The 144179-nt window shown below is 41.1% G+C and overlaps 2 protein-coding genes across 6 annotated transcripts; both read left to right on the forward strand.

Moving 5' to 3' along the window:
• Positions 1-203: 203 nt before the first annotated feature.
• On the forward strand, positions 204-17352 carry HAVCR2 (hepatitis A virus cellular receptor 2). 2 transcript variants are annotated; one of them, XM_008514883.2, is made up of 7 exons: positions 204-459; positions 1457-1795; positions 2664-2747; positions 7005-7045; positions 8511-8637; positions 12333-12369; positions 14227-17352. In XM_008514883.2, exons 1-7 carry the CDS (start codon positions 405-407, stop codon positions 14384-14386), a joined length of 843 nt encoding a protein of 280 aa, XP_008513105.1. In that variant the 5' UTR covers positions 204-404; the 3' UTR covers positions 14387-17352. The 2 variants fall into 2 exon arrangements, with proteins under 2 accessions (XP_008513105.1, XP_008513109.1); XM_008514887.2 differs by lacking the exon at positions 2664-2747 and having other exon boundaries at positions 233-459.
• Positions 17353-20267: 2915 nt separating this feature from the next.
• Positions 20268-112952, forward strand: TIMD4 (T cell immunoglobulin and mucin domain containing 4). 4 transcript variants are annotated; one of them, XM_008514850.2, is made up of 13 exons: positions 20268-20470; positions 27633-27690; positions 29333-29674; positions 36085-36180; positions 39722-39777; positions 42742-42853; positions 80948-81286; positions 83812-84069; positions 85112-85195; positions 103551-103597; positions 105299-105392; positions 106631-106670; positions 107769-112952. In XM_008514850.2, the coding sequence occupies exons 1-13, from the start codon at positions 20369-20371 to the stop codon at positions 107851-107853; spliced, it is 1713 nt and encodes a 570-aa protein (XP_008513072.1). In that variant the 5' UTR covers positions 20268-20368; the 3' UTR covers positions 107854-112952. The 4 variants fall into 4 exon arrangements, with proteins under 4 accessions (XP_008513072.1, XP_008513066.1, XP_008513078.1 ...); XM_008514844.2 differs by having other exon boundaries at positions 20270-20470; positions 36082-36180; XM_008514856.2 differs by lacking the exon at positions 20268-20470 and adding an exon at positions 27188-27240 and having other exon boundaries at positions 36082-36180.
• The last annotated feature ends 31227 nt before the right edge of the window (positions 112953-144179 follow it).

Consider the following 144179-nt stretch of genomic DNA (forward strand, 5'->3'; position numbering starts at 1 on the left):
AAACATTTAGAAAAAGTACATACTGGGATAACCGGTCCTAGTTTTGTCACCTGCATGCTCTTGGGCATAGAGAGATACTTTTCTTGACTAATACTTTTCTTCCTCTGAGTATTGCTTCCTCTTTGTTGATACTAGGAGGATAAATGTCAGAGCTCTTGCAGGATGTGTGTGGTGTGACATGACAGAGAACTGGGGTTTCCTTTGATGTGACTGTGGCCTTGGTAGTGTGAATAGAGGAATAACTGACAGTCAGACGCCCTGGTGTGCTGGACTGGCACCCAGGGGAGTGGCCACCACTCCTGTGATTGTGGAACAGAGACGGTTGCAGGAAGTATCCAGTTCAACTGGAGAATTGAAACGGCACCTACACAGAGCCATTCTTTGACTTTTCTTCTTCGGAACACATGTTTTCACATCTTTCCTTTGACTGTGTCCTGCTGTTGCTGCTACTACTTACAAGTAAGTCTGGGCATAGACATTTGCAGTTGGATAGTGCAAGATAAAGATACAAGGATGGACATTGTTTGTAACAGCAAAAGCTTGGAAGTAAACTAAATGTCCACCAGCAGAGTAGTGGGTAAATAAATTGCAATATATCCATGATGCAAACAGTGAAGCTGCTAGACATAATGATATGAAATGTCTCTAAGTCATAATGTCAATTGGAAAAAGCAAGGAGCAGAATAATGCATATGTTAGACTTCTATTTGTGTGTGTGTTGCAGGGGAGTGGGAATACATGAATGCTTCTTAATGCTCAGGCTCTGGGAAGGGCAGCTGGGAAGTGGGAAAGAGCAGGGAGAGAGGAAGTAGACTTTCATACACCTTTTATACTGTTTGAATGTTTTACTATGTATGTATTTTTTTTTTAAAAGGCAATTAATTTTAAACCTCAAAACAGCCATATACTAGCTTCTTATTCAGCCAACGTTTTTATTCATCATGTACCCGGTGCTTTAAAAAAAAGGAGAGAGACATTTATATTAGGATAACGACCCTTTGTTGCTGAACAGACAACTAGCCCAGATGGATGAGCTGTTTTCCTGGCTGACAATGGCCGGTTTTCTCATTGTCTGTTTCCATCAGCCTTGCCCTCCGGTGTTCACTGGCCTGGGCCACAGGTCTCTCCTAGGGCTTCGGTTCTCAAAGTGAGGTTCCTAGACCAGCCATGTAAACAACTCCCAAGAGCTTGTTAGAAATACAAATTCGTAGGCCGCACCCCAGACCTATTGAATCAGGAACTCCAGCAGGTGAGGCCGGCCATCTGCATTTTAACAGGGCTTCCGGGTAATTCGGATGCCCCTCATGTCTGAGAATCATTGTCATTGTGAATTATCCTCCAACAGGATAGCAGCAGTGGTTTCGTTTTTATTCTACGAGGCATTATTGGCAGTTTTCCTGAAATGGACCAATCTCACTCATTGCCTGCGTCTTGCTCTCCTTCCTTCTTTCTTCAGGGTCTTTGGAAGGGGAATACACAGCCAAGGTGGGTCAGAATGCACATCTGCCCTGCCACTACTCTCCAGCCCCCTCTGAGGATCTCGTGCCTGTGTGCTGGGGCCGGGGACCCTGTCCTGTGTTTGAATGTCATGGTCTAGTGGTCAGCACTGATGGAAAGAACTTGAAATACCAGATATCCAGCAGATATCGGCTGACGGGGCATTTATACAAAGGAGACGTGTCCTTGACCATAGAGAATGTGACTTTAGCTGACAGTGGGACCTATTGCTGCCGGATCCAATTCCCAGGCCTAATGAACGATAAAAAAACAAACCTGGAGTTGGTCATCAAACCAGGTGAGTGAACCTTTGTATGCCTTCTTTATGAACAAGATCCACCTGCAAATCATGTTAAATACACTGATTGCCCTCACCTCTGACCTCCCCGATTACAGCGTGGGTCCCTAAGACCTAAAGTTTAACAGGCCCTGTCAGTGATGCCCAGCCACGTTTAATTCCCTCCGTCTGTTTTGAAACTCATAGATAGGATCTAGAGAATGGGAGCAAAGGCCTGGATCAGTTGTTCGAGATGCTGGCCACTCATTAGAATCACCTGGGTTGCTTTTTAACACCTATAGATGCTTGGGCCCCACCCACGAATCAGAGAGATCAGCGTCTCTGGAGGCAGAGCCTGAGCACCAGGATTTTACAAAGTTTCCTCCAGGTGATTCTTGCCCACGTGCAGCCAAAATTGAGAATCACTGGACTGTGTGTGTGTGAGGGGAGCATGTGCTTGTGTGTTTGAAGATTTATAGAGCGTGTACTTTGTGGTGAATGGAGCTGAGTTCAAACCCAAATCTGCCTCTTACTATCTGCGTAATCTTGGGTAAGTTATATTTAAATGCTGTGACCTCTTCCTCTATAAAATATGATAACACCCATCATATAGGTCATTGGAAGGATTTTAGCAGAAGTTTTATGAAAAGCATTTAGTGCGGCCTTTTGTGGCCGCTAGTTCTATTATTAACAACGAGACCGTGACAATGATGACTGTAACGTCCTTCTCAAAATGTATAAGAAACATTTTAAGTGTGTGATACACTCTCAGCCAGCCCCAGCGAGGTTGGAAAGTTAAGCATGTGTTTCTCTTTCTGTGCCATGCTCCCCCTCTGATTCCCCGAAACAAACGCTCTGCTCTCGTCCTCACGTTGGTTTCTGACATTAGCCAAGGTCACCACTGCTCCCAGTCCATGGAGACATTTCACTACAGCCTTTCCAAGGATGCTCACCACCAAGGGATGTGGCTCAGGTAATTACACATGGGGTGTAGGAGGAAGCCTTTGGCCAGTTTCTGAGTTCAGAGGGTTTTGAGTATGCGAAAAATATGAGAAAGTTTAGGAGTGGAGGCATGAATGTTTCTGTGCAGCTGAAATAGTGTTTGAGGGGAGGGAGGAGTTGGAGACAAACCTATGCAGGGGAAAAAGGAGCCCCAGGCTAGGATTCTGGATTAGTCACGACTAACCCTGTGGCCTGGGCCAAAGCCTTTCACTTCTCTGGATCTCACCTTCCTCTTCTGTCCAAGGAGTAGGTTCAGAGACTTTTGGATTTCATGACCCAGTAAAATTCCCAACCCCCCAAAAAGAATATTGGTGATCCACATATTTTGCCAAATAAGAGAAGACAAATTTCTATCTACTCTTACCAACACTGCACCAAAAAAGGGACAGTCTTTTAAATTAAGTAGGTTTAATTTAATGGAAAACTCATTACAGAATCATTATTTTCTGATTTACTCCCAGACTGGTGGTGTTTTGTCGTGAATTGGCTCCAGTCCATGTTTGGGGTTGGTTTAGGTGATTTGTAGGATCCCTTCTAACTGGAATAAAGCCCATCAGCTTCCTCAGATTCCGACCTCAGAAGGAGCAGCTAAATTCTTTAATTAATTCAGCAAGGACTTTTCCACGCTGCTCTGGAAGAGAAGATAGCGCCAGAAGGGCAGACATCAGATCACACTGATCAGGGAGGTTAATCTTAACTATTTCCTCTAAGAGTCCTAACCTCTCTGGAGCTCAAGCTTTTGTTCCATAAAATGAGGTTAATAATAGTTAAGTCCCATTTCCTAATCTCATAAACCTCTTATTTATGTAAATAAGAAAATGCGTCTAAAGTGCTAAGCCTAGTGTCTAATCATAGTACATATTCAACGCATGTTAGTTATTGTTATTAATATTATCAGTAAGATCCGGAAGCAGAATGAGATTGTGGTTAGGTTCTTCAGTAAGAGGTAGAATGGGTGTTAATGTCAGCTCTTCATACTGGCTTTATGAACTCTGTAAAGTTGCTCAAACTCTATGAGGCTCAGTTTCCTCACCTCTACAACGAGGGTAATTCCAGTGCCTACTTCATAAGATTGTTGTAAAGGTTGAATGTGATGATGTATGTAAAGTGCTCAGCATAGCACCTGGCCCACAGGAAGTGCCCACACATTAGTTATTATTATAGTTATTAACTTCAGCTCTCTAAAGGTTCAATCTTTGGTTGTTCTTTAGCGATTGGTAGCCAACAGCTCTTACGCAATTAGTGAGGAAATTAAATATGAGGGGGACAGATGATCATCCTCATTGTGGGCTAATCGAGTCATACCAGATGTTTATTGTATGCCATTGTTATGTTTTAAAGAATCCTACAAACGTAGACCCAGAAGGGACCTCAGGGATCATTTAGTCCCACTTTCCGATCCTGTGCCCCAAGGCTCTTTACAACATCACCAAGTGGTCATTCACTGCCCACACACCTTCCTGGATGGGGAGTTCACTTCCTCCCAAGGCAGTGCGTTTCCTTAGAATTGCCTACACTACGAGCAGAAGTCTCCTTCCCTTTAGCTTTTACTTGTTAGGCCATTCCCTCTAGGACAACAAAAATGTAGCCATTTCTTGCATCAGGGGGTATAGACACAGTACCTATAGTCTCTGAGCTTTTCAGAGGCCCGAGAAAATATTTAAACAAACAAAAAATAGCTCCAAATAGGAAAATAAAATGAAAAATTGAAATTGATGAATATTTAATGGCATTTCTTTTTTTTTTTAAAGATTTTATTTTTCCTTGTTCTCCCCAAAGCCCCCGATACATAGTTGTATATTTTTAGTTGTGGGTCCTCCTAGTTGTGGCATGTGGGATGCCATCTCAGCATGGCTTGATGAGCGGTGCCATGTCCGCACCCAGGAGCAGAATGAGCAAAACCCTGGGCTGCCGAAGTGGAGAGTGCGAACTTAACCACTTGGCCACAGGCTGGCCCTAATGGCATTTCTGTAGTATGTAACATTATGTCAATTAGTTACCTGCCAGTCAACTCATCTGTAGTTATACCTATCTTTTCTTGAATGTGGAATGTGGGTACATTTGGTATGTTTGCTATAAAGTGGAGTGGAGCCTTAACAAGTAAGAGTCCCAAGGATTCCGGAAGTTCCTAAATCCAACTTGAACACAGAACAAATGCGATCTCTCTTCCACCTGAAGGAGGTAGGACCGGGTCATGGGTGAGTCCTCAGCTCTGAAGGTAAACTTGGTTTGAATTTCAGCTTTGCCAATTAATAACTGTGTGATCTTGGGCAAAGTACCTCTCTGAGACTCAGTTTCCTCATCTGAAAAACGCGAAAATAATAGTACCTACCTACCATGGTGGAGATTAAAAGAGATTGTACATGTAAAGTGCTAAACACCATCTCTGGTACATAGTACTTGCTGGATGGTAACGATTGAATTTTTATACTTATAAGACCATCACTTCCACCCCCACTGTTGCCTCTACCCCAGCCAAGTCTTGAGTTCTTTAGGGAAAATATTGCAAATTCCTCCAGCTGTCCCATTCATCTTTGTTGATGGCTATCTATGTGAAAATAAGCCACAATAACCCAGCAGTGGTCTATTTTATTGATTATTTTCACTGTAAAATGAAGCAAAAAAAAAAAGCCATCAGACAAGAAAAAGTCATCATCATTTAGACCAAGAAAAATAATTACAGGGAAGCAGAAACTGGGTTTGAATTAGAAAATCTCATGTGTCGTTAAGATTCATGTTTACTTAGCCATTCCACCAATGTGGTTTTTATACTTTAAATTCCTCTTTAAAAAAAAAAAAAAATTTAGGCAGAGACTAACCTTTACTATGTTTAATTAAGTATGCTTTTAATACTATAAAAGCATAGTCTATGAAAACAGCAGTTATTCAAACCCTTTACACACAAGGGTTTTACATTCAAAGGTTTAGACTTTTAGGTTTCCAGAAAGTGATCATGACATTTAAGAAGTTTCAGGGACCGGCCCTGTGGCTGAGTGGTTAAGTTTCAGTGCGCCCAGGGTTTTGCCTGTTAGGATCCTCGGCGCCGACATGGCACCACTCATCAAGCCATGCTGAGGCGGCATCCCATATGCCACAACTAGAAGGACCCACAACTAAAAATATACAACTGTGTGCCAGGGGGCTTTGGGGAGAAAAAGGAAAAATAAAATCTTAAAAAAAAAAAAATAATTTTCAGAGTCTCTGACTCAGCCAGAAAAATGAGTATGCATGCTTAGTTTTTCCAAAGCCGACGACCTCATATTGATTTTCTAGAATGCAGTGTCCATGAGGTCAGGGCCTGTACCACCTGATCACTGCTCTGTCCCCCGTGCCTGGCATAGAGTAGGGGTATAGCACAAGTTCATAGAATAATGGATAGGCAGATAAATTAATAAACAAATGAAAAGGAAAGGAGGTGGGCTGGCAGCTGGACGATGTGATGTGCTGAGCAGTAGTGACAATGTTCAGGTGAAGGTTGTTGAAGGCAGCATAGTTGAGTATATGCTTAAAGCCATGTGGACCTAAATTGGAAGGCCATTTTTGTCATTCACTAAGCTGTGGGATCTTGGGTAGATCACTTAACTTACTAATTCTCAGCTCCTTCATCTGTGTGATGGTGCCAGTAGTCCCTATTTTAGGATAGTTGTGTTGAATGCTAAATATTTCATTTAAAGAGTTCAGCACAATGCCCGTTCATGGTAAATTGTAACTATAGTTGTTATTATATTCATTTTTAGGCAACCAAATACTCTATCAAAATAAATTATTTTTAAGTTTAATAATAATTTTTTATAAAAATAAATAATTTTTAATATTTGCATAAATGTTAAACTTTTTCAAGAAAATTAACCTTTGTTATCTTTTGAAGTCTAATTAGAATATAATGCCTGCCTGAGTGTTATCACTGTTGTTGGAATTTTGTAGACCCCATTAGGGCCCTGTGGACATAACAAACCACATATTCAACACAGGGCTTCCTGGCAGAAGTCTCCATTTCACAGAGATTAAGTAGCTGGGTTCATTATCTAGATGAGAAAAACGTGGGCATCCTAAAGTTGATTTGTAAGTGTTCAGTAAATTTTCTTGGGCTCCCAATTAATTATTGTAAAGGTTATGGGAGCAGAATTAATTTCAGATAGGATTATAGGCATCTTTAACATTTTTTTTAACTCAGATAAAATAAAATGTTCCTAACTCTTCTATTGGCTGTTTTTCCTCTTTGTCGCAGAGACACAGACATTGGAGACCCTCCATGACAAAAATCTAACAGTAAGTAACTGTGTGTGTGTGTATGAACTAACATTGTGTTCAACTTAGAGAAAAGAAAGCGTGGCTTTAGCCTTCCTTCTTGCCCACTCCTTCCTTGGTCTCCCTTAGCTTCAGATTCCTTGGCTGTAACATGCTGCTGATGACAATTCTAACCGCAAAGGCCTGTTGTATGGAAGGAATGAGGTGATGCATGTAAGATGCCTGGCACATAGTAAGTGCTGGAAAACCAAAAAGAAGTAGCATTAGCATTTTGTCCCTCTTATCAAATTTCACGACTCTATACCACTGGGGAGGATTTGAAGACCCTCCATCTCCCCAGAATGTTTCTTCTTGCTTCCATTGCAACCCTAATGAGCGAGATTATTTGTTTGTTTAAATTTATTTATGTATGCCAGGAGACTGGTCAGGAATATTCTAATCCAAGAATTTATATGTGTAACTATCAGCAAAGCAGTATTACAATTAACAACAATTTTAGTGTCCCCTACCTTCTCAGAGTAAAAGAGAAAATCACTAGAAAGCAACCTTACAGCAGTGACTTAAAAATTCTTTGAGGACGTATCCAGGAGTCCACAGTCACTTGACTCAATCTCTTTTGTGTGTTCACAACTGAGGCTCAGCATTTTGTGTTTGTCCCTCCCATCTTTGCGATCAAGGACGGCCTTTAAGTACCTCTGTGTGCCCACAGTGCTTAATGCACAATGCCTCACACACAGCACTCCTGCAGTAAATGTTTATTGAAGGAATGGAAGATTAATTTCCTTGACTTCCTTGTTTTAAAAGTGTTTACTCTTATTGTTTAAAGGGGGAACATGGACTGAAATTTTAGAAGCAGAAGGACTTTCTGTGTGACTCTCAGTTTTTAAAACATCAACTTAATTAGAGCAATAGCAATAATAGCTACCACTGATGGAACATCTATCATGTACCAGGCCCTGTGCCAAGCATTTTATATTTTTTCTCACGTAATTTTCTCAGTAACTCTACAAGATGACTCAGCTCTTGGCGACAGCGCTGGGATTTGAACTCACAACTGTCTGGTTACAAAGTCCTGGCTTTTAAATCACTGTCTTTCTGTGGAAATAGGAGTTTCATTGCAAGACACCAAATTTAGACCCCTCTGAAACTCCTTGGGAAGAACAAGGGATCGTGAATGAACAGGACTCAACTCTCAAGCCCATTTTTGTTTGAGGAGTAGGGGAGCCCATTTCTAAGAGCTCCTTCTCCACCCACAGCAGAGGACGGACGGCACATGTTATTTCCTTGCTAACTCCAAAGATTAAGCTAATCCCTTTCTTTGGGTGATTTGAGGCTTGTCTAGAAGGGGACAGATCAAGGGTGGTTTCAAGGTCCCTGCAATGCTGTGATCCTATGAAAGGGATAGTCTGAGGCACAAGTCATGAGATTCGCTGAGTGCACAACCGATTTCTGGCTGTTGGCTGCAATTCTGTTTGTGTTTCCATAGCAAATATCCACATTGGATAATGAGTTACAAGACTCTGGCGCGACCACCAGAATAGGCGTCTACATCGGAGCAGGGGTCTCTGCTGGGCTGGCTCTGGCTCTTATCTTTGGTGCTTTAATTCTCATATGTAAGTCATCTAATGTTGCTTCTCTCTCCCTCTGACAACAAACTGCTAATATAGGAACCAACATAATCCTAGATAGAAATATAAATTTACATTTGTGCCTAAAGGTCATTAGAATAAATAGCCTTTAGATCTTTCAAACCCTAACAACAATAATAGCTAATTTTTATTCAGTGCTTACCATGGAACAGGCAGGCATTGTGCTAAATGTTTTATTTACATTTTCTCATCCTCACCATCTTATAAGGTAGGTAGTATTGTTATCCCCATTTTACAGCAGAGGAGAGTAAAGTTTAGAGAGAGTAAACCACCTCCCAAGGTTTCAGATTCAGTAAGTGGCAAAGCTAGAATTCAAATCCAGGCGGGCTGATTCCCATACCTGTTCTTTTATCTTTTGTTAAGTAAACAAAACTGTTTAATTCATGAACACCTCCAGGTTTATTAGGAAGCACGACGAAGAAAATCACGTCTGTGCATTTGTCCGTCTTGTTTCTCAGTTGTAGGTCTTTCGAGAAGGGCTGCAAGTCCTTTTAACACTGGTTCATGGCCAGGATTGCAGCATTTGTATTTCCCTCCATCGTGAAACTCAATACATTCTTTTTTTTTTTTCCGCAGTTACTTATCTTTATTTTTAAAAAAGTTATTAATGTATGATTTATATACAATAAACTGCATATTTAAAGTGTGTTCAACTTGATGAATTTCAATAGATGATTACACCTGGGAAACCATCACCACAGTCAAGACCCAAACACTTCCATCGCCCCAAAGGCCTCACACACTTTTCTAATTGTGATATATTCTCTTCTCTTTGAGGGCAGAGGCCAAGGTCTTACACCCCAGGGCTTCGTGCATTCTGGCAGCTTTTCTCACTAATACACAAGCATGGAGTTCCTGGAGGGTGGCCAACTGTCCTAGATTTGCCCAGGACTGAAGGGGGTTCCTAGGATGTGGGACTTCCAATATTAAAATGGGACAGTCCAGGGAAAACTGGGATGAGTTGGTCACCCTAACTGTGTAGCTTGAAGCTACTGAGGGCTTTACAGGCACTAAATCCTCGTAACTACCCTATGAGAGAGGTATTAATACTATTCTAGTTTACCAAATGGAGAACCAGCGTGCTGGAAGGTTAAGTAACTTACCCAAAGTCACACAGTTAATTGATTTGTATAGGGTTTGAAACCAGGGTTGTCCTATTCCTCACCATTAAGTTGTTCTGCCATTATCAGTAGATGAATTGTTCGGAGAAAGAAACTACCCCACCCACACTTACTTGATTTACACAGAGGTAGCAGTGGAGTTTGTGAATTGATCACCCGAATGTTAAGTCTACGGGTTGATAAGGAGCAATGATAACACTCACTATCTTTTTGAGTTCTGCCAAGGCCTGGATACTAGGGATCATTCTAGTTTGTTTAAAGGGGTTTGAAAGGAGGGTAATGAGGAATTAGAAAAGTCTGATGCTTTGCACACACATATTACTCCAAAAAATATGGCTACTTAGAAGAACAGATGGGAAAGTCCTGTTTGATTTATAATCTTTTTCTTAGAAGCTGCTGGAGAAAATCTTATAACCAAGGTGACAGGTTTTTAAGTCATGACATCAAAGCCATAAAGTGGCACTCAATAATGGCCAGCAATCCTATATCTTTCTAGGGCACTCTCTGAGATGAGCTTCCATACCTCACTGCTACTCACACCTCCCTCCTGTCTCATTCAGCTGATGAAGTATCAAAAGCCTGTTCCATCTCCTTTGCCTTAGCCTAGACTTCAGTCCTCCTTTTATCCCTTTCTCCAGAATCATCTCTCCCTTTCTATTTATGCTTTTTTTTTTGAGGAAGATTAGCCCTGAACTAACATCTGCTGCCAATCCTCCTCTTTTTGCTGAGGAAGACTGGCCCTGAGCTAACATCCGTGCCCATCTTCCTCCACTTTATATGTGGGACGCCTACCACAGCATGGCTTGCCAAGCAGTGCTATGTCCGCACCCAGGATCTGAACTGGTGAACCCTGGGCCACTGAAGCGGAACGTGTGCACTTAACCGCTGCGCCACCGTGCCGGCCCCCTATTTATGCTATTTTTAATAGCATAAAAATATGTTCTAGTTCACACATTCCTTTCCAGCTACTCTCATATCTCTGCTCTCCTTCACAGCCATATTTCTCAAATGAATTGTCCCTACTTCTCACCCCCCTGAATTCTTCAACCCACCATGTAACTTCTACCCCTGAAGCACCATGGAAATAGTTTTAATCAAGCTCACCAATGACCTCCATTTTGCTAAATCCAATAGACATCTCTGTCTTCATTGTAGTCAATCTTTCAGCAGTATTTAAGCAAGTTACTCTCACTCATTCTGGAAAGTATTCCTTCTCTTCACCTCTGAAACATCACTCTCCTACTTCATTGGCCATTCCTTTTCAGTCACTTTGTTATTTCCACTTCTTTGGTTTGACTTTTAGATGTTGGGATTCCTTAGGGCTGGCCCTTTTCCTCTCTATACACCCTCTAGGTGATGACCTATATTCCCATAGACTTAAATGTCATCCTTAATTTCTCTCTCCAACTCTCAGAGTATTGGTACTGATTTCCAACTGTCCAAATGCTATCTCCACTTATATATCTCCCACATTTAACATGTCCAGAATGGAGCTCTAGATGCTATGTTCCACCTTCCCAGAACCCAACCTCTCCCTCTCTGATCTTCCCCATCATAGAATTTCACCACCATCCATCTGGTTGCTTAGGCCAGAAAGCCAGAAGACATTCCTGAATCTTCTTTTTCCTCACTCCCAACTCACAATCTAGCTTCAATTCTTACAGAGTCTTTCTCAAAAATATATCTAAAATCCATTCATTATTCTGCATCTCTCTCAGTCACCACCTTACTCTGAGGCATCATCATCTCTACTTATCTCCTTATTTTTTATAACCTCTTTTAATCCATTCTCTGCATAGCAGCCAGAGGGATCTTAAAAACCCAATCATATCATATTTCTACCTTTCAATTATTTCTTACGGGTCTTAGAATAAAATCCAAACTCTTGAATGTTACTTAAAAGGTCCTATAGGATCTTGCCCCAGCCTGCCTCTCAGATCTTATCTCGGCCACTCTCTTATTCCAGCCATGATTTCAGTTTCAGGCACTCATCACCATCTTTACCAGGGGTTCTCTCTACCTGGAATGTTCCCCTTGTCTCTTTACTTGCCTGAGTCATTCTCTTCTTTCAGAACTGAGCTTAAAAGTCATCTCTTCTGAGAATTCTTTCCTGACCACGCTCTCTATTATCTGTTCCAGTGCACTCTTGGTTTTCTTTATAGCGCATCATAATTTGAAATTATTTTATTTTCCTGTTTACTGTTCTTTCTTTCTTTTTTTCTTAAATGCCTCCCTCACTAGAACATAAGCTTCATGAAGTCAGGGCTCATAATTCACATTTGTTTCCCCAGTGCTTAGCATACTGCCACATAGTAGGTGCTCTATATATTTTTTGAATGTGAAAAATGCATCTTTGTTACTTTCTAGCATGGTTCATGTAATAAACCAAGACACACACTGGTAGTTTGACTCAATTCAGTATAAGAGGAGACCAGATTTCCCTAAACAATCCTTGCCTCCAGCGAGCCCATTTTATTTCTTATCTCATTTATTTTATGAAAGCATTTTTAACTGATTTCTCTTCCCCCTTTTACCTAGGGTATTCTCATAGCAAAGAGAAGTTACAGAATTCAAGGTAAGAATGATGGGTGGGGTAGGGGAAGGCGGGACTCTTGGAGACTCCTACTCTACTATGGCTTTGATCTTTGCTCTAGAAGTCGTGCCCTGGGACTTTGGGATATAAACTTACACTTCCTTTTTGCTGTAGGCCTAGATTTATGGAATGCAAATTCAACACATTGCTCTGTTTACCGCCTGATCCTTCTAGTTTCCTTAGTCCTAAAATTATAGATATAGAATTTATCTCCCCATTGATAGGAAATGTTTATTTATTTCTGAATTAAGGATTTTTTCGATGAACTAACCCTTCAGTTGATTGAGCACCTACTACATCCAGGCTCTGGGCTGGCCATTGGGTTACAGAAGTGAACAAGAAACCCAGAGTCTACTGTCAGGGCTTTTACAGCTCAATCCATGTGTTCTTAACTCTGATTGCCTATTAGAATGACCTAGAGCATTTAAACATACTGTTGGCAACCCCAAAGCAACTATATCAGAATCTTTGGGGATGAGACCTAAGCATAGGTATTTTTCTAAAAGCTTTCCAGGTGATCCTTGCAAACAGGGATGAAAACTACTGATCTATTATATCTCGGTCTTAGTCTCCATTCCTAACTATATATATATATATACACACACATGCACCCATTCCAAATACACATAGCTTACATAATCTTTACTAGATTTTAGTGACATTTGGTACATAAGTACAATACAAAGTATTTTAAGAAAAAAATGACTCTGTCCATTGGGTACTATCTAAATCAGTAATAATTTTAGACTAAGTGTAGACAGTGTAATTATGAAGAAGAAATAGCCTGCAGTAAAAAAGTCAAATAAGGACAAATAAAATATTTAATTATCAATGGTTTCAGATCATCTGTGCCAGTATTCTTTATTAGAGCTGAAATCTGAAATGTGATAATATCCATAGGTAACATTTACATGCATGAATTCTTTAATTTCACAAATTATTTGTGAAATTATTTGATTGCTATTCGTCTCTGCCTATAATTAGCCTCCATAGAAAACTAGGAACTTGTCTGCACATCAATAACTGTATCCCTTAGCATAGCACTTGATACTTAGTAGGCGCTTAATAAATATTTTATGATTGAATGAATAAATACTCCTTTACAGTGGCCCTGTGAGATAGAGCACTTTTCATTCCCATTTTGTAGACGAGGACCCTGAGACACAAAGTTTACTGATATGCAACCTCTATGGGATTTCTGTGTTTTGTTCACTTCTGTACTCTTGCTACATAGAACAGTGTGTAACACGCTAAGAATGTCTTGAATGAATGAATGAAAAAACCAACCCAACTTACCCAAGGTCAGATGGCTGGTAAGCGACAGAGACAGAATTCAAACTCAAGTCTGATCGGATCTATCACATATTCTTTGTTTTTTCTTTTCAAAATTGTTCAAGCCCACAAAAGAATTGAAATAACAGCACAAGGAACAATAGAACCCTTCACCTAAACACGTGATTTAATGTTTTGACATGTTTGCTTTATCTGCTTCTTTATTTATGTAATACATGATTTTTTTCTGAACCATTTGTAAGGATGATTCAGACATCTTGACACTTCACTTAAACACTTCTCTCTGTACTTCCTTAGAATAGGGATGTTCTCTTAGATAACACATGCCATTTTTATACCTAAGAAAATTAGGGTTAATTCAGATTTCCTCAATTGTTCCCCAGTTATTCTATTGCTGTTTTATGGGGTTTCTTCCTCCAGCCAGGACCCGATCAAAGATCATGTACTGCATTTGGTTGCCATCTTTTCAGTAAAGCTTATTCTCTTAACTCTATTCTATGTTGCCTGGGAAGTGCTAAACTCAACTGCAACATTTTATTTCCACAGCCTTGTCACTTTGGCCAACCTCCCTCCCTTGGGATTAGAAAATGCAGGAGCAGAAGGGATGCGCTCAGAGGAAAACATCTATACCATTGAGGAGAACATATATGAAATGGAGGATCCATATGAGTATTACTGCTCTGTTAACAGTGAGCAACAATCCTGACAACGTCTGGGTTGTCACCTTTCAATGCCGTCAGATCCAACTACTTCATTTTTGAGCTTGGTATTCTTTGAAAACTGTGAAATGTGTCAGCTGACCGGTTTTAGAGGCTCTGTCCATGGCCACCAAGCAGAGTTTTTCCATTTTCTGAAGATAATTAGCTCACTTGGGGATTGAACTGTGACCTGCACTCTACTTATGCCCATCACTTCTGTATTCCAGCCAATGGCGCTACCCAACTCAGAGAGTGCTAATCAAGGCATTAGAGATCTAATGGGCTTTTATACAAAGGAGGAATTTTTAATATGGGAGCTCTGAAATTCCGGGAAATTCCATCTTATCATGTGTCCATGAAGTTCCCAAAAATATAGGTCAAATTATGTGCTGAGATATATGTGCATGTCTTTTTTGGCACAGAAAGTCTAAAGGAGTCACTTATTTTCAAAGAAATCTGTGACCCATAAAAGGTTAAGAAACTACTGGAGTAGGAAGATGATCTTGGAAGTTCCCTCTGAGTCTCAAGGTTTATGCTTCTTTGAATGTTGATTCTCCAACAGTAAGTGCCACGGCACAGCTCTGCTTTGCCATTTGAGAAGACTGCCCAGCAAGAACTGTGTTGTGGCAGGCGTTCCCGAGAAAAAGGAAGTGCACTTGGTGTGTTTTGCCAAGTTTTGCTTGTGGTGCACTCAGAGTGAAATATCTCTGACCAACTTCTCCATTCATGGAAAGGACTGGATCTGTGTTTTTCACAGAAGAAGAAGCAGTGACTGGGACGTAAATTCCGTTTCCTGGTGGGAAGAAGACAAAGGACTCCAGCAATCTGTGTTTGTCGGGGTCGGGTCCCTTACGGAAAGACAGTGTTCCTAAGGTTCAATTCCAAGATGGTGGCGACTAGGTCTGCTTTGCTTATTTTTTGCCTTCCCAGTGCCTGGCACAGCTCTGACACATAATAGAAATTTACTAAATATCTTTGGAGTGAAAAAAATTAAATAAGCAGAAAGGTAGCTTTCTAGAAAGACTTTTCCACTGGAAGCTTAGACAGATCTCTGTAACTTCTCTTCTTGGAGAAATCACAAATACCCTTACGCTCCCATATGTGCTCTTATCTAGGCCGAAGTGGCCTTTGTTTCTCAGCCTCATCTCCCAGCTCAGACCCTTGGAAGTCTGTTACTCTCTTGCCTGTTTCTCCCTTTCTGCCCAACCCTCAGCAGCACATGAAGAATCAATCAACAATACAACCTGTTGCTGCCTGAAAACTGCTTCTCCCCAGGAGGTGACTAAAGTGCTACTGTGCCACATGCAGAAGATCGTGGTCACCAAAGATGCAGGCAGCCTGTTTGTTTGTTTCTAGATGTCTTCCTGGCAGTCTTGTTGTGTGCATTATAGTGTTTGGGCTGCATCTACACAGTTTTGGGAAGCACTGGCTTTCTAGAAGTTGATATGTAAGGGAGATCATTTTGCAAAGTTATAGGCGGTTGCTCTTATACATGCTGAAAAATTAATCGTGTAAGTGTTTTAAAGTAACGAAATTCTAGGGGAGGGACTTAGAACATATTTGGACCAAATCAGGGGTTCCCCCTGAAAGAGATTCTTATTACAAAAATCTTTATACAAGGGTTAATATACAAGAATGATCATTGCAACGGTGTTTGTAAGAGACTCCTTCCATCAATGGGGGAATAATTGATTATTATGGTGTGTCAAGACACTGGTGCAGTTAAAAAGAATACGTGGTTTCATCATTGAGCTATTTTGCTAATTCAAGAAATATTTATTAAGTGCTTACTATCTGCCGGGTACTCTGGTGCTGAGATCATAGAGACCAAATAGACACATCCCTGACCCCGTACAACTTCTAGTTGATCTGACAGGAAGGAGGACTCATTCCCTTCATTCATTCAGTGAACATTTACGGGCACCTACTTCGTGCCAGACGCTATTCTAGTCCCTGGAAATATAACAGTGAAAGAAGCAGACACAATCCCTACTTTCACAGAGCTTAGGTTACCTGTCAGAGGGAAATACTATATTGCTAAGTCAAAAGAAAAAAACAGTTCTAAAATAGTGTATATAGTCGGTGCTAATTTTTTTTTCTTTAAAAAATCTGGAAGAATATACCCAAATTAATATGGTTAGCCCGTAAGGGCAAATGGTCAATAGACAGATTTTTCCTTTTTCCTTTTATGTGCTTCTGTAATGGTTTGAATTATTTTCTCCATTTTCTTTTGTAATAAAAAAGTTAGAGTTAAGCATGATGACAATGTTTTCCTGTCAGCCCTCCCTTCTCATCACAGAAAGAAATGAAGAAATGAATATGTTAAGTTCAAGGTCATGGCCAACAGTAGGGTGTGGCAGCAAGCCAGGACTAGAACCCTGGTTTCAATTATTTGGAGTGGGGACTCAGTTGGGAAGTGGCAAAGAAAAGGGGGATAGCTGGAACATTTGGTTGGAGGGTTCTCAAGCTTGACAAGGGCTCAGATTTTGGCCAGTTTTCAGAGGAAACTTGTACAAAGGAGCAGTATGAGTCAAAAATGTTAGTTTCAAGCTTCTAGATCCTCTTTTTCTCAGTCATATTGACTGCAATGATTAAGGTCATTCCAAGTCACTCATTGACTGGTAGCAGTGATTTCTTTTGTGAATTCTTATTCAAATTCCTTCTGCTTATGGTTGTGTCTCACTTTTTCCAGAGAAGGCAGTGATATCTATTTTTTAAATGGTTATTTATGCTACTCACGTGTGGTGGTGGTGGTGGTGGTGGTGGGACATCTGTTTAAATATGCATATTATTTTAATATAATTGTTTTGTGGGTGGGTCACCTTTGGAAAATATTTCACTATAGCTTTATAGTCTACATGAAAACCTGCTTCATGATAAGTTGATTTACTGTTCTTTATAATTTCTACATTTTGTATTTGTACTTACTCATTTTAAACCTAGTTCATGTAAAACAAATATTTTATATTCCAAAGCAGTGTTTATCTTCTCTTTGTCAGCTCTGAAATGTCCATATATCTATATCTAATCTGTTTTCAATATTTTTATCCACAATGTTACTTGCCACTACTACTCAATTGCACACTGAATTTAGTTCTTGTTCAGAAGCACTTAAGTAAAAAGTGACAACTATGTAATGGTAGGTGAAGGTTGTTTCACACGGTTTTGCTATACCAGTGATATAGATTTTTGATTCATTTGTTTATCCCAAAGTTCACCACTAAAGCTTAAAAAAATCTCTTGACCTTAGCATTGGCTAAATCTGAGGGTTGAAGTAAGGATCCAAGGGCGAGGGAGCTTTAAAGTCTGCCAGCTGCCCAGGCCTCAGCGAAGTCCTCCGAGCAACGTGCCTTTCCTTAACTCTCCCAGCAACCCCTCTACTCCAGCAAAAACTCCTCTTACATAAGCAGCAGCCAAACAGCTTCTAATCACCATGAGAGAAATAAGTTATCTGAAATGATGAAATTTCAGGTAAAAATTAAGAAATACTGCATTTAGTTATCTGGATGCCTTATTTCAAGAAAATGTGTGGTCTTCCTTCTGCTTCTAGAACAAACCAAGTTCTTTCTGGCTCCAGCGCCTTTTCAATGGACTCGTTTCCCTCCGTTTGGAATACTTCCCTCAGACTGTTTGCAGAGCTGTCTCTTTCTCATCTTTGTGTTTCTTGCTTAAATATTATCAGAACTTTCTCTGACTACCCTATCCAAAGTACCAACCTCCCCATCTCTAGTCCACTTTATTTCCTACGTGGTTTACTCAAATCTGAAATTCTCTTATTTGTTTACATTTTTGGTGGTTTGTCTCCCCTGATCATCAACTAGAAAGTAAACTCTATCGTTCATCTTAAGCCCCAGGGAGCCAGTATAATGCTTGATTTGTAATGGATACTGAATAAGAACTTGTAGAATGAATATATGCCTGCTATATTGCAAACTCAAGCCATGGCACAGGTGCCACAGATAGAAACATTCGTGTTTGCCTTCAAGGAAGTCCAGCAGGGCAGCCTGATAGCCAAGCAAATGATGACAATCAAAGGCAGTAGGCATTGACAGATCTGCATACTAGATTCTGAATGATACAGAAAAGAATTTTTTGATGATTTCTTTATTTTTTTCTTTCTTCTGGAAATACTAATTCTTGTCTTTACCACTTGTTTAATTTCACTCTATAAAATTCCAAGTGACTCTCAGAGAATAAGGATTGCCTGGCACACAGCAGGTGCTCAATAAATATTAACCAGGTGAAGGCATGAAGTGATACAGGTGACATAGATTCTAAGAGCAGACCCCCAAATAAATATAGAGTGACCTGCTGTGTTTTCTGCTTTGTAGAAAAACATGTGCATTGCCACGTTAGCGCTTGTATGGTTATTGAAGCATTATTTCATAACCTTCCATGTTTCTAGGTGCTTGACGATGTCTGAATGTAGCTTTAGGCAACTTACGTTGCTTTCTTTTCTCTCTGTCTATCTTGGATAAAGAAAAGAATGGTTGTGATTAGACTGTGAAAAATACATGAATGTAAAAGACTTCCACTTTTGTAGGAACGGACAGTTTGGGGACTTGCTTGTTTTGGGGGCATTTTTCTTAAAACATTTTAGGGCTGGCCCTGTGGCCAAGTGATTAAGTTCACGTGCTCCACTTCAGCAGCCCGGGGTTTTGCTGGTTCAGATCCTAGGTGTGGACCTAGCACAGCTCGTCAAGCCATGCTGAGGCGGCATCCCACATAGGACAACTAGGAGAATCGACAACTAGAATATACAGCTATGTGCTGGGTGGCTTTGGGGAGAAGAAGAAAAAAAAGATTGGCAATAGATGTTAGCTCAGGGCCAATGGTTAAAAAAGAAATTTTACATACTCTATATAAGCAGTACATTGATATATTGTTTGGAGTCCCATTGCCCACCACCACTGATACAGTGCCTTGACAAGGGTTTCGACAAAGCTCAGTGTACATTTGGAATAATTGCTACTAGCTCAGGAGGTTCAACTTGGTTTGCCGTCCTGCAGTGGTCTTGGTTTGGGAGAGTACAGAGTCCCTTAGAAAACCACCCTACCTCTTCTTGGTAAAATCCCATGCTATCACCACCGGTCTTCCCTAAAATGGATGTGGAGGAAATGTCTCACAATCATGTGATAATGCAGCAAGGCTCACTGGTTGAAAGTGAAAGTTTTAGTTCAAAACCAAATCCGTGATGTTATCAATATTTTAAAGTAGACAACAGCCATCGTTTGGGGTGGGAAGTGAAAAAAGGCTCCCCCTCATATCAGAATTTCTTGGGGAAACATTCTGCTTCACACAAGTAGCGCCCTCTAGCTGAAGGATTTCAGCTCTAGTCCAGTTTTCTGACATCCTTGTCAAACACTTCCAACGCTTCAAAACTGGAGTCTCAGTTGACATCTTATTAACATGTGAAAGACGTGTACAAATTATACTGGCGCACAATGTGGCTCTACCTCATTCTTATTAAAGGTGGAAGCTTGTTTTCCTAAACTTCTCAGGGCAGAGAGTATAGGTTTGTTTTGTTTGTTTCGAGTGTTCCATGGCTTAGCATGGGTGTTCAATAAGCGTTTGGTGAAATCATATTTGTTGAGTGACAAGACCAGTGGAGTAGAAGTAGGCAAATCTGGCTTTCACTTCTGCATCGGCCCCAAGTGACTTCTGTGAGTCCCATACTCTATTCCTCTTTTGGGTCCTCAGTTTATTTATCTAGAAATGAGAGAATTTGCCCCAAGTAATTTAAGGTCCCTTCATGTATAAACAATCTCGAAGTCTGTATGACTTTTCAGGCCTAGAGTCCGACCTAAAATCAAGATCTGTGCTAGATCTTTTAAAAATGGCCTAGCAGAGAGCAAATACTGTTCTAGCCCACTAGTGTCTCCCTATAATCTATTTAAGTTATTAAGTGGATCAAACCCAGCAAAAAGATTGGCAGACTTTGAAGATACTTCCCAACATTCTTATGTGAAGGTGTGGCAAAGAGATAAAGAATGGAATTCTGGGAGAAAGTTGTCTGTATCCATAAAAACCTTTGGAGAAAGGATCAGTCACAGACCACCAGTGGAGCTGGAAAACTACCTCCTAACTCATCTGTAAGTACAGCCTCCTGGAAACCTATGCCAAAGAGAAAACCAGAATTTTTCTGGTTGAACTTTCTCAGTATTATATGGGATATTAGGACAATGATGATTGAGCTAATAGAAACTAGGGGAAATTCACATAAAACAGAGTTCTTTGGATTTCTTGGGAAATCGATTCTCATTTAAACTGCAATAATCGATTTACGCATTTGAGTTGTTTAACCTTCTCCTAGGCAACACCAGCAAGAGGAATAGAGAGGAAAAATTAAACCACAGTGGGAACACTGTGGTGCCTTTGGAGGAGGCCATACTTATTTAGGTTTACTTGAAAGCTGTTTGACTTTAGAGTCAACACATACCTTTGCTGGGCCTCTCCTCATCTGTGAAATGGGTATTACATAATATTATGGAAATGGGAATACATGTGTCTAGAGCATAGCTGTATTAGCAGTTTGGTTCATTGACTTCTGTGATTTGTAAAGTAAAAATATTTGTAAATTGTGAAAAATAACCAGTTGTGTAAAGTGTAATCTTCATTAAAGGAGGAGCCTAGTACTGGCTTCTGACTTTTCGAGGTTTGATAGTATGTAGTTTCTTCTGTGTTAGAACCTATGGAGTTTGCAAAGACTAGAATGTACAAATGGTTTGGTTTGCTTGGAGTTTTGTGAGGCTTGAGGTAGAAGGGCGTGGCCAGCTTGCAAAGGCAGGCAGCTTTCAGAATTTGGACTTCGGCACTGGGAAGACATTGAACGCTTTTAAGGTGGGGGAGATACCCGATTGGATTATTTAGACAGATACCAGAGAAGGTTAAAAAAATGAGCTCTCCTGGGAAGTGGCTTCTGCTAGTCCTCCCCGACAGCCTGCAGCTGCAGGGAGCTGGAGAACAACATCAACCTCGTGGGCTGCTCTCGCTTTCACGACCCCTACCTCCAGTAGCACCGGAGTGCTGCCAGATGGTTGTGCTTTGGTCCCTAGTCCCTTCGCTCTCGCTGACATGCTACCCCAGGCCATGTCTAAGCGGAATCCTTTAGTTGGGCGCTGGCTTCCATCCCTCCTTTGCTGTACAGATTTTCCTTTTCCCAAATCAATTTTATTTGCTTCACTGGATCATCTCCAGATCATACAAACATGCTGTTATTTTTATCATCCTAAAAAAACTTTCTCTTGACCCTACTCCCCAACTCCCCCGTCCTTTTTTTTTTTTTTTGTGGCAAAACTCCTTGGAAGAGTTCTCTGTCTCTAATTCTCTCCTCATTTTCCCTTTCCTTGTGAGCTTTTTGAGGAGTAACATACATAGGGAAAGAGAACAATTGCTTAACTGCTCTTTCCCCAAACTGCTTTTGTCAAGGTCGTTAATGATCCCCAGCTTGCTCAGTCCTATAGACAAACCTCCTCCCTTGCTGCCGGGAGCCCTGTTACCGACGCCTATACAGCCGTCTGACAGGGTCTGGGCTGAGAAGGGCCGAGGGGCGCAGGGACGCCCCTGGTGAAGAATGGCCGGCCGACACCCCTGATATTTTCTGAAATGTATGCATGCTTTCTATCAAGGTTATGACTATATTTGTTTCTGCTTTTTATTCTTGAAGATATATAATTTAACTTAGCTTTTCAGCCTGATGCCTTACTAGCAAAATGATATTTTCTCCGGGCAGTGTGCTCAAGGGACAAATAGTCCTACCCCCTGAAAGACAAAGAAATGCTTTCACCCCCTAAGGGGCATGGGAATGTAAAGATGTTTAACTACCTGCTGAGAACGCACGTAGTCCTGGGGATAAGATACCTGGGAGTTGCTTTTTGTTCCCATTAACCATCTGAACAATGACTAGATGATCAGTGGGGGCAAGGGTAGCTCCCCCAATTCGTGAACAGATGGAATGCTGTCCTGTCCCAATGTCTGGACCTTCTCTCTGCCTTTGATCTAACTTTACCATAAATTACTTTTGTTTCTGAACCCATAAATCTATACATGAAGAACAGAAGATTCAAATAGACCCCATCCCTGACGTCAATGTATATTCGTCCCAAAATAGTAGAGGAAGTCATTTCTATACCCTTTAAAGTTTAGAAGTTAAATTTAAACATATTCTACGACAACACATGTTAAGCTACCTATCTCCTTTAGTTTAGAGACAATAAATAATAGTTAATTGCGGAAAAGATGATCATTAACCTTGTGCTCTATAGAATGGAATGCTAGTAAAAATTCTTGTGCTCGCTTTGTGCTTCCTGATCTCTCTGAGAACATTTGTAGAGCTATTTCTGTACTAATCCTGAAAAATATAAAAATGACACTTGTGCACAGTAAAGACAGACTTGATTGCACCGACTCAAGTCTCACGTCTCCTTCTTCACTGCGCCGACTCCATCCCTCCCTCAGGAGCCTGGACTCAGCTGGAGCAGAACTCCGGCACCTTGCCTTTGCAACATTTGATTCATGATCACTACTGCTTCACTGATGCATGTGCTTCACCTGGCTTCCAGCATGCCATTTGCTTTCTGCTTTTCCTACTGCTTCCTTGGTTTGCTGCTGCTTTTTTTTTTTTTAAGATTGGCACCTGAGCTAACATCTGTTGCCAATCTTTTCTTTTTTCCTTCTTCTTCTCCCCAAAGCTACCCAGTACTTAGTTGCATATTCTAGTTGTGAGTGCCTCTGGTTGTGCTATGTGGGACGCCACCTCAGCGTGGCCTGATGAGCAGTGCCATGTCTGTGCCTAGGATCAGAACTGGTGAAACCCTGGGCCACTGAAGCGGAGCATGCGTACTTAACCACTTGGCCATGGGCCCGCTCCTTTGGTTTGCTTCCATTTGTGCGTTGGTGCCTCTTCCGCCTCAGCCTTTTGTGGAACATGCCAGGGCCTAGTCCTTTGCCATAGGCATTCCTTTGAGCATCTCCTTCAGGTTCATGACTTTAAAATACCATTTCTATGCCAATGACTCCCAAATATGTATCTTTTGCCCAGACCTCTCTCCTGAACTTGAAGAGTCTTCACTTGAGTGTCTAAGACATCTCAAATTCAACATGTCCAAAATCCAGAATATTTCCTCTCAAACTGGTGTAACATGCAGCTTTCCCTGTCTCAGTTGATGGCACCTCCAGTCCTTCATGTTGCTCAGGCCAAAATGCCTTGGAGTCATCTTTAGACTCCTGCTTTTCACATCCTGCAGGAAATCCTGTTTGCTCTGCTTTCTAAACATCGAGAGCTCTGGATGTTCATTGATCATCTCTGCTGCTATCCTTTCCTCTCTCCTGAAATACTGCCGTAGTCTCCTGACAGGTGTTTTTGCTTCTCAATCTAGCAGCCACAGCATTCCTTCTCAAAGGTAAGCCTGGGGGCTGGCCAGGTGGTGCAGTGGTTAAGTTTGCATGTTCTGCTTCAGTGGCTCGAGATTCGCTGGCTTGGATCCTGGGTGCAGACCTACACATCACTTGTCAAGCCGTGCGGTGGCAGGCGTCCCACATATAAAGTAGAGGTAGATGGGCACGGATGTCAGGGCCAGTCCTCCTTAGCAACAACAGGAGGATTGGCAGCAGATGTTAGCTCAGGGCTAATCTTCCTCAAATAATAATAAAAAAAAGGTAAGCCTCATCCTGTCACCCCTGTGCACCTGCAGGGCACTCCTTCTCATGTGGAATTAGCAGCTGGGAGTTCGTGCTGGGTGTCTGAGCCTTATCCCTTAACTGGGCTGTATCCTTCAAGGGGTCACAAAGTTGACTCTAAGGGTAGTGATTTATGGAGGTTGTATAGCTCAAGTACAAAAAATCCATCGTGCTGTTCAGGAGCCTCTAGGGCACAGTGGAGGCTCTCATGGGAGATGGGCTTGTCAGAAAATTCAATGCTACAGAACAGTACAGTTTTAACATCTCAGAGCCTTGGTTGTATGTTCCTGTCTTGGCTCTTGCTCATCATTTCCTCTGCTTAAAATGCTCTCCGCCCCTTCCCCCATTCTCCAACTGTGAACCTCACACATCACTCTTGTTAGAGATTTCCTCCCACTCCCCCGCTCACTCCCCCAGCTGATGAACGGTCTCTCCCTGTGCCTTTGTCCTTCCATTAGTGTATTCAGTCAATATTTATTGGGTCCCTTACAACGTTTCAGGGATAGAGCAGAGGATGGAAGGGAAGAGCTCTGCCTTGAAGGCGTTTATGGTCCAGCGTTGAGTGCTGTCCAACACAGTAGCCATGAGCGGCTGTAAATTACTTAGAAAAAAATGTAAAAAATTTAAAAAACCCCAAAATCAAATTAAATGAAGAAAAAATTAAATTCCTCAGTCATACTAGACACATTTCAAGTGCTCACATAACGCCCACAGAGACCATCTCCATCATCACAGGAAAGTTCTACTGGATAGCAGTGTACAAGAGGGAAGAGAGATGGACAACACACACACACACAAATATTTCACAGGAAACAAGGTAGTAAATGCTATGTGGAGAACTGAAATAGAGTGATACAGACAGAGTGACTGGCTACTTTAGATGGAGGGACCAGAGGAATGTCTGAGAAGGTGACACGTAAGCAGTATCAGAATGAACAGTAGAACTCCAAAATTGAGGGAGTGAAGGAATGGGGATCTAGGCAGAGTGCGCCACAAGGGAAATGTCCTAGAGTGGGGATACGTTTGAGAGAACCCTGAGCGGCTAAGCCCTTTGGGCAGGGGAAAGAGTGGTAGAAAAATCTGAGAAGAAGAAGGCAGGGCCAGATCCCTGGGACTTTGTAAATCTGGATGAAGAGTTAGATTTAATTTTTCTCAGAAAGACCCATGGGAGGGTTGTAAATGGGGGAATGCCATGCTCAGATTATCTAGTTACTGTTCATATCATTCTGCCTGATTTTATTAGTTACTTGCTTTCTTACCTGTGTCTCCACCTGATTGCACAATCCTGGAATTTTTCATCCTTAGTATGTTGAGTCATACCCCGTTAGCCTCAGTATATTGGTAATAACTATGGAAGAACTGAATTAAATTAGAAAAATTCTTATCACTGACCTATTGACCTTTGGCTGAGTATCAGAGTATAACAAAACTAGCCATAAAATATTTTGCCTCCCAAATAAATAAGGCATGACCTACTTCTGTGTGAGGCATTTCAGAATTTGTTTCCCCGCCTTTGATGGTGGTTGCGGTGGAGTCAATAGTGTCCCCTTGAAGTGTGTAAATGCAGAGAATAAGAGGATGACAGGTATCCAAAATGTGCTTATTCCATGGTAGAACTCATCTTGTGACTCAGGTGAATTCAAGCGCAAGGCATCGTAAAGCCAGAAGGGCTATTACAGATCGTATGGTCCAAGCCCTTTATTTCATGGAAGAGGTGAATTTTGCCAAATAGGCTTGGGGACAGTCTTTGTGAAGCCCCAGTGACAGGAGAGATCTTGTGTTCAAGGAGATGGAGGAAGGTGTAAGGCAGGGGCCTCCTCCAACCCGGGCCAACTTCAGACACCGAAGCTCCCCAGGGAGGCGGGGGCAGGGCAGGCTGGAGAGGGTAGACTTGAAGAGGGTAAGGTATGGGGGCCCCATGTTGCCATCTAATTTTATTTCACAAAAAGCCAAAAAGCTGAGTTTTAATGTGGGCTCTCCAGATTTTAAAATTCTAGCCTTCGAGAAATGAATTTTTCAACCCTGTCTTGTAAAGCCTTCTACAGGCCAAATATGGTCTTTGAGCCACCAGTTTGTAGCATCAGGCTTTAGATCTCTTCCAAGTGCAGACGCTGCCTGGAGTCAGGGGTTTGTATTCCGGGGCAGGACTTACAGTATACCGAGGCCATTATCCACTTCTCCATGAAGCCTGTCACGGGCTTCAAGAAGGCTAGAAATGGAGCACCAGCTTCCCTGGGAGGATGTCACTGAATCTTTAGACCAGAGAGGAGTTAATGAAGTACTAGGCAGTGTGACACATGTTTATATGGTTTAATGATTAAAAGCAAAAGTCATGGGGCCAGGCCGGTCGTGTGCACGTTCCGCTTCGGCAGCCCGGGGTTCACCAGTTCGGATACTGGGTGCGGACAAGCCATCGCTTGGCACACCATGCTGTGTTAGGCATCCCACATATAAAGTAGAGGAAGATGGGCATGGATGTTAGCTCAGGGCCAGTCTTCCTCAGTGAAAAGAAGGGGATTGGCAGCAGATAGCTCAGGGCTAATCTTCCTCAAAAAAATAAAAAAAAAAAAGAGCAAAAATCAGAAGACCTCGTCTGGAATCTAGGTTCACTTGACCTCTCCAAGCCTCAGCTTTCTCTTCCATGAATGGGGTTAAAAGCAACACCTGCCTAAAGGACCCTGTAAGGATTAAACGCATGTCAATGCTTGGCGCAGAGCCCACTACTCAGTAGTCTCTGAAAACCTTGGCTAGTATTAATGCGTATTTAGATTTAGTTTTCAAAGTTGTCCCACAGCACTTTTGCTCATTATAACAATCCTTTGAGGGAGATACAGCAACTATTTTTAGTGCTACTTTACAAATAAGAAAGTCAAATCTTGGAGTTACTCAGTAACTTGGAGGGATACTCTGCTTCCTAAGTGGCAGAGCTGGGATCTGAACCCAAGTCTGGTCCAGACTCTGCTTCCTGAAACATTCTCTTGACATCACTCAGTAAGATGTGGTCTGAGTCATTGCTTCCTGTAGCATTAATGGTTGGACACAGTGATTCACATTCTTGCATAATTCTTGCTAATGGCAAACTTGGCCGTGTGACTGAGGCTGGGGACTACTCATTGTGGCCAAAAAGGAGGAAATACTTTGCACTCGCCAAAAGGCCAGTTGACTCTCATCTCAGGGGCCCAAGGTAAATGAACCTTGGCCACAGGAAGACTAGTCTTTGCTCTGGTGTTCCCCCAACTGAGTCAGCCTCTGGTTTCCTTCCTGTTTGCTCCCTTATCTCCTGTGTCAGCACCAGGAGTCAGTTTGGATTCTGTGTGCAGAAGGAGCTGGGAAGTAAGGGGCTGCTTCCGAGAACAGCTTTGCCAGTCTATTGGAAGGTACAGATCACTCAGCCACCCTGGAGCTAACAGACATCTAAAGTGTGCATGTGTGTGTGGTTTCTCATTGCTAGTAGGGCTGGCTCATGTGATACGCACAGTCAGGGTGAAAGGAGAAGTTGCACTCTGAAGATTAAGACTTGTTCCTATACTGTCGGATAAGGGGCACACCAACCAGCCTGTTTTCTCTTTCCTTCAGGCCAGTGCCATCATGTGTCCTCTGGTAGCCATCTCAAGCCTCATACTACTTCTGACAGGTAAGTGAATAGGTGGGCTGGGGTTTGGATGCCCTGAGGAGAGGGGACTGCAGAGGGTGTGTGGGTGTGGTGCAGGAAGATGGATGTCCTTGGGCTTGCTCTTGGAAGGTAATGGGTCACGTAGTGAGCAAAGAATCAGGCTGAAATCTTACTCCCAAGAGATTACTTAAATGCTACGAATTACAAAATCCATGAATAAATGTGCAAGGCACAATGCAGAACAGTGTGTCATGTGCTGCCATGTGTGTATAAACATAAAGAGTGAGTAGGTAGTTGTGTATGCACGGATTACTCAAGTGTATGTAAGAAATAGTAACAGTGTTAGGGTGCAAAAGAGACGAGTCCATTTTGTGCTGTTTGACACCTTTTTTTAACCAAGTACAACTAATTCTTTTAAAAATAAAATATTTTAATTCAAAGCATTTTATGAGATAGGGGAAAAATTTAGAAATAGACCCATCCTAAATTTTAAAAACAGTAATCTCTAGACGTGGTATTATGGGGGAAAGTTCATTTTTTATTATACTTCTACAACTTAGTTTTTATAATTAGAATGTCTTATCTTTGTAATCCAAAAATGGTACTGGGCAAATTAAATATTGTAAGAATTCCAGTGAAAAAATCGACTCTTATTTTATGTAACAATGACCATTTTATTCCCAGAGCATTTCCCAAATTCATAGCCCAGTCTTAAATATGATTGATTAGTTGCTGAGTCTTAGACCTCTTTTAAGGGCCACCTTGACTGCATTTGGCAATATAAGATTTTTATATTGCTGCCACAGGATAGAGTTTTCGTGTTGGTTTTTAAGTGACATGATTGAGTATTTGATTGAATACTTTCCAATTCTCTGGTTTCACCGGGGTAAGTGGACCTTGCTCAGTTGTAGGGCTGTCAACAACTTGTGAGAAGGGATTCCTGCTTGAACATTTTGGATGGATCCTAAAGCCCATGATAAGCCTCAGTTCCTCCTGGAAGGATTAGGAACCAATTTTCTAAAAACTGGTTTCTGAAGAGTTGACTAGACTTCCGCCTTTAAGCCACCAACACTTTAAACAAACCATTAGCTGTGCTTTTTTTTTATGAGATGAGTTGTAAGGTGACTTCATTTGCAATAGCAGTTTCAAAAACATTAAAGATTAAAACTTTAAATGCAATGGAATTTTTAAACATATTTCAACTGAGACAGTGATTGAATCTAGAGGAAAGGAAAAGCCACGTGTATGTATTACCTGCTTAATAAGTAGATAGCTGGACACATGATCAAATACATGGCTCATGTATTACTGGAGTGTCATTTGGTTCAAACCAAATGGTTTTGGAAAGAAATTTGGCTATATTCATCAAGAGACTAACACATTTCTGCCCTTTATACTGGTACTTGCTCTCTTAGAAATTTATCCTATTAGAAAACAATCTTGAATACAGAAAAAAGTTTGTCATATTTTGTCTACAAATATAGCTAATAAACAGCAATGCTGATAAAGAATATGCTAACATAGAAAAATACTTATAATAAATTAAAAAATTTGAGATATAGTCATATGATTACAAACCAAATGAACTTTACAAAGAAAACAGTCAAAATATGTTTAAAATTAAATATTGAGGCCGTGTGCTCTGTTTTCTCTTTATTTGTAGATGCTGTAGTTTCTTATACACAAGTGAGTGGAGTGGTGGGTCAACCTGTTACGCTTCTCTGCACCTACTCAACGGCGAATGGAGCCATCACGACCATGTGCTGGGGCCGAGGGGCATGTCCTATGTCTCAATGCTCAGATGAAATTATCCGGACTGATGGAACCCATGTCACTTTTCAGAAGAACATACGTTATAAGCTAAAGGGAAACCTTTTGGAAGGGAATGTGTCTTTGACCATAGAGGATGCAGTCCAGGCTGACAGTGACCTGTATTGTTGCCGTGTTGAGCACAGGGGGTGGTTTAATGATATGAAACACACCATATCGTTGGAGATAAAACCAGGTGAGCTTGTCTTCCTTCTTCCTGTGATCACTTCATGGGGGTTAACTGAGCTAGAATTTTCTGTTTGGTAGTAATTTTCTCTTCCTTTCATGGGGAAAGAGGATGTTCCTACTATCTTGTTTTCCAGTGACTCTTAGAAAATAGAAGAACTTTTACTTGTGTAGAATGAAGTATTAAGACCAACCTTGATTCAAAACCATAGACTAGAGGGTCTTCCCAGTCAGCAAACCATCTCTTAAAACAGTGCTTCAAAAATGCTAGTAGAGGGACCAGCCCCGTGGCTGATTGATTAAGTTTGTGCTCCATGCTTTGGCTGCCCAGAGTTTGCAGGTTCCGATCCTGGGTGCGGACCTACACTCTGCTCATCAAGGCATGCTGTGGCTTCATCCCACATTAAGGAACTAGAATGACCTACAACTAGGACATACAACTGTGTACTGGGGCTTTGGGGAGAAAAAAAAAAGAGGAAGATTGGCAACAGATGTCAGCTCAGGGCCAGTCTTACTCAAAAAAATGAAAAAAGTGTTTTCTTAAAAAAAAATGCTAGTGGGTTCCTGAAAAAGCATTCAGTATTCCATAATGAAATATAGTGAACATTTTTATCAAACTGAATTTATTCAACTTAAAGAACTGCCCTTTTCTCTGAGATTATGTCTTAGAAGAATTTTAAAATATCCTTTCTTAACATTTTAAAATGATTACAGAGAATTTCAAATATCTAAAGTAGGTAATATAATATAAGGTACTGTTAAGAAGATATATCACCCAGCTTTAACAATTGTCAACTCAATCTTGTTGCGTATACGTTTATAAGCATACATAGTTCCACCCCCTCCCTCTGCCCTTCTTTAGATTTTTTTTTTTTAAGATTTTATTTTTCTTTTTTCTTCCCAAAGCCCCCCGGTACATAGTTGTGTATTTTTAGTTATGAGTCCTTCTAGTTGTGGGATGCCGCCTTGGCGTGACCTGATGAGCAGTGCCATGTCTACGCCCAGGATTCGAACTGGGGAAACCCTGGGCCTCCGAAGCGGAGTGCGTGAACTTAACCACTTGGCCATGGGCCAGCCTCCTTCTTCAGATTTTTTGAAGCATATCTCACATATCACAAAATCATTTGTTTAAAAATTAAAATGATTTTATTGCCATATGAAAATATATGTATCCCAATATCTGTTCACTAGTTGCTTTTAAGAATTTCATGAAATCTAAATATCTGGGAAGTTCACATTTTCCTGTCTTGATGTAGACATCTTAATTTTCTTTACCATTCGATGAAAGGAGTAGGTTCTTCAGGATTTCCTGGTTTCTGGTGTTCTTTCCTAATGAATCTCCATCCACTAAGGTCTTCTGTTGGTAACAGGACCCAATACGCTTAGCCCTAAGAAGCTATGTCTCTTTCTTTCTAATTGAGAGGAACTTGACTTTGCAATCTCCCAACTTTTGGACTCGGCTTGTTTCTTTTATGAGGGCAAGTAAGATAAGGTCATTCTGAGGGAGAAAATAGCTGACTTTGGGGAAACGTAATCTAGAAGGCAATTTAGGGAAGCCAAAAGAGGCTGGGGATATAGTGTACTAAGGATGGACATGAGGAGGCAGCATGTGGAGAAGAGATTGTGGGTACGACTTTTTTGGAGTTGTGAAATTGTATTATTGTTCTGGCTGACTTAAAAAAATGACAGAAAGAAATTAGTAGGAGAACTTTATAGTGCTTAGAAATTCCTTAATAGGCAAGTATTTACAAAGCCACTACTCTGTCCAGTGGGAAGGAGATCCTCCAATAAACCAATTCTTTGCTTGAATTTTCTTGCACTTTTCACAGGCTGCACATACTCTTCAACTTTCTGTTAGAGCTTTTCCACACCCTTTCCACACTCAAGCATCTACCCTTTAGTTTCCTAGCTTCTTCCTGGAGAAAATATTTACCGCTGAGGAAGACAAATTCGCTAGTCATGCCAATTAGGTTTCCTCCTCTTTATTGTTTCTGTTATGATTCTTTGGTCAGATTTTTTGCTTGCTTGCTTTTTTCTCTAGATTAGATTTTAAACTGGAGGGAGGGGATTGGATTGTCCTCTTCTTAAAAGCCTCTGACTACACATTAGATCAGGGTCAGTAAACTATAGCCTCTGGGTCAAATCAGATTACAAAACAGGCCGACCAACTCTTTTATAAATGAAGTTTTATTGGAACACAGCCACACCCGTTGTTATACTATTCATGGCTACTTTCACGCTGACAGTTGAGCAACTGCCACTGAGACCATAGTGCCCTCAACGTCTAAAACATTTACTAGCTGGCCCTTTACAAAAAGTTTGCTGACCTCTTTAGACTAATGCCTTGCACATAATAGGCACTAACAAGTATTTGTTGAAAAACTTTTTTTTCTCTTCAAGGGGAAAATTGGCTAGATGCCAAATTAAATTGGGTCTCTTAGAAGACTTTTCAAATCAATTGCCCCCTATCCAAGGAACCCGAGGTTTTCTTTTATTGTTACTAGAGTTGAAATTTAAAAGAAACTTCTCACAGGAAAAAAAATGTGCCTAATGAGAAAAAAAGTACACAATCTTGATTTAGCCCTTCACTGACTTGCTTTTGTGCCAGGTACTGTGTTTGGGCTTAATTCTGGGTTCAGTTTACCCTCTGGGTAGCTCTGAGACCTTCAGTAAGTGGTTTGGAATCCTATGCCACTTCCGGTTCTGGAGAGAGTCGAAGTTGTCACCTCTCCTTGTTATCTCTTAGGTGAGAAGGAACCTTAAAAGGTCTGGTCCACCTTCTAACCAAATGTATAGATCATCTGTGTGGTCTGGTATATGCTAGTGGGTGTGAGTTAAGCCTCATTTAAGATGCAGGGTCCTTGGGAACTGCATTGGGTCCATCAGAACTGACTGAGCTGAATGCTATTTATTTGGTAACTATTCTGGGCCTGGAAACTACTACTTAAGTCTTAGTCATTCACCACTGAGAGGACAAAGATAGCTCCAACTCTAGACATTTCCCCTTACCTCACAGATGTTTAAGATGATACAAAAATCTAATATGCATGAGTGGTCTTTTCAAAGTGCTTCAATGCAGATCCCAGATGTCATTTTTCACCTCCGAGCCTTCCTGAATATATACCTTTCAATGCAACTGTTTCCTTTTAGCAAACACGTCTTCAAGCCCTCCTTAGTCACAGATTCCAGTTGACCAAGGACAAGAACTCTGAGTTCATGGGAAATTAGTGTCCGGTTCTGCCTGGGGACAGTCTCTCATAGGTTGTGTTGGTGTATGTACAGGCCCAGCGCAAGGCTCTTGTTTCCTGCAGCCTGATTGATCCTTGCTTTCATGTTGATTTCTAACTCTAGCTGAGGTCACCAGTGTTCCAACATCACCTAGGGTCCCTACCTCTGCTCCTCCAATGCCAGCACCTATGCTGAACCTCAAGCCAGGTAAACAGATGTGTTTCTGAGCCCAGAGGCCTTCTAACGAGAGGCTGTCAACCATCCAGGGCATTGTGTTAAGGCGGAAGTACAATTTATGGTCAGGGTTCTTACCTGGGTTCCAAATGAGGGCTTTACAGGGTCTGTGAATCCCTTGGCCTAAATTATGTGCACCTTTTGAACATATAAGCATTTTCAGAGTGAGGGGACCCATAGCTTATTGTCACATTCTCAAAGGGATTCATTATTAGCCAACCCCCACCCCCTGCCACTCACAAAACAAAAGCCAGACCACTGATCTTGGACATCTAATGAGAACGGTGTGGATTTGGCCCAGTTGAGCACAGATTTATGAGGAAAGTATAGGGAATGCTGGAGTACAAGGGTCAGGTTAATGAGCTTCTCTCCTCACAAGAAGTCATTTCTCTTCTGAAGTCAGACGTTCCACTTGAGGATAAGATTTCAGTGAGGTTAACTAACAGAGTGAGGTTACTCTGTTTCCTGTGTACCAGGAACCATGCAAAGTGCTGTATGAGTATTATATTACTTAATTCTTAACCCTCTGCATTGTAGATGTGATTCAATCCTATTTTATAGCTGTGGGAAACGAGGCACAGAGTCTAAGTTCATTGTGGAAAGTCATATGGATAGAAAGTGATTGAGTCAGGATGCTGTCTCCCTTAATTTGAATTTGGGGCTTATGCTTTTCACTCCTGGATCATGCCTTCTATCACAAGCATTGAGCTCATGTTTGGATGAATTTGTCCTGATCTGACATTCTCGCTGAAAAAGCCTTTATACAATTACCTTGTCTTTTCAGGGCAGTCAGTGACTTACACAGTTTTGCTTCTAGCATCCTTTAATTTATTTATGTAGCGTGGAAATTGCAAAAGATGCTATTTATACTGATGAAAAAATGAACTTCAGATTTAAGGACTTCAGGGTTTTAAAACTTACACGTTTGTTTCTTCAATTCAGGCCATATGGTTTGTGCTTCACATTTCTGATAGATATGACTTTAGATTTAATACAAATGGAGAATAATTTGACATATAGGTGGAGAAATAGCTTGCTATTCTGAGGACAAGTTTAGGTTCAAATCTTCTATTTCTAGGATTAAAAAGATAACTTTTAGTGGAGATTCTCAAAGCCTCCAAAACTCTTTGACCCCTTTTGAGCCCTTGAGGTGGCTCAGGATTCTGAGGAGTAACAGAGATGTTGCAAACTTTTAGCCAGAAAAATCTGACGGAACACATTGATTTCCCTTGACTCTCATTGAACTGTGTGTGTATTTCACCAGGAGGATTGGGCTATGAGCTGAGTTTGGAAGAAAGGGCTTTAGGTTAAAACCGAGATTTTAGAGCCATAAAACTTTGCAAGAAAAACAGCTTTGTTCCAGGCAACTGAACACGCTAGAGAATCTGTTGACTTTCTCAACATTGATTTAGTTTCTCAATACTTAGTTTAAACCTGCGAAGGTGGATGGATTAGTGGACCTGATTTGGTGAATATGCATTAGTTATTGACTTCATTTAAAGCAGAGATTTAAATAAAAGTGTTGGTTTATATGTCCATGGAGGATGGACCTCCTGGGGGATGACATTAAGTGAATTGAGTCTTATCCTTATCCTGATAGCTTCCTAAAGTGTTTGAGCTTAGAGGTGAACTTTATAACACAGGAAGGAAGTGAATACTGGAGCTAATCCATTACAGGGATGTTTATCTTGCATCCACTCCCTGGCTGTGCTCACTGCCTCTAGTACATGCTACTTGCCTAAAATCTTCATGGAATGTTTGGATGTAAGGTTGTAGGAGAAGAGGAGTAAAGAAAGATGCCCACAAAGACCCAACCTTGGGAAAAAAGGTAAGCTCAAGAGGTCTTTTGCACAGATCTAAGTTGGATAAAGAATCTGATCATCTGCCTTTCTTGTATTGTTCTGTTTTTAGTTCCTAAAGAGAGCTACATTCTGCTAGAAGTTTGAGTATTAGAGGAAAAAAGGAAAACATTTCAGAACATGAAAAAGGGTGATGTTGAAATGTGAAGACCATCGTGAGGGAGAGGAAACAGAAAGACCAATGAGAGGCAATAAGGAAAGCCCAGGTTTGAGAATTCTTGTCCAGCCAGCACCAGTAATTTGCTCTGAAATTCTGTGGTGCTATAAGGGGAAGGAACATAAATACCTTATAAAGAGGCAAGTGACCAAGTCTGCAGGTAGGGGGAGACAGCTGATAGAAAATAAAGGAGTAATTTCAAAAAAGGAAAGGGAAACACAGCCTGGTATTGGAGAATGCTTAGTGAAGCTTTCGAGTGAGAAATGGAAGATGGATCAGACAACACAGGAAATCAGTTTTAACAAAAAGAGTGACCAGAATGCCACTGCAGGAGGAGCCAGGGTCAAAGTCTACCGAGAACATTGCTTTGAGGGTTGTCAATCGTTACCAAGGCTCAGATGTTGGACAATATAGCTAGCTTGAAGAGATCTCAGGGAATTAATTGGTGTGAGGATGTATTCTGTGCTGGTGAGTGTGTGCATCTCCCTGGAAACATGTGTGGATGGATAATTGGGAACTTGACTAAGGCGAGGAAATCCAGATTAGGGTTGTTATGAAGGAGCAAGGGCAGATTCGTGCAAACTCCCAGGCCCTGTTCTGTGAAAGTGAAATGTCATTTGTATGAATAAAATCTTAATTGGGTGTCCTGCATAACATGCACTGTCGTAGGAATTATACATTTAGGCGGATCCTAGGAGTATAAAAAGTGTTAAATAATTCTATCTATAGGTAAGCTATCCAGATCATTATCTAGCTCAGATTTATTCATGATAATGGAATACCTAGATGCCAGTGCAATGCCTCAAGGCCATCTTTGAATAAATTTCTAAAAGGGAGTTGAAAAGTAATTCCTAATTTTAGTTTTCTTTTCTGTTTTTGTTGGGGATGGGAATTTTCCTCCACAAATAGAACATAGTTATCTCCTTCTTTTCATTCCAGTAGCTACTTCATCTTCTCCAACGCAGACAGCAGAAACCCAGCCTACCACCCTTCAGGAAACAAGTACAACTGGGGTAGCAGTGCTCTTTTGCCCAACAGGTAACTTCATTTACTTTCCTGAACACCTAGGAGCACTCAAATTGTGATAATCATTGACAGATTGTTAACAGCACATATTCTGGAATAAGACGGATGTGTCTTGTGTGCCGACACTGGCCACTCTAATCAGCTATGTGACTTGAACAAATGTCTTACCCTCTCTGAATCTGTTTTCACCATTTATAAAATGGATGGAATATCTACTGATCTGGTAGAATCCTTGTGAAGATTACATAAGATGAAGCGCTTGGGACATAGTCAAAGGGAGAAAGTGATAGATACAATAGCAACTATGACTATTACTTAGAATGTCCAGAATACAGATACCTGACTGGCATGGGTAGCTTGTACGATTTGGGAACACCCACATGCTTATCACTATTTTTCTAAATCAAATGAACCAGTCTTCACTCCAAACTTATTACTGGGGAGCCTTAAAACAATTAAATCCAGACCAAACTGGTCACCCAGTTATGCTTTGCCTAAGCCCCAGAGCCTAAATACAGTGAGGAGGCTCCCCTGCTGCCTTATCAAGCTTGTATCTGGTCATTTTGAGATGGGTTGAGGACACCAACACAGGCATCAAAGAGGCATGCCCTACCAAAAAGTCTTCCCCACTCTCCCCATTCTGGGCAGGTCCCATATAATCTCTGCTCTTTTGAAATATAAGATTGACCTGTCTTTACTGTGGTAGAGAAAGATGATACTGAACCTCGTCATCTTTCCCAGCTAGCTTTGTTACCCATAGGGGTAAGTTTGGGGAGTGCCACACACAGAACCCCTTTTAATGCAGAGCTGGCTTACATGTCCTTGTGCCTGTGCTCCATCCAGAAAAGGTCAAGTCTTGCAAGACTCCTCATGTGTGTGACTCATTTGTACCCAGGACTTGCCAATCTGTAGGGGACCCCCATTTGACCTGCCTTTTGCCAATCATTCCTGGAAGCTGGTTAATTTAAAATGGACCTGCCGGGAGATTCACAGTGGGCCCATTCAGATGGGATTAGATAATGGTGATATTTAGTTTTGAAAGTGGAATCCTTAGTGTGAACTGTTTCCATGCTCAAAAACAAAGTGAAAACAGCTAAGAACAGAGGATAACAGTGACAGGAGCAGCTGCACCCCACACTTTTGGGGTATGAGGAGAAAGAAAGTGGGAAAGGGGAATCATTCTCTAAAATATCATGTCACTAAAACCTGGTCAAGGTAGAGCTTTCCAGTGCAGAGCAGACATTGGAGCAGCTGTGTCCCCATGACTGTGTGCCTGCTGCCATCTTGGCGACGTACGTGAGGCTCTGGAGCCAAGTCCTCGCTGTGCCTGAGTCAACCTTCAGTAGGCTGAAGCCTCACAGAAGCAAAGAATATTCGTCTGGAAGGGATTTTCGTCGTCATATGGTCCACCACCCACCTTTGACAGATGTATGTGCCAGGAAACTGTCATACATTATCTCATTTAATTCTTTCAAGGCAGGCCTTATTTATTGCCATTGCCAGTTTGAGGAGGCCCTATAGTTCTGCTTTGGAGTCAGACAGCTCCCAATTCAACTGCCAGTTACTAGCTGTGTGCCCGTGGGCAAGTTGTTGCAAACTGGATGTTTATGATGCTTGAAGGCACCATATTTGGAAAGTGCATTTCACACTGTCCTCCGGAAACTGCTCCTTCCATTATTACGTCATTAGTAGTAGCTGATATTTATCTACTATAGTGTTAAATGCTTTACATGCAATATCTAATTTAACAACTTTATGAGATGGGTACTGTTAATAGCTTGTAGTTCAAGGTTACACTAGATTCTATCTATGTCTATATATATACACACAGACATACGTACATATGTACACATATATGCATACATACATATATGTGTATTCAAAGGACCTTGATTAAGGTCACATTGTTAAGGGACATTTTCAGCATTAAACTCAAATTTTATCTGACTCCCATCCGTGCTATTTTTACTGCATGATGCAGTTCTACACCTGAAGGGCTACCTAAGGAAATAACACAAGTCACAGACAGAGCCTAGACTGTAGATATTTCTTAAACCTAGATATTCCCTTTGGCTAAGAAGTGGTCTCCGAATGAGTAAAATGTAAGCACAATAGTAATGTAAAGATTTTGGGGGATACGGTTAGTCCAATTTTATTACCCCTGAGATTCTATGGCTTTGTCAGTAGTTAGGGATTCCGACGACCCGTAGTATTTTCATTTGATGGGAGTGCAAAGTGTGTGCTGGTTATGAGCAGAGGCTCTTGTCCTCTGCTAGAGTTGGAAACTCGTTTGACCACTCCAGGTCTGTTTCCTCATGTATAACATGGGATAAGGAAATTGTTATAAGCATGGAAAGTGCTTAATAGATGGTAGATTTTTTTTGTTGTTAGTACTGTTGAGTTGATTCTGACTCTTATTTCAACAGAGCAGAACTCTGCCCGGTCTTTTTGCGCCATCCTCTAACCTTCTAGCGCCATATCAGACAACGCTCCACTGCTATTCACAGGGTTTTCATGGCCAATGTTTTGGAAGTGGGTGCCATGTCCTTCTTCCTAGACTGTTTTATTCTGGAAGCTCCACTGAAACCTGTGCACCATGGGCAACCCTGCTGGGATTTGAAATACTGGTGGCAGAGCTGTCAGCATCACAGCAACACACAGCTGCCAGGATGGCAACAGACAGATGAGTGGTGTGGTTTCTTGACAGGGAAATGAACCCAGGCTGCAGCAGTGAGAGCGCCTAATCTAAACCACTAGACCATCAGGGCTGGCTATACCAGTAAACACTCAGTAGATACTCAGTAAAAAGAGAATTCTGTTTTTGACCTTAGTTGCCCAGGAAGGCCAACAACAGATGTTCGGTATTACAAAATAGATATTTCAAAACTGTTAAAATTTGAATTTTCAAAACTTTAAGGCATAATATCCTTTTCTATTTTAGCTTTAGGTAGTATAGGGTACATTGGCCTTGTGGGTGATGTAACAGGTATTTTCTAAAGTTCTCCTGGATTACCATCTAGGCACACTGGCATATAGTGCAGGAATTGTATGCCACCTGTTTTAGATACCTTAGTACATTTTGCTCACATTTTGAATGTAAAGACAATGTAATGTCCATTCTAAATAGAGTGTTGCTGATCTCTGAATGTGCATATGGCCTCTGGGCATTTATTGACAGGTTCTCAGTTGGCATGAAAATATTGATTACCTACCTTTAAGTGGCATTTTTAACCTGGTTCCAAGAATGAGAATCTGTGACTCCCCCAAAATTCTAGGTAAAACTTTGTGTGTACTTGCACTTTTTTCCATAAAGAAGAAAGCAGGGGTCCATTTTCAAAAGGTCCGTGACAAAATGGTTAAGAAACACAAACTTAGAGGATAAGCTCATAAATGTTAGTAACTTGGTATAACTTTCGCAATGTCTGCAGCATTTGATCATATTATTAGTCAGCTTTTCAGCCATCACCAGAAGGCAATGTGAATATATTTAGTGTCTGCGGTGAAAATTCAATATTTTTTGTAATTCTAATTAATTTTCCTTCTTGTCGAACAGATGCGAATGACACTGTGACAGAGTTTTCAGATGACCCTTGGCATAGCAATCAAACTGTAAGCATATTTCTTCCTACTTTATGAGCCAGATTCACATGTATATTTCTCTGGAAGCCAGTTACATTTAGAGATTACTTCTGTAAGACTAGCCCACAGACTGATTCTTTCCAGTTAAAAAAAAAAGGAAGAAAAGAATTCGCCTCTTAAGTACGGATGTTTCAATTAATTTGCAAAGTTCATAGAGATGGACCAGTTTGTTAGAAATACCTGATAAGTGATATTTTACTCTGTACACACACACACTCTTGGCCAAAAATTGGAAAAACAGAATGAACTAATTCAAAGAGAGTGAGTTAACCCAACGTACCAAGGAAGACTTCTTACCGTTAGGGAAGTAACATGCTTTGCATCCATGTTGTAGGGCGGAGGACACCCCAAATAAAATATTACATAAGTGAAAGTGTGCTTGCTTAAACCCAGGCCCCATAATGTTCTTTTCCAACCCAATTGCTCTCCTATATGGAAATTTGGAGACCACTGCTGAGTTTTTCTATCCATAAACCTCTTCATATGGTTACTTATTAAGGTTTTAGAGTCTTAAACGCCTTTGTGATTCTGTAAGTTGTTCTCATGCTTTTTCCACAGTGAGCTTGGAAAAATCTAAGGGGCTCTAGTCTCATGATGCACATCCAAGTCCCATCTTTGCAAATAAGTCAGATAAATTTATCAATAGAACATTTTCTTTTAGCTTCTCTGAGAGATACAATGTTTCCTTTTACTATGTGCAAATAACTATTAGAAACAATAAACAAAAAGAGTTTGAGGTATGAGAATAATCCTTCTGGTTGCATGTGGTGAAAATGACAACGCAGCCATAGTAAGGCGAGTTCAAGCTCAGGCAAGGTGGAGTGATTTAGTGTTGGGTCAAATGGCTTTATCTTGTATACCTTTGTGACGATGAGAACACTACATAGGAATGACATTAAAAATTTTAGCAACTTGTATGACATGGGCACTGATTGATCTGATGGATGTCGGCTGAATTCATATATACCTGCTAAATGTCAGAACTGCCACCACGTAAATGATTGTTATATTGCTATATGGCCAGATTTATGCTGGATTTTCAAAATACTTCTGAATGGTGAAATATTTCTTGACCTCAGTTATCTATGGAAAAGTTATGCTTAGCAGCAAGTAGGAGCAATTTAGAAGCAAGTTCACAATAGGCGGTAGCAAATTCATGGGCCTTTTGTACCTTGACTCTGAGGATGTCAGAGTATCTCCAGGTATCTTGAAAACATGCAGCATATATTTTGACCCAGTAGGTCAACTTCCTGGACTCTATCTTGAGGAGAGAATTGAAAAGATTCATGAAAATGTATGAGAAAAAAAATGTTCATGACTGCTACTTGTAATCATGAAAATGTTGTAAACCACCTAATGTTCAGGGGTAAGGGATTAATGATGTGGTCAGCATGGTGACAGATAAAAATTAGACTACTGGGGGTGAGCATGATCAAGTATATTCAGGAATTGATAAACAATAATGCACACCTGAAATTACACAATGTTATAAACCATTATAATCCCAATAAAATTACTTGAAAAAAAAATTAAGCATGCCCACATATCGCCATTAGGAATATAGTCACTATAGTGCATTTTCAGACATGGGAAGACAGTTACTATTGATTGTTAAGTGAAAAAAGCAACTTTTAAAATAGTATATATCCTGTAGTACGTACTGAATATGGTAATCGTTTCTGATAAAAAAAATACCAGAAGGATAAAATTCTGGAAGAGTATATAATGAAAAATTATAATAGTGGTTGATTTTGGAGGTTAGGATTACGGTTGATTTTAGTTTCTTTAAGCTTAGCTGCACATTCTAAATTGAATATGCAGCTTTTATGGAGTATAATATTTTACAAAATGAAAGCAAAGCCTGCCTCCTGCAACCCCAAGTTCCATCTAACCACTGTACCGCCCAGTGGTAAGGTAATAACAACATGACTTTTTCCTGCCAGACACAGACCATTCCTGCTTTAAGCAAGGATGGCTCAAACACTGTTACCCGCGCCTATGTTCCTCATTGTGTTTATCAGGAAATACCTGAAAGTTCCTTTCCCAAGAACTGTATTTAATCTGTAGTTGATGGACATAGAAACAGAGGTTCAGAGACGCTAAATAACTTGTCCAGGGTTGCACAATGACTAAGTAAAACAGCTGGGATTCTGACTCTAGAGATTAAACTCTTACACAGAAAGAAACTGGATCCTTCTCTCTGATCTTCCATTTCCTTTCTGTTAAAATACCTGCGCTGTGGGATCTCTTCAGGATTAGAGCTAAGCTATGAAGAGAGGCCAAACATAACGCCTGGCATATTTCAGGCTTATTCCGGGAGGTGGTGATCCCCTATGGACTGCACTAGGAGATTTCAACAAAATTCCGCATTTCTACCCTATTGCACAGCATTTTAAGTTAATTGTTAATTGGGGCCATGTCTGTGAGCAGATACTTTCAAGTCCATTTATGTAGACATAGATAGAATCTTAAATGATAGTTAAAAAAAAAAGAACTGTAATCATGGACCAAATTCACTAATTGGGCACATTCAGATAACATCACCAAGTCAATTTATATATGAACAAAAATTGTTTTTTTTTATTTTTTAATAAGAGGATGCGTTTACGGAAGTAGCTTACTGATCTTTTAAAATACGTATAATAAAATGCACCCATTGGAAGTGTACAGTCAGAGCTTTGACAAATGTATACAGCTATGTAAATACCTCCCCAAGCAAGATAGGAAACATTGCCAACATCTGCAAGTACATTCTGAATTTCAATAGAACTTCACCATATGCTGACAACCTCAGATCCTTTGGTCTTACCCTTCCTGGTCTAGAAGTAGCCAAGGGCTAATAAAGATAAATGGGTCTGGGTATGTCATTTTAGGAACTGTTTTCTACCCATAACTCTAACAAGATGCTTTTTCAATCTCCTGATATTTCCTCAGCGTGTGCTGGTGGCACAGAAAGCACGGACGACCAGCAGTGGGGGGCTGTACATTGGGATCAGCATTACTGTCGTGATATTGCTCACTCTTTTGGTGGTCATGATTATCAAAAGTAAGTCATTTCAGAATTATGTGTAAGGGAACAATGCAAGGGTTCTAGAGCCAGACTGCCTGGGTCAAGCAGTGCCACATGGCATGTGATTTTGGTCTCACATAACTTCCCTGTTTCTTCACCTTGCCCTTTTTTTTTTCTTGAAATGATTGACCTGTAAAGAGAAAAGTGAAATTTATATTCTCTGTAGGAGAAATTAAATACTAAGGAATAAGAGTTTGCTGGGTAGAGTTGGGCTTTGGAAGGCAGCACTCCATTGTAATATATAAGATTTGTAGGGGGCTGGCCCAGTGGCTCAGCAGTTAAGTGCGCACGTTTCGCTTCCACGGCCCGGGTTCGCCGGTTCGGATCCCAGTTGCGGACATGGCACTGCCTGGCAAGCCATGCTGTGGTAGGCGTCCCACATAGAAAGTAGAGGAAGATGGGCACGGATGTTAACTCAGGGCCAGTCTTCCTCAGCAAAAAGAGGAGGACTGGCAGCAGTTAGCTCAGGGCTAATCTTCCTCAAAAAAAAAAAAAGATGTGTTCACTCCTCCTCCTGTCCCGTCCCCTCTTGTCCCCATGAGGAACGATAGCCTAGAGAGTTTTACAACTCATTTAACTCAAGAGGCAATAAGACTTTGGGAAGGAAACTGATTTCAGGGATAGGGTTAGAACAAAGTTTCAAAAGCAGCTATCCACCAGCGGTGTGTGTGTGTGTGTGTGTGTGTGTGTGTGTGTGTGTGTGTGTGTATAACCTGTTGCCCATGAAAGGACCACAGTCATCCATTTTTTAAAGTGAAATATAATTATTAGTAATTGCATTAAAGTAAGTTTGGGCACGTGGGTGAATACACTAAACCCTTAATGAGCATGAGAGCCTTTATGCTAAGAGGCTTGTTTGGGTCCTACAAATTCAGGAGTTACCTGAAGTTACAAGGGACGAGGCCAGTCTGGGGTTTTTTCCCTTTATTTTTTAAAAAATTCTTCTAAATTTAATTTTTTCAGGCTCTGAGCTCTGTACAGATTTTGTTCATATTAAAGTCATAGCAGAAATACTATACTTGTTTAGAAAAATATCTTGTGAACTCTTTGGCTGACGTGTTTAATTTTCTCTTCAACTACTTCCCGATTTAGAATATTTGAGCGCTAGAAATAATCAGGAGCAACTCGGGTAAGTTTGAAAGGGTTTGTGTCAACACCATTTGATGTTCCTATTCTAGTAAAAATAAAGAAAACTTTCTCTCTGTGCCTCTCCTCTTTTTCTCCTGAACTCTCCATTTTATACCCTAGATCTTGAAAAATCTAGTTTAGTGAGGACCTCTGTTGCTGTCCACACCTTTCTGTGATATTTTTAGCTTTCTATATTTCCCTGGAATTGTGTCAAAACTGCTACAGAAAGAGCATCTCGATCCTAACCTATTAGAGCAAGAGAACTAAATTGTGAATTGTGTTCGATGGAACATTTGAATGAGTTTGGTTTGTTCTTTGATTTCATTCAGTGCTTTGTTTACTGAATGCCTAGTATGTTCCAAAGAGATGAACAAAACAGACAGAAAACATATAAACAAATAAACAGAGTCCTCTTAGTGCTTCCAGACAAATACCAATGGGGAATACAAAGAAGGATAATGGGCTATTGGAGGGAGCCCTGAGAAGCAGAAGGCAGCTCTGCACAGATCTAGAGGAAGACACTCCAGGCTGAAGAAGTGCAAAGACTCTGTGGTGGGGCAAGTACCTCCCGTTCTCCAAGGTCTCCATCGTCCCCTATTGTTCGGTACCCGGAGGGCTCTGCTCATTTCCATTAGTTTTCTGACCTCATAGGCATTTGAACTTATAGGCATAGACAATTTTTGTAAATCCACTCTACTGCCCATTTAAAACTTAAATCCCCTTTACTTGTATCCATGCCCTGTGGTCATCTGCCGGAACACCTGTAATGGTAGGAAACCACCACTTCCTCATCCAAGAGCCTGCTTCATTGGTCCAGCTTGGGCTTTAAGCAAGGTCTTTCTTTTCATAATTCATCCCTCTTAGGCTTCCATCTATTATTCCTAGTTCTCTTTGGTGGGATGTTTTGCACACAGTCGTTCCTACGTCAGAGTTAACGACATGAGCCAATCCACAGGATGTGCCTTGAACAATACCCAACACACTGTAAGTGCTCTGTAAATGTTGGCTTCTATTATTGCAGTCATGCCCTTCACAGCAATCCACCTGTGAGACAGGCACTATTATTATCAGTTTACAGATTGGAAAACAGGTTTAGAAATGTTAAGTGACGTCCAAGGTCACACTACACAGCAGGTAAAAGACTCAATCTTAGGACTTTTAGAGTCCAAAACCCATACTTATAGAAGTTTTTGACTGTGTACTTCCAAGATTGAAAGAAAAAAATACTCCTTACTGGCAGAAAAGCATGGAACATAGCATCCTTTTAGTTGATTTCTGTCCTTTGCTAACTTTTTTTAAAGGTCCACTTTTTATTACCTAATTATAAAAGAGAATATTTATTTTAGAAAATGTCATAAAATATAAAAAGCAAAAAAAACAAAAATGGGCATTTCCTTGTGACATTCTTTTGGCAGCTATGTCACATGGACTCATTTTTAGCTACCGATACCTAAACTGTTTTCGCACCTGTATGACTGGTCCATCTGAAAATGAGCTGAATGAAGACTCAATATCATTTCTAGGCAGGCTTAGGTGACAAAAACAGTCACTATATACAAATTATGAAACAGCAGCCGTATCAAAACTTCACACATGACCTTTTTGTACACGACGTGTGAATGTATGTGTTATAAAAATCATCTAACCCATGGCTTTCAAATTCTGACCATTAAGACACAGGAAGGTTTTTGACAGTGTGATCCAACACACACTTATGTGAAACAATACTATTTTCTTACATCCAATATGCTCTGATATTTTGTATTCTATATTTATTTTAAATACTGGACGTAGACTACTAAATGATTTAATGACCCTCTCTCAAGGATCATAATCCACATTGGAAAAATACCACCCAAACCATTTCTTAGCCACCTTTGAGAATATGCACCTTGATCTAGTACTTTAATTTGATGTCTGGTATCTATCTTCTTAGATTTTCAATTTTTGTATTCTGTTACTTGAATCTCTTGAAGGAGACTGCTGAGTTTTTTGACTACTTCTACCTGCATATTAAACAGAGTTTCCTCATCTTGATAGTCACAACCCTGGAAGCTTCTATGCATTTCATAGGCTGTGTCAACAGGGCTCTGGGAGTTGTAAATACTCAGTATTGCCTGAGCATAAACAAACGTGCTGCTCATACTTTAGAATTGGTCTGCTTTTCCCTCACTCCTGTTATTCTTTTTGTAGCTTGATTTCATTTAATGACCCTCAGACTGGAGCTTTGCAAAGTGCAGCTGAAGTGCATGTCCGAGCAGAAGACAATATCTACATTATTGAGGACAATCTTTACGTCATGAATTAAGACCCAGTGGCCGCTAAGGCTTTACGCCCTTGATTACAGAAGACAGTGACCAAATATCACCAGGTTAGAGTGCTTTTAAGCTCCAGGATGATTTTTCTGTTGGTTTCACATGGCATTCCACATGGCAGTGATGTTGGAGAGTGTGACTCTGGCTTGTCTGTGTACAGTCAACCTCATCAGTTAATATAGTTCTAATGTTTTATACTAAAACTGGCTCCATCTTTCTGATCATTGCAGAACTCTCTCCCAAACAAGAAATGAACACTTTAAAAGTGTATGTTCTCTTTAGACCTTATGAGTCCTGTATCCATCAAGAATTTTCATTGGGAAGACAGGAAAAGAACCTCTATCTTGGTCACCAACGTTCTCAAGAAAAGTGGAATAGGACTTAAAATCAGCAAATCCAATTTGAAACTTAAAGGACTTCATTTGGAAGCATTTTATGACTATCTCTTGTTTTTTATCTTGTAATTCCAAATATTAAGTTTCTCAGGTCCCCCAAGGGTTTAAAATCACAGGAGTGCACAGGTCTTTATGTCCCCCATGTGTGATTTCGCCGTTATAGGTAGAACTGGTTTCTCATGGCTCTGGAAATATAAGGTATTAAGTGCTTTCTCTGGGACCAGGATGAGTATTTTAGCAGTTAGAAGCAGCTAAGGGGGTGAGTGGACCAAGCAGATACCAGGGGAAGAAGATCAATTGCCACGTGATTTAACACATATATGTTATTTCTGCTATATCTGGGTCACAGTTCTAGGAAATTATGTGGACAAGTGTCAGCCTCTCTGCACTAGTCTTTTAGAATGAGACAGGGCAGAAATAAATAAAAGGAAAAAGGAAAGGGAAGGAGTAGGGAAAAAGGCTTTCTGCCTTAGAAAAGTTGTGCAAATATAGTAGTGTTGTTTGAGAGTGTTACTAGTTTCAACCAAAATTCTAAATTGTCCCCAAACCACTTTGATTTTTAAAATTGTTTTGGAAGGATGAAAGGGTTTTTTCGTATGAAATCAATTCCAATGCTATTTTTTTTCACAATTCAATTAAATTTTTGGTTTTGCCAAGAGAGTTAAACAAAGGCTAAAGGTAAGGATATTTTTAGTCACCAGAAGCATTTCTACATGAACAAGGCTGGGTATTAATTTCAATATGAGTAAATGCTAAAATAAATCATGCTTGGGGTTCAGAGCTACTCACACCCTATTGGTTTAGGAGGTCAGGATGCTTGTTTTCCAAGGCAACATTTTTGACACTGTTCTGCAGAGTTCTAGGAAATTAATAGGACCTATGAATAAAGGTTATGGGGGCAAATAGAATTGTTAAACATTCTACGTTGGATTTGTCAGATGCTGCTGGCCTGATCTGGTCTAAACAATTTTGTTCAAACTACAATGTTTTTCTTTTAAATTCAAGACAATGTGCATAAACACAGGGATTTCAGATTAAAGCCCAGATTTGTAGCGTCTCTGGAAAGACCTGGCAGCATTTAACTGCATTACTGTGTAGTCAGGGCCCCGTTCGATAGCATTACATCCCCTCAGCCCCCCAGTTCTTGCTTTTCCTGCACACTCACGTTTGTTACCTGCTTTGTGACTGTGGGGCTTTGAATTTATGACACTTGCTCTCTTCTCCATACCCTTCCTGGAGACTTATGATGGCACATTAAAGGCTCTGGGAATCTGGTTAACTTTGTTTGCTCCATTGTTTCCATAACTTGTTTGAAACCCATGAGCACAATGACTCCTTGCATACCCATATGTGGGAGTGTGGAGGAAGCAGGTGGCACACAGAATTAGGAATAGGACCTGAGTTCTAACCCTAACTCTTACCAGCAACACTGGATGACATAGGGCAAATCATTCCTTTTTTTTTTTTAATTTATTTATTTTTGTTGTTTGTGAGGAAGATTGGCCCTGAGCTACCATCTGTTGCCAATCTTCCTCTTTTTGCTTGAGGAAGATTGTCGCTGAGCTAACATCTGTGCTATCTTCCTTTATTTTATGTGGGATGCTGCCACAGCGTGGCTTGACAAGCGGTGCTAGGTCGGTGCCTGGGATCTGAACATGTGGACTCCAGGCTGCTGAAGCGGAGCACGGACATTTAACCACTAGGCCACCAGGCCAGCCCCAAGGCAAATCATTCTTTATGCCTAAATTTTTTTTAGATGTATTAGAGATAATCATTTCCGTACCTGCACTGTATATAGTGATAATTCCAATGACATGCTACTTGTGAGAAGTCTTTGAAAAGTGAAAAACACTACAGAAATGCAAAGGTGGTTTTTTTGGTCGAATTCGCAGTAATAGCAGATCTAGCATGAGTGCTCAGTAAAGAGTTTCAGTGGTGTAGCATTTTAAGTCTTGCCATACGGTACCTCTTTTTTTTTTTTGAATAATGCTTCTTTTTTGGAAAAATTGATTGTGTGGGTAATTTGGCTATAATTTTATGCTGCCAAAAAAGCTTGTCAGTAACTGAGAGGGTGAATGGGTTAGAGGGAAGGAAGGGGCGGTATTTAGTTAACATTAAATTGTTTTCTGTAAGTATATCAATCTTGTAGAATGTATTGATTTTTGTTTTCGACCCTTTGAGACAATTGGGATTCCATTTTCTACAATCTGTCTTGGGACATTAGGACACGGGTGTAATTAAGACTGTATATTTAAACTTAGGAAATTTTGCACATCTTTAAGAAGTAGCAGAACCAATCTTTCACTGACGGCTGTGAAGATAATTCTGTGAGTACAGGAAGGTGTGAGGGACTCCTCGTCACTATTTTCGTTTGTGTGTATACTCACCCACTAATAAAAGGAATTTTCACTTTCATTTTGAAGACTGACTTGCTTTCTCAGCCTCAAAAGTTAGTCAGGGCCAGGCATCTTCAACTTGCTGTGGACTCACAGTCAAGGGCATGCGGAGCAAGATTTGAGAGACAGGTGAGCCCAGCATCCCTCTCGGTGCTGGGGATGGAGCAGAGAACAACCCTGAACTCCGGTTCCCAAGGAGTTCCAATTTAGTAGAGAGAAACTCCAAAACCATCAATTCTAATGCTGATTAACGCTAAGGAAAAAAGAGAATATAGTGATAGAGCCAGGTTCTCAACTGTGGCATTTGGGGCGAGATAACTCTTTGTTCTGGGGGGCTGTCCTGGGCATTGCAGGATGTTTAGCAGCATCCCCAGTCTCTACCCACTAGAGGACACTTGTGCCTTCTGGTTGTGACACTACAAATGTCCCCACACATTACCAAAGGTCTCCTGAGAGGTGATACCCGCCCTCGTTGAAAACCACAGTGAAAAAGGATGCCTGGGGGGTGTCGGGATGTGGGGGTGTGGGGAGCGGGGTAGCTTTAGCTGGGCCAATCAGGAGCTGCCTCTGGGAAAGAGGTGATATTTGAGTTGAGATCAAAGTAAGGTGTAGGCGGCAGCCGTTTGAAGGGGTCCGCCAAATGCAAGGGCCTTGGGGCAGGAAGAAGATGTGTGTCAAGAGGGAGAAAGTAAGCTGTGTTTTAAGGACTGAAAAAGCCAGTGTGGCGCCCCAAAGTGAGTGAAGAGGAGTGGAGAGAAATGAAGCTGGAGAGGAGGGCATCAGATCTCACAAGGTGCTGGATGAACAGTGCTCTGGGAACATGTCTGTTGAGGAAAAGCCCCCCTCTTGGACAACAAAGCACTTTAGCACCTTAAAGGGTAAACCTGCTATCCATCACCAAATTATATTTGAACCTTTATTAACGTGCTTCAGTGACACTGTTCAAAGTTCAAATATAAAAAGCCAGTTTGGTTGGGGTGACAGAAGAGCACATCCGTGGGGGAAGGAGGGGAGGAGAGGGGTACATCCTGAGGGTGAGGGGCTTTCCACAGGACTGAGTGTGGGCACCCAGGCCTAGGAAGAGGGGCCCTGGAAGCTGAGGGTTGGGGTGTTAAAGTTTGGCTCTGATCACACTGGGCCCAGCAGCAGCTGAACCCACTCTTCCCAAACTTGCAGCTTTGAGTAGTGGGGTGGTGCAGGGGATGCTTCAGTTGGTCCAAAATGGATTTTTTTTTTTTTTGGAGGAAGATTAGCTCTGAGCTAACATCTGCCACCAATCCTCCTCTTTTTGCTGAGGAAGACTGGCCCCTGAGCTAACATCAGTGCCCAAAGACTTGGAGTCTTTGGTGGCCACCAGTGCTTTTCCCGAGCGTCCCCTGAGTCCTTCCTCCACACAGCCACAGGTGTGATCTAAAACCCAAGACCCGACTGTGTTACATGCTAGCTGAAAAGCCTCCCGCTGCTCCCCAGTGGATAGAAGTCTCTGCTCCGTGTAAGCCCTTCACAGCTTCTCCCTTGCCTGCTTCGTGCAGCCCCTCTCTGCTGCGTCCAGCAGATGGAAATGCCTCAGATACCCACTCGCCACTCTGTAGGTCAACCCACCTTCTGGGAAGGCTTGTCTCTGTCTCTCCACGGGGCATGTCATTCCTCAAGGCTCAGCTCAAATGTCACGTTGTCAGCCTTTTTGGACCTCACCCCCTTGACAGAATTAATCCCCCCTTATGAACACTTCTGTGCAGCCGTTTTTAGTTACTTGACGAATATTACAGTGCATCCCATATGCCAGCCATGGCACTGGTGCCTAGCTCAGGCCCTTGTGCGCAAGGTCAAGCCCCACCTAGTGTGCGTGGCACTCTTGGGTAAATTGCAAAGAGGCCCCCTCCTCCTTCTGGCTGACACAGCTCCGAGCCAGGGCAGGGGCTGGTCAAACGGAGTCCGGCCTGGGATCTTTGTGCTGTACAAACTACAGCCACCAATAGTGACCCTATATAACTTAGCCCTCTGTATTAGAGAAGTCTAGGTTGATGATGCTTTGTATACCGAGCTCATTGAGGGAAGCGTCTGTAGTTTCTCCGCACCTAGCTTACACATAGTAGGGGTGGGGTAGTGAAGAGTGTCTTTAAAACTCTTTTATGAGATAGAAACAACTCTCTTCATATGACTGGCTGGAGCATAAGAGTGTGTGTGAACCTCAAGGACTTTCTGAGACTAGTAATTTGCAACCTTGGCTGTACATGAGAATCACCTGGGAAGTTTGGCCCACTACCCACTCCCAAAGGAACTGAATTAGAATCTCAGGAGGTGGGGCCCAGATAGTGTTAGTTTTTCAGTCTCCCCAGGTGATTTCAATGTGTAGCCGAGGTTGAGAACCAGTGACCTAGAGGGACTCGGGGAAAGAAGATGACAGCATGTTTTCTTGTTCTGTGTCAAGTGCTCTGGAAAAGCATAAAGGATACAAATCAAAACAGGAAAATATCAACAATGGACTGGGACAGGTGAACAACCAAGTAGAGATACGGTTTGACGCTAGGTGACAGTAGATCTGTTCTATGCCTGGCTTCCATGGCAACAGTGTTATTTTGGTGGCAGCCGTGGGAACAAGAAGTCTAAACGCTGCCACGCTTCTGTAACACTTCTCAGAAAGCCGGCCCCCAGCTGTCCAGCTGACTGTCCCTGGGCTTCCTAAGAACTCAATGTTTTTTTTCTCAAGTTGTAACAATAAGCAAAGAAGAAAGTCCCCTTTGGCCTGTGAGGGCATGCTCTAAGGTAACCTTCTCTGTTCTGTACTGTGGACTGCTGCGAGGGGGTTTGCTCTGTCTGGCAGACCCTGCACCTGCTTGAGCCTGAAAAATGCTTGGATGATGACTGGCTGACACTTTTCTCGATGGACTTTCCTTCTTAGAGCAGTTTTAGGCTCACAGCAAAATTGAGCAGAAAGTACAGAGTTCTTCCTCTGCCCAAAACATAGAGCATGTGCCACCATCAACATCTTTCCCAAGTGAGGTACATTTGGTACAATTGATGAACTGACACTGACACATTATCAATAGAAGTACATTAGGGTTTATACTTTGTTTTGTATGTTCTATGGGTTTTGACAAATGCATGACATGTACGCACCATTAAAGTATCGTACAGAACAGTTTTACTGCCCTAAAAGTCTCCTATGCTCCACCTATCCATCCCTTCCTCCCCTTAAACATGAGACAACCACCAACGTTTTTATTGTCTCCATAATTTACCCTTCCAGTATGTCACGTAGTTGGAATTCTACAGTATGTAGTCTTCTCACATTGGCTTCTTTCCCTTAGCAATAAGAATTTATGTTTCCTCTGTTTCTTTTCGTGGCTTCATAGCTTATTTCTTTTTATTGTGGAATAATATTTCATTGTTTGAATGTACCACAGTTCGTTTATTCATTGACCTGTTGAAGGACATCTTGCTTGCTTCTAAGTTTTGGCAGTTATGAATAAAGCCGCTATAAACATTCGTGTGCACGTGAAGGAGCGTGATCAATGGGTTGTATGGTAACAGTGTGTTTAGTTTTGTAAGAAACTACTAAACTGTCTTCCAAAGTGTCTGTCCCATTTTGTTATCCCATCAGCAAGGAATGAGTGCCTGTTGTTCCACATCCTTGCCATTTTGTGTTGAAATTTAACCATTCTAATAGGTATGTAGTGGCATCTCATTGTTTTAATTTGCATCCCCTAATAACATATAATATAGAACATGTTTTCCTATGGTTATTTGCTATCTGTATATCTTTTTTGGTGAGGTGTCTATTCATATTTTTTGACCAGTTTTTCATCAGGTTGTCCATTTTCTTACTGTTGAGTTTTGAGAGTTCTTGGTATATTTTGCATAACAGTCCTTTATCAGATATGTCTTCTGCAAATATTTTTTCCCAGTCTGTGACTTTTCATCTCATTCTCTTGAGTGTGTTTCATAGAGCAGAAGTTTTTTTCTTTTAATGAAGTCCAATTTATTACTTTTTTCTTTTGTGGATCATGTCTTTGGTGTTGTATCTAAATAGTCATTGCCATACTCAAGGTCATACAGATTTTCTCCTGTCTTATTTTCTAGGAGGTTTTTTTGTTTTTTCCTGAGGAAGATTTGCCCTGAGCTAACATCTGTGCCAGTCTTCCTCTATTTTGTATGTGGGTTGCCACCACAGCATGGCTGCTGACAATTGGTGTAGGTCCCTACCTGTGAACCAAACCCAGGCCACTGAAGAGGAGTGAACCAAACTTAACCACTAGACCACAGGGCTGGCCCCTTCTGGGAGTTTTATAGTTTGTCATTTTACATTTAGGGCTATGATCCATTTTGGGTTAATTTTTGCAAAGGATATAGGATCTCCATCTAGGTTCATTTTTTTGCATGTGGATATCCAGTTGTTCAAGCACCATTTGTTATAAAACCAATCCTTTCTCCATTGAATTGCCTTTGCTCCTTTGTCAAAGAGCAGTTGACTATATTTGTGTGAGTCTGTTTCTTGACTCTCTATTCTGCTCCATTGATTTATTTTTCTATTCTCAGGCCAATAGCACACTGTTAGAATTACTGCAGCTTTATAATAAATCTTCAATTTGGGTAGCGTCAATCTTTGACTTTGTTCTTCAATATTGTGTTGACTATTCTGGGTCTTTTGCCTCTCCATATACACTTTAGAAACAGTTTGTCAATATCCACAAAATAACTTGCTGGGATTTTCATTGGGATTGCATTAAGTATATAGACAAGTTGGGAGGAACTGACATCTTATCAATATTGAATCTTCTGATCCATGAATATGGAATGTCTCTCTATTTATTTAATTCTTTGATTTCTTTCATTAGAGTTTTGTAGCTTTCCTCTTATAGATCTTATACATATTTTGTTAGATTTATACCTAAGTATTTCATTTTTTGGTGCTAATGTAAATAGTTTTATGTTTTTAATTTCAAGTTCCAATTTTTCATTGCTGGCATATAGGAAAGAAATAGACTTTGGATATTAACCTTACAAGTTGCAACCTTGCTGTAATCACTTATTAGTTCCAGGATTTTTTTTTTATGTCTCTTCTTTGGGATTTTCTTCATAGACTGTCATGTCATATGCAAACAAAGAGACTTTTATTTCTTCCTTCCCCATCTGTATAAATTTTATTTCCTTTTCTTGTCTTATTGTGTTAGCTGGGACTTCCAGTATTATATTAAAAAGGAGTGGTGAGAGGGGATACCCTTGCCTTGTTCCTGATTTTAGTGGAAAAGCATCTAGTTTATCACAAGTATGATATTAGCTGTATATTTTTTGTAGATCTTTTGAAAATCAAGTTGAGTAAGCTCCCCTCTATAGAGTCACAATTTTTAAGAAAGAAAATTCACATTGATTTTTCTACCCCCAACTGGTCTTCCATTCAAATTTAACAAATCTTTATTGTGCAATTGCAGCACAGACACTTTTAAGATTTCTTTTTGTATGTTTTCTTTTTTAATTATCACACTTTCTTCTTTTTTTTTTTTTGAGGAAGGTTATCCCTGAGCTAACTACTGCCAGTCCTTCTCTTTTTGCTGAGGAGGCCTGGCCCTGAGCTAACATCCGTGCCCATCTTCCTCTACTTTATATGTGGGATGCCTACCACAGCATGGCATGCCAAGCAGTGCCATGTCTGCACCCGGGATCCGAAGTGGCGAACGCCAGGCCGCTGAGAAGTGGAACATGTGAATTTAACTGCTACACCACCGGGCCGGCCCCACAAACTTTATTCTTTAGAGCAGTTTTATTTTTTCCAGTTTTATTGAGATACAATGATAGCACCGTATAAGTTTAGGATATAATGATAGCACCGTATAAGTTTAATGTGTAAAGCATAATGACTTGACTTACATATATTGTGAAATGATAAGCACAATAATCCATCATCTCATATAGATATGAAAAAAGAAAAAAATGGTATTTTTCCTTGTGAGGAGAACTCTTAGGATTTACTCTCTTAACAATTTTCAAATATACCATATAGCAGTGTTAACTATAGTCATCATGCTGTGCATTACATCCCCAGTAATTACATATCTTATTACTAGATGTTTGTGCCTTTTGACTCCCTCCATTCAATTCCCCTACTGCCCACCCCCCATCTCTGGTAACCACAAATCAGATCCCTTTTTCTATGAGCTTGTTTTTTTTATTTTAGATTCCACATATAAGTGAGACGATATAGTATTTGCCTTTCTCTGTCTGACTTACTTCATTTAGTTTAATGCCCTCAAGATCCATCCATGTTGTTGCACATGGTAGGACTTCCTTCTTTTTTCTGGCTAAATAATATTCCATTGTGTATACATACCACATCTCCTTTATCCATTTGTCCATCCATGGACACTTAGACTATTTCTGTGTCTTGGCTATTGTAAATAATGCCACTATGAACATGAGGGTGCAGATATCTCTTCAATATAATGTTTTTGTTTCCTTCAAATATATACCCATAAATGGAATTGCTAGATCATATGATAGTTCTATTTTTAATCTTTTGAGGAATCTCCATACTGTTTTCCACAGTAGCAGTACCAATTTACAATCCCAGTAACAGTGGACAGGGGTTCCCTCTCCTTCACATCCTTGCCAGCATTTGTTACTTTTAAGATTAAGAATAGGAGAAATAAGTATAAATCTTCATGACCTTCGATTAGGCAACGGTTCTTAGCTATGACAGTAAAAAGATGAGCAACCAAAGAAAAAATGGAGAAATTGGACTTTATCAAAATTTAAAACTTTTCTGCATTAAGGGATACTATCAAGAAAGTGAAAGACAAACTACAGAATGGGATAAAATATTTGCAAATCATATGTCTGATAAGAGTCTAGCATCCAGAATACATAAAGAACTCTAACAACTCAAGAACAAAAGGACAAATAACCAATTCAAAAATGGGCAAAAGACTTCAATGGACATTTCTACAAAGAAGGTATACAAACGGCCAATAAGTACATGAAAAATGCTTAAAATTGTTATTCATTAGGGAAGTGGAAACCAAAACCACAAGGAGACACCACTCCACAGCCACTAGGATTGCTACAATAATAATTTTTAGAACCCCAGAAAATACTAAGTGTTGGTGAGGATGTGGAGAAGTTGGGACTCATACATTGCAGTCATGAGTGTAAAATGGTACACTCACTTTGGAAAACAGTCTGGCATTCCTCAAAAAGTTAAATATAGAGTTACCATATGATCCAGCAATTCCACATCTAGGTATATATCCAAGAGAATTGAAAATGTATGTTCACAGAATAATTGGTACACTATTATTCATAGCAGCACTACTCTTAATAGCAAAAAAATGGGAACAACCCAAAAGTCCATAAGTCATGAATGGATAAATAAAATGTGATATATCCATATAATGGAATATTAGCCATAAAATGGAATGAAGTACTGATTTATGCTACAACATAGGTGAACCTCAAAAACATTATGCTAAGTGAGGGAAGGCAGACATAAAAGGCCATATAGTGTATGATTCTGTTCTATGAAATGACCAAAATAGGCAAATACATAGAGAAAGAAAGTAGATTAGTGGCTGCCAGAGGCTGGGAAGAGCAGAGAGTAGAGACTGACTGTTAATGGGTAGGGCTTCCTTTTGGGGTGATGAAACGTTCTGAAATTAGACAGTGGTGACGGTTGTACAACTTTGTGGATACACCAAAAAACACTTTAAAATGGAAAGCTTTATGATGTGTGCATTGCACTTCAATAAAAAAAAAATTAAGAGTAGGAACAGGACTTGGATTGATTGATAGAGGGACGTGTAACTTGGGGACTGTGGGAAGAAGGGTTTTTTTTTAATGGGATCCAAGAATAGGGAAAGAAAAGCTTGGGTTGAAGACATCTGGGCTTTGAACAAGGACCATGACTATGAGAACTTTATGAGATATCTTGGTATATGCACATTCCACTCAGCTGTATGTGCAGCCTTCTGCTTTCTGTTGGAACTTTCCCCTCTGTCTGCGAGCATGACAGACAAAAGCCCCTAACAACTTTCCCTTGACCCTTTAAAAACCTCTAGCTAATCCCCTTTCTCTTTCTTTACTTCTGAACCAAACTTTTCTGTTCCAAATATCCATTTCCATGCCTCCCATTTACTCCTTAAACTGATGCAGCCTGGCTTCTGGCTCCACTCCTCCAATGAAGCCATAAGCCAAAAGTTCAATGTCAGTGCAGTGGCTATTTCTCAATCCTTATCACACTTGACCTTTCTGTAGCATTTGTCACCACTGACCAAACCATCCCTCTTACAACACTCTTCCCTTTTGCTCTCAGTGATTGGTACCATTTGTCCTGGTTTTCTTCCTACCCTTCTGCATTTCCTCTTAGTATGTGTGGCTGGATCCTCTTTGTCTCCCTAAGTGTTCGTGTCCTCCAGGACTCAATCCACCACTTACTTCTTTCTTTACATCTTCTCCCTACTTACTGGAGACCCCCAAATCTCTATCACAGGCAGATCTCTGTCCTGAGCTACAGACTCAGCTGTGAACTGTAGGTTTATGTCTTTGCCTAACTGGGGCATTTCCAGCCATTGTTTCTTCCCGTTTTCTCAGTTCTTTTCTTCCTCTCTTCTTGCAACTCCAATGATATGAATGTTAGCTCTTTAGTTATAGTCATTCAGGTCATGGAGATTTGGTTCATTTTTTCTTTTTTCAGTCTATGTTCTCTCTGTTACTCAGACTGGGTAAATTCTATTAATGTGTCCTCAGGTCCTCTGCTTCTGTCCTGTATTGTCTGCGCTTTAGTATGGAGCATATCCACCAAGCTTTTATTTCAGTTATTCTACTTATTGTATTCTTCAGTTCCATGATTTTCATTTGGTTCATTTTTATAACTCCTATTTCTTTGTTGATAGTCCTAGACATTTTTATGGACAAAGAAACTTCTTAAAGTGATGGCCATTTATATAGGTATTTCAGTATGTATCTGAAACATAAAAACAAAATTTGTGTGTAATCATCATTATTTCACCTAAAAAAACTAGTGATAACTCTTTAATACCAGTTCATATTTGAATTTCCCTGATTTTTTCACCAAGTGTCTGTTTATAATGGATTCTTCCAAATCAGTATCCAAACAAGACCCATTGATTAGATGTGGTTGTTTGTCTTTTAAGGTTCTTCTCATCTGGAACAGTGACTCTTCCCTTTTTTCATGTCACTGACTTGTTGAAAAACTACATTAGTTGTCCTGTAAAATGTTTCACATTGTGAACTTTTCAGATTGTTTCATTTCCTGTAAATTGGAAGTTAAGAGCTAAATGCTTGATTAGATCCAATTTCAATATTTTGTAAAATATTTCACAAGTGGTGTTATTAAAGTGCTGTTTGTAACAGTAAAAAATTGGGGAGCAGAACCTAACTATCTAGTAAAGGAGACATTTAAATAAATTATGACATATCCATACAGTGTGCAATCAATCCTGGAGACATTAAAAAACACACAGTAGAACAGGGTTTAAATTAAAATTTGAGAATATGAAACCTGATCTTGGTGCAGTAAATGAAAAAAGCTGGTCACCAAAGCATAGATACGCCATGGGTGATTATGACTGGCAGAATCTACATCACGACACTATCAATGAGTGGTGGGATCATAAACTACTTGTCCGGTTTTTCTCTCTTAAAGAAAAGAGAGATACATAATGACCATGCATTGCTTTGTAATAATACTAACATGAAACCAATGGAAGTCTCTTACAAAAGCGTCCCTCAGAAACACAACAATGTAAAGAGGGTGTAAAGCTCTGTGGCTTTCTGCAGGTTCCTCAACTACTCCAGACTGTCTTCTTTAAAGAGGCGCCGCATGGTGAAACAAAGCAACATATGACTGGCGTCAGGAGCCCAGAAACCTGGGCAAGGGGGCGATAAGACAAATTAGAAACAGAATGTAAATATCCTTTAGTTTAACAAGGAGAGTCGTTAGCTGCTCCTTTTCAACCCAGAGATTCCTGGAGCCCTTAGCACGTGAAGGCCCCACCCCGTGACTGAGACACACTGGGTGGTCACCCTAAGCACAGTGCAGACATGTCATGTGGCACCCCTGCCTTCCCCATGGTGTGGGGCACCAGAGGCCAGCCAGGCCACAGCTGGCGCCTTACCATTTCCTCTTTGGGCTCCTTCTCCTTGTGTAGCCACACCACCGTCGTCCTCACTTCTTATTTCCAAAGGACTTCCTCCTCCCTGACCCTCACCATCCCCTCATTGATTTTTACCATATATTTATTCTGCAGGAAGCTTCTCTTTGAGGCGGGGTGGGGTGGTGACCAGATGTCCAGGCTCTAATCACACAGAAGAGTCTGGCTCTACCACTTGTTAGCATGCATCCTCAAGCAAGTAATTAAGAACTACTCTCAGACTCAGTTTCTCCAAAGTGTCGTTAGAAACACGGAATGTGAACTTGAAGGTTTTCCAAATATTTAACATCCGATGACAGTTTTGCTACTTTTCCAATGGCAAGCTTTGGCGCTGAGGCTGAGAAAGTTTTTTCTCCTCTACTTTCTCCTCTCTCCTTTCCAACAAAGTATTTTCAGAGAACAGTATTCAAATGATATAGAGGATGTATATATTTCCTCTGAACTGCTATGTAAAATTTAGCACAGCTAAAAGAAATCAAAGGAGCGGGTAACAATTATTCTTTTTTCTCTTTGCTTACACCCACTCCCCCATTTATCAAAGGGAAATTATCATTAGCTGAATATATGCCAACGTTGTTTCTTTGTATTTTATTTAGTTTTAAAAGAAATGCACTTAAGAAAAATTCCTTATATTTCTACAGAGCTTTACATTTTACAATATTTTTTGACATACTTTGTTGGATGGTGTTTTTTTTTCCTTAAGTTCCGCTATGTGCTTGAAAAACAGCTATATTGAGGTGTAATTTACATACATAAAATTCACCCATTTTAAGTGTACATTATATTGGCAAATGCGTACAATTATGTAACCACCATCACATTCAAGATACACATATTTCCATAACTCCACCAGGTTCCCATGCGCCTCTTTGCAGGTGATCCCCTCCCCTCCCCTCCCCTCCAGCCTCAAGCAACTGTTCACCTGCTTTCTGTCACTGTAGTTTTGGGGGGTTTTTTTTAGGAAGATTAGCCCTGAGCTAACATCCGCCACCAATCCTCCTCTTTTTGCTGAGGAAGACTGGCCCTTAGCTAACATCTGTGCCCATCTTCCTCTACTTTATATGTGGGATGCCTGCCACAGCATGGCTTGCCAAGCAGTACCATGTCTGCACCCGGGATCCGAACGAGCAAACCACAGGCCACAAAAGTGGAACATGCGAACTTAACCGCAGCACCACTGGGCCGGCCCCTAGTTTTGTTTTTTTTAGAATTTCATACAAATGGAGTAGTATAGTAGATAGCCCTTCATGTCTAGATTTTTCACCTGGTGTAATGTTTTTGAGATTCATCAACATTGTTGTATGTATCAGTAGTTTGTTCTTTTTTATTGCGAGCAGCATTTTGTTGTATCAACATTCCAGTCTTTGGCTACTGGGAATAATGGTGTGGACATTTATATACAAGTCTTTGTGTGGACATGCTTTCATTTCTCTTGGGTAAATACTTAAGAGTGGAATTGCTGGGCCTTATGGCAAGTGTATGCTTAACTTATAGCTAGTTGTCGGTGGGAAGATGTTTTGGCTCATCACAAAAACTTCATGCCAGAGGAAGGCAGCTCTTCCTACTTTACAGGTGACGAAACTGAGGCACGAGGAAAGCTTGGTGGTTTACTCAGACTTTTCTACCAGTAGACTTTGGACGTGCTAAGACCAGGACATAAATCTCTAGTGCTCACTTGCTTTCAGTTTGTTTTCTTTCTTTTTAAACCTTTGCTATAATACAAGAATGTAAGTTAATTGTTACACAAAATTAAAAAGACATAGATCTGTAAAGGAAAAAGGAACCAAAAATTGCCCATTTCCTCTGCTCAGAGGAGACCATTATTAGCACTTTTTCATTTCAGGCTTGTGTGTGTTTCTTCTTGCAAAATGGGTTCAGAAATACATAATCTTTTGTGTCTTGATTGTCATATTCAATCATGAAGATCGTATTCCTCAATTCTATCCTGGAGATTTTCACATCAGTAAATATGTATCTACAACATTCTTTTAAATGGTTGCTGAGTCTTTATAATGGGGACTCAGTATGAATCTTCATATTAATGACACGTCACTCAGGTTATTTTCAATTTTGTGCTATTGTTAGCAATAGTCTTATATTTGTTTTCAAGAATTTATCTGTATCTCCACCTATTTCTAAACCATATTTTTGCATTTTGAGATGATCATTTACTTTTAGGAATTCTCCTTCTTCAAAAGTTCAACTTTGGTTTCTTTCCAAGTTACCCTAGAGATGTTGGTGGGGGGTTGGACTTGCTGTATAGACGGAGGAATGGAACTCATCTCAGTGAAGAAATATATCTATTATGCAAGACACTCAGGTGGTGGGTTTTTTACTTTGTCTCGAATACTTTTTTTATTTGAATATGGAAAAAACCCCTCCCACCTCATAAAAGAGGAACTTTGGGTAAAAATTTGGCAGGAAAGGATCTAAAAGAACAAGCTTACTTTAGCAATGCAACTCCAGAAGTTTCACTTCTCCCTCTTCCTCTTCTCTCCCGAAACTAGAAAACTCTTAAAATACATGGACCCGGTTGAAAAGAACTTCAATAATAGAGTTGGGGGTGGGGCTGATGGCAGGGAAAGGCCAGTTCTGTACGCAGCCAAAATGACAGTGATAAAAATAATCCAATTCCTCTCCAAAAGTGTCTGTTCCCAAATTGTCTCTGTGGACTTATATGGACTAAACTTATTCCCCTTGAGTTCCCATGAAGAATAACTGTTCGTGAAGTCTTTGCCAGAGAAAACAATAGGATAGGAAAGTCAACAGAGGAGATTCATTCACAATTAAAATTCTTTTTCCACTCCCAGTTCTTCATTTTCTAAAAAGAATATTTTTAGACACTTGAGGCAGAAGGCAGTTTAGGTATGGTTCAGTACGGTCTCCTAATTTTAGAGATGAGGAAGTAGGTGGAGAATATCACGGTTAGATTTCCATTCTGATCTATGTTTTCTTTTCGCTCTGAAGGTTCTTCAATTCTTGGCTTATGTAACTCTTTTTGGACAGAGTTGTTTCCCTAGTAACTCCTTGATTCATGAGGACTGGACCGGGTTTTCTCACAGAAAAGTATTTTCTTTCTTCAAAGGATGAGGTTTGAATCCCTCAGGACTACAGTCATGCCTCGCTTAAGGACGGGGACACATTCTGAGAACTGCGTCTTTAGGCGATTTGTCATTGTGTGAACATCACAGAGTGTGCTCACACAAACCTAGATGGTGTAGCCTACTACACACCTAGGCAATCCGGTACAATCGTATGGCACCACTGTCGTATATGCGGTCCCTCGTTGAGTGAAACGTCGTCATGTGGCACATGACTGTATTTCAATTTGAGGAATAACTGTTTGACTTCCTTCACTTAATGCACTACATTTTTCCTTATCCTTAACATTTCTTATTTTGTTCCCTCCTGTTTTGGAGGAAGAAATAGCTTTGTTCCTGCAAAGGCAAACTTTTCATATGTGTTCTTTTTTCCCTCCTTTTATAAAAAAATTTTTGAAAAGTAATCCGTGTTAATTGAATATGAAATAGAAAGTAGCTAAGATATCAACAGCAATCTCTATCTCATCAATAGTTGTCTGGAAAATGTAAAAATAAGGTATAAATCATATTATCAATAAAAAGCATAAATGATTTAGTAACTAACCTAATCCAGGGTGCACAAAACCTTTATGAAGAAATATTTAAGACACTATTAAGGAAAACAAGAAAACCTGATGCACCAAGTCCATGGATGGAATGATTTAACGTTTGTAAAGATATGAATTCTTCTTTAATCAATCATCTTATTCAAGCCAATTCCTGTAAAAATCTAATAGTATCTTTTTTCCAGTTTTATTGAGATGTAATTGACATATAACATGGTATTAGTTTCCGGTGTACAACATGGTGATTCGATATGTGGATACATTGTGAAATGATGGCCACAATACATTTCATTAAGAGCCATCACCTCACATAGTTATGAATTTTTCTCTTGTGATGAGAACTTTTCAGATCTGCTCTCTTAGCAATTTTCAAATATACGATATGTACAGTGTCATTAACTTCAGCCACCATGCTGTACACTGCATCCCCAGAACTTAGTGATCTTATAACTGGAGGCTTGTAGTTTTTAACCTCCTTCACCCATTTTTCCCACCGTCCATCCTCCTAACAGGATCTCTCTAAGTACTCAACAACTGATTCTAGAATTTTCATGGAAGAATAAAATAGCTAAAATTTTTTTTTTAAAAATCAAAGGCAGTGGGAAGCTTTAGACTCACACTTCTTTTTTTTTCTGCTTTTTTCTCCCCAAATCCCCCCAGTACATAGTTGTGTATTTTAGTTGTGGGTCCTTCTAGTTGTGGCAAAGACTCACCCTTCTTAATAGTAAAGCCTGTTACAAAGCCATTGTAAGAAATAATGTGATACTGGCACAAGAACAATAGCAAAAAAAAAACCAAAACCCAACCCTCAATGCAACAAGGAAAACAGCACAGAGCACACACACACACATTCACATACATTTATCTACCTGTCTAATATTCTACATAGCATATGATAGAGATGGGATCACCAATCAGTTTAAAAAGAATGGATTTTTAGCAGAAAGTGATGAGAAAACTAGCTTAGGTTATAGAAAAAATAAAGTTGGAGTCCTATCTCATATCATATATAAGGGTGAACTCCAGAAGCCATTAAAAACCAATTGCAAAAGTAAAACTATAAAGTTAATAGAAAAAATATAGGTAAATATTATAGTAATCTTGGAGTGGGAAAGGAACTCTTAAACAAGCCCCACAAAGGAGAAGCTGTAAGGATAAAGCTTGATGGATTTTAATAAATCTTTATTAAGGATTTCAGTTCAGTGAAGTATTCAATGGACAAAGTTGGTAGAGGGATGACGGAGCAGAAGAGATTACTTTTAATGTTCAGAGATGACATTAAACACGTACAGAGAGAGAGAGGGGAAGAAAACCAATAGAAAAATGGACGAAGATAAGAGAAGTCAATTAACTGATGGGGAAGCAAACATTAACCAGTATGTGAAGAGATGATTAAATTCACTAGCAATCAAAGAAATCCACAGAGAACGAAGTTGCACATTACATCCAAGAGCTTGGCAAAAATTATAAAGAAGGACTATGTTAGCAAGGATGTGGGGAAACAGAACTCTCACTCATAGCTAGTAGAATAAAACTGGTCACTTATTCTGGAGAGAGATTTGGCAGTCCTTACAGAAATTGTGTGTGACTAGCCTATGATTAAACAATCGCCTTGCTGGATACCTACCCCTAAGAAAATCTTTCTCAGGTCTGTGTAGGGACATGTATGAGGTTGTTCAGCGAAATATTTTTGTGTTAGTGGGGAGTTGGAGGCAAACTAGGTGTTAATCGTTAAGATGATGGATGAGTATAATAGGGGATATGCCTACAATGGTATAATACGTAGCAACTAGAAGCTATAAAATAACTGTACGGTAACACAGTTAGATCTTAAAAACATTGGTTGAGTAAAAAAGGAAGCAGAATGAGATCTATAACAGATATTTTGTAAATTTAAAACCTAATATACAAAGCAATACTATGCATCTTTCAAGGATACTTACATATCCAAATACATTAGAGAAAAATTGGGGTAGGTATGGAGGTAGCAGGCAAAATATGAGGAGGCTTAGTAGACCAATGATGATATTGCGCCTTAAACTGTATGATGAACTCAGCTCTGCATCTGTGAAAAAATGCATTCACTCACACACAAAAAAATTTATTCATTCAACAAATACTTAACGAGCACCTGCTAAAAGTGAAAAAAAGAATGCTATCCAAAATTCACCACGTAGAAATAACCACTTTTGACATTTTGTCCACCTGTGCTTGTTTCTCCACGTCCTTCTTCTGTTTCTGAATCTTTGACTAGCAAAAGCTATACTTTTCTGCTGAAACATAATTTTCCTTTTGAATGAGAGCTTTACCAACTCTAAAAAACTTACTTTTTTTCCCGTCCTAAAAATAACCCATTCTCTTTACCATCATCATCTGCCTGTTTCCCATGTGAAGATGATGTCTTCAAATAGTTAACCAAACTTACTTTTACATTCACTTCTCAATCCGGAATGATTGTTATTTCTTCCATCCTTCTCTTAAAGCAGTTTTCTCAAAGGTTACCAATGGTTTCTTAATTTTAATCAAGTGATCTTTTCTCTGTTTAAATAAATAAGCATTTATTGGGTATACACCTTGATATATAGTATGATGCCAGGATTGGTGCTAGGTGCTGGGGCTACAAGAAGATCTTGTACAGTCTCTATCTTCCAGGAGATCACATCTGGTTAGAAAGTAGAGATGGAAATGGATAATCTTAATATAATGTTATAATTACAGAGATAAGGTGTGCCCAGCTTGCTACCGGAGCTCAAGCAGGAGCTTTGGATTCAGGAAGACTTTTTGGAGAAGATGCAGTTGGAGTGTTGAAGGATAAATCAGTTAAGTAAAATTAAGGAATTTTAGACAAGCGGTTCTCAAATCAAGCTGCACATTTGAGCTTAAAAAAATGCTAATGCCTGGGCCCCACCCAAGACCAAAGACATCACAATGTCTGCAGAAGAACCTGGCATGTTTTTTACAAATTGTGATTTTGAGACGTGGCCAAATCTGAGAACCACAGATCCGGTCTGAGGAGCAACAACAAGGCTACAGATGTAGAATGGTAGGCCATGTGGCCTCCAATCCCAGACTGTCTCACTTGAAAGAATGTTCTTAACCATTCCTCACTGCTGTTCACATGACTGAGGTGATATTAGGATACCTTGCATTATTCTGTGCTTAAACAAACCAACAATTTAGTGGTTTAGAGCAATAAAATTTTGATTTTGTTTTTGCTTGCTTCCATCAAGAATCACTGGGGGAGAGTTCCTGCTTGATGTTAGTCTCATCCAGGGACCCAGGCTTGTGGAGCTTTCACTATTTGGAGCCAGTTGCTCTGTCATACAGAGGGAAAATAGTGAATTGGACACCAATTCTTACAGGTTTCCACCTGCAAAGGACCCATGACACTTCTGTCCATATGCACTGGCCAAATCAAGTCATGAGGCCATATCCAGCATCCTGGGGGGGTGGGGAGCATGTGCCTGGAAGATAACTGGAATATTTGTCAAAATCACTATCACTAAGCTATAGGAAATCAAATTGAAGTCAACTGGTGAAGGCAGTCAGCTTTATTCAGTCACAGCTGTAACGTGACCTGGAAGTAGTGATTTCACCATATTTGAACCAACTAGGGTATCCCCAGGGTAGCTGAATGCTGTACTTTTTTGCTCTTACATCTAATCTTCTCACTTTCAATTTCTTAACCCAAGTTCTGACCTTGCTAGCAGAATTAAGAGTTGGGTTTCTAAGATTTCAGAACTTTCTGTATTATTCAGATGGAGACTCTCTTTCATTTCCAGAGGGTAAAATCAATGTGACGACGACTTCTTGAACCAATCGGAACATGTATCCACTCAGGCTCCATTTCTCCTTTTCTATTTGTGGATATCCCTTTGTAAGGATGATTTCTAAGGCCAACTGACTCATGCCAACTTCCTCCTATATTTGTTTCTATTACTTATAAATCGAAACAATATTTTCCTAATTCCTTATGATTTCAAAGAATTTACTCATAAGTAGTCTCATTTAATCTCCAAATCAATTTTATGATGAAGGGATTATTCAATCCTATTTTACAGATGAGGAAATTGAGGTTCAGAGAGGTGAGACGAGGTCTCACAGAGATTTCTCAAATATTTGCATCTCCTGACAGCCACTCTACACTTCTTTCTACTTTGTATCAGTTTCTCCCTTTAATGAGTCAAAATATTCATTCATTCATTCATTCAAGACTCAACAAGAACTTATCTAGTAGAGGCTGGCCTTGGGCCAACTACAAGGGGAGTATTTACCTGGTCCCTTGTCTTGGAGGAGTTCTCTGTTCAAGAATATGCTGTCCATTGCTCAATCAACAGCCTTTCCTTCTCCTAATAGAACTCCATTTTTTTTCAGGAAGCCATCAAATTCTATCCCTTGATCTCAGAGACTCTAAGTCCCTACCCCAGGCTCAGGAGATGGCCCTGATCAATCTAAACCAATCATAGATGTCTCACAGGATGGACTTAAGGGTTAGCTAGTGGCCTTGTTCTGGGTAATAAGTTATATGTGGAAGTCTGGTTAGAAGGGCTTCCCTTCCCAAATAAAAGTCAAGGAATAATGATGTGAAAACCCTTATGACTCTCCTTTCCTCTTCCCAAAGATGAGTTTGATGTCGAGAAGTACATCAGCCTTCCTGTAACTATGTTGTGAAAAACCAACATGGAGGAACAGAAAAGAAGAGCCTGAGTCCTTGGTGATATTTTTGAATCTCTGGGTTGCCTGCATCCAGACTTCTTGTTGTGAGAGGAAAAACAAACCCCTTATATGGTTAAGCTTCTGTGAGTTGGATTTTCTGTTACTCATAGTTGAAAGGATTCCTAAGTGATTCAACTGACTATTTTGGTGACAGACTCATAAACAAATTCTTATTTGTATTAGAGTTCTTAGTCATTGCCTGTCCACCCCAGCCACTTCTGAGGGACTGTATCCCACACATAGCTCACATGTCCCAAATTGAAAATGGAATGATGGAATGATTGAGTTCTCTGCAGTGGGATCTTTCTCCACATGGGCGTGGCTGATCCTAGGCAACTAACCACAGGCCTGCCAGTGAACTACAACCTGCAGCCTGCCGTGGAAATTTGGAACTGGAGGGACTAGAGTTCTCTTTCAGGAATCTGTAATTTAGAATTGGGAGAATGAGTCTGAACTCAGAGGCCTGAGTTGAGGGTCACAGAGAGGATTTGGGGCTGGAGTGTATGATAGGGACCATGAGTGAGCTGAAATCATAAGGGAGCTGGTCAGGGGGATAGCTCCAGAGAAAGGCAGAAAGAGACACCCAAGAGAAGAGCAGAGCAAATGATGCCTTGGAGGTTCCTGATGGGGTTTTCATTCCAGACCACATGTGCCCTTGTCATGAGTCACCTCCTTTTTGGGACAATATGAGTGAAGCTCTGCCTTTGTCCTCAAATAATCTCTAACTAATATACTAGACAATAAGAGCTATATATATTTTTTATTTTATTACTGAAGTAACAGTGGTTTATAACATATAAATTTCAAGTGTACATCATTATATTTCAATTTCTGTGAAGATTATATCATGTTCACCACCCAAAGACTAATTACTATCTGTCACCATACACCTGTGCCCTTTTATTCCTTTCACCCTCCCCCCTCCTCCCTTCCCCTCTGGTAACCCACCAATCTCATCTCTATATCTATGTGTTTGTTTGCTTGTTATTGTCATTATTGTTTTTGTTTTTTTTGAGGAAGAGTAGCCCTGAGCTAACATCCTCCACCAATCCTCCTCTTTTTGCTGAGGAAGATTGGCACTGAGCTACCATCTGTGCCTATCTTCCTCCATTTTATATGTTGAAGGCCTGCCACAGCATGGCTTGATAAGTGGTGGGCAGGTCTGCATCTAGGACCCAAATCAGTGAACCCCAGGCTGCCAAAGTGGAGCACGTGAACTTAACCACTGCACCACCAGGCCGGCCCCATCATTATTGTTTTTATCTTCCACTTATGGGTGAAATCATACGCTATTTGGCTTTCTCTGTCTGATTAATTTTGCTTAGCATAATACCCTCAAGTTCCATTCATGTTGTCGCAAATGGCAACATTTCATTTTTATGGCTGAGTAGTATTCCATTGTCTGTGTGTGTTTATATACACCACATCTTCTTTGTCCATTCATCCATCGATGGCTACTTAGATTGTTTCCAAGTCTTGGCGATTGTGAACAATGCTGCAATGAACATAGGGATACAAATATCTTCTCAAATTAGTGTTTTCATGTTCTTTGGATAAACACACAGAAATGGAATAGCTGTATCATATGGTAGTTCTATTCTTAATTTTTTGAGGATTTTCCATACTCTTTTCCATAGTGTCTGCACTAGTTGACATTCCCACTAGCCAATGTATGAAGGTTCCCTTTTCTCAACATCCTCTCCGATAGTTATTTCTCGTCTTTTTAATTATAGCCATTCTGACTATATTTTGAGTTGTTTTTAACATCTTCCAATCTCTCTTTCCTTGTATGTGTTGTGTAAAATGTAATATGCCTTTACAGATTTGTTGTCAGGATTATATGTGAACAGAACCTAGCACAAGGCTTAGCACATAGCCACAGCTTAGTGAATATTAATTCCTCTCCATTTGCCTAACAACTAGGGATGTATGGAGGTAGAATGGACTACTTGGAAGGAAATATGCAAGCAGAAGCTTGGCTACGTATGTCAAGCTTTGGATAGATATGTAAATTAGTGATCCTTTACTTGCCTTTCTTTTCCAAGATTCATGATTCTCCGTGTTTCGGATTGAACCAGCTTTTCCAAGTGAAGCATTCTATTTTTTTTTTTTTTTTTTTTTTTGCCTTGTATCAATCCACACAAGGGAAGGGGTTAAAATGAATGATTATACTAAGGCATATGCCCGCTCTACTCATATGCCGGACCGGATCCACATAGACTGGGGACGGGTTGGTTTCACAAAGGAAGGAATGTTGAACAGGCAGTGACAAGATACATCCAACACAACAGATCATCTGTTTTATCTGTGTTCCTCTAACACTACCTGAATAACAACTACTTGAATAATAACTAACATTTGTTGGGTGTTTACTATTTGCCTTGTACTCTGCTAAATGCTTTCCATGGACCATCTCATTTAGGGCTGACGGCAATCCAAGATATAGGTACTATTATGTCCATTTTATAGAGGGGTAATTGAGCACAGAGGGGTTAAGTAAATTGCTCATAGCCACACAGCTGGTATGTGATCAAAATGGAACCTTGGCAGTCTGATTTCCCATCCCACAGGAAATCACAGAAAATAAGAAAGCTGATGCAAGGGTCAGAGTAAAAGGAAATTTGCTGAATAGACTTCTATAGTTGACAATAAGCAGGAGAGGCCACCCTTCTGCCCCCACTAAAAGAACTCAGAAAATAGCCCCCTTTCCAGGTGGAAGTCATTTCCTGACCTCAAGAGAATGTGTAGTCATAGACTGGCCACGCTGGAGAAGATTTAGAGATCTTACACAACTGGTTAGTTCTGGACACCATTTTAACGAAAATGCTTCCAATTGTGGAATTCTTTCTTTTATAGGTTTTACTTTTAGGCTTAATAATCATCCGCAAAAAGTGGGTTCCTCGTTGCCCTCAGCAGTGCCTATACTCCTTCCTGTGGATCACCAGGCCCTTCACGGTCTGCCCCGGGCCTGTGTTCCAGCCCCCTTGCTCGGCACGCTCACTTCTTCCCTGGATCTGAAGTCCAGTCAGAGTGAAATTACACACACACACACACACATGCGCACGCGCGCACGCACACACACACACACACACACACCCCCCAATCATAGTCCTTGGATCACTACATCGTCTTATTGTTGACCTACATATAAACTTGTTTTATCTTATTCTATTTATTTCCTCATTTACCTTTTGGTTTTAGTAAGAACATTTAAGTTCTACATTTACTTTTAAACACTATAAAAAACACCTGTAAAGCAGAAATTCTTCAGTTAAAGTGCCTTGCTGTTATCACCACTGAACTTTTACGTGCTCTTCACTCTCCTTGAAATTCTTTCCACTCTGCCCGACCCTCTCCAATGTCCTTTAGGTCTATTCCAAAAAGTGTCCTTGACTCTGTTCTTCCATCTTCAAGACTGAGCTAGGAATCTTTTCCCAACAGTCCCGTAGTGTTTTGTTCTTTCCCTGTCACATCTTATCACATGCTGAATCGTCTGTTAACTTGCTTTTCTCCCACTAGGAGGCACTAGCCCGTGAGCTTATTGAAGACAGGAACGGTGATCTAACACTGCAGTCTCAGCGCCTAGCGCAGTGCCTGGCACATAGCATGGCCTCAATAGTTCAGGGGTTGGCGAACTTTTTTGTTAAGACCGGTTAGTAAATATTTTCGGTTTTGCCGACCACACAGTATCTGTTGTATTTACTCGACTCTGCCGTTGTAGTGTGAAAGCAGCCATAGACAATATGTAAACACATGGGCATGGTTGCATTACAATAAAACTCTTTTTCACAAAGTGGTGTGGTGGGCTGGATTTGGTCCATGGGCCGTAGTTTACTAACTCCTGCTATAATTGATGAAGAATTGAATGAGTAAAAATGAATGAGTGGGATTACATCTAACTGGATTTACCAGATGGGAACTACTGGTGACCACAAAGAGCTCTTTATTGGAAAACCTGGATTCTATTTTCTTCCTATTACTTAAGAGTCGTTCATCTTCTCTGGCCTCTGGTGGCCTTATCTTCAACGTGGGGCCTGATAATACCTTCTCTGCTTGAAGATTTGAAACCTTCAGGTCCTGAAGGATAGGATCTGTGCCTTATTTGTCTTTATTCCCAGAGCCTAGCAGAATTCCCACATGCCTTGATAGATTGACATAGATTGACAAGCACTTGCTGAATGATTGAAAGCTGAGAGTGAAAGCAGGTGTTTGGTGAGGCAGGTAGTCAGACCAGATAATAGTGTAAACTCTTAAGATTGGAAAAACTTCAGCCATCCAGCTGAATTACCACTATGTAGAGGCGCTTCTAGGTTTAAGAACTTGGGGTCTTTGGATTCCGAATGACTGAAAACCCAACACAAATTGTCTTAAGTCCAAAAGAGAGTTTATTGGCACATTGATGTGCCTTGTTTCAGGTGCTGAAAGCTTGTCAAAGACCTAGGCTTGTCTATTTCTCCGCTTGCCTTCTGCCTGTTTGGTTCTCTTATCAGGCGGACTTCACTCATTTGTGGCACAATGTCTAAAATTCTGGCTCATATCCTCACAGATCAAAGACCAGTGGAAAATAGGGACGGTTTCTATCTCTCAAAAGTCCCAGTAAATGTGCCAAGATTGTATTCTTGGCTTTGTTTGGGTGACTTGTCCACCCTTGAGCCAAACACCATGGCCATGAATGAAATCAACTTCACATGCACTGCATTGGCTGAGAATGAGGGCGGACTGGCCCTCCAGCAGCAAACCTCTATATGCAGAAAAAGAAGACGGCAAAGACATGAAATACCTAGAACTGCTATGGACCTTTCTCAAGAATAATATGCTTTAATACAGTAATACAAAGTGAACATCCAATATTAGAATGTTCGTGAATTCCCTGAAGCCTGTCCATGGACCTTAAGTTAGAAAAAGAAGAAAACCAAGCTTAGTATCTTTTTCCAGTGTGTGACCCCTTCCAGATATCAAGTTACTATTAACATTTGCATTTCTAAAATAAAAGAATACGTACATTTAGAAAAACAAACTTTATTTTAAAATACCTTTAAATTTAGAGAAAAATTAGGAAGATAATACAGAGAGTTCCTATACACCCCACATCTAGTTTCTCCTATTGTTAACTCTTATATTAGTGTGGTATATTTGTTGCACTTAATGAACCCATCCTGGTACATTATTATTAACCAAAGTCCAAAGATTTCCTTAGTTTTTATGTGTTGGCTTTTTTCTTTCTAGGATTCTATCCAAGAGACCATGTTACATTTTATTGTCATATCTCTTTATGTTCCTCTTGGCTATAGGAGTTTTTCAGACTTTCCTTGTTTTTGATGACCTTGACAGTTTTGAGAAGTACTTGTCAGATATTTTGTAGAATGTCCCTCAATTTGTTTGTGTCTGCTGTTTTTCTCATGATTGCGCTAGGATTATGGTTCTTAGGAGGAAGACCACAGAGGTAAAATGCCATTTACATCACATTGTGTCAAGGCTGCATACCGTCAACACGATTCATCTCTGTTGATGTTGACCTTGATCGCCTGCCATGTCTCTCCGCTGTAAAGTCAGTCTTTTTCCTCCTTCTCCACACTTTATTTTTTTTGGAAGGAAGACGCTGTGTCCAGCTCATACTTCAGGAGTGGGAGTTATGCATCATGTCTTTGAGGAGGGAGTATCAACATAAATTATTTGGAATTCTTCTAGACGGAAGATTTATCTCTTCTCCCCCACTTATTTGATTCAATCACTTATTTATAGCAGCATAGATATTTATTTCATACTTTGGGTTATTATCCAGTACTACTCTATTTATTTTGCTGCTAAGATTTTTCCAACTTTGGTCATTGGGAGCTCTTTCCTTTGTTCCCTGTGTTCCTTTAACAGTCCCATCACTGTGGGGTTTTGGGGGAGTACTTCTATACTTTCTAGCCAACGAGATGCTCCCGACTCATTTTAAATATTTCCTGCCCCAGTCCTAGGGCCCTTTCTCCAAGGAGCCCTGGTTCCCTCTACTGGAGAATGGTATTTAGAAATTAAGATCTGGGTGCTAGGTGTGCTCACTATGTACATTTTAAAAGTAAAATTATTCTAAAAGGCTTATAATTAAAAAGTAGTCAGTTCCTTCCCATAAAATTTAAACTTTTTGGAGTTTTTTCTTCTATTTTTTCCCTCCATATTACTAATAATGTGCTTATACTGATATTGTCAGATCAATCAATTATGACATTATCTATTGACCTTCCTTAAGAGTGAATAGAGTTTGGCTTTCTTGTACCACCATCCCACTTTTTCTCTGCCCATCTTCCCAATGCAGTCATGTCACAATTTTGCATTAATCCAGTAGCTACAGTTTACATTATTACCAGCATATAATTATCTTTCACATTGAACAAATACTTTCAAGAACTATAATTACATATTCTTTCTTGTGTAACATTTTATGTTTTCTAATTGTACTAATTGCCTCATTTTTTCCTTCTCTTGATTTCTCAAGTGTCCATCAAAATTCATCCTGAGCGTTCTAACCTATCTGTCAAAGACCTTTCAAATCTATTTCCAAAATACCTAAAAGCATGAAATAATCTTACCAGTTATACTCACCACCACCACCCCAAACCTCAGTCCCCTGCTCTTCTGCTCCAGCCTGGTTTGGTGGTTATGGTAACTAGTCTCCAAAGATGCTTCCCTTCACCACCAATGAACTTCTTAGTATCCACATCCTTGTATTGTTGCCTCTACTTGAATCTGAGATGGCCTTATAGCCTGCTTTTTGACCATTAGAATACAGTGGAAACGATACTAAATCACATCTAATGCAGCTTCTTCCTGAGCCTGTTGGAACGCTCATTTTTGAAAAATCCAGATATTTTGTAAGAAACCCATCTGCTTTGAGCCTGCCATTCTGTAAGGAAGCCCAAGATGCCTTATGGGAAGGCCACCTGGAGAGAGAGAGTTGTCTGTCCAGCCTCTAGCTCTTCTAGTCATTCTATCAATTTGTTAGACATGTGAGTGAAAAAGCCATCTTCGATGTTGTCTTTGTATCTTTTTCACGTTGAAGCCCTTCCCTAAACGTCTAGTGATCCTCGGGTATCCATTCATATTTACAGTGACACATGAAACCTAATTAGGAATGCTGTGTGCATGACTGCGGCTCCTGCACTGGTGACTTTATTGAAGGGGATGGTGCGGGATTGTTGGGGGACACCCAAATATCGATATCTGTAAGCGTTTTATTAGGGCCATTCAGTTTATCCAGAGATAAAATCCCCCAGTTTAGTGGGCATTCAGCAGGAAGATTTTCTCTGAATCCTCTATTTTCATTCTATCAGCTTGTTTTCTGGCTTCTCTGAGTCCAGAACCTCACCCAATATTTGTGTTTTCCCCAATACCTTCAGTGTGAGCAATGTTGAATGTTTGAGGCTTGTTTGACGGGTTACAATCAAATGAGGATTTTTTCTTTTAAACCTAGAACATTTGTGCATTCTTAAATTCCCTCTCTGGGGCTGGGTAGGAGCTGGCTGCTGGTGTGGTTGGTCTTCTGGCTGCATGACGCTAAGGATCACAGGTCAAAGGAGGGTGTGGGGATTAAGAGCATGGGCTTTGTGATCAGGAACTTTGGGGCTTGAGTCCTGTTTCTGCAACCTTTTAGCTGTGAATGCCATTTAAGCATCTCCTCTAAGCCTCAGTTTCCTCATCTGTTAAATGGGAAAAATAATATTATCTAGTTCTTAGAGTTGTAAGAATTAGATAATACATCTATATCACTTAGCAGAGTGCCTGGCTTATAATTAAGCATTCAGTAACCAACGGGGATGATATAAATCCGTAATCTAAATCTTTAGAAATCACACCTGGTTGGTGAGCATTGATTTGATTCCTCCTCTAATTGGTTTTGTGGTCCTGGATATATCACTGATTCTGTAGAGTCCCCAAGGGTTATAAACATCATTTAGTTCAAGCCCTGTAATCTGGTTCATGAAGCATCTTTTGTGCTCTTCCCCATCAACTGGCTTCACTAACAAGTGCGGGCATTGGGCCCAGACCTTGGGCTTGTTTGTTGCCTGAGCCTGTCTTGTGATGACCACAGCATGCTTCCTCTATCGTGCCTCTTCTTTCCTTGTCCAGTAAAGTCTAATGGTGATTCTGGTTTATATGACGGTTGATTATGGTTCTGCTTTTCTTTCTCCATTATCAGGGCACGGGGGCCAAGGGTCTGGGCGAGGGAAAGCCCAGAATGGGAGCAGAGCCACATTCCCATCTAACTTTCCCTGGGTCCCTATGAGGAGTCCACGTGTAAACAACTACCCGTGGGGAGAGTTAATTGCATTTTATTATAAGCTGCACAGTAGCCAGGTGGATAGTGGTTCATGTGCAGCTTACACATGCACATACACACAAGCACACACATGGATGCTCATGCACATGTAGGAAATACCCCTACGTGCACGGACAAAGGAGTACATGTACACCCACACCATCAGTCCGCATATTAGCACACTCACCCTAGTGGCCAGGAGAAAAGTGCTTAGCACATTTTATCGTGCGTCCTAGATTGAGGGAGGACGTTCAGGATGGGGGAAAGGGAAGGTTAGGAGGCAAAAAGAGAAATGAAACTAAAGGTCCCGCCCTGTCAGCATTAACTGGAGTATAAGAAATGGACTTTGGACAGATGGACAGACTCTTGGGACCTACCAACAGTCAAAATGTCTGAAAAGCCTCTCATTCTCTGGGTGCTGATTGAGCTCGGGCGGCTTTATCTGAGTAAGTGTTCTGAAACCTTCCATTCAAGAGGCTGGACAGCCTGGCACCCTGTGAGGGCTTTCCACGGCTGACTGGGCCTCAGGAGAGCAGAAGCCCACTTCTTGCTGGCATCCCCCCAGGTGTTCTTCTTTAGAGGGTCTCTCTCCTTCCTTGTTTCACAAGGTTCACCCTGAGACTGCTTTGGGGGTTTTAGGGTGGGGTAATTTGTGTTCATATAAGAAATGACAATTTAAGAAGACACACAGGAATAAGGGGTCAGATGAAGCAGGGAAAAGAAACTTCATCTGCAGTGTTATTAGCACAGTCAGGGCTGGGGCAATTTGTTCCAGGAAGAGCTCTTATTATAATTCTTTTTTTTCTCTTTATTTTCAGGAGTTTTTGTTTGCTTTTTGTTTTGTTTTATTTTGCTGGGGATGAGGCTTCAAGGTGAGGTTTCTTTTCTGCACATTGTTTCCAGGTTTTGGACAACACAAATGGACACACTCAGTTTGGGCCAGTTCAGACCGTTGCCTCCCTGGTGGTACAGGGCACACGAATCTTTCAAATGTGCTTCATGAGAAAACATCTACATTCCAAGGAAAACAAATGTGTTCTCTCCACCCCTTTGTCAGGTTGTTCTTTCTGTCCTTCTTTCCTCTATGAGTCCGCACACTCTCAGGTCTCCACCTGAGTCAGGCCCTTCCTGAGCACCCGTGGCCTCGGGACCACTGTAGGTGTTTCTGCTGTGAGTTCCTGTCCTCCCTGGAGTGCTCATCAGAGAACTGGTCCCCTTGTGCTAATTCTCTTAGCCGCCTCTCTCCCCACATACTCTGTAGGAGTGAGTGGAATGAAAGCAGTCCCGGTCACTTTCTTTATCAACGTTTTTTACTGTTCTTTGTCTTTGGAATTTGAGGTGTGGAGGACTTTGTTATGCTGGAAGTTGCCAGAGTCTGTGTCCGCATTCCCTGCTACTGGCTGGATGCTGACTGAGTGGGCTTCTCCAGCTTTATTTGAAGGAGGCGGCACCTGCAGAACTGTCAGTTCTCCATTTGTACCTTTTCTAAAATGACCAATTCAGAAGAGAGAGAATCACCGAGGATCAGTCAGAGCTGGATGTGCTCTTAAAAGATGCAGAATCAAATCCTTCTCTCTGTAGAAGGTGTAACTGAGACCTGGGTGGGGGAAGGGTCTTTCTTAAGGTCCCCACCTAGAGAAAGAACCAAGCTGGCAGCAGAACTGAGGTTGAACCCACGATCCTGGGTAATTCCCCAGAAAGGGGAATTGATTTGATATCAACAATTCCTTTGCTCCAGTATACATTTGCAGATGGAAGGAAGAGTTTCCTGTCCTATTTCTACATTCTGAGTGCTTGGTTACTTGTACGAATTCTTTATTAATTTCATGTAGCATTTTCTACTTCATCTTATGCTTAGAACTATACCTCAGGGGAGTATTCTCTCTGTCCTTTGTCTTATGATAATAATGAGGGCAGGGTTATTGTGCCTTTCCTCCAAGAACACAAAAGCAGTGGCTGGCAGAATGAGGTTTTTAACATAAGCCTAATGGGTGTTTTTCTGCCACACCAAATTGCCTGCTTCCTTTTTTTTATACTAATTTTTGATCAGATGAGTAATACAGAAACACCCTTGGTGAAAGAAATGAAAATGTTATAAAGCTAAAATCCCTTTTGACTACTACCCCCAGCCCAGTCCCTTTCCCCTGATCATGGAGGTGACTGACACAAGGAGCTGGGTGTACATCCCACCAGCCACTTCTACATGCATTTGCCTTCATATGTCTGTGCCCACAAAAAAACGCAAACTGTCTTATTTATTTATTTTACAAAATGGTTTTATATTTTATGCGTTGCTTTGGAATTTGCCCTTTTCATACATTAATGAGGCTTGGAGTTTTCATGCCAATTGATATAGATCTCTCTAATCCTATTAGTTGTCTACATATGATTCCATGGAGGGAATCCGCCATAGTTTAGCCACTCCTCATATACACCTTGTTCATTCCATTCACATATCTATGAGGGCTGCAGTAAACATTTGCAAATAGGTCTCCTTGTACACGTGTGTTTTTCCAGGGTAAATAATAAAACATGAAATTGCTCTGGCTTATCTAAGACATGCATGTTGAGTATTCACAGAAACTGCCAAATTACCCCTAAGCACGGCTGTACCAACTCACACCCCATTTCACTCCAGTTTACTCCAGTAGGTTAAGTCATTTCTTAGATCTCTGTCTGGCCAACACTTGATATTATCAGTGTTCTAAATTTTTGCCAATCTAGTAAAAGAAATTTACTGGCTTCATTTATGAATTGCCTGTTAAGTCCTTTGCCAGTTTTTCTCTCGCGTCTTTCCTTATTGAGTAGTAGCCTACTTCCTTCTATGCTATGATACTTGGGAAAATAAACTCTTGAATCTCTAGGAGAAATCTTGCACGTTAAAAAAATTAATTTACCAAATATTCATAGGAACTAACTCATATTTTAGAAGTTATAGGTCTAGGTGCATGTTTTCTGTGTTGCTAACACAGCTGAGGGTGAAGACAATGAATTTCTTATTTTTCTCTTGGTTTCCTTGGGGGCAAAATGGGATTCCACAGCATTTACAATCTGGGAAACACTTCCACGGCGGCAAAGCAAAGAGACTGTGAGTTCAGGGAAGGCTGCAGACTGGTCTGAATTTGGAATGACCTTCATCATGAAAGCCAACTGTGAAAAACCCAGGCACCACAATGTTCTGCTTGCTATGTGAGCGACTCTTAGGGCTGTGCCTGCCTTCTCTTAGAGAAGGATATCTGGATGTTCCTGACACCTGGGTCAGGGAGGGACAGGGTGCTGCTGGCCGTGTTTTATACAATTTAGCCTACTGGGTCAACAAGATTTGTGAATAGAGAGTCTCACAGGAGGGTACTTTGGAGAAAATAATGAGCAGAGACCTAGGTACCAAGAGGGAGCAGGATGTATCGTGAAGATTTGGAGCTTTGGCCTGCCTCGCTCTCACTTCAGTAGCTTTTATTTGGTTTAGAACAATCGCTGATGCTCAATGAAACCAGTGGGCTTAACATTTGCAACCGTGAAAATGTTTTGCAGATTCTCAAAGATGGAAGTAACCTTAGGAGAGCTTGTCTAGTGATCCTCAAACCCAGGATGAGTGGCCAATGATATCAGAATGACCTGGAGAACTCGGTTATATACATTTCCATGGGCCTTGGCTCCAGAGATTCTAACTCTGGGTTGGACAATAAAAATATGTATTTTTTTCAAGTATGCTTTTTTTGGGTGAGGAAGATTGGCCCTGAGCCAACATCTGTTGCCAATCTTCCCGTTTTTTTTTTCTCCCCAAAGCCCCAGTACATAGCTGTATATCCTAGTTGTAGGTCATTCTAGTTCTTGTATGTGGGGTGCCACCATAGGATGGCTTGATGAGTGGTGTGTAGGTCCACACCAAGGATCCGAACTGGTGAATCCCGGGCCACCAAAGTGGAGCACATGAACTTAACCACTTGGCCACAGGGCTGGCCGCAAAATATGTATTGTTTTTTTGAGGAAGATTAGCCCTGCGCTAATATCTGCCACCAATCCTCCTCTTTTTGCAGAGGAAGATTGACCCTAAGCTAACAACTGTGCCCATCTTCCTCTACTTTATATGTGGGACGCCTGACACAGCATGGCTTGATAAGTGGTGCGTAGGTCCATGCCCAGGATCCAAACCAGCAAACCCCAGGCCACCGAAGTGGGGCACATGAACTTAACTGCTACACTACTGGGCCAGCCCCATCCAAAATATGTATTTTTAACAAGCTCTCTAGGTCATGCTGATAAGTAGCCAAAGTTGGGGGACATGGATACTTTATTTTAGAAATGGTGATACCTTCCATCTCACATATCTAACATGGAAAAACTAACCCTCCAGCATTTTCGTATGTCACAGCTGCGATTCTAGATCATTCTTATGGTCCCTTCCAGTCCTAACATTAAAAAATCCTCAAACTCCACCTAACTTCATATTCTCTAATAACAAACAAATGGTCCAAAGCAATTAATTTCTACTTCTAAAACTACAAGTAGAGAAGGACAATAGAATATAATTCAACAGCCTATCTTCCTGCCATAGTCCTCTCTGGGTTGGAAGACAGAGGGAGACCCATTTGAGTCATTCGTCAGTAGTCCATGATCACTGCTTATTGAGATACAGTGGGTAGAGTGCTGGTTTTGGACCTGTTTACATGAGTTAGTGGAATTGGGTTAAAGGGTCAGGATTTTTCACTGGAGAGTTTATTGGTTTATTGAATAGTACTCAAGATGAGAGTTTTTAAGTCATCAAAAAGGTCTTGCTGTGGAGATGAGTTCAGAGACTCAGGTGGGTCAATTGTTTCCACTTGGAGGCTGGAAGGGTGTAGAGTCAGGAGCTCAGCAGCAGCGAAGGGCACATCAGAATTTAGGTGAAAGAAACAGATACACTATGACTCTCTTCATCTGCCTAGAAGCATCTATCTGTGCAATCCCTGTGTGGCATATTTGAGAGATTTTAGTACTGTACGACCTAGTTTTCTCATCTTTCCTCACAGCTTCAGCTTCAGAGATTGTCATGACAGCGACTTTGGGTCAGACTGCGACGTTGCCCTGTATGCACTCCTTCTGGTCTGAGAGCAGCAACAGCATGTGCTGGGGCAAAGGCCAGTGTCCCAACTCCAAATGCAATGAGGAGCTTCTCCACACCAACGGGGGGAGTGTGCTCTCGAGGAAGTCGTCAAAATACGAACTCCTGGGGAATATCAAGAGAGGCGATGTGTCCTTGACCATCTTCAACACCAATGAAGGCGACAGCGGTGTGTACTGCTGCCGCATAGAGGTGCCTGGCTGGTTCAACGATGTGAAGAAGAACATTCGTCTGCTGCTGAGGAGAGGTGAGCCCTTGAAGAGTCTCCTGTCTGTGGAAGGAGAGACTTAGTGGTTAATGGATTCAGTGGGTGGTGTTGGAGAGGCTGTAGCTGCTTAAGCAAAGAGTGGGCAGATTAAATTTGAGATGCGGGGCTGGCCTGGTGGCGCAGTGGTTAAGTGTACACGTTCCACTTCGGCTGCCCGGGGTTCACTGGTTCGGATCCCAGGTGCAGACATGGTACCACTTGGCAAGCTATGCTGTGGTAGGCGTCCCACATATAAAGTAGAGGAAGATGAGCACGGATGTTAGCACAGGGCCAGTCTTCCTCAGCAGAAAGAGGAAGATTGGCGGCAGATGTTAGCTCAGGGCTAAGCTTCCTCAAAAAAAAAAAAATAAATAAATAATTGAGATGTGTTGCTATGACTGGAGGAGCCACGGTATGAAGCAATGCCCATGTGGGCCAGGAAGGCCACAGAAATGAGTGAGTAGGGGTTGGGTGTTGGGGAAGGGAAGCAGTGAACTGCAGGGTCAATCTGAGGAGGACGGCTGCTTCTTATCTAGGGGATTGTTACCTTGCAGAAATTTGGGTCTGGTGTTTACAGATCTCTCAACTTTTGTGTGAACTATATGGATTTTTGCACATCGGCAACGATTTCAAAATTTTAAAGAAAATACTGGGTAAACTAAATAAAATGTTTCCATGGGTCAGCTTCAGCTCGTAAGCTGATAGTTTGCGACTTCTGGCAGAGGGAAAGGGCATGGCATTTGGAGAGACTCCTAGCAGTTTTCAGGTGTTCTTTCCTTCTGTTGTTATCATTGCTTTTGATAACATTTGGAATATGGTGGAATTCCTAAAGATATAAGCTGCATGGAGGGCAGGCTACAGTTGAATTACGCTAACAATAATCACCTTTCCTGCTTGGCTGAAATGGAGCCTCTCAAAAGAAGCTCTGTTTTCAATCTGCATCAATAATGGAGGATTCTTGAGCTCTATTCCTAACTGGATTGGCATCTTGGAAGGCAGGGTCTAAATAGCCATACACTTAACAAGATTTTCAGTGACTCAAATGCACTCTGAAATTTGAGAACAACTGACGTGGATGCTTTTAAGTGGAGAACTTTCATACACGTTAGTATATTTTTCTCTCGAAGCAACTATGAGATAGCAGGTATTCTGATCTATTGAAGTTAAATGATGCCAATCTGAATCTTCTTTTTTCAAGCCTAGTATAACCAGATATTATTTTATAAAATGCTTGTTGACCTCAATACTCTATGGGGTCATTTCTAAGTTACTTGAAACTAATAGTGTCTCTTTGGTCCATTAGAGTTAATGGAAATTTGGCATTTTTAAGAGAAGGTGGTGTGATGTACATCTGAAAGCTATATAATGTTATACTCCAATGTTACTGCAATAAAAAGAAAAGAGAAGGTGGTATCTATAGAATAACTGTGGCTAATGAACCCAAATTCAAATCATTAGAGGGTGAGTGGTGTTGGCATGAACTAATCTTTAATATCTGAAAGAGACTACATTCTCATGCCATGTTGCATACTTTGGGCTCACTTTTTCTCAGATTTTAATTTTAATTTTATTTCATTGTAAAAAGAACACCTAAGATGAGTTCTACCCTACCTTAAAAAATTTTCAAGTGTACAATATATTATTTTGAACCATAGGTGTAATCTTATACAGCAGATCTCTAGAGCTTATTCTCTTGCTTGACTGGAATTTTGTGTTTGGGCTCACTTTCGATGCAATTGTTCCTTCACTCATTCGTGCAATGTTTATGGAGCACCCACTACATGCCAGCACTGTGGTAGGTGTTAGATTTGTAGCAGAGAACAAAATAAATACCAGATTTTCCCCTTCTGGGTCTAACAGAGTAGTGGGAGAAGCAGGTGTTAAACAATAATCATCAGATAAATGTGTAGTTATGAAATGCTATAAATGTTGTCAAGGTAAAGTACAAGAGCTCAAAATCAAGAAACCTAATTCTTCTTACAATATGGATGACCTCCTTGCAGAAGTGCCCTTTTAGCTGAGAGGTGAGGGTTAAGTAAGAGTTAGCCTAGTGAAGGGAGAGACCAGGAAGCAGTAGGTTCAAAGTTCCTCCAGATAGAAGGTTCCTAATATGTTCGAAGAACTGAAGAAAGGCCAGTGGACTGGGGGAAAAGTAAGATGAGTAGATTGACAGGAGATTGGAAAGAAAGAGCCAGATCAGGTGGAATTTTGTAGGCTGAGGTTGGGAGGTGGATTCTTTATCTTAAGGGCAAGGAGGATCCAGTAAAAACTTTTAAGCAGGGGACTGACATAATTAGATTTGTCATTTTAAAAGATTGTTATAGCCAATGTGTGAAGAACGGATCGGAAAGGTCAAGCATAGAGGCAAGAAACCCAATTTTTGTGGGCACTACAATGGTCCCAGCTAGTGGACTAGGTGAGGGCAGCAGGAATGCAGAGAAATGGATGGATCCCAGACATATTTGTACTGTTTCCCTTTTCCTCCATCTCCACCTGATACCAGACATCTCTTCTATTGGTTACAGCCCCAACAACCACGCAGTCAGCAACAACCCGTCATCCAACCACCACCACTGCTGTGACGACAACCACAGCGGTGCTTCCAACAACAGTCATGACGACACCTGCCCTCACAACCAGACCACCACTTGAGACAAAAACCACCACTGCCCTCACAACAACGGCAACCACATGCCCTCTGACAACACTGAGCTCCCTTCCTGAGGCAACCACAATTCTTCCAACCATTGAACCTCCCACAGAGGGGCCTACCCTCCCTTCAGGTATGTGGTACAACTGGCCATTCTTTCTCTTCTGCTGGTCATATGTATCTTACTCTCTTGGAACAGGGTTCTCCCATTGAACGGGACAGTCCAGAGACCTGCTCTTGGGGTGTGTGTGTGTGTGTGTGTGTGTGTGTGTGTGTGTGTATTAGTTTTCTAGAACTGTCATAACAAATACCACAGAATGGGTGCCTTAAGCAACAGAAATTTATTTTTTCACTATTCTGGAGGCTAGAAGTCTGAGATAAAGGTGTCAGGAGGGTTGATTTACTTTGGGGCCTCTTTACTTGGCTTATAGATGGCTATCTTCTCCCTGTGTCTTCACGTGGTCTTCCCTCTGTGCATGTTTGTATCCTAACCTCCTCTTCTTATAAGGATACCAGTCATATTGGATTAGGCCCATTCACATAACCTCATTTTACCTTAATTACTTCTTTCTCCACGTATAGTCACATTCTCATGTACTGGGGGTAAGAATTTCAACATGTGAATTTTGGGGGGGATACAATTCAACCTAAACTGAATTTGTGTGTGTGTGTCATTGAGGATGTGGTTTCACTAAACTGTTCCTTTTCTTTGTTTTATGGTTTCCTTTCTTTGTCTGTTTTTTCCTTTTGTGTTTTTGAAAAGTCAGCTTTTTTGACACTCCAGTTGACCTTCCAGGAGTCTTGGAGACATTTATTAAAGAACCAGGAAAAGTCACCCCAGGTCAAACTCTATTTCCCTCCTGCCAGGGGTTAAATCTCTGCCTGGGAATTGGAGATTGGCTGAGCAAAGTCCTCTAGAGGCCTTAAAATATCCCTTGATGATGAACTGGTTCTACCCTTGTTTCTTCTTTCTTTCTTTCTTTTTTCTCCTCAATCCTTCTTGATCCTTACCTTGGAACTCTCACTGAGTTACTAGCTCTGTTACTTATGGGGGCTTATCAAAGCTCCCACCATGTTTCAACCTTTGATTCTGAGGAAAGAACATTGGGAAACAATCATAAGTTGGTTTGAAGGCTTTCTTAGCTGCCTTTTATCACGCATTTTTTCTCTTCCAGAATCAGAAACTTTCCCTCCCTCCAGTGACTCCCAGAGAATCACCGAGGTGACTTCTGGAGACATTGCCTTACTCACATCCAAAGGTTTGTGGACACACACTCTCTCCTCATCCCTTGGATTAGGAGAATAAAATCTTGTTGAATCAGATGACTAGAGATAACTTTTGGGTCCTCTGTGCCATGAAGCCCACCTAGGACAAACTGGTGTCAGGGTAGCATTGTGGTTCATTGTGGTTCATTCAATTGTGGTTCATTCATTCTTGTGGCTTTGAGAGAGAGAGAGACAGACAGACAGACACCAACCTTGATTCATTCGTGCAGTTCTCCATGATAGCATATCTCTGGAATATCTGCCCTTCCACTCCAAGCCAGGTGGTGCTTAGCTGTCTCGTGATAATTCCAAGCACATCAATCTTCTTTTGTTGACCTCACCGGCTTTTTACAGTGGAGGGAGAAGTCTTTCATTCACTTGTCCTTTGATCCATCCATTAAGACTTCTTTAGGATTTACTAGGGCCCAGGGTCATAGAATGCCTTGAAAATAAGATGTGTTTCACATCCTTGGGGATTCTAAGGACTCTTCTAAGGACTCTTCTAAGGATTTAGAGAGGACTGCCTGGGCTTGACTCTCAGCTCTACTCCTTTTTGTTGGGGGTCTCTGGCCTGTTTATTCCCAGGTTTGTTGTAGAGTTGTATAACTTCATGCACGTAAAGGTCTTAGATAAATGCCTGGTACATAGTAAGCACTCAAATGGTAGCATCTCAAAAGATAGATGTTATCTTAATGGGGCTTATAATCAAGCAGAAGAAAACAGACACCTATGGCGCAAAGAGATCAAGGCTTGTGATAGTACAACATAGGGAGGCAGTGCAGTAGAGCGGTTCATGTGTGTGCTCTAGCGTCATTCTGCCTGGGTACAAATCCTGCCTCTGCGTGACTTTGAGGAAGTTACTTAATCTCTGTGGGCCTTGGCTTCCTCGTTGGTAAAAAGGAAATAATAGTAACATGTATCCTGTGTCTCTTTCTGAGGATTCAGTGAGAGAATGCATGTAGAGCACTTAGAAGAGTGTCCACCATGTACTGAATGCTCAGAAAACATTAGCGCTTCTTTCTAATGACAGAAGTTGGTTTAGGGGAGAGGGTGGCACCAAAAATAGGAAGGGAAATATTTACCTATTCCTATTTTCTCTTTTCCTTTGTTTTTTCCTGGGTGCAAATGTCGGGTTCTCCAGTCAACATTCCAGGCATCGATGTGGGAAATGAGTGACTTGGTGACATTTCCTCAGCCAAGAGGCAAGGGGGCTGTGCTCCTGAGAGTGGGTTGTTTTGGCCATGGGAACAGTCTGTCATCTGCCTGCTTGTCTTGGGATTCAGCTATTTTGGTTCCACTGTGGTCACGTCTTACATCCTCCCGCAAGCTGGGATGAAAGCGAAACATGCCCAAAGCATCTGTGCTGGCTTCCTCCTCCGCTCATTTCTTCGAGCCCTCTGTTGGGATTCCCCTTCTTCCTCAGCCACTTCTGACTTGAAGCTAGGAACGCTAGTAGGAAAATCACGCATTCATTTTTCAAAATGTTCCTAATTTATTTTAAATTACACTACATATCACACTCATGTATTTTTGTTAGGATTACATAAAAAAAGACAGAAATAAAATTCTCTCTGACTCCCTGTCTTTAATCCCAGCCCTTCCTCTGAGATAATCACTGCTATTAGTTGAAATGATCATTCTTCAGATCTTTTTCTATTCCCTTGTGTGTGTGCACAGATATAGAAATAGACAATTTGTTTTGTGTGTGAATTTTTAACAAATGCTATCATACTGTATGCAGCCTTTTGCATTTGTTGTTGTCACCTAACATTATGCCTCGGCCCGCCTTCTTCTTCAGTCCATGTAGATCTGCACCATTATGTTAAATTGCTGGGTGGAATTTTATGCTACAGATACTTACAGTATCCATTGTCCAACGAGGGTCAGTTAGGTTGTTCCAATGTTTCATTATCATAAGTAGCCTGCAGTGAACATCCTTGTGTGTGAGTGCCGCCTTACATGTTTATGCGAGTGTTTCTCTAGCTAGGGTGGTGACCCGGAAGTAGAAATGCTAGGCTGAAAGAAGTGTACACTTTTAAATTTGATAGCTATTTCAAAATTGTCCTCTTGAAAAGGCTGTGCCCATTTATTTTCCCACCCACAGAGTATCTGCTTCCCCTTATCCTCCCTCCACTTGATATGACCATTGGTTTAATTGTTTTCAATCTTCTGAGAAAATGTCATCTCCTTCTTTTGTTGTTCTGATTAACAGAGAGTTTGAGTGTCTTTCCATAGGTTTATTAGCCAGAAAACAGCCATCCTTTAACTCTGTGAAGGAGGCAATGTGACATCACTCATAGAGGCTCAGAAGATAGAATTGGAAGGGACAGACAAGAGGGAGTGCAAGGGGGATAGGTTTTGAAGGAAGCTTGTAAATCAAGACGAAATGCCAGGATGCTCTAAAGTGGAAAAGCTTTGGCAGGCACTAACTCGTACAGGGGGAAGACAGAAAATCTGGACTGGTTGTTGAAAACCTAAGGGAAATGAGGCACTGAAGATCCAAATCTTTGTCCATGGGATGGGGTAAGGGTGGGGGCTATTTTCTGGCAAAAGAGAAGGTAGCAACTAGAAAAGGGATGCAGAGTGGGTAAGGAGTTTTCAAAATGTTATCATCTATGCCATTTAAATCTTGGACTATTTTAGACTGAGTTGCAGCGGAGCAAGAGGTCATCTGATGTTTTACCCTCTTCTGTAATATCCCTGATAATTTTCATTTCAATCCTCCTTGACAAATCCCAGGAGAGAAAGAACACTGCTATAATAGCCATAGGCTGCACTGCGAAAAAGGAGCTTGTCACAAGGCGGTCTGTGAGCCTCCGTGTAACATCTACTCGTTATGGAAGAAATCAGAGTTTATAGAGCATGTATCATGTTCTGACACAATGCCAAGCTGTCCTCATGGGGCCGTTTGTGCAACCCCTCTTTAGCAGATGTTCGTATCCCTATTTCATGTAACTTTCCCAAGGCCTCGTAGCTCTCAGGTGCCAGATCCGGGAAGTCCAGCTCTGATTCCATGCTCTTAGATCTTATTTGATCTCGCCTTGCCTTCCAGTCTGAAGTGAACAGTCATGTTCTTTCCCTTTACTGTCTTCTCTTCCCATTGGATTTCATAATGAGACATTCCTAATAAGAACGGCACTTACCACCCACTGAGGACTTAGCTATGTGTTCTGTCCTGTACCAAGGGTTTTTAACATATGTTTTCTTATTCAAGTCTCACAAGAACCTTCTAGTCAGGTACAGCTATTATCTCCATTTTACAGATAAATAAATGGAGAGTCAGAGAGTTTATTAGAGAAGATAACACCTGTTGAGGTCTGTCTTTGTTTGAAGACTGAGCCCTTTACATGCATTACCTCATTTGATTTTTCGCAAAATCCTGCGAGCTAGACATGATTATCACCTCCATGTTAGAGTTCAGGAAGGTTGCATAACTTGTCTGGTAAATGACAGACCTAGATTTAACCCATGCCTGTTCAACGCGGATGCCACACTAACATCAAGCTATGCTGCTTCCCCTCCACCCCATCTCCCCCTCTGAGCCACTTCCAGAGTGAGACTTCTTCTCCATCCACATGAAAAAGCTTTCAACCCAGTTCAGAGGGCCTGCGTGCCTCTGTGGGGTGCTCTACCCCTGGCTAAATGTCCCCAGTTCCCTTCTCATTTCTTCATGTAATTTTTAGGTGGCAAGGCTTCTACGGTTGAGGGCTGGTTTAAATCCTTCAAGAGAACCTTGTCAAAATTATTGTTCCCTAAAGTTACCATTCCCCAGAGTGGCAGTTCTTCACCTCCGCTCTGTGGCTGCCTGGAATGGAGTCCAGAGATGTGGAGTGACTTGCTTAAGATCGCCTACCTGGGCAGAGGGAAAGCTGGGACTCCCAGCCAGGTTTCAGGGATTTTAAACTGTGTCCATGCACTCCTAGACGGCGCTGTCTGTGAATGAGCTAGGGGGTGGGGGCGGGCACCCTGAAATTCTATATATAATCGTGTGTGTATGTGTGCATATATATTTTTCTGGGGGGAGAAGTCTAGGACTTTAATTAGATTCTTCAAGCGTTCTGCAAAGCCCCAAATGGTTAGGAACCACAATTCAAACACAAACAATTAACAATAACAACAGCAACAATAAAAACTCTCCTAGGATTGTCCCGCACAGCTAAAGAAGTCTGTTGGGGAATACAAACCCTTACCTCTCTAGCAGCTCAAATCATTCTGTCCAGCCTGAGGATTAATTTCATTTATGGCTTGGCAGCAGAAATGTGTGAAATGGCCCCAAATTACTCCCTAAAGACCCAGTCTCTATTGGGTCGGGGCTCTGAAGCCAGGCAACAGAGCCACATGACTATGTCATTTCCTAAATAAAATTGGGTGGCCTGGGATTCCGTCCTCTGTTGATTATGCCTCAGGTTCACTTTCACCGCCTCAACAATATCCCAGATCCTTTATTTCTCGTCTTTTCTCCTCACAGTCTTCTGGGTAGCATTGGGTGGGGGTAAAAGAGCTCAGCTGGGGAGTCTGAAGGCTCAGGGTTATACCCCAGCTCGGCCATTTTGTGCTGGGATTTTTCTTTTCTTTTAGAATCTCAGGTGAGTGAGTTGTTCTATCCTTTTCTAAATCTCAGTTTCCTCCAAATATACAGTGGAGATAACAGTAGTATTTATTTCATACAGCTGTTAAGTGAGGAAATGCGTGAGAAAAATACCTCATACATGATTACTGATTAGTAGATAATAGTCTTCGTGACGGATTCCTGATTCCTCCCTTCTTTACATCTCTGCTGTGTTTCTACTCACGCACCTTCGTTGTTAGGCCAGTCCAGCCAGAGAACAGGGCCGCTTCCAAAAGCTCCCAGCTGACTCGCTGTTCCTTGTAAGCACATGGGCACTTTTTTGGTTTTATGGGTTTTTTTTTTTTTTAGATTTTTTTATTTTTCCCTTCTTCTCCCCAAGCCCCCTGGTACATAGTTGTATATATTCTTCATTGTGGGTCCGTCTAGTTGTGGCACGTGGGATGCCTCAGCGTGGTTTGATGAGCAGTGCCATGTCCGCGCCCAGGATTCGAACAACGAAACACTGGGCCGCCTGCAGCGGAGCGCGCGAACTCAACCACTCGGCCACGGGGCCAGCCCCGGTTTTATGGGTTTTTTAACTGCTAATCACATGAGGGAAACACCTGGTGAGTGACAAAATTACAAACTTGGGGCAGTTACAGAAGCTTTTAAAATCTCATGGTAGTAATTCTCGACTCACTATTAGAATAAATCTGAGATTCTGAAAGCCTTCACTGACTCCTCTTTAGGTGGCTCTGTAGAACTCTCAATTATTGGTTTGATTCCTGTGGGTGGACATCTTTAAGCGTCTGCTGCCTCTCAGCTGTTTTGTCACTCAGTCTGTGTAGGGTCCTCCCTATAATTTAGGCTTAGAAATCAAGTTGTGACTGAAAAAGAGCCATGGTCGAGTTTGCCATGCAAGAGCTTCCAGATTCATGTTACTTATTTTATAAGACAACTCCAAGTACATATCTCCCACTTTAGTGCCCTCCTCTGCTTTTAAGGTGTTTGGTCTATAGACACTGCCTGAAGAAGTCCTAACCAGGGGGCAAATCCTCACCTCCTTTCTAAATCTGCCTAGAGTGGAGCTCAGAGGTGTGGAGTGACTTTCTCAAGATCACACAGCTAGACAGAGAGAGAGCTGAGAGTCACATCCGGGTTTCAGGGGTTTTAAACGTTGGTCCATGAACTCCTGGTGAGGGGTGTTATCTGTGGAAAATTGGGAAACTGAGCCCCAGAAAAGGCCAGTGAGTAGACAGAGGCCTTGTAGTGAGTTAGGAAGAGAGCTGAGACCAGAGCCCCGTTCTGATTCCATGTGCAGGGGGCCAACTGTCTCTCAAGAGCTTCCCTGAGGGCAGATTTTCATATTTGCTCCCCTGGTATTAGAATGCACATTTTTTCAGCCCCCAAATGGATCATTATATCCATCACCAGCATGAAGTCAAAGCTGTAGAACAACCTCAAATTGAATGCACCCGAATCCATATGAGGATTTTGCTGTCAACCCAGTAAAATTGGAAGAAATGAACATTGCTTGGGTAATAATAACATTGTTCTTTCCTTGAGATTCTTCCAGCAACTTTTTCTTGGTCCTAGGGGTAGGATGGTGGCAGAGTGGAGTGGGGATGCTTTTAGAAACATTTTTTTCTATTACTGTATGTTTCTCTTTTGCAAAGCCAGCTTCATGGTCCGGAGCAAGCTGGCCTTTGCAATCGAATAGAAGAGTTCATAGGGAACAGTGGTTGGAGATGGAATTTTATCTTTATCTTGGCATTTGGTTTGGATATGTGGAAATGAATAACATGATATTTGGTAAAGGTCTTTCAAATCTGTCATGCATTAAACATGGCATATCTAGTTGCCTCTCTGTACATGGCATAGGACATATCAACACGAGTAGGTCATGACCTATGTTCTTAAAGAAGTCACACTTTGGTGGGATAGACAGACTTGTACATAACAACAAATCATCCAGGGTGCTTTGTTTTGGATAGAAGTATGAAAAGGTGTCCTGGGGCCCAAAGAAGAGAGAGATGGATTCTGTCTTGGAAAGGAGGGCCAGGATGATTTCACTCAGTGACCTTGGAATTGGTTCTCCAAGGACAAGAACATTTCGTTGAAGAGGGAAGGGTGAATGGGCAGGGAGAGCAGTATGAGCAAAGACAGGGAGACTTGAGAAGAGCATGAAATCTTGGGAGATTGTTTAATAGTCTGGTTTAGTCTAATGGAGACAGGAAGCTGGGAATGGTCTAGGTTCTTAAAGGACTTGATTAATGGTCTAAAGAATTTAGATTTCATCCCAGGGTCATAAGGAACTGCTCATGTCTTTTGAGTAGAGAATGAAATTTTCAGTTCTGTTTTAGGAAAAATTGCTCTGGCAAGAGTGTGGAAGATGTATTGGAGGGGAGCAAGCCTGCAGGCAAAGAGGCTACCAGGAGACTCCTGCAGTAATTCAGGCTGGAGATGAGTGTCTAGACCAGAATGACAGCAGCACTAACAACAAGAGGGAACAGTCAAAGCCATTTAGCAGTTAGAACTGAAAAGACTTGGTGACCGGAATAAGAATGAAGGATGACTAGTTCTCCATACTTGGGAGATTAGATCAATGTGATGGGTTCACTGGTGAAGGAGCCTCAGGACGAAGAGTGAAATTTGTTTGGGAGATCTTGAGCTTGAAATGCCTCTGGGAAACGTCTAACAGCCAGTTGGAAACATGGAGCTGGGCTGACTTACAGATGCCTGGGTGGGGACAGGTGTCTCTGATGAGTGCCACCTACCTCTGATCAAATAATAGCTGCTATGATGATTCACGTCGTAAGTGCTGAATAGGGACTTGCCACCATACAAATACTTTCATACACATTATCTCACAAGGGACAGTTCAGGGCTATAGGTATAATTTTGGGAGTCAGTGATAATAAATGACACTTATCAAGTGCTTATTATATGCCAGGGCTGGGCTCGTGCTTTCAATGCATTGTCTCATTGTGAGGCATTATCTGGATCTGTGAGGAAGATTGTATTATTACATCCGTTACAAAAGAGAAGAAACTGAGGTTTGGAGAGGTTAAGAAATTTGCCAGAGTTTGAATTCCCAGGTCTCTTGGCTCTAGAAACTGAGCTCTTAAACACTTTTTTATATTGTCTCATTAGCAGAGCTGGTAATTGAAGCTTCTGTGGGATCATCTAAAGATAATTGTGTGAGATGAAGGGAGGGATGAAGAGGTGTAAAGGGAGAAACTTCCACCTCCCTAAAGGACCAACTACATTGGGAGAGGGTGTGGTGGAAGCAGAAAAGCTGGCTGAGGTGGCAGAGAGGGAGACATCAAAAGTAGGAAGGGATCCAGGAGAGCACAGGGGCAGAGGAAGCTGGGCTCACACAGGTTATGGAGGGTGCAGTTAAATATTAGGGAATTCTGCATGCTGGTTAAGTCGGACGATGCATTTAGAAAGGCGGCCACGAACTGTGGCAGCGGGACCATTAAATGAACAGTTTTAGGTCTGTGGGTGGATGCCCTGAAGAACAAAGATGAACAACTGTTAGACAATGAATGTTAGGTGTTCTTTCAAGAAGTTTGAGGGTGAATATTCAAAGGGGAGGCGGGGTAGAGAGAAGGGGATAGTGAATAGAGGAAGGCCTGTCCCAGGGTTGGAGAAGGGGATCCCCTCAAAAATGGGGGAGGTACGGTTTGATCTAAAAATGGAGATTAGAGAGGGAAGTAAGGATAGAAAAGTAAAGGTGTAAGAGCAATCAGATCTCATCATGACCTCCTAGGGAAGCAGGAGAAGACTGGGAACCAAGACTTTGAACTTAGAGATCATCCACGCCATGTATACCTGGCCACAGACTGGAATCACAGGGAGCTTGGTGAAAATATAGGTTGCCCTACTCTACCGAAGACTTGCAGAATTAGAGCCTCCGGGGGTCCAGGAAACTGTATGTTTAACAAGCTTCCTCAGGAGATTCTTTTAAAGCCAGCCCAGGCCTGGCCCTAAGGAGGCATTTAGGAATTGCTGGTTTAAAAACACTCTCTTTATTCTACATAGAAGGAAACTGAGGCACAGAGGCATTGAAAAGTTAAAAGAGAAGTGGGAAATAAGCCCTAGGTAGGACTCTCTTCTAGCTCCCAAATCAGAGCTCTTTCTGCACCCTGCGCTACTTTATTGAGCACAAAATCGAGTCCTGTCAGGACTTGACACTTTTCTGGGTCCTCAGTTGATCAAGGACATAAAGAAGTCGTAGGAGGAATTGCTATTCTCAGTACAAGTTCAGCAGAAGGAACAGAGGAAGGCAGGAGAATGAAGCAAAGCTCATTTTCACTCACAAATGCCATTGTTAGGAGGAAAGAAATTGGATGCAGTTGATTTCAAAGTCAACATCTTTCGTGAGGCATTAGCTGATTTGTTTTATCTCTCACGCCCAGTGCCGGTCACAGGCTGGAATCGGTAGGCCAGCAGGGGATGAAGGAAAAGGACAAAAAGTGGATTCTCATGATTCTTCTCACAATAGCATTATATTCTACCAACCATACAAATGATTTTTTTTCATTAATAAAGTCGGAATTGAAGCCGTGTAATTCTAGCATCTAACAGCTCACCTTCAGAAAGGTCAACTAAATAAGAGCAAAGAGAGTCGCCAAGCTTTCAGAGAGGCATGCCCGTGGTAAGGCAAACAGAGAATGAAAAAGACATAAGGTGCCAGCCACTGAAATAGACCTGGAGCCAGCCCTGTGAGGGGTCCTCATTAACGGTTAATCAAGTGAGCTGGGTGACCACTCTGTAGACCGAAGCATCCTTCTCACACCGAGCCAGGCACTGGAGAGACCTCAGGTTTCACAAGGGGGTAGGATGAGTGGGTAAACCTCAGCGAGTTCTGTGATGAGGTGAGGTATCTGTTCTCCCCACTGTGAACAAGTCAACGATCAGGTGTCAATGCCCTTTAACAAGAGCCTAGCTGCACTTGTGGACCGCTGACCCCTGTGATGCTCAGCAGCACAGCAGAGGGGAGCAGAAGTAGAATTTGGAATCGGATGTCATTGCTCTGCCAGTTACTAGCAATCCCTACCAGTTATGCAGCTTTGGGCAAGATATGGGACGTCTCTGAGCTTCAGTTTCCTTTCTTTCAATAATTCTGCCAAAGTTTACTTACCTTATAGATTCATTTTGAAGTTCAAATGTGATAATAAATGTGAACACGCTCTGGCAGAGCATTCTCTGAGCTCAAACGTGGAAAGTACTCTGGACTGGGCTTGGCCTGCTGTAAGTGCTTGGGGTATGGTATCCATTTGTTATTGTTTTTGTTGTTGTTAATAATTCTGAGGATTCTTAGTAAAATGTGCACCTGGCCACCTTCCTCAGTCAAGATTTATTGATCAGCTGGTGTGGGCAGATAGTGCTGGACGGTACCCTTCAGAGAGGAGCCCAGTGGGGAAGGATTGGGGATGAGGTCTTGTCTGTGCATCACTGAGACCCTCAGATATCGGCATGTGAGAGCAGAAGCCTGGGTGGTGACTCGGGGATCTCACAGGGCTGATGAGTTTTTTGTTGCTGGGCTGTCTTCGGAGGCAGTGGAAGGTTGAGGTCAAGTTTGGAATTGAGTGATTCTTAAATCATGGTGTTCTAGAGTCTCTGGTTTCCTTCTATTACCTCACCTGCATGAAACGTGAAGTCACGTCATTACTCCTTCCTGTTTATGAACCACATTGGGTGCCAACACAATTTGCTCTCTGTTCCCTTTCAAAATTCAAAAATCGATCCCACCCAATTTTGACCTTGGAGCTAAGGAGTGCTGGACTCAAGTATGTAATGCTCTGTTAGTTGATTTATTTAAGCATACAGTGCTCTTTTTGATCATTCTACATATTAAAAACATGCATAGGTCTCCAAAACTTAAAGGAAATATGTGACTTCAATAAATGTGTGTTTCTACTTTCAAAGTCACTTTGAGAATCCAGATCTGTGTCAGTGCTGACAGGCAAAGTCAGAGAAGATGGGTTCTAGGCACTTCCTTTGTTACTCATTACTCTGAAACCTTGAGCAAGTGAAACTCTCTCTAGATTTTAGTTTTACTTTTGATTAAAAAAGAAAGGAACCAAAGGAGATAATTTCAAATTCCTCTCAACTCTAAAATATTCAGTCTAAGGTGTTGGGATCCTTTCACTATCGTTTGGATATTTTAAGACCATAACCCCAGTGATCCAGAAGGGGTCAGCATAAGCCAGACGTTACCGATAAAAGAACAGAAACTTCTCTGAAGCCTTGAAGTTGTCACTTTTAAAATTCTAGGATTGAGTTAAGATTGTATCCGTTGAATTGACTTATTTCAGAACTAAATTTGTTTCAGAAATAGAGACAGATGAGTCCCAGAGTCTATGAATTCAATGATGAGTCAACATATGTATTAGGAGTTTTAATATGTAGCCACTGAGAAGATACAGTGCTTTTATTTCCAGTTGATTTCTGGCATGAAGCCCAATGGTTAGAGACTTTGTGTTTTCAAGTAGGATTTTAATATGATCTTTTTCTTTTCTCTCAGAGTGATTACAATCATGACGTTTTGAGTTATTCAGAGTTGGGTTCAAATTTCCTTTTATTATCTATGTTACCTTGGGTGAGCAATTTAAACTTTTCCAGCCTCAGTTTATACATCTGTAAGAGGGGTTTTATGAGCATTAAATGAGATATTAGGTGCTCATCACTATGCCAGGCGTGCAGTAGTGCTCAATAAATTGATTCTCAGAGAGAGTTTCTAGTAATTTGGAAGCAAATTTCTGCTAATGGCATGGGAACAGAGGGAATATTCAAAATGGATTCTTAGAAGATTTTCAGGTGTAAAACTTCAATGCCATTCCAGAACTGCACAGAGCACATAATTTTATTGGAGTGAGAGAGAGAGTGGGTTCTAGAATACCATCTTGGGCATAACCACCTTGAAGAGGAATTCTCTCAAGACCCTGGAGTCTGAAGGTTGAAGTTTTTAAGATTAAAATTGTGCTCGGATATAATATGTCTAATTCCCTGACTCCATGGGTGTTGTTTTTGCCTCAGTAGACTAACTTTTCCAGGAATCAGCAAATTTTTCCTGTAAAGGGCCAGATAGTACATATTGAAGGCCTTACAAGTCGTGCTGTCTCGGTCGCAGCTCCTCAGCTCTGTCCTCCTAGGGCAGAAGCAGCCAGAGACGATGCGTAAACCAATGGGCGCCAGTCTGCCTCTGTAAGACTTTATCGAGGGACATTGAAATAGGAATTGCCTGTGGTTTTCATGTGTTATGAATTACTATTCTTCTTTTGATTTTTTCCCAACCATTTAAAAATATAAAAATGATTCTTAAAACTCAGGCTGGATTTGGCCCTCACGTCATAGTTTGCCCGCCCTTGATCTACAGCGTCCAGATACAGGACACGTTCCCCAGAAAGGGCAGAAGTGAGTCTGTTTCAGTAGGGCTCTTCCAGAGCGTGCACTGAACACTGCCTCCTACCCTACTCGATTGGAAGTACTTTGAAGGTAAACATGGTGGGTTTTTTTTTTTTTTTGAGGAAGATTAGCCCTGAGCTAACATCCTCTGCCAATCCTCCTCTTTTTGCTGAGGAAGACTGGCCCTGAGCAAACATCTGTGCCATCTTCCTCTACTTTATATGTGGGACGCCTACCACAGCATGGCTTGCCAAGCAGCGTGTAGGTCCTCCTGATCTGAATCAGCAAATCCCGGGCTGCTGAAGTGGAGCACAGCAACTAAACCGTTGTGCCACTGGGCCAGCCCCTAAACATGGTTTTTTTATGCTATAGTTTTAACATTTAAACTTTATTTTTCATGCTCCAAAATAAATAGATGCTCTTGTAAAAGAAAAAGTTAAAACTCTATACAGCGAAAGTTCCTTGTATTCCAAATATCCCCAACCACTCCCCAAATGACCAAGATAAAGAGACAATTACTGTGAGAGTTTAGGCTATATCCTCTCAGATCTTTTTTTTCTAATAACATAGTGACGTCTATCATGATTTTTTCCAAAATTTTTCACAAAATCATTCTCTATTCTTTGAAACTCACTTTAAAATTCATTCAACAATTTTGTTCAACAAATCTTTACTGCAAAGCTACTATGTACCATGCATATATCAGATTGAACCTTATGAAATAAGGTATTTAAACCATTTAAAAAAAACTTTTTATTTGGAAATAATTTTAGATTCATATGAACTTGCAAAAATAGTATGGAGAAGTTTATACATTGCTCTAGCTTCCCTCAATGGTATCATCATACATTACTACAAAAACCAGGAAGTTGACATGGGTACAATATAATTAACTAGTCTACAAACCTACCTGGATTTCACCAGTTTTTCTATGCACTCAAGATTTAAAAAAACAAACCATTTCTGACTTCTCAAAACAACCAATATGTGTATATCCTGTACATCTTTTACGTCAATGCTCTTAGATCTAGGGATGTGCCTTTTCTGATAGCACCACCCAACGTTTCTTCAGCTGTGGGTTAGTGGGTTTCTAACAGCTGTCTTCAACATTGCCCTTAGAAGGTCACTGTGGCAACACTTCAGAGAAATGACACACACCCTAAGAGTTTGCTCTTGACTCAGGCTTCTGAAAGAGTTTCCAGTGATTACCACATGATACATAGAATATTTTACAGTTAAAATGTTCACATTTGAGAAAATTTAGAAATTACACAAAAGTACTCCTAAGAAAAAATGTTAATTGCCTATAAGATTTCCACTCAAAGTCAGATACAGTTAGCCTTTTAGTATTTCTTTTTAGTTTTCTTTGGAGAGCAAGAGGTAGCCTGTGTTTGTCTGTCTATTTCAGTATATTTTTGTATTTACATAGTCATTTCCTATACTAAGTATAGCTTTATAGCCTTTAAAAAAGTTATTTTGTAATGATAGTTTTCTCTGTTCATTCAAGTTCTTTGTAAAAAGTCACTCAGAAATATAAAGGTCAAAAAGGGGGAAGGAGATAAGCTGGTGAAATATCAACAATTCAAATAAACAAACTGTGGCTCGGAGAGAGGAAATGTCGTGCCCAGGTTCACACAGTCGAGAAACCTGGGGTAAATACTCAGTATTTAGGTAAAGCATGAGGGAGGCCAGGTTGCAGCTTCATGGTGCTCTGAGGTCTGGGGTTATGTTTTACAGGAATTCCATTTTGCTGGAGTACCCGTGTCCTCTGGCCTGTGGACCCAGGAAAAGAGTGGTTAATTTTAAGATAGTTTTTGTTGTTATTCAATTTTAATTAATTTATTTTAAGATAGATAATACACGTACATGGAAAAGGTACAAAGCATACCAAAAATTTTAAATGAAAGGTCAGTTTTCCTTTCATCCCTTGTGCGTGGCTCCAGAGCCACTGTTCTCTTAGGTCTTAGTGATCAGTGTCTCTGTATTAGTTTCCTGTTGCTGCTATAACAAATTGCCGTCAACAGTGGTTTAAAACAGCACAGATATATTATCTGATGGTTCTGGACGGTGGGAGGCCAGGAATCAAGGTGTCGGCAGGGCTGCATGCCTTCTGGAAGCTCTAGGGGAGAGTCCCTTTCCTGCCTTTTCCAGCTTCAAGAGGCTGCCTGCATTTCTTGGCTTGCTGTTCCTTCTTCCATCTTTAAAGCCAGCAGCATTGCATCTTCAACTCTCTCTCTCTCACCTCTTCACCCATCATCATCTTCTATCATCACATCTCCTCTCTGACTTTGACCTTTTACCTCCCCCTTATAATGACCCTTGTGACTACATTGGGCCTACTGGATAATCCTGGATAATCTTCCATCTCAGGATCCTTCACTTAATCACATTGCAGTTTCTTTTGCCATATAAGGTAACATATTCACAGGTTCTGAAGATTAGCATGTGGACACCTTTGGGTGTCATTATTCTGCTTACCATAGTCTCCAAACTATGAGAGAAAAATGACTCATTCTTCTCTAGATTCAATTAATAATGTATTCTTAGCAGTAAAACATTTATATAATTTTTTCACACATACCTCTACACTAATATGTACATTTCAAAATATATCCCTTCCAAATAAATGATTAAAAGATGAGATTTAAATAAACTTCAATGGAAGTTCTCATTTTCCCCACTCCCAGTGGATGGCCTTGTACATTCATGGTGAGCACTGAGCCCTCTTTGGAGACAACTGTTCTGGACCATTTCTTTGCCAGATTCAATGCTAGTAGCAGTACTGAACATTCCTTCTTGCATCTGTAGGACATGCTATCTACACGGTACAATTGTGCTTTAGCTTCAGTATAATGAGGTCGTTAAGAGCATAGGTGTTGATGTCAATCAGACAGGTTCAAATCTCAGCCCCACCACTTACATCCTGTCCAACCTTGATCATGCTGCTCAACCCTCTGAACCTCAGTTTTTCACTAGCAATATGGGATAATGTCTGTCCCATATGGTTTTTTGTGAGGAATAAATATTCATTGCAATGTTATTAATAATATGACATTAGACTAACACTCTTTTGAGTTTAATGGTAGGCCTTTCAATTGGATTTAGTTTTCTTACTTGTGCTCAGACCCATTTCCTGGCTCTTTCTTAGGTTGGTTAGCCCTATCAAAGTCTACTCTCACCCTTTCCATGTCAATTCCCTTTAATTTTTGTATTGGTTCCCCAGGACTGCAGTAACAAAGCTCTGCAAGCCAGGTGGCTTAGAACAACAGAAATGTGTTCTCTCACAGTTCTGGAGGCTAGAAGTCTGAAATCAAGGTGTCAGTAGGGCCGTGCTCCCTCTGAAGGCTCTAGGGGAGCATCCTTCCTTGCCTCTTCCAGCTTCTGGTGCCCCGGTGATTCCTTGGCTTGAGACAGCATCACTCCAATCTCTGCCTCTGTGTTCACATGGCCTTCACTGTATGTGTGTGTGTCCTCTGTGTGTCTCTCTGTGTCCTCTTCTCTTTTTATAAAGATACCAGCCATTGGACTCAGGGCCTGTCCTAAACCTAGGATGATTTCATCTCAAGATGTTTAACTGATTACATCTATAAAGATGTCCTTTTTCTAAATAAGGTCACAGTCTGAGGTTCTGGGTAGATATGATTTTGGAGGGGACACTATTTAACCAACTATAATTCTCCTCTTGCTCAATTGTTTTTCTGGCAAGCTCTGGGAGGCTCCTGCCTTTGCCTGAATGTCCATGTGTCAGAGTTCAGGGCCTTGACAACACAAGGGCCAGGAGAGCACAGACAACATAAGAACCAGCCGTCTTGACTTGTCTAATCCCAGCCCCTAGCTGTTAGCACTGCTACTTCTCACAAGGAGGAAAAATTGCCATCAATTTGTGTTTCTTATTGCTATTTGGTGTATAATGCTGTGGCCCTTACAGTGCTGCCCATGGGGGCTTTTGGCATTTTCTGAAGAAAAAAGAGGAGAAAAAGTGCTGTTTGGTGTCATTTGGTGGTATTTGTGCTTGTAGACTGTCTCTCCCATTAGACAATTCCAATTTAAAATACAGATTAGCTCTGACAAAACTGACCCAGGCTGTCTTTTCTCTTTGATGGTTTCAATTTCAGGCTTATCCATCACCAATGATTGTAATACGACAGGATTTTGACAGAACAGGGGTAGGAGTTTTGAATTCTTACCTGCAATTTCCAGCTCGAGGGGATAATAGCGAAGGGAAAAACAGCAATAACTGAGTTGTAGGATATGAAAATATGCTGAATTTCCACCTTGGAGTTTTATGCTCCTTGGCATTCAACAAGTCGCTTTCCCTGTTGAACAAATAAGCTCTCTTATACCAAATTATGAGCTTTACAGAACCTATCACATCTCTCGTTTTACCTTGAGAGCGAGGAAGCTTGGGGCAAACAATGATCAATTTCAGTGGTTATTAGCCTGGATATTTATTATATCCAGGCCTTGTCTTTGTGTGGCTTTATGTTCTGTTTCTATTGGAGGGTTTTATTGCAAGTATGATTTTGCGTCCTTCCTAAGTATTTTCCCCAGCCATGGCTTCCATGACACTGCTCTCACTTTCTGCTTTCTGCCCGTTTCTTCAGCTCCCTTTTCCTCCCACTTCTCTGCCCACCATTTAAGTGCTGGGTTCCTCAGGATGCCTGCTCTTTTCTCTCTCTTGACATACAACCTGTGGATTTCTTATACACTGAGGATTTTAATGCTGCCCAGATACTGATGACTCCCAAATCAGTATCTCCAACTCCAGTCTTTTCTTGAGTTTGATTCCAATTCATATCCATTAACTGCTTGTTAGGCGACTAGTGTTTGAGTGTGTCCCTCAAGTACCTTATATACTCAATGACTCTAACTTTGAGCTCCTCACCTTTTTCCCCCAAGACCTGCCCTTCTGCTCTGCTTCCGCTGTCCCCAGTCTTAGTGGACAATTCAGGCAATGACCCAGTGGCTCAAGTAGGAGACTGCGAGTTCCCTAAGACTCTTGTCTATTTCTCACCCCCCACATTCAATGTCCATATCCTGTTGATTTCCCTCCTAAGCATTTCTGAAATCTCTCTCTCTCTGTCTCTCTTCTTTTCTACTAGCTCAGAATTTCAGACCTGGAATCAGATGGTAACTCTCATCCTGGCTGTTTCTTTATCTTCCTAACCTCTCCATAACATGTTTAAAACATTTCTGTGTTTTCCTGTTTCTTACAGAATTAAACTGAGACTCATCAGCATGGAACAAAGGCCTTCCATGACTGGTTCCTGCCCATCTCAATCTCATCCCTCATTTTACACCTTCACAGCTGCTTGCCATCTCACATGGGAACCATACTGTTTCACACTTCCATAGCCTTGCTGATGCTGTTCTGTGTACCTGGAATACCTTTGCCACTTTTCTTTGCAAATTCTTATACAACCTTAACTCAGCTCAGGTATTATTCATTCAACAAACATTTATTGAATATCAAGTATGTGCCAGACAGTGTTGGGGTCCCAGAGTGGAGCAGGCAGAGAGGGACTCTGTCCTCATAAATCTTAATTCTAATAGCTCTTACTAAACTACGATGTGCCAGGGCTTCTCCCTCTGCCTGCCCTCTCCAGCAGCCTGTCTACACTCCATTATTACCCTTGGCCTGTTAGGCTGAAATAACCATCTGTTCTCCCTTACCTACTGTACTATGTATTTCTTGAGGGTAGGGGTCATGCCATATTCACCTCAGCATTCTTCGTGTCTGGAACAGTGCTTAGCCCTAGGTATATTCTCAGTGTCTTTACCCTGTTGAATTCAACTATCAGTTATAAATACGTGACTGCAGCCTCAGTTTAAACTTCGCAGCCATCCTCAGGATATGCTCCTAGGATATCCTGTACTATTTCTTCCCAGAATTTTGCACAGTTGTAGCTAGTAATTTTTTCAATTATTTACGTTATTTGTTTAAATTTGATTTTCTGCACTAAGTTGTAAATTCCACAAGGTTGATGAAATAACTAGCACAGTGCATCCTATAATAAGTGCTCAATAAATATTTGTTAACTGACAGACTGACATTTTCCTGCTGGATAACAATCTTGAATGCGTTACTGGGGTCTACAGAAAACTTAGACCCAATTGCCTGCTGGCCTAATGCCTTACTCTACCCATCTGTAAAATGGAGATGTTCCTGTGGGATACTGTCAGATAGCAGATGAGCGAGCTTTAGATACAACCATATCAGAACAAATATGCATAAATAAAGTACACAAAAAAGGAAAGATGGGATGAAAAGATTAAACATATCAAGGGAAATTCCAGATGAGCTTTGAAATACCTATTTTAGGATGTGGTATTTTATTCTCCCACAGGAAATATAAACATTTTCTTCTCTTTTTCCTTCCCAGCACCTGAGACAGCAATTACTGGGCAAGATGAAGTTGAATCAGAACAGGTAAAATTCTTTGCGAGGTATTTGAAGTATATGACTTAGATTTTAAAAATCCACAGTACAGGTTTGCAGAAATGCACTAGGGGAGCAGATATGTCTAAGTGGCAAAATGAATCGCAGCTGTTATGAAATAGCTAAGGAATTTGTAGACTTCGACTCTTGGCAGAAATAAAGTTGATATTGTGACTGCTGTATGTGCAGATGCTTTGAAAAGCAAAAAAGGAAAAAGTACAAAAACATGGAAAATCATGTGCGTTCCTTCTGTGTGGCCGGGATTGGTGACATCCTGCAGAATCGGCACCTGCCACCAGCATTCCTCTCATTTCCTGAGAGTATCCTCCATTAGTGTTTATTATTACAAAAAGGATTCAGGCCACTTTAAGTAAAAACTTCAGGCAGTATAGACATCTATAAAGGAAATGTGAAGTTCCTCCTTCCCTTCTGTCTTTTTCCTCTGCTCTCTCCTTGGAGAGAGATAGTTGTCCTGTCCTTGCTGCTCTGTTGGAGAATGGGACAGGAAGGTGAGCATGGAGCCTGGCCTGGGCAATGGGAGATGGCAGATCCCCCCGACAAGAATGAGATGCTGCCTGTCAAGAAGCGCTTCTCAAACTATTTGGTGCCAGGATCCCTTTATATTCATAAAAATTAAAACTGAGAAGTTAAAAAACGATATTTATGAATTCATTTAAAAATAAGAATAACAAACTCATTACATGTTAACATTTTTATGAAAAATAAGTATATTTTCCCAAATGAAAAAATGTTAGTGAGGAAAGTGGCATGGCTTTACGTTTTTGCACCCTCATTAATGTCTGGCTTGATAGGAGACAGAGAGATTCTCGAATCTGCTTACATATTGCATCATCAGGGTGATGACATCATCACATCACATGTCACGTCATCTCTTGGACATCTCGTGAGAGAATGACGGTGGAAATGGCAAAGAATGTCTCTTGGGGGGCTGGCCCCGTGGCCAAGCGGTTGGGTTCTCGCGCTCCACTGCAGGCGGCCCAGTGTTTCGTTGGTTCGAATCCTGGGCGCGGACATGGCACTGCTCATCAGACCACGCTGAGGCAGCGTCCCACATGCCACAACTGGAAGGACCCACAACGAAGAGTATACAACTATGTACCGGGGGGCTTTGGGAAGAAAAAGGAAAAAATAAAAAAATCTTTAAAAAAAAAAAAAAAAAAGAATGTCTCTTGGAAATCATTTGGACCTCACAGGTCCGCTGGCTACACGTTGAGAACCATTGCTGTAGAAGATTTGAAATTGAGTTCCATTTTTTTGTTTAATCTTGTTGCCTCTAGAAGTCTAAGTCCTCCCTGAGAAGAACTGCACAGGGCTAGGGGGAGCTCAAAGGATTCAGGTTATGGCCAGCAAAGAGATTTAACAATGGAAAACACAGTTCACAGCCCAGTTATTTTTTTATCTTCAGACCCTCGAGCCCCACAGCCCATATGCCTGACATCTAAGACTGAGGAAATTTTGGGGGCCTGGTAAAATGTTTCAGGTCTGCAGAGATTTTTTAGAAAATTCTGATTTGTAATACTAGCTTCGTTTTGATCTTGAGACACATTGGACAGAAGGTGCTGAGATGCAGTGAAGCTGCGGGCGATTGGAAGATAAGATTGGGAGGGGAAACTCATGTGAGGATGACGTTCAAAAAGGAATGACCCAATCGCCTTCCTTGTGTCTCACCAGGTAAAAATGGCTGAGAACTTCGACCTGCTGATGATCATTGCTCCCTCCCTGGGATTTGTGCTGTTGGCCTTGCTTGTGGCGTTTTTCATTCGAGGTAAGGAGGACAGGACCAGGTGGGATGGAGCCCTTCAGAGCTATGGAGACTCCAGGAGAACCTGGGAGCACCTTGATTCTGCTTCCTGCCCCTTTCTCCGTTCCCTTCTCCACTCTCCATTTCTATCATTGTCTGCATCCCAACTGAGGAGTTAACAGTCAACTCCTTCTCCCTAAGATACTCAGGCTTTGTGTATCATCCTTCTGATAGAATTTATATTTTGGAAAAGAAAAAAAATAAGAGCACTTTCATTTATTGGACACTTATTCTGTGCCAGTCCTGATGTTATACTCTTGACATGCCGAACTCATTTCAACCTTATTACTGCTTAAGTGGAAAGTCCTATTATTCTCATCATCTTGGCCAGGGCTCCTCCTCTGGCCAAGATTGCCCCAGGAATAGAGCCATCAATGATGTCTGTCTTCATGTTTGTTCCTTTAAAGCAAGCTTTCTTAACCTAGGGTCCACAGATAGACCTCAGAGGACATTTGAATCCCTTGAAATCATGTGCTAAAGTGCTCGTATGTTCATGTCTGCATTTTCAGGGGATGGGGTCCATAGTTTTTATTAGATTCTCTAGCTGGTCCATGACCTTGCACCCCACCTCCCTGTCTTCAAACAGTTTTAAAACACTACAAAAAGGAGTCATGACACAGGCTTTATAGTTTGCATGCGAAGTATAGGCATATGGCACCTAGTCCTATTGTAAAATGAAAAAAAAAGTTGTTCTGCGGTTATTAACAGAAGCTGTTTCAAGGTAATAAGTGAGGAGATAAGACTAGTAACCATCTCAGCTTGTTTGATGTGAAACTTGTATATTTTAACACCTGTCCCTGATGAACACTGCAAAAGGAAATTTGGGACTTCGTGGAAGCCTGCCATGAGCCCTCATAAAAGGGTGTGGTACAGTTTTGAAAATTCTGGGTATGTCTCATAGGGAAGTGTTTTAAAATTCAAGGGAGTCCTTGAATTTTGAGGGGCAAATGACTCAAGAATGAAGCTGCTTAGTGCCATGGCCCAAACGCTGGAGCAACTTTGTAATTGATGGGCACAGTCTTGGGGTCCAAAGAAATCAGTCGTTTGACCTGGGAAAAGGAATGGCTTTCCCTGCCAGAGCCAGCCCCCAACTTCTCCCCTTTGGACCACCTCTGCTCTTCAAAAGGTAGCTTTGCCCTTCCCCTAGCACTTCACAGGTTCCGGCACGGGTAGTCTGTTACAACGTTGCCTTGTCTTTTCAGGGAAAGTCATGAAAACCAATTGTTTCCAGAAACACACAAGGTAATTTATCTTGCATGACTGATTGTTGTAATGATTGTACAAGCTGTTACAAATGATTAGATACTACTCAGTGGTTTAATGACTTGTGCTTGTGTTCTGATTAAATACAGGGCTGGAGAGATGTGGCATTAGAGATGAAAAAGACCTGGGGATTTAGCTGACGTTAACCTCTGTCTTGATTAACACTGTGTTGTGTTTGTTCAAAATGCAAATACACAGACAGGTTGCATTAATAGCAGTAAGACACACAAAAGAAGGTGATAAGGCACTGTACTCTGTGCTGGAAATTCTTTGTCCAACTCTAGCCAACTCACTTTAAAAAGACCTTGTTAAACTGGAGTTCTTGGAGAGGAGAGTTGGCAGGATGGAAAATGAAAAGACATGTAGAATATCATTCCTGGGATTTGGTTCCTCTGCCCGTTTAGACCATGGGAGCAATTCCTTTGTTTTTTATCTATCTATGGATATATTTATTTATTTATTCATTATTTTTTTGCTGAGGAAGATTGGCCCTGAGCTAACATCTATGCCAATCTTCCTCTATTTTGTATGTGGGATGCTGCCACAGCAGGGCTGCTGATGAGTGGTGTAGGTCTGAGCTCGGGAAGTAAACCTGGGCCGCTGAAACAAAGCGTGCTGAGCTTAAACACTAGGCCACAGGGTGGGCTCCTTTTTTGTTTTATTTTTCTTAAAAATAGTTTGAAGAGTCTCTGGAAAGGGATTTTAGATATCTGTCATGTTCTATACCTTTTTGGAAAGAAATGAGAAAATTTGGTATAACCTGTGATGAAGACCTTATCAAATCAATACCATAGTATTTATTAACAAATAAATATTAGCAACTAGGGAAACTGAGGCTTAGCCAGGTGACTTTCCAAGGTTGTACTTGGAGGTCCTTTTGGTAAATAAACACATTTAGATCATTTCATATTTTGCTAGTAAGAAACTTTTAATTCCCTTATTAGAATAGATTGGCAAAAGCCCTTATTCCCTGTGGCCTCAGTTTTCCCATCTGAGAAATGAGTGGCTTGGACTGGATGGACTGAAGGACTCTGGTCTTGGTGTCTCCCATTATCAGCCTCTTTCTTCTCTTTGTAGGTTAGACAACGCTGGAGAAAGTAAAAATGTCCTTGATGACATGCAGCATGGAAGAGAGGATGAAGACGGTCTTTTCACACTCTAACATGCCACTTTTCCTTAGGATTGAGGATTGGGACATGATGTGTGATTTTTTTCAAAAGAAGTCTTAGAATGTTTTGATTTTTTTTTTTTAAAGCCCCATCTATGCCATTGTTGTCATTGGTCCGGTGCTTTCACAAATGAAAGGTACTTTAGAGACCACACCTTCTCTGCCCCATGTTTTACTCTCCTCTGTAGCATCACTGCTAAGTGATCTTCCACACCATGCTTGAACACTTTCAGTGATGGTGAGCTCACTACCACACTTTAGGAAGTCCATTCAATCTCAGGGCAGTTTCGAGACTAGAAATATTTAAAACAAAGTCTATCTCCAGATAGCATCTGCCTATGGGTCCTAGTTGAACTCCTCGTGCTTACGCAAAATGTGTCTAATTTCTCTTTTACCTGGTAAAAGTAGTGCTCCAGATGCTGGAAAGAGAACCTCAGGCCTCTCCAAATTGCCTTTCCTCTGGGACATGATTTCTGGTCCTTGCTCTGCCCTACCTGCCTTTTCCTTGTAAGCATTTGTATCTCTCTTTTTATGCCCAACTTTCAGAGTTCAGTGCCCCAGCCTAGGTATGATGTGAGCAGCCCTGGGTCTATGCTTCATCAGTAATGCAGGAAATGATGTGGAATTACACCACAGTTTTGGCTCACCTCTAAAACTGCTAGGTTTTCTACTATTTTCTGTTCACATTTGAATGTCCTTAGAGGTGACCATAGCATCACATCTTAATGCTTGCTTGGGGAATTTAATTTTGAAAACAACCAAGAGTCCATCAAAGCAAAATGTGGTGAACGGTGTAGACATTCAACCAGGGCCAGCACCTGGATGTGACAGTAAGGTGGTCCAGATTAGTTTCTCTAAAGACAGTTCGTGAAAATTTGTTCCTTAAAAAGAACAGGTTTATTTAAAGACTTTAATAGCTAGCAGCATGAGAAACCTTGGAGAGAGATGAAAACAAACAGTTGAATGAATGAATAAAAAGAATGAGAGAGGCCTTGGGTTGGGCAGAAATGTGGAAAGTCAACCAGGTCTGAAAGAAATTTCCCTGAAATACTTCCAAGTATGTTTAGGGCAATAGCAGCATTAATGAAATAAGCACACAGTCTTTCAAGGTAACCACCTTTTGTATTTCTACTCTCTTGATATTACCTTTAAGAGAGGAAAATAGTCAGTCTTGATTGTATTGTGCAGTCAAGGCTGTGCTTGACTGGTACAGCCTGTAGATTTCTCGTGTGGACCCAGCAGTTAATCTAAAAATCCCCCTCTCACCCGGGCACTTGAAGAACAACTCGCCCAGCGGACCGTGCCTTCTGGCTCATTCTTTCGGTGCTGAGCACAGTGGCAGGTTTGGCCTAAGTGAAGGAAACAACTGGCAGCCTGTGGGTAGCTTCTTTTTGGGGCTTGACTTGCTCCTCTATGTCAGCTTAAGATACTAGAAATGATTTTGGCTAGTGTGCTAAACTCAAGTTTAGAAAATGAGGGGGAAAATGGACCTAAAGTCAGGTTCAGGGCCTCAGTTTCCCCAACTGGAAAATAGAGTGGGACTAGATGACCTTGTATAGATAGTCAGGTCTAATATTTTGCAAGTCGATGATACAACCCAGCCTAACTTAGTTCATGCTCCCTTGTCATCTTCCAGAACCACCACCACCATCAATGCCACCACTAACTTGGGTCTGATTAGAAAAAAGAAGACAGCAAATACTCCCTAAACAGAATATTTAAGCTCAATGGATACCCTTCTGTTTTGCAAGGGGGCCATCTTCAACCTCTTCCCAAGTATATTTCTGAAAATCCTCGGTTAGACCAAAATACATTTAAATGACCAATCATAGTACTTTAGAACTGGTGATGGCCTCCAGGAGCCCCTAGCCTAGTAGCTCTCAACCTTAGCTGAACATCCCAATTAACTGGAGAATTTTTTTAAAATGCCAATTCCCAAGTCCCATCTTTAAGAGATCCTTTTGCAGTTGGTCTGGGGTGTGGCCTGGGCGTCTGAATTTTTAAAAAAATGCCCCAAGTGGTTCTAATGTGCAGCCAGGGCTAAGAACCACTGCTCTAGCCCAGTGGTTTTCAAACTATGCACTTCAGATCAGCAGCCTCAGCATCCCCTGGAACTTGTTGGACATACAAATTCTTGTCCCCACCCCATACCATCTGAATCAGAAACTCTGGGGGTTGTGGGGTGGAGCCCAGTGATCTGTTTTTTAACAAACCCTCAGGTGATTCTGATGCACACTAGAGTTTGAGAATTATTGCAGCACAAAAAATCCGTAACATGGGGATAGAGATTTCAAGAAAAGATTCCTCCTTAACCAGGGTTTGGTGGGGGTGGGGGTGGCTATGCTGAGCATGGAGAGTTTCCAGCAGCGGCAGGCCAAGGTCCAGGTGGAGGTCCCTGTCAGAGACCTCATTTAAGCTAGCCTTACTTTCTGCTTGGACTCCTGCAATAGCTTCCTCACCACACTCACCAACTTCACTCCTTTCCCTCTCTGATTTGTTCTCCATGCTGGGGCAGAGATGACTTTTCCAAATGCAGATCTGAGATTCTTGTCTCGTGACTTCTACCCACGGTGTAGCAGAAGCACACTTAGGGTCTCCCCAAAGCTGGGGTGGCAGACGATGACTTCAGAGGCCAGGCAGCTGATACAGATGAGTGAGGCAGTGGGACGTGATGTGGCCTGTAACAAAGCAGAGTGTGTGTGCGTCCACTTAAAGGCATTAACATTCAAAGTTAGTTAAAATAACATCCTAGGTAAGCTACACAAGGCAACCAGTTTGAGACTCAAACATCCAGGGGATGGGGGTTGGTTTTACCAAATGACGAATTAGTGAACATATCTTTCTTATACTGAGACTCCCTGATCAGAGGAGGTTGTTGGAGTAGTTGTTGCTCGCTTTCCCTCTCTATGCAATCAAGATGCCATCTACAAACTTCTTAGTATCTATTGCGTGTCCAGGACGAGAAGAGAGAATCACTTCCCTTTAAGGAGCTTAAAAATCTAAATGAGAAAAAAACACCCATGGAAAAGCAATAGAGTAGGCTCAGTGTTGTTTTTCCATTTCTCCAAGGAAGGACTTTGATGGAGAAGTGCCTCTTTTGGCTAATGTTTATCGGTGGGTCCACAATCAAACCTTGAGGATTTAGAGCAACCTAATTCTGCAACCTTGACCTTGGCCTTTCTAGGCTAAATGAAAGAGAGAACATCCAATCCTTAAGGAGCATTTGCTGTGTTCTGGGCACTCTATTAAGTGTTGCAAGGCAATTTCGCATTGAATCCACACAGCCCGATGAAACATATTATTTCTGCTTTCGGAGCTGAGAAAACAGAGACAGGGGAAGGAATTTGCTCAAGGTCACGTAGTCCAACTTCCTGTGACAGAGGCGGGACTTGAACCAGGCTGGAAGGACGCCATACTCTTAACCACTACCCTGTCCTTCACAGCGAGGCCCAAATTTAGGACTTCATGCATAAAGAACTGCAGCATTGACCTGTGTTGGTCCCAAATGGATTCTAGTTTACTCAGATGCTCGGCAATCTGAGTGTTTTGATGGTTCTCCAATCCCAACCCCTTTATCGCTCAATCTTCCCTTGTCCCCACATTATTTACTCAGAATCTTATTTGCATTTGCAGAGGAAGCTGCAAGTGGAGAACCTGGCAGGAGCCTTAATGAAGCCAGGTGGGACACATTTAAATGGGAATGTGTTGAACTAACTCATGAAGAACTGAAGCCAGCTGTCAGCGGGCTTAATGAAAGGTTAACAGGAATCCGGCAATGGGTGGCTGGGGAGACTCTCTGTCTCTCTAAAGAAAACAAAAAGTTGAGAAGTGGGCTCCCTGGGTGGATGCAAGAGCAGAAGGAGGAAGCCACTTGTAACCAGAAGGCTGGGTCTCAAAATAGAGTTTCATTTGGATTTGTAAACATGTTACAATCTTAAAAAAAATTTAAAAAGCACTGTGAGTTCTCAGCTCTCTGAGCATCAAAGGACAGTGAAAGGGAGGGTTCCCGAGTGAGATGAATGCTAATACTGTTATGAGGGAGCTTGGGGAGCTCTGGAGAAGGCTGCTCACAAGACAGAAGGCGGGTTCATTTTCTAATTGAGCTGAAAAGGTTCTGTTCCACAGTTGTATGCTTTATCAATGTTGCATGTAGAGTAAGGGAGTGGGAGAGCAGGAAAGACCCTTACATATCCTTCGATTCACCTCCTATTTTTTAGCTGATGAAACTGAGGCCCAGGAAGGGGAAATGAGTTACCCCATGCTATACAGTAAACCAGTTCCAGGGCAGAGACCTAAACCATGTACCCTAGACTTATCTCTGTGGCCATGTCATAAACTTGACCTTGTAGTTTTCTAAGTCTACCTGCATCTGCCTGATTATTTACCCTTCTGAAGTCACATTTATTAAGTTCTTGTGGGTGCATGCAACTCAGCATTTCTTCTCTTTGAGCCGTCTTTCCCAGCAGACCCACAACTCATGACTGTCACTCCCAGAAAGAGGAATTGGAATGTGGAAGTGCAAAGCTTGGCTGTTCTGTTGTTCTCTTAAGAACACTACCGAAACTAGGGGGACCAACTTGTCCAGGTTTTGAAATTCAGAGTCCTACACGTGGGAACCCCCTTGCTCCCCGGCAAACTAGGATGGTTTGTCAGCTCAAGTCCATAACTAAACTAGAGATCAAAAACAACAGCCCTCTGAGTTCTTTCATCCTCAGCCCCTGCTCTTGCCTTTATCGCAGTGATGATTTTAGTCTGTGACTGTGCAATTGGACCCAAGTGGAATTTAATTTGTTCAGATCCAGCAATAGAATAGACTACAATAGAAATAGAATAGCAATAGAATAGAAATCTAGATTCTAGCCCCTTGCTATTCAAGATGTGGGGCTCAGACCAGCAGTTTTATCTTTATCTGGGGGCTTGTTAGAAATGTGGAATGTCAGCCCTGCAGAATCAGAATCTGCATTTGGACAAAGTCTCTGTGTGATTCACATGCATGTTAAAGATTGAGAAGTACTGGTCTAAAGCATTGATTTTCAAACAATGTGGCTGCACTTTGAGATCATACAGGGAATTAAAAAAATACTGATGCTCGACTCCCCTCTGAGGTCCTGATTTAATTGGCACGGGGTAGACCTGGGCATCAGGAGCTTCTAAAGCACCTCAGGTCATTCTAATATGCAGCAATGTTTGCGAACAACTGTTCTAAGGGGAGGGTACTTTGCACCAGAAAGTCATGTTGCTAACTCATCAGAGAACTCTCGGCCTAAGTTACAAGTTTATGTGGGTCTAATAGCCCCACATGATTTTGCTCAAAGAAATGATCAATAAAATTGCTCAAGAAGATCTGAGGAGACAAGATAATGACTTTAATCTCCCAATTACTATGGATGAGGCCTATTAAAGTAATTAACAACCAAGAAATAACATTTGGTCTGTGGAAAGTAATAATGAGAAAACAGAAAAGATAAACAGAGAAGGAATGTCTGGGGGTCAAGGTGGTGCTATTATTCTCTTCAGAGACATCAGAGGGATAATGAGGAGATGATGCTAAGATTATAAGAGAAACATGGAGGATTAGTAAGGTGGAAACCTTTGTTGCAGAACAAGGAATTTGGTAAAAAGGCAACTATCTGCCCTTTTGTAACTGAGTATAATGGGAGAAACTCCTCAGGGAACAAACAATTATTCCTGCATAATAGTTCATTCTCTCAGTAAGAATGTATTCGGCTGCAAGTAAGAGAATATGAAAAAGTAGTGACAATTAAAAACTTTTAGTTATTTCACATAACTAGAAATCTGGACTTAGGCTGTTTCAGGGTAGATTCAACAGCTTCACTAAGATGAGATATTTGAATCTCTGTGACTTTCTTGGCTCTTCCTTCATGGTTGCAAGATGGCCGCCACAGCTCTAATATGCCCTCACACAAAAGCATCCTCAGCAGGAAGGAAAGAGGTGGATGGGAAATGGGACTTTTTCCCTAATGTCACTCTTATCCTTCATCCAAAAGGAAAATCTTTCATAGAAGTTACCAGAAGACTTCCCCATATATTTCATTGGCCATATATTTCACTGGGTCACATGCCTATCCTTTGGCAAAGGAGGATGAGATTTCTAAAAGCAATTCACACCAATCAGTACTCAGCTTCCAGGCTGTGCACATTGCCATTCAGCCAAAACTTAGGATCAAGCAGCATGAGAGAAATTGGGAATGGCTGTTGGGTAGACAACTTTGATTTCCACCACGTTCACCCATCCAACAAAAGCTTTTTGCATGTCTCTGGTGTGCCAAAGGGCCCCGTTGGGTGCTGAGATATAGGAATGAAGACGACAGACACCGTCCCTACTCCCAGGCAGCTTATAGTCTACAAAGCCATTGCCATCTTTACAATGCATTTCATGATTCCACGTATTTGGATCATTTCTTATGTCCCTGTGAAGAGACATAAACAAAGAGAAAGAAGGGATAAAAAAGGATCAAAGTTTAGAAATTCTGCCTACACACTTTCTTGAAGCTGTGGAACTGTACCTTTGATGCGAGTGTTAGGAGTCAATGGAGGAATGAGGTGGAAACCTTCAACCCTGGGGGAGGGTGAAGGCAAATTATAGCAAAAATTCTTAGCTACAGAGAAACACTATAAGCTTGGCAGAGAGTAGTCAGCTCGGTAAAGATGCAGTCATAGAGAAATGGGAATAACCACTTCTCTATTTCTATGCTGTTTCATACTTTTCTAAGCATTCTCAAACACACAGTACTCTGTGTCAGAGGAGGGTCATATCTCCATTTCACAGAGAATTAAAATGGAAACACAGAAAGGTGAAGTGCCCATCTGGGTTCCCACCCTAGTTAGGACTAGAATCAAGTATCCTGATTCCTCCTTGATCCAACGGATAAATATCATCTTTATGGGGTGCCCACCATACCAAAGTATACATGGCTTTGTGCTTGGACCTAATAACAGGACTAGTGATTGCCATTATAATGATTTGAGCACTTACTCTATGCCAGGCACTATGCTAAGCACTTTAATGCATTAGTTTATGGAATTGTAACAATCTCTCTCTGAGGGAGTTGCCAGTTTTATCCCTGTTTGACAGTTGAGGAAAGGAAGCTCAGATGCATAAAGTAGCTAGTCTGCAGTTGAGCTGGGCTTCAAAGTCTGGAGCAGCCCCAAAGCCTGGTCCTTAACCCCATGCTGTGGCCCCTCTGGGTGAATAGAGTACCCTAGGGACCCATCTTGATTGTACTCTGGTATAAGGTGGAAAGGACTATTCAGCTGGGAGTTGTAGGTTTTCCCCTAACTGCCTTAGTGAGATTAGACGTTCTCCCGCCCTGGTCTGTCTGAATACCACCAACCAGGAAGTGGGTGGTGGAGTGTGAAGGGCATGAAGCCAGAAGCGTCTTTGGGCCTGGGTCTCACATTCTTGAAGAGACTCAAGTTTAGATTTACCTCCAAGTGAGGCCATATTTTCAGAAACAGAGACTGAATAATCAAGATCTAGCATTTGAAATCTTCTCCAAATTCGTCCACCCCTCCACTTTTAAAGTACACCCTGAGAGACCTAATGAAAGAGGGAAAGGAAGCGGCCTGGGTCCCATTGTCTGCAGAGAAGCTTGTTCCTGCCGTCCTCCTCCCTGGCCTTACCCTTATGCAGCCTCTTATCTCTTTTCTCCACCCCGGTTATCTCTGTTCCCTCTGCTCTGTTTCTTTCCTTCCCCTTCTCTCCTCCCTCTGAGATGCCGTTGGCATCTTATCTCCCTTCCACAGCTCCATCAACAATGTCCTATCATTTTTTTCTCCTGATTCAGGATGCCTCTGCATCATTTTAATCTGTTCCTCTGAGCTTTGGTTTTCCATCTCTTCCCAAACTTTATCTCAGAGCCTTCTTCACTGAGATGAAAAAAAGGCCTGAACGAGATTACATAACCTGACAATACCTTCTGGCTCGGGATCAAGGTGATTAGAAAAGACAGCAGTCTTGCTTCACTATAATGCCATGGTATGCTGTGGTGAAGAGGTTTTTTAATTAACCAAAGACTCACCATAAACTAATGCTACAACTTCCCCCCCGCCCCTTTATTTAACTATTGCAACGCAATGGTGTATGGAAAGAGCCACAGGTCTTAGAGTCAAACTTGCCCAGAACCTGAAGCTGTTCTTGCCCAACCAGATGGCCCAGGACAAGTGACTTGGCTTCTCTTACTCTCAGCTTCATCACCTGTAAGTTGAGAATAATAATGGGACCCTCCCCATAAGTAAGCATTAAATGTAGCCATGCCAGGAAAGCAATCGGCACAGTGCTCTGCATGGGGCAGGTGCTCCATGACCAGCAGGCTCTGTTGTTCGCTCATTCTGCAGCCCCAGCAAGTTTAAAGTAAGTCTATGTTTACTGCAACTTGCTGGCAGGACGTGCATGGTCATGGCAGGAGGCGCATAGTCCCCCGGTAAGGATACATCCAGTGCCCTTGGAGTGCTGGAATGTTGAAACTGTAGGCTTCTGGTCTGTTTCAGAAGCTGCATGTGTGTCTCCTGATCTGCAGTTCTCATACTTTAGCGAGCCAAAGAATCATCTGGGAACGTGTTAAAATGCATACACCCGCGTCCTACCCCCCTGAGACGCTGATTCAGTGAGTCTGGAATTGGGCCCTACTGCTTACATTTTTCATAATCTTGCCAGTGGAGTTCTGAAGCAGGGGCTGCAGATCCACTGACAGTGTGGCCCAGAGGCTCGCATTCAATCAGTGCTTGTATTAACTATTCTGATTCCTAACCACACTGTCCTGCCATCATTTCTGGACTCTGTCCCTGCTTTACCTTTGTTTGTCTTTGGATCCTGTGCTCAGCTCTGGCTTTGCTCTGATCTTGTTCTTTCTTGGTCCACCAAGGTCAACCCCAGGGCATTGCCCACTTCGTCTCTGGTTTTTACCTTCAGCCATTGCTTCTGGTTCACAGCTAATTTTCTTGAACACCCCTACCTGCCTGAGGTTTGGCTCTGGCTTCCAATTCTGCATTCCATCGTAAATTCTTCCTGAGTGATGCTGGCATTCCTGTGGCTTCTGAACACCTGTTATGGTTGTCATTTGCCACCCTCTCCTTCCTCTCATTTATGCTTTTGATATCAGCCACACTTTTGGACTTCCAATATAATGGAGAATCTTGGAAGATGGCAAGGGCATCATTTTGAACTTGAATCATGTTTAAAAACACCAGGATTGTGGAATGTAGACAATGCACTGAATGATTATTGCCCCTAAGATATATGCTGGGTTATTTTTTATTTCAATTTTAAATCCATCTCATATATTTTGGTCCATTGTAGGGGTTTTCCACCACTGCCAAATGATGAGGAATATAAGAAAAATGCTCTGGTTTCTATCAGGATTCTTACCTTTTTAAAAATATGGAGATTATATATGTATATATTTATAACAAAATTTACCATTTTAATCATTTTAAGTGTACAATTCACCTGTATTAATTACATTCACAATTTTGTACAACCATCCCCATCATCTATTTCCAAAACTTTTTCATCATTCCAAATAGAAACCTTGTAACCATTAAGCAATAACGCCCTATTCCTCCTTCCTTCAGCCCCTGGCAACCACCGTTCTATGTCTTTATGAATTTGCCTATTCTAGATATTTCATGTAAGTGGAATTATACAATATTTGTACTTTTACGTATGGCTTATTTCACATAGTGTAATGTTTTCAAGGTTCATCCGTGTTATAGCTTGTATCAGAACTTCATTCCTTTTTATGGGTGAATAACATTCGTGGTATGTATATATCACATTTTGTTTATCCATTCATCTGTTTATGGACACTTGGGTTGTTTCCACCTTTTGGCTATTGCGAATAATGCTGCAGTGAACGTTGGTGTACAAGTATCTCTTCCAAGTCACTGTTTTCAGTTTGTTTGGGTATATGCCTAAGAATGGAATTGCTGGATCATATGGTAATTCTATACATAGCTTTTTCAGGAACCACCTTCCTGTTTTCCAAAGTAGTTGCACCATTTTACATTCTTACCAGCAATGTATGAGGGTTCCAATTTTTGTATATCCTTACCAACACTTGTTATTTTCCTTTTCCTAAAAAAAACTTACCCAGTAAGTTTTACCTACTACCTTACCTACTGCTTACCTAGTAGGTATGAAGTGGTATCTCCTGGTTTTGATTTGCATTTCACTAGTGATGCTGAGCATCTTTTCATATGTTTATTTGCCATTTATATATCTTCTTTAGAGAAATGTCTACTCAAGTCTTTTGCCCATTTTTAAATTGGGTTATTTGTCTTTTGGTGTTGAGTTATTGGAGTTCTTTATATGTTCTAAATATTAATTTCTTATCAGTTGTATGATTTGACAATATTATCTCCCATTCTGTAGGTTGTCTTTTCATTTTCTTCATAATGTCCTTTGCACAAAAGGTTTTTATTTTGATGAAGTCCATTTTGTCTATTTTTTGTTGTTGTTGCTTGTTATCTTAGTGTCATATCTAAGAATCCATTTCCAAATCCAAGGTCATGAAAATATACCTCTATGCTTCTTCTAAATGTTTTTTAGTTTAGTCTTATATTTAGGTCACTGATTCATTTTGAGCTTATTTTTGGATATGGTGTGAGGTCCAGCTTCACTTTTTTTGCGTGTGGAAATCCGGTTGTCCAAGCACCGTTTGTTGAAGAGACTATTCTTTCCTCCACTGAATGGACTCGAAACTCAAGCTCTTAGCTTTCTTTCTTTGAAAATACTAAGTGTGTTTGTCTGATAATTCCACTATTTGAGGTCTTTTGGGCGCTGTTTCTGTTGTCCTTCATCTCTGTAGGTTCTTATTCATGGTGTCTTAATTTCCTGTGTGCTTGGCTCTCTTGATTGTATGGAGGTTATTGCCTTTGAAAATTATTTGTAGGATTAATTTGAGTCCCATAATAATGCGATCTTCTCCAGAGAGAACTTGCATTTGCTTCTGCCAGGTACTTTTGTGTGCCACTGATCTAGGACCACCAAAATTCAAGTTCAGTGCTTAAAATTCCATGGATTACTTAGGTAACTTGGAACCAGGTTGCAAACCCATGTGAAAACAGTGTTACTATTGGTTCACCTTATCGTGAGGGCATAGCTCCTTTTCAGCCTAGCTTATACTAGGTAGTGGTTTATCAAAGTCCCTTACTTGGGTGAGTTCTAGACCTTGACACTTTTTCTGTAACTTCATGGGACATCCCAAACCACATTTCAATTTAGCAGCTATTCCTTCCAGATTGGAAAATGTTTCCAAGGCAGAAGCAGCTTTGAGTTCCAGACTTAGCTCTCATGTTTAGCATATTCTTTAGTTTTAGGCCTAGTGATTTTTCGGTTATTTTGTTAGTTCTTTGATATTTTAAAGAATATTTTAAAATATTTTGCACAGGTTTTTATGTTTTCAGTTGGATGGCTGGTCTAAATTACCTGATCCACGTTACCAGAACTGATTGTCCTTGAAAATGTTTATTTTCCCAAGAGCTTTTCCAATGCTAATTATTATCAAATTTATTAACAAAACTATTTTCTTTGAAACAAAGATGAACAGAACAAAAAGTTAAACTTAGTTCCACAATAAGATTCTAGTGTCTACTTAATAGCACGCATTGATTTATTCCCAGTACCAAAAGTCTACTTCCTAGTATGTTGATACATTTAACTTGGAGGAAAATAGACCAGAGGAGATTTGGTGTCTGTCTATAATCAGTTGAAGGACTGCCATTGGGAAGAGGAAGTAGTCTTGTTCTATTTGATTTCAGAAGGCAAATTTAGGACTGGAAATGGAAATTCCAAAAATCAATTTCTATCTAATCAAAGGAATGCTTTACTAGAATAACTTAGAATAAGCATCAGTGGTGAATATTGTGGAGAATAGGCTTTTGGTCACCCAGTATTTATTTGTTCTGTTTTTCCATCTGGACTGATTTCTTTGATTCCTCTCTTCTGTCCTTTTGTTATGTGTAGTTCCCTTACTGCTGTCTCATCCCTATCCAATCATAGCATGTAAACTGAGCCTGGGGAATCAGACACTGCATATCCCACTCTCCATAATAATGAGTGGGTCAAGGATGGGCACAAGGCCCAAATTTTGTCATTAAAGTCCAAAAGATACAATTCTAAGACTTTTCTTTGAATTATCTGCAATGCTCATTTTTTTCCTGATGGCTCTGAAGGAGAGAATGGGAGGCTGAAGCTCCCATTATGCTATCATAAAGAGAGTCTATTTGAGAGCAAGTGGAGCTCAGTTAAGGGAATAAAAAACAAACCCTGGTGACATCAGTTGAGTCTTGATCATGCCAAGACTGAAATTATGGTCTTTGACTATTCGCGTTCCATGATATGAGAAAATAAATTCCCATTTTGCTTAAGCTAGTTTGAGTTGGGTTTCCTGCCATTTCAAATGGAAAGAGTTTTCACTAAAATGGGCAGGAAATTCCTCATTCATAGTAGTATTCACACAGAAGAGGATGCCCAGATTATGTGAAAGGTTGGCTTGGAGTACGCCCAACTCTAAATTCTTGGCTTCTCCAGAACTCTCCTTTGTTTTGCTTTTTTTCTGCCCAGTGGACTTGGTAGCTTCAGAGACTCCAAGAACACCGGGTTGGCCATCCCTTAGGGCCAAGCACCAGAGAAGTTAATACGTGTCCAGGCCTGGAATATGTATTTAATGGAGAAATCCATAATGTTTAATTCTGGAATGAATGATTTATAGAGAGTTGGATTATTCACTTTGCACTAAATTAAGTTGTCTTGTTTAGCTAAAACAAGGCTTTCTGACAGGATTTTCGTCATAGCCTTGGCTGTGTAATGACTTCTTTTGCTAGGATGAATTATTGATTAGACCCTTGTGTCATCTGTTCTGCAGATGGTGGAAAACTGTTTAATTTTGAAGATGTTGATATTCAGACATACATGCACAAAGGAAGTTTTGAACACTATACTTTAACTCTCTATTACTTAATCACCCCATGAATATTTATGGAAACTGGATCTGAGTTATATCAGTGTTGGGTTATTTTTAGGCCCAAACAAGTAATATTCCCCATCTGTGGATATAAGTATTTTCTCTCTTTTTGTTGTTATAATTATATATGTTTTAGGTCCAGATGTTTAATTTATTTTTAAAAATAGGAAAATTTCTTTTCGAGTCAACTGAAATACCACGTACTTAATAATAATGACTTACATTTTATATGATGTGTTTAATCCTATAAAGTGGTTTCACCTCAATTTCCTCAATGTATACTAGTTAATTAGCACTTAGCACATAGCAAGCACTATGCTAGGAACATTACATGAATTATATTATTTAATTCTCCCCAAACCTGACAAACTTGCTACTGTTATTATCCCCATTTCATACATGAAGAAATTGAAGTGTTAGGAAAGTAACTAGCTTGCCCAGAGCCACACAGAGACTCACACAGAGTTAGGATTTAAACCCAGATATTTTGATCCTGGAGTCCAAGCTTTTAACCCATATCCTAAACAATTTCTACAAATCTTATGGCCATTAAAAATTTGGGGGGCTGGCCCCATGGCTGAGCGGTTAAGTTCACGCACTCTGCTTTGGTGGCCCAGGGTTTCGCCAGTTTGGATCCAGGGCATGGACATGGCACCGATCATCAGGCCATGATGAGGTGGTGTCCCACATGCCACAACTAGAAGGACCCACAACTAAAAATATATATATATATATATACAACCATGTACCAGGGGGCTTTGGGGAGAAAAAGGAAAAAATTTTTTAAAAATCTTAAAAAAAAAATTTAATATGACTATCCTCATGGGAATCTAGAATTCTACCAGTAATCATTGTGAAGGCATGGCATCATTATCCCCATTTATCAGAGAAGGGAAGTAAGACATAGAGAGATAAAATGACATGATAAAGGGTCATATTACTTCATATTAGGCTATAATTCCTTTCATCACCAAGAGATATCAAAGTATTATCTCTAGATTAGATAGAGCTTTAACTGAAGCAAGAAATCTTTCATTTGAGTCTCTTACACTACTTTATGCCATTATAGTGGAAATAAAATTTAAACAATAAGTCTAAGTATAAAAAAACCCAAAGTACCTAATTTTCTCTAAATCTGACTCTAGACCTAAAACCTGGTGGTCTGTAAGGAAAGTAACTTTCAGTCATTTTTGGAGGCTCCTCTCCCCTTCCCAGACATATCTGTGGAATTTGAAAAAAAAAAGTCTCTCATATTAAGGTACTAAAGTGGAGCTGGGCAGACAGGGGGAGGAGAGGAACAAATTCCTTCTTCAGGATGAATCCTTGAACTCATTAAATGCCTGAAATGCATCTACAAGTTTGCTTAAGGAAGACAGGATTACTGGGACAGAGATGCCATTCCCATCAGAGTCATCTCCCACATTCCTAAGTTTACTGGATTGTTTCTACTGACTCTCACTCTGACGATCATCTTGGGCCTGGAATTTGTTAAAAGACATTCTTTTCCTTTTTTTTCTTTGCCTTTGTTAGCCACTATTATAGAACCTTCCTTCTCCCTTCAATAAGTGGAACGCAATTCAAGTGGTGCTTGAATCTGTGCTTCCCAGTCTGCAGTCCTAACAAAGCCTGAATAAACTTCTCTTTGCTTTAAGTTAACCAAAGCCTACCTCATAATTGATTGACACATCCAAATTTTGAAGAGATGAGTTGTGGCCAGAAGTTGGGGGAAAGATCCTTCATTTTCAATCCATCATGGCTGCCACTGAAATGTCTGTTATTAAGCCTGAGGTGGGGAGGGTGGGGTCTCTTGAAGACAAAGGTCTCAGTTACTTTTAAGCCAAGCTTGGGCCCAGGAATATTTATTTACCTAGGTGGAATCCCCAATAACTAGAGTCCAGCCCCCAAGACCCTCAGGCAGCCATTTCTCTCTCCAAGATCAGCTACATCTCTTAAACACTACACTGGAAAAGTGTCCGTTAATTTGTGGGTTACTTCCATCTTCTTCCCATTCTTGGGGCAACTCATCTTTTTTTCTCTTGCTTCAACCTTTCTGCTTCAAAGGCACTCCCCTCTCTTTCTGCTTCCTGCTACCCCCTAAGCTTGAAAAGGAGTACAAGACCCTAGAAAAGAAAAGTCACTAATGTTCTGAGGATAACCTCTGATTTTAATTTTGCAACACAAATCTCTCCAGAAGTATGAGAGTGAAGCCAGGTACCTGAGGGTTACAGTAAATATTCAATAAGAACATGACTACTGAGTGATGTCAGCATCATGGCACAGTAAGTTGTTCCCCTAGTCTCTCCCCTTTAAGTTACAACCAAACAAACATTCATTAACCAGGAGAGGATTCCCTGCACAGCACAACAGGACTTCTGAGAGATCCACACAGCTATACATCTGAAGGTGGCAGGACTGGATACCGGGGAGGCAGTGAAACTAGGTGAGTACACCCTTCCCTCTCCATGGCAGCAGCAAGCCAAGCTGTGGATCCTTACAAAGCATCCAGCATGACTGTAAGTGGAGGTGGGGACAGGCCAGCCTGTGTGAATGCTTTTGGAGTTGCAGCCCAGCCCAAGGGGGTGTCCACTATGCTGCAGTGGCCCCACCCATGGGAATGCTCCACAATAAGAGGCGGCAGCTCAGGCCCTGCAAAGGTGTCCACCCACTGAGCACAGTGCAAGGAGAAGGCACCCTACCCACTCAGGAGGTGCCCTCACCCACAGAGCAGAGCAGCCTGCAGGATCCACCAAGTGGCAGCTCAACTTCTGTGTGGGTGTCCCTCCACCCTAGCACAGCGCAGGTGAGAAGGTGCCCCACCCACTCAGAAGGCATCCCACTCATGGAGCAGAGGAGCCCAAGAGACCCACAGAGCGGTGCTTCAGCACCTGTGTAGGCATCCCTCCCACCTAGCATGCAGGAGCTCAGCTGGTCCCCTCCCAAGCACAGAGCCCCACCTACAGTGCCCAACCCACGTGCCCAGCACAGAGGCCCTGCCCACATGAGTGCAACCTGGAGAGCAGCTACAGCCAGCCTGCACAAATACAGAGTAGCCCTACTCACACAATTTCCAGCAGATGGGGCAGGATCAGAAAGCAGCTCCTGCTCCCCCCCAGCAGTAGTAGGGGGAATCTGTGATCTGATACTACCACAAAAGTAGTTGCTGGCAAAGGATCAATTAATCAAAAACGTGAAGAACTCTAGTAACACTTCATAGCAGAAGGAACATGACATGTCTAGAAACTAATCCTGAAGTCACAGAAATTTACATTCTAAATGACAGAGAATTCAAAATAGTTGTCATAAAGAAACTCAATGAGTTACAAGAAAATTCAGAAAGACAGTTCAATGAGCTCAGGAATAAAGTTAATGAGCAGATGGGATACTTTACCAAAAAGATTGAAACTCTAAAAAAAACCAAACAGAAAGTCTGGATGTGAAGAATGAAAATAATCTAGAAACCATAAAAAACAGAGCTGACGTTATGGAGGACAGAATTAGTGAATTAGAGGATAGAATTACAGAAATGCTATAGGTAGAGGAGGAGAGAGAACTAAGACTTTTTTAAAAAAATGAATAAATTCTTTGACAAATATCTGACTGAATTAGGAAAAGCAATATAAGGATTATAGGTATTACAGAGGGAGAAGAGAGGGGGAAAGGAGCAGGAAGCTTGTTCAAAGAAATAATAGCTGAGAATTTCCCAAACCTGGGAAAAGAACTGGACTTACAAGTACATGAAGCCAATAGAACTCCTAATTACATTAATGCAAAAAGACCCCCACCAAAGCATATAATATCAAAAGTTGCAAAAGTCAATGACAAAGAAAAAATATAAAGGGAGACAAGGCAGAAGAAAATCTACAAAGGAATCCTTATCAGGCTGTCAGTGGATTTCTTGGCAGTAACCTTACAGGCTAGGAGAGAAGTGGATGCTATATTCAAAATACTGAAAGACAAAAGCTTTCAGCCAAGAATACTCTATCCAGTGAAACTATCCTTCAGATACAATGGAGAAATAAAAGCTTTCCCAGATAAACAAAAGCTGAGAGAGTTCATTGCCACTAGACTTCCTTTACAAGATTATGAAAGAAGCCTTCCTACCCAAAACAAAAGGGCAAAGGTTTACAAACCTTTGGGCAAGGAGATAAATAGACAGACAAAATCATAAAGTTTCAGCTCTCTATCAGAAGAGGTTATCAAAGAATTATAACACAAAAGATAAAGAGAAGGAAAGCATAAAAATTAACTATAAACCCTTCAATTTAGTCACAAACTCACAACACAAAAAAGAATAATTTGTGACAACAATAACTCAGAAGGGGAAGAGGAAAGGAATGGAACCTGCTTAGGCTAATGGAGATAAAAGGCTATCAGAAAATGGACTATCTCATCTATGAGATCTTTTATAAAACCTCATGGTAACTACTAAACAAAGAATCGGAATAAAGCCACAAATTATAAATACAGAGAAAACTGAGAAAACCATTGGAGAAAACCCCTAAACTGAAATAGCAGTCAGAAATACAAGGGAAAACAAACAATGGAAATATAGAACAACAAGAAAATAAGAGATAAAATGGCAGTATTAAGCCCTCATATATCAATAATTACTGTAAATATAAATCGATTAAATTGTCCAGTCAAAAGACACAGAGTGGCAGGATGGATTAAAAAACAAGACCCCAACAATATGCTGCCTCTAAGGAACACATCTCAGCTCTAAAGACAAACATAGGCTCAGAGTGAAGGGATAGAAGATGATACTCCAAGCAAATGGCAAGCAAAAGAAAACAGATGTTGCCATACTTATATCAGACAAAGCAGACTTCAAGATAAAAGACAATGAGAGACAAAGAAGGGCGGTATAGAATGATAAAAGGGACATTCCACCAAGAGAAAATAACACTTATGAATATATATGTACCTAACACAGGAGCACAAAAGTATATAAGGCAACTACTAACAGATCTAAAGGGAAGAATTGACAGCAACACAATAATAATAGGGAACCTCAACACCACACTTACATTGATGGATAGATCATCCAGACAGAAAGTCAACAAGGAAACAGTGGTCTCAAATGAAACACTAGACCAGATGGACTTAAAAGATATTTATAGACATTCCATCTCAAACAAACAGAATACACATTTTTCTCAATTGCACATGGAACATTCTCAAAGATAGACCACATGTTGGGAAACAAGCCAAGCCTCCATAAATTTAATAATATTGTAGTCATATCAAGCATCTTTTCTGACCACAATGCTATGAAACTAGAAATCAACTATAAGAAAAAAACTGGGAAAACCACAAATAAGTGGAGACTAAACAACATGCTACTGAACAACCATTGGGATCAATGAAGAAATCAAAGGAGAAATAAAAAAAAAAAACTGGAGACAAATGAAAATGAAAATACAACATACCAACCCTTACAGAATGCAACAAAAGTGGTTCTAAGAAGGAAATTAAAGCAATACAGGCTCACCTCAACAAACAAGAAAAATCTCGAATAAATAATCTTAAACTACACCTCAGAGAACTAGAAAAAGAAGAACAAACAAAGCCCAACATCAGCAGAAGGAGGGAAATAATAAAAATTAGAGAAGAAATAAACAAAATAGTAATAGAGTCTTAAAAAACAGTAGAAAGGATCAGTTAAACTAAGAGCTGGATCTTTGAGAAGATAATCAAAATTGACAAACCCTTAGCCAGACTCACTAAGAAAAAAAAGAGAGAAGCCTCATATAAATAAAATTGGAAATGAAAGAGGAGAAATAACAATGGAAACCACAGAAATACAAAGAATCATAAGAGAACTCTGTGAAAAACTATATGTCAACAAATTGGATAACCTAGAAGACATGGGTAGATTCTTATACTCACACAATATCCCAGCACTGAATCAAGAAGAAATAGAGAATCTGAACAGACCAATGACAAGTAAGGAGATTGAAAAACCTCCCCCCAAAAAAAGTCCAGGACCAGATGGCTTCTCCAGAGAATTCTACCAAACATTCAGAGAGGATTTAGTACCTATCCTTCTCAAAGTATTCCAAAAAATTGAAGATGGAACATTTCCTAACTCATTCTATGAGGCCAAACTTACCCTGATACTAAAACCACACAAGGACAACACAAAGAAGGAGAATCAGAGGCCAATATCACTGATGAACACAGATGCAAAAATCCTCAATGAAATATTGGCAAACTGAATACAGCAATACACTAAAAGGATCATACACCATGATCAAGTGGGATCTATACCAGGGACTCAGGGATGGTTCAACATCCACACATCAATCAATGTGATACACCACATTAACAAAATGAAGAATAAAAACCACATGATCCTCTCAATAGATGCAGAGAAAGCATTTGACAAGATCCAACATAGATTTATGACAAAAACTCTCAATAAAATGGGTATAGAAGGAAAGTACCTCAACAAAATAAAGGCCATATATAACACATCCACAGCCAACATCATACTTAAAAGTGAAAAAATGAAAGCCATCCCTCTGAGAACAGGAGCAAGATGAGGGTGCCCACTCTCACCACTCTTATTTAACATAGTACTAGAGGTTTTGGCCAGAGAAATTAGACAAGAAAAAGAAGTAAAATTTATCCAAATTGGAAAGGAAGAAGTGAGACTCTCACTGTTTCCAGATCACATGATTCTATATGGAGAAAACCCTAAAGAATTCACCAGAAAACTGTTAAAAATAATCAATAACTACAGCAAAGTTGCAAGGTACAAAGTCAACTTACAAAAATCAGTTGCATTTCTATACACTAATAACGAAGTAGCAGAAAGATAACTCAAGAATACAATCCCATTTACAATCACGACAAAAAGAATAAAATATCTAGGAATAAATTTAACCAAGGAGGTGAAAGACTTATACTATGAAAACCATAAGACATTATTGAAAGAAATTGAAGAAGACATAAAGAAATGGAAAGATAGTACATGCTCATGGATTGGAAGAATACACATAGTTAAAATGTCCATATTAGCTAAAGCAATCTACAGATTCAATGCCATCCTGATCAAAATCCCAATGATATTCTTCATGGAAATAGAACAAAGAATCCTAAAATTTATGTGGAACAACAAAAGACCCCAAATAGCCAACACAATCCTGAGGAAAAAGAACAAAGCTGGAGGCATCACAATCCCTGACTTCAAAATATACTACAAAGCTATAGTAATCAAAACAGCATGGTACTGGCACAAAAAGAGACACACAGATCAATGGAACAGAATTGAAAGCCCAGAAATAAAACCACACATCTGCGGATAGCTAATCTTTGACAAAGGAGCCAAGAACATTCAATGGAGAAAGGAAAGTCTCTTCAATAAACGGTGTTGGGAAAACTGGACAACCACATGCAAAAGAATGAAAGTAGACCATTATTTTATACCATATGCAAAAATTACCTCAAAATGGATTAAAGTTTGAATGTAAGACATGAAACCATAAAACTCCTAGATGAAAATGTAGGCAGGACACTCTTTGACATTGGTCTTTTTGAATACCATGTCTACTCAGGCAAAGGAAACAAAAGAAAAAATAAACAATTGGGACTACATCAGACTAAAAAGCTTCTGCAAGGCAAAGGAAGCCATGAACAAAACAAGAAGACAACCCACCAACTGGTAGAAAAAATTTGTCAATCATATATCTGAGAAGGGGTTAATCTCCAAAATATTTAAAGAAATATAACTCAATAGCAAAAAAACAAACAACTCAGTCAAAAAATGGGCTGAGGATATGAACAGACATCTTTCCAAAGATATATAGATGGCCAACAGGCACAAGAAAAGATGTTCAACATCACTAATTATTAAGGAAATGCAAGTCAAAACTACCATGAGATATCACTTGACATATGTCAGAATGGCTATAATTACCAAGACAAAAAAATAACAAAAGATGGAGAGGATGTTGAGAAAAGGGAAACCTTTTACACTGCTGGTAGGGATGCAAACTGGAGTAGCCACAATGGAAAAGAGTATGGAGATTTCTCAACAAATTAAAATAGAAATACCATACCATTCAGCTATCCCACTACTGGGTATTTATCCAAAGAACATGAAATCAACAATACAAAGAGATTTATGCACCCCTATGTTCATTGCACCATTATTCACAGTAGCCAAGATGTGGAAGCTACCCAAGTGCCCACTAACTGAAGAATGGATAAAGAAGATGTGGTGTATATATACAATAGAATACCACTCAGCTATGAAAAAAGACAAAAGCATTCCATTTGAAACAACATGGATAGATCTTGACAGTATTATGTTAAGCAAAATAAGCCAGACAGAGAAAGACAAACACCATATGATTTCACTCATACATGGAAAATAAACAAACATATGGATAAAGAGAACAGATTAGTGGTTACCAGCAGGAATGGGATTGGGGACTGGGCAAAAGGGTTAAAAGGGCACATAGGTATGGTGATGGATAAAAATTAGATTATTTGTGGTGAGCACAATGTAGTCTTTGCAGAAACTGATATATAATAATGTACACCTGAAATTACACAGTTATAAACCAATATGACCTCAATAAGTGAAAAAAAAGAGAAAAAAATCAATAAAGTAAAAAAAAAGAACATGATTACTTTTCGACCTTGTTCCCAACATAGACATAGATGAGAAGAAGTTAATCTTGTCAATTTGCTGTTTTCTTGTTTAACCTGAAGGATGGCTCAAGGGTCACGAGGATTTATGAGCTTGCTTTGCAGAAGAAAAAGAATGCCCTCAAGGAAGTTATGATCACCAGATAATCAGCCCCAGGTTGCTGTTGATGGCCAGAAGTCAGATTGCCCAAGGGCTTATCTGGAGTGAAAGAAACATGGATTACCCCTTTTTTCTCCCAAACTCTTCCTGCCAAGGCCCTTAGCTCTATAAAGCCCTCTCTTGTCTTCTCTTGTTAAGGTGCTTTTGTGAGAACCTGTCCTCCTGCCTTCTTGTTTTGGTCAATTTGAATAAACCTTTCTCTATCTGCAAGCACAGATATCTCAGTGATTGGCTTACTGTGCACTGGGCACAGGAAGTTGAGATTAAGAGGTTTGGTATCAGGAGCACAAAGATCCCACTACCTGGTCTGGGTGGCATGGTGAGACAAACTGAGGGAAATTTCCATAGAGGAGATGGAATCATATGGGCTACCATGGTTTTCCTAATTATGGGGATATTCAAACAGACTGAAACATAATGTGTCAGGATATTGTAAAGGGGATATTTAAACGTAATTTAGGGTACTCGATGTTTAAGGAGACTTTTTACCTTGGGATTCTATGTTAAGAGGAACTAGCTGTGCTTATGCCCACTGTACATTGTGGAATACTAAGATTGTTATCTTTATACGACAAATACTAAAGAAGCTAAACTCTGTGTTTACTCTTTGTAGACTCTGTGTGTATGTATGTGTGTTATCCTTCTTTTGGGAAGGAGCCTGATATCCTGACCAAAGCTTAGACTTCCCCGCATCCGTGACTTTAGAGTTACTAGGCAGACTCCCTGAAGCAAAGTCCAGGAAATGCAGACCAGCTGTCCTCAAGGTAAATGTGAGTTCCTCAGAGTGATGAGCTGGGAAGCACAACCAAGAAAGGAAAAAAGATCAAAAGGACCTCAGGCAAGAAGGCCTTGTCTAATCCAGGGTTCAGTGAAGGGGAGAAATTGGAGGGCATTTTTGCCTGTGATCTGAAGACCCATAGTAGATATTGTTCTTCTTATTGGTAAAACTATAGACTGTCATGGCCCAGGAGGGGGCTTAGAAGATGCTATAAAACTGTAGGGGGGGAAGAACTATTCCTCTACCCTCCAGGTTCTTCTGCGTGGTCTAAAAATTAAATTGACATGAGACAGAATAACTGGAGAAAATCAAACAAAGTTTAATAATATGTATACGTGGCAGAAACCCAGGAAAACTGAGTAACTCACCGAAATGGTGGACACCACCACCTTAAATACCATCTTTAGCCAAAGAAAAAGGAAGATGTTGGGGGTAGTGGTTTGGGACTTCAAAGGGGAGGAAGGCAATTCACATGGAGATGGAAAAGCAAATGTTTGGTAAACAAATGTTTGCCATACCTTGCAAAAAAACAATGGGACATGGGGAGGACTTTGATTAGGTGAGCCTTGCTAGGTTTCTCCCTGTCTGACACCTAGTTTATATTATACTATAGTTGTCTTATGGTGATAGCGCCTGCCTGGGACAGGCCTTAGATCGTAAATTCTTTTAGATAGTTAGGGGGAAGTTCAAAGTTTCTTTCTGAGTCTTTTGTTCTTAAAAATAATCAAGCCAATGAGACATATTTTGGGGTGGCAAATTCTGATCCCCCACATTCTAAAGTCTTCATGTTACATGTGAGGAAAATGAGGGGCCGGCCCAGTGGCACAGCCATTAAGTTCGCACATTCTGCTTCTCAGTGGCTTGGGGTTCCCTGGTTCGGATCCCAGGTGTGAACGTGGCACTGCTTGGCAAAAGCCATGCTGTGGTAGACATCCCACGTATTAACGTAGAGGAAGATGGGCATGGATGTGAGCTCAGGGCCAGCCTTCCTCAGCAAAAAGAGGAGGATTGGCAGTAGTTAGCTCAGGGCTAATCTTCCTCAAAAAAAAAAAAAAAGGAAAATGAGATCCGGAAAGGGCACAGAATTTGCGTGACATCAGATGGGGCTCAGGGTGAAATTGGGATGCTGTCCTTCTCTGCAGGAGTATCTTCCCAAAACATCAGTGTCACACCAAGATTTGAGAAAATTATGAGTTTTGACCATTTTTCAAGGCTAGCCTGAAAAGAGAGGGACTCCTCTGCTTCTTTGTATTCAAAGCAAGGAGCATTTCTCATTAGTGCTACTCAACATCAGTGCTACTCAAATTGTATGTGCACATGAATTGCCTGAGGATCTTGTTAAAATGCAGATTCTGTAGGTCTGGGGGCGGGGGGGCCCTTGATTCTGCGTTTCTGACATGCCCCCGAAGCTGCTAGGGTTTTTACGGGGCTTACTGGTGTAGGCGGCTGCAGCCAGAGCCCAGGCTCAGGCTCCATCCACTCTTGGGCCTTGCTGCACCACCTTCTGCCTCTCAATGACCTGTGCCTATTTGACGCACTTGGATCAGAGCCTCACAGATCCCCTGTGAACTCATTATAGGGAGAATGAGGTGGGGTAGCCATTTCCAGTCCGACTCCCTTTCTGCATGAAAGTAGCCCGGGTCAGAGTTTGGTAACAAATCCGGTTTCGTTGAAATTCTGAAGAAGCTCCAGGTAAGGTAATTTGGCAGCAGACACCCTTGCAATTGGTTCCTACTGCATTTAATTCTAAAATCTCCTGGACACTGTGGCTTAACAATGTTTGTTGAATGGAATGTGGGTAAATTTTCAGATAGAGGCTTTGAGGGCATCCTCATTGCTCTATAAATCAAATTGAGTACATCAGACCCTCACACTATTAAGACTTGCCTTCTCTCTCCTTGCCCCCTCCACCATACCAAGAAAACCTATTTGGAGCTTACAGAAGTTCATTCTGAGAATTTCATTATCGTTGTGCCATTCATAATTCATTATTTAACCTCTGTGGATGGCAGGAAGTGAGATTTTGAATAGTCCCACTGGAATAAAATCACAGGGTTAATAATCTCTGCTCTTTGTGAGTAATTGGAAAAATGGTATCCTGGTAACAAGACATTAGCAGAAAACGAGTTTTCACCAATTTCCATAGGATAGAAGAAGTCAAGTAGTGACTAGAATAATTTTGTTGTAAGTTTTGTTTCCCCTGACTCATGCATAACTGGGGCAAACCTGTGGGCTCTGCGTTCTGAGATTGACAGCTTATAATTTAAAAACAGTGTTCAACCAGAGCTATTTGATATAAACACAAGCATCTGGAGCCCCTTTCCTGGCTAAAATAGTGGTAATGCACACTATCTGTTTTGCATTTTTCTTCTTCATGTAACTGACAGTGTAGAGATTGTTCCACATGTTGATGAAAATAATCCATAACCAATCTATAAATGAAAATTTGGGAGAGTTTATTCTGAGCTAAAATGTGAGCATCATGGCCTGGGGCCTTTCTTGCCAAAGGAAGAAAGGGCACCAAAGAAGTGGGGTGTACAAAGTGGTTATATACCCCCCAAAAATGATGTTTCACATAGGATTGAAATGTCCCTTTTACAATAGTCGAGAGACTGCTCCATCGGCACAGCGATTGATGGACACAGCAGGTAGGTTGCTGTCTTGGTGGACACAGCAGGGAGGCAGTTCTGTTGTCTGGAGCTGGGTGGTCACAGGTGAGCTGGGTGGTCAAAGGTGAGCACAGCAATCAGTTCCTAGCCTAAGGAAAGATGCTTATCCTTAAGGAAATGCCAATGTGGGGGGAAGTTTCATCTTTATCTTCAGGGCATTTGTTCTTGCCATAGTTAATGTTTAAAACAGATATACAATGCGTGCTCACCGGCCACAGTCAGCCCCTTTTGGAAAAAACAAAATCAGGCCGAATTAGGTTTACACCAAATGGCTTCCTCATATACTCCAATATATCCTATTGCTTGCCATTTCTATTTGTCACACATCAGCATACATAGATAGGATTCGTTGATTTTTAAGTGTTGAATGGTGCTCGACTGCAGGGAGAATCCATAATTTATTAACCATTTGCATATTAGTGGGCATTGAGGATTGTTTCCCAGTATCTTTAACTTGCAGTTTTATGAAGCAGAGTGAGAGAAAGGGAAGGAAGCTCATGGTTCCTTGAAGCTAGAAGAAATAGTGTGAGCAAAAGCTAGTCACGACTGAACTTTGGAGTCTACTCGAGTCTTCTAGCAATCCTTAGTGAGAGGAAGACATTTCTCCCGAACTGGGGGTCATGAAGATGGGGGGAGAACCAAAAAGGCTACTGTTGAGGCAAAGGAATGCACAACTAGTGTTCAAGTTCTCAGAGAGGGAGCAGCAGAATACAAATGTCTCTTGGGGTCGGAGAGAGCCGGAGTCTTGCTCCAGCCTCAGCATTCATGACCTAAGAATACATTCACCTTGGGGCAGAGGCCATAGATTATGGAACTGTTAGTGCCGCCTAAATAACTAAAATAAATACAGCCAATGGTTAACATATTTTAGCATCAGGGAAGCCATCTTAGAGAGGGGAACTATGTTGGAACTATAACAAGACACCCCGTTTTCCTTATTAGCAATGCTCTAGTTTTCACGTAGCTTAGAGAAGTACACATCTGCTTGCTCTGCTATGTTTGTAGCCTTGGCTTATACATAGACCTACCTATTCTGATAAGGCAATTACTGTGTTCTTTCAGCTTTTCCAGGGATGTGACAACCTTCGGGATAAAACCTCTCCTGATATCCGTCACCAGAGAAGAGAGAAAGGGATGCTCTATGGTCTCAAGGACTACAACTCCAGACGGTCAACATCCCAAGATCCCCCTTTTTCAGCCCATTTGCCCTATAAAGCTGCTTCAAAATTTTGTAGTTTTAAGATGGTTCTTTAGGACATGAGTCCACCATCTTCCCCTTTGCTGGTAAGCTGTAATAAAAAGACCTTTCTCTCTTACCACCTTGCCTCCTGACTGTTGGCTTGTCTTGTGGCAAGTAGAACACCCCCTTTGGCGGTTACAGAACTAACCAGCAGCTGGCCAGGCACTGTTGCCAAGGAAGTGTCAACACAAATAATCCATAATAAATCTATAAATCAAAATTGGGGTGAGTTTATTATGAGCCAGGTCTGAGGACTATAGCCAGGGGCTTTCTTCCCCAAGGAAGAAAGCACACCAAACAAGTGGGGTGTATGGAGTGGTTATATACCATCTTAGGACAAAGCATACATTGCATATGACAGGATGTCCCTTTTACAATAGTCATGGGATTGCTTTGCTGGTACAGCAGGTCAGTGGTCATGAGGTAAACTCAGCAAGTCAGTAATTAATCCTGTTTCTAGGAAGAGATGCTGTTCTTTAAAGAAACACCAATATAGGCGGAAGCTACATCCCTATCTTTAAAGGCATCATTCGTGTCTTTGGGACACTGTAAATGTTTAAAGCGAATGTACAAGGCATGCTCAACAGGCCATGTCAGGCCTTTCTGGAAAAACAAGGTCAGGCTGAATTAGTTTTAAACCAAATGGCTTCCTCATATTCTCCAGTACATCCTATTGTTTTTCATTTATTCATCAGAAGCAAGCACAAGGGGAAAGAGTTTGCTAAGTAAGGGAGGCTGAAGCTTATGTGAAGCTATGTCCAGGCCTGGCCGACTGCTTCAGGGCTGCTCCTGAGGGCCATTTGTGCTTTTTGGTTTGTTTTTTGCAGCAGGCTGCGTACTGTTTAGTTGTATAGATGAATTTGCTCTGTTTCAATACCTCATCTATAGTTAAAGGGATCTGGAGCCTGGCAGAAACTCAATGAATTTTTAGCTGATTCTGATTCTCTGGTCCTGTATTTCTGATAACCTGTAACCCATTTTTGCCTTCATGCCCTACTGTTCCAAACAGCTCTTTTCCAAATGCCATTTGTGGAAGCCAGCATGTTCCAAACAGAGCATCTTATAGTCTTGCCTCTCCTTACTGGGCTTTCTCGTATTCATCATCTCACATCCCTACTGCCTTATCCACTTCAGGCCCTCATTATCTCCTGTCAGTATTATCATACTGGTTTGTCTGCCCATGGTGTTTTTCCCCCATCTATTCATCAAGGACCAATGCTTCCAGGGAACTCTCTAAATCACAACTCCAATCAAAGCCCTCACTTTCATCAAAACCTTTGATGGCTCACCTTTCCCAGAGGTTGCCAGCAACCTTCCTTGGCTGGGCATTTAATGGGTTCCGTGAGCTGTACATCCACCCTACCACCCGCCTCCCTTTCCAGGCGCAGCTCTTATCATTTACCATAAGTACCTTCTTCTCTGCAAAAATGGTCAGAATAGAGGCTAGAATCCACAACCTCATCACTGCCTTTCTAGTTTGCTTCACTGCTTTTCATTCTATAAGACAAATAATTTCAAAAACAAGCTCTACATCTTTAAAAACTATAATGTAAGGGGATTGGCATTTTCTGGGTTAATTGCATTTTCTATATCATTAAAATTTTCTTTTTCCCTTGACCCATCCTCAAATCACAAATATCTCTTCTGGATTTTGTTGTTAGGAATATTTTCAAGGATGATCACAGTTTTTTTGCAATGTGACTCACTCTCTAAATAAAGAAGAGCCGCCTTTAAGGCATGGTGCATGGGAGCCCTGGGAAGCCCTGAATTCTCAGTAGCCACTACACACTTCTGTGGAAGAGAGAAAGTTAGAAGAGAAATGATTTTGGGGCTAACACTTTAAAACAAAAGCAAAAGGCAGGAGGTGCCCACAAACATGCAGTCCATCCAAGAAACGCCCTGCCGTGGACACTTTTTCTTATTTGTTGAACTTGTTTGATGTTGTTAAAGCAAATAGCCTGACAGTAGTTAAAGTGGTGAAACAGATTCACCCAGGAGTTATTGAAACAGGGGAATAGATACCTCAGCATAGAACTGGGCTCAATTCAGAATATACCACGGATAAGGAGGGATTGATAGCCAAGGAGCAACGTGGGAGTCTGTGGATGGGAAATTTACTAATAGGAAATATCAGGGTAAAGGGAGATACTGGTTAAATCAACTTAACGGGATTCTTGCTGAAGGCAGGCCCAGAGTGATGAGACATCAACTGGGGGATGGAGAGGGTAATTAGGTATCAGTTATCCTCAAAGAGTAGGGGATTCTCCATAAACTGACTTAGCAAGATTCTTGCTCTTGGAAACCAGGCCCAAGGATGAGGCCTAGTTGAAAAGGGCTTCTAGGAGCCTGCCCAGAGTTTGGCTAAGGAGAGAGTCTTTGTTCGTTTCTCGCCTTTTTCATCTACAACTTTTCTGAGGACTGTTCTAAAATGTCGTCTACTCTGCCTTCGATGTTTATTAAACAATGGTCCCACTTGTATTAAAAAAAAAAATGTTGGTGTCCTAAGGCACGAGGCATGTTTTGCCTGGGCTTAACACACTAACGTTGATCTCAAAGGAATACAAAAAGGATTTTCTATTGCTTGAGGATTTTGATTATTTGGGATGGAAGACTTGAGATTCTCTTTTATTAGTCAAAGAATATTGGAGCTACACTGATGGGAATTTATTCACTTAAGCTTTGAAAACTCTTCTGTCCACATTCTGGCAAGCTTTCCAAACCAAGATCGTCTACTCCTTAACCATCTGCAATTTGCAGCAAGACAACAGTCTTCTCCCTGGTAATCTTCTAATTACTACCTCTTCAGATGGAGGTGAAGCCTTGGGTGGAGAAGAATGGAATAGTGGCAATGACTGAGAGGTGACTTTATGTTCAAGCAAACCAAATATATACCAATAGCATATTTACAAAATATCTCATCATGAGAGCTCTTCATCCTCTGAGGGGAAATAATTGAGTTGAAGATCAGTCTTATTGATTTTTGTCTGATGCAGTCATTTTGATTCACTTTCAAGTTATTTTTTTTCACCACCAGAAAGTTTTGCTTTGCCGGTATGCTTCACAGGAAAGAACTGAAAGCCAATCAGGGGTGTGAGGAAGGACGTTATGCTTTTCTTTCCCGCATAACTTTACCAACTGTAATACCAGATTTACAACTCAATTGTTTCTAGGCATTTCTCTTTGGGTTTTACATTTTCCCATTGGGATAACCAATATTTATATGCAAAATAATTTAAAATAGTTATGACTGGCTTTAAGGCATGCCAGATAATTGCATTTTTTAGAGTCTCTTTTTTTTTTTCTCTCTGTCATGAATGGTTGTTTTTTTACTCTCCTTGCTAACAGTAAATTTCTGTATACCTTTTCCTTGTTTGCAACAAATATTTGTTGAAGAACGGATTTGGATAAACACTTTGGGTAGCTCTCAACTTTACAAAAAGAGGGGAGATTAAGAGGGCATCCTTGTGCTTAGCTGGCAGCATTTTTATCGGACACAGACTAGTTTCTCTGGTTTCCCCAAAAGATTATTGTCAAAAATAGAAAAGGGGCTTTTGGAACTCGTACCTCAAAATGGACTCTCAGTGGGGACAAAGGGCAAAATTTTAGTTTTGTTTTAAGTGGCCTATGTCATATGAAGGAGTATTTAGAAAAATTATGTCCCTGGACAGCAGAATCATAATTGGATATTTTAGAGATATTAAATGGTAATTCACTCCAAATGAGTTCCTAATAACACTGCTAAAAATATGAAAAAGAAAACTCTCCCATTGCCACATTTTTCTTTAGGGTGTGCATATATTTATTTTTTCCCCTCATGGTTATTAGCTATACATTGGCATCCCCATGATATTGTATTTACTGCTTTATATGCTTCTGGCTAAAAAGTATCCAAACTTAGGACCTTAGCTTTGTTCTTTTCACATCGTGTTAATCTTTTGAAACTATTTTCTCTGTCTTCAAAATTCTTGGTAGGAAGGAAGACTCTCTGGATTAAAAGAGAGTGTTGCTATTAAAATGCAACTCCGGACCTGTTGGTCTAGCACAACTCTGAAAAAGTGACTGAGCATCACTGGGTCATTGATCATGTGGGCTTGTCTGCAGCACATCTCAGAGGGGGCAAATGCATGAAAAGAGGCTCATGAATTGCACTGAAAATACCCTCAGAACACAGAGTCCAGAAGGCTCTGTCCCTTTTCACCTTCGTGCAATATTGATGGATCGGGTGTGCGTGAGGACTCCGAGACAGGTGATGTGCAGGAAGAGTTTTCCATCCTGGCTGCCAGGGACTCTATTGTGACAGGGCAGTGCAATGCGAGCACTGTGAGTACCAATAACTCTAATTAATGTAGCATCTTTCTTTTCCCATCTGTTTATCTCCTTCTGCAGAATTTAGTAAAGGGATGGGATTGGGGGAGCTGTAACAGGCAAGGGATGAGCAGATTTTGCCCCAAAACCTTATTGTTGCTAAAAACTTAGACCCGCCTCCCCCCCTCCCCCCCCCCCGGCAAGTATTACAGACCATCCAATAGGAGCAACTCATGAGAAGACACAACTGTTGACCAAACAGTGCTCCAAATGTCGGAAAGGCTAAGATTCTATGGACTAAGTAGCTTTCTGAGTCGCTGAATATATTTGATCTCTGCCTTCTGAGCGTACTTCCACCAACTCGTCTCTCTACCACTTGGGAGCCAATGAGCAGGAATTAGAATGCTGCTTTTGGATTCGGATAGGCTACTCCTTGTCCGCTAACAAATGCAAGTTTGCTGAGCTGCCTAGGGTAACGAAGACTTCCATGAATATGAAAAAAACTTGCCGAACTACAGCGTAAGAATGTTTCAAGTGCAATCAAAGTATAATTGGGAGGTCATGGTTGGTATTGGTATTAATATTAATAATTTGGTTCTAAGTTTTATAACAGCATGAGCTGTAGAATTGAAACCCACAGCTATCAGAGATGATTAAGGTAGTATAAAGATTACGGGGATTGGATGTCAAAATATGTGGCTTCAGATCCATCTCTTAGCCCTATCTCACTTGTGTGATCTTGGGAAACCATGTCACATCTCTGGGCCTCACTTAACCCATTTGCAAAATGAGAATTTGATAGGAGGTATTAAACAGGAGGTTATTGAAAAAGCATTGGGGTAGTTTTTGACTGCCACTGTTGGAGGACTGTACTACTGGCATTTAGCTGGGATGGTAAGTGTCTTGCAATGCAGGGGACATTGAAGCACAAAGAAAAATCTCATTTAAAATGCTAATAGTGCCCCAGCTGAAAAACACCATGATGATCTTGACCTGTATTGTAGCCTGGATAATGAACAATAGAGCTCATGAGAAATGGGGCTAAGGGTCAGAAACAAGAAACCATTGCCAGAGAACTTCTTGATCTGTTTTTATTTTTTTTAATGAGTGCTTTTATAGGAAAGAAGAAAATAACATTTTCAGCCAGCTTTAGAATTCCTCTTGGTCATGCTGGCCTCTAAGACATTTGTAAATCTTGTTTTCATACTTCCATGTTGTGTTTTTCAAGTAGCACTTGAGATATTTCATGAGACACGTGTAGCCACAGTAAAAAACAAGGTGCCCTCCTTCTCCTTAGCCTGTCCCTGTCTGGTGTGGGGAGATGCCCAAGTCAGGGCGGAATGAGAAGCCCCATGTAAATAGCAGACTCCTGCTTCTGTGTGTGGCTCAGAGATTACATCTTCCAGAACAAAATCAAATAACGCTCTGTGAAAACAGTCACCTTGGTCCCAAAGTGATGGGCTAAAAATGCTCATTTTCCTGGAGGAGTTGGACAGACCTAAGCTCAGGAATCAGAGAATGGGGAAGGTTGTTCAGAAAGGTCAATTTCCTCACTATACGGGTGGGGAACTTGAGAGTATCGAGGACTTATCTGAGATCACACAGCAAGTTAGTGGCCAAGCCAACCCCGGAGGTAATGGAAGGTAGAGTGTCTTGGTTTGGTACCAGATCTTCCCTAGGTTTCTTCTTAGAAAAGTTCTGACTATAGGTGAAGCCCTACCAGCAAGATCAAAATATAACGGGCCTAAGTGCCCACTAACTGGCTAGCGTCTAGTGTACCAGTGATTTGCATTTCCCTGGCACTGGGCTGAGGGTTGTAGAGATACCAAATGACCCTGACTTAGGCTTCTTTTGGCGGAGATAGTTGCCCAGCTGGTGATGGAGATTATGTTAGTCAGAATTCCTATTGTAAATGGCAGAAAGTCAGTCAGCTGAAACAGTAAAGGGGTATTTGGCTTATGTAATTAGTCAGGATGAGAGGTGAGATGCAGGGCTCAGGGAAGACCATCAGGACTCTCACCATTGCCTCTCCCTTTACTAAAGGGGGGCTGTGTGTGTGTCTCTGAATGAACACATTTGGCAGGGGTGTTGGCAGTCCCGGACTTCGAGGCTTCTAGCACCATCACAGCAAAGACAAGAGAAAATCATTCTTATTGGCTCCAGCAGATGCCCCCGAGGGAAAGGTTCTGTTAGGGTCATGTTCTGTCCCTGAACCAACTGCTGTGACTTTGGAACTAGGTATCTCTCCTTGGGTGAGCAGCTTGATTAGTACCTCAGACGGTAGGGGACAACGTGGGGATATTTACTGTTTTCATAACCACGGGGAAAAATGTTTCAGTCATCCAAAACCATAAATATACACAGCATAATCAAGGCCAAAATATCTAACATAGGAGATACTTATGGCTGGAGTTAAAAAATACAGAGTTAGGTCCCAGATAGGAAAAAATTTATGGAGAGGTCAGGACTTGAATCAAACTTGAAGGTTCAGAAGGGAATGGCTGAGGCATTGAAAGAGTGGGATTTTGTAAGCGTTAGTGAGGGGATGAATCTGATGGGATGGAGAGTTACCAAAGAGGACATCAGGTCTTACATAGTATTTGTATTTCCAGGATCCTGTCTTTATCCAAAGTACACAGCAGATGTCCAATAATTCTTGTTGGGTGAAAACTGCTTAGCCACCATCATACAGTACTGTGGCTACTGCTACAGCCTTCTAACTCAGGAGCCGGAACGTTTTTCCTGTAAAGGACCAGATAGTAAATATTTTTCGATTTGTGAGCTATATAGTCTCTGTCTGAACCACTGAACTCTGCAGTTGTAGCATGAAAACAGCCACAGATTATAGTAAACCAATGAGCATGTAGTGTTGCAACGAAACTTTATTTACAAAAACAGGCGGTGTGCTGGATTTGGCTTGCAGGCTGCAGTTAACCGATCCCTGTTCTCACTTAGCTCCCTGCTTCCACTTGTACCAAGCTTGGAGCCAATTTTCCATCCAGGAGTCGGAGGGGTCTTTTCAAGGTAAACTGAGAACATGTCACTTCCTAGCAACTAAGACGTGCAGTGGCTGCCATATTTGTTTTAGATAAAAGGCCAGCTCCTTCCTGTGTGTCCAAAGCCGTGTCTGGTCTGGCCCCTGACTGTTTCTTGAACCTCATCTCAGCTCCTTTCCCTCCTCAACATGTAGACCAGGCAATCTGGCCATCTTCTGCCCTTGGGACTTATACAGCTCTGTCCTGCTTCAGGGCGTGTGCATATCCAGTGACCTCACCATGCGCTGTTCTTCCCTTCCTGCTCTTCCTTCAGTTCAGCTAAATAGAACTTCCTCGCAGAGGCCCTCTGTCATCACCCTGTCTAAATTGAGCAAAGCCGCCTCACTGGTGCTTTCTACCTCAACACTATTTGCTTTCTTTCAGAGAACTTATCACAACGTGTATTTATTCACTCATTTGTTTACTTCTTGTCTGTTCCTTCACTGGATTGGAAGCTCAAGGAGGGTAGACCATATCTGCTCCATTCATCCGGAAAAGGATTAAGTATACAGTGGAGCTCTATAATTGTGTTTGAATGATTGAACAATCAGAAGGCCGCAGACTGAGGGTTTCGTTCTTACCTTAATTTCACCGACTTCAGATTCAAAATATGAGCTTTTCATGTCACAAAAACCAGGCTGTCCAGGGCTTCCAATTCTCATACCAGCTGGTCCTCTCTCTCAGCAATTTGGGTTTATTTTCAAGATTATGATGTATTTCAAATGCACAGAAAAAGAGAGCCATGTGCCTACCACCCAGATGCTAATATTTTCATGTTTGTTTCAGATTCTTTCTGTATTCTAAGCACTTTAAGTTAATTAAAAAAATTGTAAACATTTATAAATCAAATACAAAATTTTAAGAAAGCAATTAATTTTTTCTCAGACTTTGTTTGCCAGAGTGGGATTTGTTTCTGAGAAAATCCTGGTTGAGAAAGGACCTGGTTGGGCCAGCACAGTAATTCATTAGTTATCTTCTGCCCACTTCCCCCAAAAGAATGTGAAGTTGGATCATAACAGGGCACAGTTATCTCATTTGGGATGGTTTTCAATTTTATTGTCAGTGAGAAGCTGGTTGTCAAAAACCTAAGCTGAGGAAATAGACTGAAATTGAGCATACAATTTAACTGAGTTTTCTTACAGCAAGGTAGGAAAACAGGGCTGACTTTCACGGTCTCATAAGAACCACCAGTGATTCTTCAGAAGACAAACTGTTTCCTTCTTTAGTACGAAAGATAATGTTCATTTGCCCATCTCCCATGTTTATTCAGCATCTTCTCCATCATCTCCACCCGCAGCTCCTTTCTCCCCGTTTCACTGCTTCCTCCTCTTTCTTTTTTTGGTGCAGGCCTTCCTGGCAACCGTCTGGATAGAGCCCTCAGATCGGCCCCTGCTCTTTCTTTAGCTCTGGGAGCGAGAAAGAGAAAAAGAACAATGTCTGCAGGACAGTTTCTGTGAAGTTCCTGACATAACTGTAGAAGATGATTTTCAGACATGAGATCCTTGCAACTCAAAAAGCCTGCCTGAGCCACAAGAGGTCAATATTTAATATTCTCCTCATTTTACCAGATGGCAGAGTAAACTGCAGACCAGCTGGGACTCTCACTTCTCAGAGGCTGCCCGTCAGAGATTTTGATAAGCCTCAGGCTGTCATTCTTAAGGTTGCTGCCTGTGAAGCACCTTGGATAAAACCTCTCCCGTGTATGGGGAGAAAACCCTTTGAACACAGGAAATCTTACAGAAGACCCCGGCATAACACAGTGGTGAAGAGCTGGGTTTAAATCCCACCACTGCCAATTACCAGCTGTGTGACCCCCGGCAAATTGCTTAAGCTCTCTGTGCTTCAGTTTCCTCGCCTGTATAATAGAACTGTTAATAGCATCACCTGTTGGGGTTGCTATGAGAACCAAGTGACAGAACACATGTGAGGTGCTCAGCACAGTGCCTGGCGTGCTGTAAGTCCTTGACAAATGTTAGCCATGACTCGACACTCATACAAGGAAAGCCGCTTTGTTTGGGGGCCTGCCTGCTGTTTCTCCCCGCTGTCCACTAGTTGTATCCCTAAGACAATTTTACAGAATGCCTAGGACTTTGTAGAGTACATTGTGAACATACTGGACTTGCTAGTTTTCCCCTGGGGTTTTCGATTCCTTGGTCTGCTGCAGACTAACAGGCTTGTCCTTCTACAATAAAGTTTAAGAGGAAATTAATGAAGCAGCTGCCCCATGGTTCTTGGGAGTCACCAGTCTCAGCTCCAGAGCAGAATCAAGCCTTCCTAACAGCCCCAAGTGCATCCCCTCCTTCCAGGGTTGAGTAGGGGTAGACTGGCAGACAATTTTCGCTCATCCACTGTTGTTCAGCTGCTAAAGAGAGAGCTCCAGGAGCTTTTGTCTTCCAGAAGAGTCTCGGAGGTCTGTTAGAAGGTGGGGACCCTCAGCTGGCTCCCCTCGGCTTGCAGACCGGGAGCCAGCAGACAGCCTCATTTCCTGG

The sequence above is a fragment of the Equus przewalskii genome, chromosome 13, assembly GCF_037783145.1.
Source record: "Equus przewalskii isolate Varuska chromosome 13, EquPr2, whole genome shotgun sequence".
Taxonomy (NCBI): domain Eukaryota; kingdom Metazoa; phylum Chordata; class Mammalia; order Perissodactyla; family Equidae; genus Equus; species Equus przewalskii.

Coding starts and splice junctions, on each gene's coding strand:
- TIMD4 (XM_008514844.2), top strand. CDS start 20,369: ATGGAATTCTGGGAGAAAGTTGTCTGTATCCATAAAAACCTTTGGAGA. Junction 85,196..103,550: donor TGCCTTACTCACATCCAAAG/GTTTGTGGACAC, acceptor TTTCCTTCCCAG/CACCTGAGACAGCAATTACT. Junction 106,671..107,768: donor TGTTTCCAGAAACACACAAG/GTAATTTATCTT, acceptor TTCTCTTTGTAG/GTTAGACAACGCTGGAGAAA.
- HAVCR2 (XM_008514883.2), top strand. CDS start 405: ATGTTTTCACATCTTTCCTTTGACTGTGTCCTGCTGTTGCTGCTACTA. Junction 2,748..7,004: donor CACCAAGGGATGTGGCTCAG/GTAATTACACAT, acceptor TCTTTGTCGCAG/AGACACAGACATTGGAGACC. Junction 8,638..12,332: donor TGGTGCTTTAATTCTCATAT/GTAAGTCATCTA, acceptor CCTTTTACCTAG/GGTATTCTCATAGCAAAGAG.